Source organism: Salmo salar, chromosome 01 (genome assembly GCF_965601325.2).
Source record: "Salmo salar chromosome 01, fSalSal1, whole genome shotgun sequence".
NCBI classification, from domain to species: Eukaryota; Metazoa; Chordata; class Actinopteri; order Salmoniformes; family Salmonidae; genus Salmo; species Salmo salar.
In genome coordinates, this window is record NC_138291.1 from 70,762,859 (window position 1) to 70,907,037 (window position 144,179).

The window sequence follows — 144,179 nt, forward strand, 5'->3', positions numbered from 1 at the left end:
AATTAAAGTGGAAAACCACACTACAGGCTGATCCAACTTTGATGTAATGCCCCTAAAACAAGTCAAAATGAGGCTCAGTAGTGTGTGTGGCCTCCACGTGCCTGTATGACCTCCCTACAACGCCTGGGCATGCTCCTGATGAGGTGGCGGATGGTCTCCTGAGGGATCTCCTCCCAGACCTGGACTAAAGCATCCGCCAACTCCTGGACAGTCTGTGGTGCAACGTGGCGTTGGTGGATGGAGCGAGACATGATGTCCCAGATGTGCTCAATTGGATTCAGGTCTGGGGAATGGATTCAGGCCAGTCCATAGCAACAATGCCTTCCTCTTGCAGGAACTGCTGACACACTCCAGCCACATGAGGTCTAGCATTGTCTTGCATTAGGAGGAACCCAGGGCCAACCGCACCAGCATATGGTCTCACAAGGGGTCTGAGGATCTCATCTCGGTACCTAATGGCAGTCAGGCTACCTCTGGCGAGCACATGGTGGGCTGTGCGCCCCCCCAAAGAAATGCCACCCCACACCATGACTGACCCACCGCCAAACCGGTCATGCTGGAGGATGTTGCAGGCAGCAGAACGTTCTCCACGGCGTCTCCAGACTCTGTCACGTCTGTCACGAGCTCAGTGTGAACCTGCTTTCATCTGTGAAGAGCACAGGGTGCCAGTGGCGAATTTGCCAATCTTGGTGTTCTCTGGCAAATGCCAAACGTCCTGCACGGTGTTGGGCTGTAAGCACAACCCCCACCTGTGGACGTCGGGCCCTCATACCACCCTCATGGAGTCTGTTTCTGACCGTTTGAGCAGACACATGCACATTTGTAGCCTGCTGGAGGTCATTTTTCAGGGCTCTTACAGTGCTTCTCCTGCTCCTCCTTGCGCAAAGGCGGAGGTAGCGGTCCTGCTGCTGGGTTGTTGCCCTCCTACGGCCTCCTCCACGTCTCCTGATGTACTGGCCTGTCTCCTGGTAGCGCCTCCATGCTCTGGACACTACGCTGACAAACACAGCAAACCTTCTTGTCACAGCTCGCATTGATGTGCCATCCTGGATGTGCCATCCTGCACTACCTGAGCCACTTGTGTGGGTTGTATACTCCGTCTCATGCTACCACTAGAGTGAAAGCACCGCCAGCATTCAAAAGTGACCAAAACATCAGCCAGGAAGCATAGGAACTGAGAAGTGGTCTGTGGTCCCCACCTGCAGAACCACTCCTTTATTGGGGGTGTCTTGCTAATTGCCTATAATTTCCACCTGTTGTCTATTCCATTTGCACAACAGCATGTGAAATTTATTGTCAATCAGTGTTGCTTCCTAAGTGGACAGTTTGATTTCACAGAAGTGTGATTGACTTGGAGTTACATTGTGTTGTTTAAGTGTTCCCTTTATTTTTTTGAGCAGTGTATATCGGTATGATAATTTCGAACCGACAGGTTGACGAGGACTGATACAGATGTAGGATCTTATTTCAGCCAGTTTGCTACAGCAGTAAATAATCCTATAGCAAAAGGAAATGTGAATTATTATGTGGATTATAATGAATGGACATTTTTGTAGGGGTTGATGCATTTTCTGTAAGGGAAAATCAAATCTGAAATTTCAAAATAGAAATTACAAACTTCAGAAGCTTTTTCAAACATCAATTACTCTACAAGTTTTAAATGTTCTGCATTGCAGGAAAGTTCTCCTTCAACAGGGTGATCAAATTAAGATCCTATATCTGTACTGTTTATCAGTCTTAGAATGAGATGCTTTTATAGTCACAGGCTACTTCTATGATAAATGTGTCAAACATCTATTTTTAGCTTCCTGAAAATTATTAAAGGCAGGATTGTGTCAAGTTACTGAATTACCCAACCAATCTGGGTTTGATTTACATTTAATCCTGTTTGTTTAAACAATAAGGCAGGTGTATGTGGATTTACTTTTCAGGTTTATGTTGATAATGTTTTGTCTATCCAAAGATCCTACACAACGTTTCTGACCAAAGGTTTCTCTTTAAATCTACCAGGCAGGCAGAAATAAGGCCACAAAGCTATTTACCTTAATAATCAGAGATAAAGATTCCAACATACAACCTGACAGTCATGGGCCCACTGCTACCATAGAAACAGGTGCTCAGATTTTCTATTATTACCAATCCAGTGAAAGAGCTATAAGTCTGCTGTGCCTAGAAATAGACAGCAATGTTAAATATATATCCAGGACCTCACAAGACAATCTATATCTCATGACAAAAGTAACATTCTTTAACCAGCAAAGCCTTAGTTTTGAATACTTATGTAACAGTGCACTACAAATCAAGCAAAGAAAATACACATTGTGACCTCACAAAAATATATCTGAATCTATTGAAGCACATTTGAGAAGTTTGAGAAATCACCAACTCTCATCTGTGAATCTCATAGCTGCAGACTAAGTCACTCTAAGCCAAAGCCCTCTGCGTTGGAGATGGTGATGATTAACTTCTGCTTCAGTTCCTTCCTACTTTTATAAGGTGGGAGGCAGATCTGGTTGAAGCAGGTGTGTGATATGGGTTACCTGAATAAGACAAAGATAACATGTCAGCAATGAGCTCTCAAATTACTGTAAGGGCCCTTCTGTTGCCAAAGCACTAAGCAGCCTGCATTATAACAGATTAGAGAGTGACACCACTATTTTTCTACTCAAACTATACAATACTGTAGCAATACTGTATGATGCTCAACATACAGTGAGGGAAAAAAGTATTTGATCCCCTGCTGATTTTGTACGTTTGCCCACTGACAAAGAAATGATCAGTCAATAATTTTTATGTTAGGAGTATTTGAACAGTGAGAGACAGAATAACAACAACAAAATCCAGAAAAACATAGGTCAAAAATGTTATAAATTGATTTGCATTTTAATGAGGGAAATAAGTATTTGACCCCCTCTCAATCAGAAAGATTTCTGGCTCCCAGGTGTCTTTTATACAGGTAACAAGCTGAGATTAGGAGCACACTCTTAAAGGGAGTGCTCCTAATCTCAGTTTGTTACCTGTATAAAAGACACCTGTCCACAGAAGCAATCAATCAATCAGATTCCAAACTCTCCACTATGGCCAAGACCAAAGAGCTCTCCAAGGATGTCAGGGACAAGATTGTAGATCTACACAAGGCTGGAATGGGCTACAAGACCATCGCCAAGCAGCTTGGTGAGAAAAGGTGACAACAGTTGGTGCGATTATTCGCAAATGGAAGAAACACAAAAGAACTGCCAATCTCCCTCAGCCTGGGGCTCCATGCAAGATCTCACCTCGTGGAGTTGCAATGATCATGAGAACGGTGAGGAATCAGCCTAGAACTACACGGGAGGATCTTGTCAATGATCTCAAGGCAGCTGGGACCATAGTCACCAAGAAAAATATTGGTAACACACTACGCCGTGAAGGACTGAAATCCTGCAGCGCCCGCAAGGTCCCCCTGCTCAAGAAAGCACATAAGGGGACAGGACAACTTCACCTCATCAAAGGGATGATGGACGGGGCCATGTACCGTCAATTCTTGGGTGAGAACCTCCTTCCCTCAGCCAGGGCATTGAAAATGGGTCGTGGATGGGTATTCCAGCATGACAATGACCCAAAACACACGGCCAAGGCAACAAAGGAGTTGCTCAAGATGAAGCACATTAAGGTCCTGGAGTGGCCTAGCCAGTCTCCGGACCTTAATCCCATAGAAAATCTGTGGAGGGAGCTGAAGGTTCAAGTTGCCAAACGTCAGCCTCAAAACCTTAATGACTTGGAGAATATCTACAAAGAGGAGTGGGACAAAATCCCTCCTGAGATGTGTGCAAACCTGGTGGCCAACTACAAGAAACGTCTGACCTCTGTGATTGCCAACAAGGGTTTTGCCACCAAGTACTAAGTCATGTTTTGCAGAGGGGTCAAATACTTATTTCCCTCATTAAAATGCAAATAATTTTTAACATTTTTGACATGCGTTTTTCTGGATTTTTTTGTTGTTATTCTGTCTCTCAATGTTCAAATAAACCTACCATTAAAATTATAGACTGATCATTTCTTTGTCAGTGGGCAAACGTACAAAATCAGCAGGGGAATGACCTATGACCTATGATAGCCATTCCCTTTCACTCAGTCAACTTTGGTAGAACATACTATTGTGAGTCGCACTCTCGTGACAGTTGAAGGATCTACGAGGCCAATGAAATCAGTGTCTTGCTGAAGCCCCGCCTTCCACTTGTGATAAATTGGAAAACAAGTGTCTTACGTTACGCCAACTAAACTGTCCCATAGTGGTAGACTGTGCTCACCCCATGGATGTTGTGTGCTGAAGGTTGTACTTGTTCTCATAAATGAATCTTATGAGATCAAACAATTAGTAATTCTTCAATTTGCTGGTGCAATGACTAAGATGGCTAAGAAAACAACCGAGAAGATGATAGCTAAGCTGAGTTCGGGGATGAATCATGCCCCCAGTCACGTAGTTAAAGCGTTTATCTTAAAGATAATCAAATCAAATGTTATTTGTCACATGCGCCGAATACAACAGGTATTCACCTTACAGTGAAATGCTTACTTGCAAGCCCTTAACCAACAATGCAGTTTTAAGAAAATACCAAAAAAAGTAAGAGATAAGAATAACAAATAATTAAAGAGCAGCAATAAATAACAATAGCGGGGCTATATACAGAGGGTACCGGTACAGAGTCAATGTGCGGGGGCACTGGTGTCGAGGTAATTCAGGTAATATGTACATGTAGGTAGGAGTTATTAAAGTGACTATGCATAGATAATAACAGAGAGCAGCAGCAGCGTAGAAGGGGGGGGGGGGGCAATGCAAATAGTCTGGGTAGCATTTGATTTGCTGTTCAGGAGTCTTATCGCTTGGGGGTAGAAGCTGTTTAGAAGCCTCTTGGACCTAGACTTGGCGCTCCGGTACCGCTTGCCGTGCGATAGCAGAGAGAACAGTCTACGACTAGGTTGGCTGGAGTCTTTGACAATTTTTAAGGCCTTCCTCTGACACCGCCTGGTATAGAGGTCCTGGATGGCAGTAAGCTTGGCCCTGGTGATGTACTGGGCCGTATGCACAACCCTGTGTAGTGCCTTGCGGTCAGAGGCCGAGCAGTTGCCATATCAGGCAGTGATGCAACCCGTCAGGATGCTCTCAATGGTGCAGCTGTAAAACCTTTTGAGGATCTGAGGACCCATGCCAAATCTTTTCAGTCCCGAGGGGGAATAGGTTTCGTTGTGCCCTCTTCACGACTGTCTTGGTGTGCTTGGACCATGTTAGTTTGTTGGGGATGTGGACGCCAAGGAACTTGAAGCTCTCAACCTGCTCCACTACAGCCCCGTCGATGAGAATGGGAGATAGCTCGGTCCTCCTTTTCCTGTAGTCCACAATCATCTCCATTGTCTTGATCACATTGAGGGAGAGGTTGTTGTCCTTGCACCACACGGTCAGGTCTCTGACCTCCTCCCTATAGGCTGTCTCATTGTTGTCGGTGATCAGACCTACCACTGTTGTGTCATCGGAAAACTTAATGATGGTGTTGGCGTCGTGCCTGGCATGACTGAACAGGGAGTACAGGAGGGGACTGAGCATGCACCCCTGAGGGGCCCCCATGTTGAGAATCAGCGTGGCGGATGTTTTGTTACCTACCCTTACCACCTGGGGGTGGCCCTTCAGGAAGTCCAGGATCCAGTTGCAGAGGGAGGTGTTTAGTTCAAGGGTCCTTAGCTTAGTGATGAGCGTTGAGGGCACTATGGTGTTGAACACTGAGCTGTAGTCAATGAATAGCATTCTCACATAGGTGTTCCTTTTGTCCACGTGTGGAGTGCAATAGAGATTGCATCATCTGTGGATCTGTTGGGACGGTATGCAAATTGGAGTGGGTCTAGGGTTTCTGGGATAATGGTGTTGATGTGATCCCTGACCAGCCTTTCAAAGCATATCATGGCTACAGACATGAGTGCTACGGGTCAGTAGTCATTTAGACAGGTTACCTTGGTGTTATTGGGCACATGGACTATAGTGGTCTGCTTGAAACATGTTGGTATTACATACTCAGACAGTGAAAATGTCAGTGAAGACACTTGCCAGTTGGTCAGTGCATGCTCGTAGTACACGTCCTGGTAATCCGTCTGACCCTGCGGCCTTGTGAATGTTGACCTGTTTAAAGGTCTTACATCGGCTGCGGACAGAGCGTGACCACACAGTTGTGTGATGCTCTCATGCATGTTTCAGTGTTACTTGCCTCAAAGCGAGAATATAAGTTCTTTAGCTCGTCTGGTAGGCTGGTGTCTCCAGGACGCTCTCGGCTGTGCTTCTCTCTGTAGTCTGTAATAGTTTGCAAGCCCTGCCACATCCGATGAGCGTCGGAGCCGCTGTACGATCTACAGAATGTGTAGTTTGTCTCATCTTGGAGCAAGCTCAGGGGGTCCTCGCTCAAAACAATCCGTTGCATTGCCACGTACTGCGTACAAACTCGTGTAGCATTCTTGAGGAAGCTTGTAATTACTGATGGTGACTTTCCTTTCCCAGATGCCAGTACCTCTACTGGGACCGAGGCACAAAAAGCGGAGATGTATTGGACAAATGTTTTGTCTGCCGATCTGTAGCCGGATAAGGGAGGCCCCCACTGCCTGTGTCTGCTTTGTTAAAGCACCGCTTGCCTCTCTTCCCAGACTTGTTGATGAAGGGTCCAGTCCCACCTCAGTGATCTGGCCCTAGGTGGACTTTCAATACCGGGCTAGCAAAACGAGCAAGGGATAGTGTGTTTGTCAGGTTGGCTAACTCGCCAAGGTGAGCTACCTACTACTAGCTATACCTCCCTCCCCACATGGAGTTGCTGGGTTAGTTATCTTTTTTAGTATACGTAGCGTTAAGTAAATTGGTTATTCTAAACGGACTGTGCTGCGGTCAAAGAGGCTATCTAGCCTAGTTTATGCTAAAAAATCCTCCTGGCTAATGTAGGCTAGCATGCTTAACTTGTGGCAAGTGAAACTTACTAGGTTTCCCCAAGCGTTATGGCAACTCCATTCCTATTTTCAGTTGCTGTAGATGGAGGGTGTGAAGGAAATGGGGTTCGCGTGCAGCCCCTTTGCCCGTAAAGGGGCTGGGCTTCATGCAGGCTATACAGTCTCATGGAAACAAAACGTATGTTGGAAGTTTGTCTATGTCAACCTGGCCAACATCCGGTGAAATTGCAGAGCGCGAAATTCAAACTGCAGTATTATAAATATTTAACTTTCATAAAATCACAAGTGTAATACATCAAAATAAAGCTTAACTTCTTCTTAATCCAGCCGCGGTGTCAGCTTTCAAAAAGGCTTTACGGCAAAAGCAAACCATGCGATTATCTGAGGACAGCGCCCCGCATACAAACACATGAAAAACATATTTCAACCAGGCAGGTGTGACACGAATGTCAGAAATAGCGATATAAAAAATGCCTTACCTTTGATGATCTTCTTCTGTTGGCACTCCAAAAGGTCCCAGTTAAATCACAAATGGTCCTTTTGTTCGATAATGTCCTTCTTTATATCCATAAAAACTCAGTTTAGCTGGCGCGCTTCAGTCAATAATCCACCCAGTTTCCCTCCATCAAAATGCATAAAAAATGTATCCCAAACGTTACTAATAAACTTTTCCAAATAAGTCAATCAACGTTTATAATCAAACCTTAGGTACCCTAATACGTAAATAAACTCTAAAATTTCAGACGAAGAATCGTTATTGTCTTTACCGGAGAAAAATACCAAAGAACGCTCTCTCTTCCACGCGCTTTCAAACACTACAGCCAAAATGGGAGCCACCTAGAAAAACTACAATTTCTGGCTCATTTTTCCAAAAACCAGCCTGAAACTCTTTCTAAAGACTGTTGACATCTAGTGGAAGCCCTAGGAACTGCAATCTGGGAGGACTTGGCCTTATAATTAAAGTGATAGCCATTGAAAATGGAGGTAGGCAGAATTATTTTGGGGAGGGATGGTTTTTCCTCTGGGTTTTGCCTGCCATTTCAGTTTTGTTATACTCACAGACATATTTTAACAGTTTTAGAGTGTTTTCTATCCAAATCTACCAATTATATGCATATCCTAGCTTCTGAGCCTGAGTAACAGGCAGTTTACCTTGGGCATGCTTTTCACCTGGATGTCAAAATACTGCCCCCTACCCAAGAGAGGTTAATGTTGCCCCCTCCGTTACCACGTGTTCCACATTGTTCACAGGGTTCAAGGAGTATATCAATCTCCAGAGGGTGAGTGTGACAAGTTTAGTCATTTTAGGCAAACCTTGGCACAAATAGTTTTTTCAACCGAGTTCCAGTATTCACGGGTGTTAAGTGTTGTCTCCCGAACGTGAGTTCGATGAAGAGTGTGGTGGAAATGGAAGAACCAATATCTCCCAATCCACATGGTGGCGTCACGACCATTGAGATGGCACTTTACGGGAGTCGCGCTGTCTGCGCCAACCAATGGCCCGCAAGTGGAGTGTCGCCCTGGATCATGCGAACAGTGACGTCAGGTTACAGGCTGAAATTTGTTATGTAACTCCCACCCTTCTGCAGCGTCATCATGACGAATGTTGCAAGGCCTCAGTGCCTGTTTTGAGGAAGGAAATATCTTCCGGTCTCCAGAAGCAGGCAATCCGAGTGGTTCCTGTGTCCAAAATACGGGACTGCTGGTACTGTCGGTATTCCTGGTTATGATGGGACGGAACAATGCATCCCATTCTAGACCTATGTGATCTCAACAAGCACCTCAGAGTCTCGGAATGCTCAAGAGCCGCCGGCTATTACAGTGATTGGCTGGTGGCGATGGAGTCGAGGGGGCAAGCAGTGCTACACACATCCATGCTACTTTCCCGTATTCAGTCTCTAGGCTTCATAAGAAACCAGAAATATAGTTGTTTGACTCCATCTCAGCGCATTCCTTTTCTGGGTGTCGACCTAGGCTCACTCGCGTTTCACGCTTTTTTATCCCCATGGAGGGTGTCCGGGTTCCAGCTCTGCTTAGCCAAATTTTGGCTGGGTCACACAGTGCGTTTTTGCCAGTGCCTATGCCTACTGGGGATGATGGCTTCTATGATGGAAGTCGTTCCTGTGGGGTTAATATGGCCCTTCCAGAACTGAGTGCTAGCAACTCACCTGGACGCATCTCTCAGCCTAAGTCGGTCACGTCGGGGGTCCCTGTCAGGCCTACAGGCCATGGCCCAGTGGTGGGACCCTCTGCTATTGTCAGGGAGATCCCCTGGGCTGAATTGTATCCCACAAGTTGATCATGACAGATGCATTGCAGACGGACACTCCCTATTGCTGGGGAGCAGTGTGCACATTCTTTTGCTTTGGGATACGCATGTCCCCGGTTGCCTCAACTCAGGTGCAGATATTTTATCCAGGTGGTTACCTTCTGTTTCAGCAGTGGAGGCTCTCCAAGGTATGGGACATTTTTTGACAGGGCCAATATAAATATTTACACTTCACTAGAAAAAACACAGTGTTTATTTTTCTTGATGAGGGACACTACCACACAACTGGTCTCACACCCTCTTTTACGCATTTCCACCAGTGGTTCTGATTCAGCCCACGGTGGAGTGGGTGTGCTGGGAGAGGCTTACCATGGATTCTTGTGGCTCCTCGTTGACCCAAGCAGCCTTGGTTCATGGAGATCATTCACCTTTTAGATGGGGACCCATGGAAACTCGCAAACTCCCAATCCCTGTTGTCCCAGGTGCATGTGCAGGTTTGGCAAGTGAGGCCAGAGATTTGGTTCCTATGGGCCTGGTCCCTAAGCGGGCCATTGTGATGGCTAGAGGTTTACCTCAGAATATTATTGCTACCATTCAGTCTGCAAGGGCGCCCTCCACGAGAGGGGTGTATGCGTATAAGTGGCAATCGTTTGCACTCTGGTGTCAAGATAAGGGCCTTGTTTTTTTTCAGTGCTCTGTGAGGGACATCCTTATGTTCCTACAGGAGCTTTTCAAGCATTCTCCACTTTAAAAGTGTACATGGTCGCTGTCTCAGCGTGTCATGTGGGAATTGACGGTACCTCACCGGGGGCTCACTGGTGGTGCGGTTCCTGAAAGGTGTATGTCGTCTCAGACCGGTCTCTTAACCAACTAATTGCGCCCGCTTGGGACTTGGCGCTGGTTTTGGAGACACGGTGTGTCACCCCTTTGAGCCTCTGGAGTCAGTGGATCTGAAGATCCTCTCCTACAAACCTCCCTGCTCAGGGCTTTGGCCTCCACTAAATGTGTTGGGGTTGTCCGTTATCTATACACCCTTCCAGTACTCAGTTCGCCCTGTGTGACTCTAAGCGGTCTTTGCATCCAAATGCGGCCTTTGCCCCAAAAGTAATGGCTATGTCCTAAATGTCCCTTTTCGCCTCCTACTTTTGCTTCCGGAGAGCAACATTGCCCTGTGTCCAATGCAAGCTTTAAACAAACATAGGATATCCATAACTTTTTTTCTGTCTTGCTAATCCAGTTTATAAGAATATTTTGAAGATAAATACACAATGCAAGAGTACTAAAAACTAAATAGAGTACTAATGGTCAATAGGGAATTGTCAGAGCTATAGTTGTTTCTCAGTTCAACAGCTGTTTAGAATCTGTGGAATGTCAGTCCTGAACTCAGAGCTATGTGTGCTGCGTTCTGTACATTGAGTCTGGAGCAGGATATTTGTTATTTGGCCATTGGCCCAGTTGTACTGGAAGGACTTCTGATTGGTCAACCCCAGGCTAGGGTGGGGGGTTATAAATGACATCCTGTTTCTTTGTTCTGGGGAGAAAAGCTGAGGACAGGGATGACTGAAAATCTACCTCCCAGCATAACATCTATGATTTGTCCTTTTCAAATAAATACATTTTTCTCCCCTTGATTTGCTTTGGGGTTTGTGTTTAGGAAGAATAACATCAACTGCTAACACTTGGTGCCATGACCTGGATGAATTGGTCTGAATAACAACAAGAAAAACTTATGAACTGTGTGATGATCCAGAGGAAAGAGAGAAGGCTGTGCGCAACCCACTTTGGGGAGTCAACTCTTAATCTCCTGATTGATGGCATAGTTGCTGGGTGAGTCTAGACCAATATAATTTTAAATAACCAAATCAGGTTAAAATAGTGCATGCAATGAGTGGTACGTATCTGTGATGTATAAGGTTCAAGTCCTTTGTTCTCTATTAAAAGGTTCAAGTCCTTTCTCTATTATAGGGGTTCGAGGCTTTTATTAAAGGGTTTGAGGCCTCTGTTTTTGTGAAACCTTGTTGTATGGAAGTGAGTTGCTAGTTGAGTAGCAATTTTTAAACATGTGGTAAATGTAAACCTTGTAAGCATTCAACAAGCCTTGAAGTGAACACAAGTTTTTATGGATAACCAGGGCCTACAGAAACAATTTGTTCTAGAAGAGGTTTGAGTCCTCAAAAGGGGTTTTATATATATATATATATATATATATATATATATATATATATATATATATATATATATATATATATACACATACATATATTTTGGGGTTAAATAAATATATAAACATAGAGATATATATTATACAACTATTGATGTTAATGTAATGCCATTGTTAAGTGAGAAAACCACTCTGAAAAAGGATGGATCAGATGTTAAAATCACTGTCTAGTGATATAAAGAACCATTTAAAAGTAGAGGAGGAGACATGGGTGAAAAAGTCAGAGGTGACCCCCACCTGTGGCCTCTCTGTTCCCTCTGTCTATCCTCACACTGAGTTGTGCAAGGCAGATCAGGTTTCAAGCATCTGGTCAGCATTGCCTGGCTTTGAGTCAACAGATTTTGACAGCAGGCGACGAACGATGTCTTAGGCCAACCACAGGCTGTAAAAGATAGTAAAGATAAACCTCTAGTGACAGTAATCACACATAAATCAGCACCCCCAAAACAGTTGCATGAAGGTCAAAAACGTTTAAGCATCCACGAGATGAGGGTATCAGAGTTGTGCAGGTTCCGAGTGAAACCAACAACATTATTCGTTCAATAGAAGAGAAACCTGGTGTATGTCATAATTTCGGGATTTCTGGTCACTGGCAACAAGACTGTAGGAAAAGAAAATGTGATTTCATGAGAAGTGGCCAGGAGAAGCAGGGTCGGTCTAAAGGAAAATGGAATCAAGACAACAGCCCCAACGACACAATGCTTGTGCAGAAATTTAAGAAGCTCTCTCTGGCTCAGCAGCAGAGTTTGCTGGATGCTTTAGAGGTAAACTAACAGCCCCTCTCTTACATCCCATCTCAGCTGGTGTACATATGAAATCGGTTGGAATATTTGTGAACATGATGGTTAACAACCTTGCAGTATATCTTTTAGTGGATACGAGTGCTGAAGTCACTGTATTGCCCATATCTTATGCAAAGTATGTGAACTCTTTGCAATTACCTGGGTTTCTGCATAAATTGGTCATAAAATTTGATCTGATCTTCATCTAAGTCACAACAATATACAACATAGTGTGCTTAAACTAATAACACACAAATTATTGTATTTTTCTTGTCTATATTGAATAGATCATTTAAACATTCACAGTGTAGGTTGGAAAAGGTATGTGAACCCCTAGGCTAATGATTTCTCCAAAAGCTAATTAGAGTCAGGAGTCAGCTAACCTGGAGTCCAATCAATGAGACGAGATTGGAGATGTTGGTTAGAGCTGCCTTGCCCTATAAAAACACACACAAAATTTGAGTTTGCAATTCACAAGAAGCATTGCCTGATGTGAACCATTCCTCAAACAAAAGAGATCTCAGAAGACCTAAGATTAAGAATTGTTGACTTGCATAAAGCTGGAAAGGGTTACAAAAGTATCTCTAAAAGCCTTGATGTTCATCAGTCCACGGTAAGACAAATTGTCTATAAATGGAGAAAGTTCAGCGCTGTTGCTACTCTCCCTAGGAGTGGCCGTCCTGCAAAGATGACTGCAAGGGCACATTGCAGAATGCTCAATGAGGTTAAGAAGAATCCTAGAGTATCAGCTAAAGACTTACAGAAATCTCTGGAACAGGCTAACATCTCTGTTGACGAGTTTACAATACGTAAAACACTAAACAAGAATAATGTTCATGGGAGGACACCATGGAAGAAGCCACTGCTGTCCCAAAAAACATTCCTGAATGTCTGAAGTTTGCAAAAGTGCACTTGAATGTTCCACAGTGCTACTGGTAAAATATTCTGTGGACAGATGAAACTATAGTTGAGTTGTTTGGAAGGAACACACAACACAATGTGTGGAGAAAAAAGGCACAGCACAGCACACCAACATCAAAACCTCATCCCAACTGTAAAGTATGGTGGAGTGAGTATCATGGTTTGGGGCTGCTTTGGTTGTCTCAGGGCCTGGACAGCTTGCTATCATTGACGGAAAAATGTATTCCCAAGTTCATCAAGACATTTTGCAGGAGAATGTTAGGCTATCTGTCCATCAATTGAAGCTCAGCAGAAGTTGGGTGATGCAACAGGACAACGACCCAAAACACAGAAGTAAATTAACAACAGAAGAAAATATGCCTTCTGGAGTGGCCCAGTCAGAGTCCTGAACTCAACCCGATTGAGATGCTGTGGCATGACCTCAAGAGAGCAGTTCACACCAGACATCCCAAGAATATTGCTGAACTAAAACAGTTTTGTAAAGAGGAATGATCCAAAATTCCTGACCGTTGTGCAGGTGTGATCCGCAACTACAGAAAATGTTTGGCTGAGGTTATTACTGCCAATGGAGGGTCAACCAGTTAAATCCAAGGGTTCACATACTTTTTACACCCTGCACTGTGTATGTTTACACAGTGTGTTCAATAAAGACATGACAACATATAATTGTGTGTTATTAGTTTAACCTGTTAGGGCTAGGGGGCAGTATTGACACGGCCGGATAAAAAACGTACCCGATTTAATCTGGTTACTACTCCTGCCCAGTAACTAGAATATGCATATAATTATTGGCTTTGGATAGAAAACACCCTAAAGTTTCTAAAACTGTTTGAATGGTGTCTGTGAGTATAACAGAACTCATATGGCAGGCAAAAACCTGAGAAGATTCCATGCAGGAAGTGGCCTGTCTGACAAGTTGTGTTTCATCTTGGCTCTTTTTATTGAAGACTGAGGAACTTTGCTATAACGTGACACTTCCTACGGCTCCCATAGGCTCTCAGAGCCCGGGAAAAAGCTGAACGATATCGAGGCAGCCTCTGGCTGAAACACTTTATCGCGTTTGGCAAGTGGCCGATCAGAGTACTATGGGCTTAGGCGCGTGCCCGAGTCGACCGAATGCTTTATTTTCTTTCGTCTGTTTACCTAAACGCAGATTCCCGGTCAGAATTTTATCGCTTTTTTATGAGAAAAATGGCATAAAAATTGATTTTAAACAGCGGTTGACATGCTTCGAAGTACGGTAATGGAATATTTAGACATTTTTTGTCACGAATTGCGCCATGCTCGTCACCCTTATTTACCCTTTCGGATAGTGTCTTGAACGCACGAACTAAACGCCGCTATTTGGATATAACAATGGATTATTTTGAACCAAACCAACATTTGTTATTGAAGTAGAAGTCCTGGGAGTGCATTCTGACGAAGACAGCAAAGGTAATAACATTTTTCTTATAGTAAATCTGACTTTGGTGAGTGCTAAACTTGCTGGGTGTCTAAATAGCTAGCCCTGTGATGCCGGGCTATCTACTGAGAATATTGCAAAATGTGCTTTCACCGAAAAGCTATTTTAAAATCGGACATATCGAGTGCATAGAGGAGTTCTGTATCTATAATTCTTAAAATAATTGTTATGCTTTTTGTGAACGTTAATCGTGAGTAATTTAGTAAATTCACCGGCAGTGTTCGGTGGGAATGCTAGTCACATGCTAGTCACATGCTAATGTAAAAAGCTGGTTTTTGATATAAATATGAACTTGATTGAACAAAACATGCATGTATTGTATAACATAATGTCCTAGGGTTGTCATCTGATGAAGATCATCAAAGGTTAGTGCTACATTTAGCTGTGGTTTGGGTTTATGTGACATTATATGCTAGCTTGAAAAATGGGTGTCTGATTATTTCTGGCTGGGTACTCTGCTGACATAATCTAATGTTTTGCTTTCGTTGTAAAGCCTTTTTGAAATCGGACAGTGTGGTTAGATTAACGAGAGTCTTGTCTTTAAAATGGTGTAAAATAGTCATATGTTTGAAAAATTGAAGTTTTTGCATTTTTTTGGAATTTGAATAACGCGCCACGGGATTACACTGGCTTTTGAGTAGGTGGGACGGGTTAGCCCATAGAGGTTAAGCAGAATGTGTTTGTCTATTGCTGTGATCTAGATGAAGATCAGATCAGATCAGATTTTATGACCAATTAATGCAGAAATTCAGGTATTTCCAAATGGTTCACATACTTTTTCTTTCCACTGTATGTCCTCAGTACATGGGCAAGAAGATGAGAGCAACACGATTGGGGGGGGGGGGGGGGGGGGGGACAGATATGAAACAAACCATTGTCAATTTCTAATGGTCCAATGAAGATTGATGCATGAATCTACAGTTCAGAACCATGCTATTTGGACTACGAAGAAAAATGAGTGAGGAACTTTGCATATGGAATCAGTGTGTTTGACAGGTGTTGCCCCACCTTGCACAAAACTATATCCCAGTAGCAAGGAAGCTATGGACGCTACTAAAGTAGTGATTAAAGATCTATGGGACACGGGTATAGTTGAAAAGACACCATGTAATCCAGCTACTCTGATGTATCCTCCAGATACCACATTATTTGAATACAACTGTTGTGAGTTGTTTTGGGTCAGCGCTCTGATGAGTTTATAGAGTAATTTGTTGGAAAACCCTGAGTTTATCTTATACACAGACGGTTCAAGCAGTGAGGAAGGTAGGCTGGGCAGTGACTACAATGGACAATGTCCCTACCAGGCACGTTAGATTTGAGAAAATCAGACATTCACTTTGAGCGAAACAGTGCTTAACTATTGCATACAACTTTCTAATGGGGAATAACTCCAGAAGGGGGTCATGACGTGGTGCCAGGACAGTGGGTGTTGGTAAAAAAAATATGTGACAGACACATTAGGGCCAAAATGGGAAGGTCCTTATGAAGTTTTGCTGATAACGAGGTCAGCAGTAAAAGTCCAGGGAAAATCACAATGGATACATGTCACTCATTGCAAGGTTGTCCATTTTGATGACAAAGCGGAGCCTGGAGAATAAAGAACTGATGGATTAGCAATTGGGGCTCAATCTCGGGTGAAGAAGCATAGTAAGATGATCAGAACCTGATAAACTTCTATGTTGTATACTGCAGTCGTCAAGTTAGGGATATCTAGGTGAAATGTACAACTTTTTCTTGAAAATCAGGACATGCTTACTTAGGAAAATCTATGTGAAATATCAATTTCTCTTGAAACTTTTTTGTTTCCTTCGTTACAGGTTATGAGAATCTATCATCTGAGGCTGCAGCAATATCCCTTGACTGTACCTGAAACAATACAAGATCACCGGTGGAGTGCAACCAGTGGAATGGAAGAAGAATTCCTCACACCGGCAGACTGTCAGAACATAATTTCTAATAGTTATCTATGGGACTGATACCAGTGTGGAAGAGCTGGTCACTTTTAAAGGACTTTGTGAATGATTACCTTGACAATAGGACGATTGAATATTATTGTCTTGCAGACAAGTGAAAGATGTTAGAAATTATTTTCCTTGTGAGTTTCCTCCTAATACAGGATGTGGGTGGTGTTTCCATTTCTAACACAGAGATGCATCAGCAGGATGAGGGACACTCGAGCGTCAATACGTTTCTAGCTCTCTCTCTACACAATGCCACAGTAGTCAAAGTAGTTGTTGGGTTTGCATGTATGCACCATTCACATCAAGGGCAGGTATTCCATTAGGGGCTATTCCTTTTAACCAGAGTGAAATGTTGGGTGGTTATGTTTTAATAGGTCACTCTCTCGGAACTTGTCTCAACTGCACCAGGACAGGTTTGTCAAAGGGTTGACTATAGGAGATATTTGTGCTACGGCGAGTTGGGCATCATCACACACTTTTGTGAGGTTTTAATCGCTTGGATGTCACTGCTCCCAGTGTAGCACACAGTGTGCTTATGGTTGGGACAGGGGAAAGTCACTAGGCAGCACGCCATCTGCACAATACCCAGACTGCCTCATCTGGCAGGGTCAGGTCTGGCTGGTGTGCCAAGGGCCATTTCATTTAGCATCCGTTGGGGTCGGCTTGGGGCGTGATTATATTTCCCCATAGTATTTTGTATCGAAGTTGATTGACATAAAAGGAACGTAGCATTACGACTATACTGAATGGCCCCCTACCGCCCGTTCCTGGGCTCAGTGAAGAGCGGTATTAAATGAAAGGAATGAATCCGAGCCTCACGCTTGTCAGAGAGGCATGGATTTCATTGGCCTTGTCAGGCGTGATTGCAGATCCTTCAATCGAAGCCTTGAGAGTGTGATTCCCCATAGTATGCTGTACCTTGTTTCCCTCCTTGAACAGTATTGTTAGTCAATGTTACAGTCTATAATGTTTATTTTGTGTTTGGATATTGTTCTAATTATATTGTTGGATATATATGAGAGTAAGAGCCAATGAGTGATGGGATGACTACAGTACCAGTCAGTGGACATGTCGATCTTGGCGATCTTGAAGTTTAGGTCAACCAACCCTCCCACGGGGACACGGTCACATCCTGTGGCGAAGTGGAGCAGCTTCTTCTGCAGCGCCAAAGGGAAAGCCAGTACCACGTCCCAGAAATGGCTAAACACACACAGAAACAGGTGGTGTCAATAAAAAAATTCCAGACAGGCAATGTAAAACACAGCCAACGTGACTATTCTGTTATGGCAGCATGTCAAGACCTAAATTTAGACGGCTGTTGTAACATCACTGACGATTGCATGAAATGGAGAGTGAACTACACTCTTAGAAAAAAAGGGTTCCAAAAGGGTTCTACAGCTGTCCCCATAGAATAACCCTTCTGGTTCCAGGTAGAACTCTTTTGGGATCCATGTAGAACCCTCTGTGGAAAGGGTTTTACCTGGGACCAAAAGGGTTCTACCTGGAACCAAAAAGGGTCCTTCAAATGGTTATCCTATGGGGACAGCCGAAGAACCCTTTGAGGTTCTAGATAGCTCATTTTTTTCTAAGAGTGTACAGCTCCTTGAGAAGTTATGTTGCATGACACTGCATTGACTCGTGTAATAGGAAAAGTCAATGCATAGACTTGTGTAATAGGAAAGGCCAAATGAAGAGCTATGTTATGGTTGACTTTCAAATTAAAGCAAGTGGTTGGTCCCCCAAGGGGGAAGGGGAGGGAGTGCAGCTAGAGTAAAACAGGCCTGAAAGGGACCGGAAACGCATGCAGCTGTAAAGTGGCACAGGTTGGCTGCAGGGATCCAGTGGAGGTGGTATAAAGAGTTCAGCTCTAGGTTCCTCCAACAGAGTGAAAGAGCATTGCATAATGGGTCTGTCATAATGGCTTGTTGCTAAAGGCTTTGTGGTACTCCACGGCAAGGTGAGGGGAGGATCTGGGGATATTTGCCAGGTGAAAGATTGAAAAATAATGAACAGTTGTATAGATTGGGTGCACTAGGGGTTTTATGTGCATGACACTTACCGTACTGTGAGGTCAGATTTGCTGTAGCCCTCATACTGAGCTGCTTTCTGCAGGGCGCTCATGCCCAGCTCTGGAGTTCCACATACCAGGATCTCTACCTCCTCAGGTCTCAGAAGCTGCATATCCACAACACAAGATGTGCCTAGGGCTGTTACTGTGACCTTATTACCTCCACACCGGCAGTCCGGTGTCATGACCACAGACAAATTCCAGTGATGATTGAGTCACGGTAACTAGGCTTCTCCAAAATAGTTCTCTGATGCCTTTGATGGTCATTAGTAGCATACCAAACTTGCCAGTTGCTAATGGCCGGTACTCATGGCTCTATTGTCCCTCTAATCACTCTGACATCAATGCAAATAGTTTTGAAAATCAAATGAAACACTTAATGAGAGCTCTGGCATTGAGTTTGAGCGAAATCGGATAACCTGTTGCACAGCGACAGCCAGCTAGTTGATGCATGGAATGAAATAAGTGTTCCAGTTGCTCAACATTTCTATGGGCTATGCAATCGTGTGAGAAAACAGAGTTTTGATGGCCTCTATTAAAAATCGGATGATCCCTTCAGCTTTCTAATCACTAGGCCTCCTATATTTATTTATCAACTTACCTAATATTAAGCACATTGCTTCGCTTTACAACTGGAGTAGCCTACCTTGCTGGCATGAAAATGAACCGCAGGAAAAGTGTCCTCCATTTGCTATTCAAGTGCATATGGTCTTTTTTTTTTACCATGCCCCTGTTCCGACAGGTGCATGATAATGGCCCATTCTAAATGAAAACTAATTTCACACATATTATTTAGTATATGTCAATTTGTAAATCGGAAGGTACTGGAACAAAAAGTGAGCTGGAGTGGGGTGACCTGGTGAGCTCTGAGGTACAAGAACGCATGAGAAATAAAATCACCTTAAAAGGCGCTGCATGGTCATTCCGACATCTGCATTGGCCATGTTTGCAGCATTTACGGTGATGCGGCTTCTGCAGTAGTCAGTGCATTCAGCAGAGCTGTTGTGAAGGAATTGTCAAGGAAGTGAGTTTGTGTTTATACAGGACCTCCCGCCACCACCTACCATCAACCAATCTTGTCAATGCAGAGCTATACGGAGCCTTCCGCATTGTTACAAAATTTGGGAGGCACACGGTGATGCGGTATGGAGCTCAATTTGGCCTCTGCGTGCCTCTGGAGGATCTGTTATTGTGTCACACCCTCCATAAATGGACTATTCTAATAAAGCATTGCATGCATATCATTGCAGTATGGTTGTGGAAAATGTTTTGTAGCCTAGGATCCGGGAAAAAGTGTCCTTTTATAAACGCATGCAATTCTAAGTAATTTTACATGACTGGAGACTGGCAGAATATTTTTCTATATCACACAAATTATCGAAATGACAGGCTACTTTGACACTGACAAACTGAGAATCTGAGATCAATAAAAATGATCTTGTCTTGAATCCATCAACAGCCTAGGCCTAGCGTTGTGGAGACACATGTATTATAGGCTACAAAATGAGGAGGAAATTATAGTCCTAAACATGCTTTCCAGTTTCACTGACTCGACCAATGATATGCTCACTTGCCGGAGATGGCCGAAGCATTTGTGCCAAAAGCTTATCTCGCTCAATATTTGGAAGTTGATCAAATATTTTGGTAGCCTACAGCATACAGATTAGAGTCTTCTCTTTCCAGCAGGAGCCATTTGCTTTCCAACCTTTGTTTTCAGTGATTGTATTTGAAATATTGCTAAAGGCCTGTATTGTCTACACGCTGTTCACTGACAGATTTGCCGCACGTTCCCGACTGTATGTATGTGTGAATATATATATATACAATACCAGTCAAAAGTTTGGACACACCTACTCATTCAAGGTTTTTTTTATGTTTACCTTTTTCTACATTGTAGAATAATAGAGAAGACATCAAAACTATGAAATAATACATATGGAATCATGTACAGTACGAACCAAAAAAGTGTTAAACAAATCTAAATATATTTTATATTTTAGATGCTCCAAAGTAGCCACTCTTTGCCTTGATGACAGCTGTGCACACGCTTGGCATTCTCTCAACCAGCTTCACCTGGAATGTTTTTCCAACAGTCTTGAAGGAGTTCCCACATATGCTGAGCACTTGTTGGGTGCTTTTCCTTCACTCTGCAGTCCAACTCATCCCAAACCATCTCAGTTGGGTTGAGGTCGGGTGATTGTGGAGGCCAGGTCATCTGATGCAGCACTCCATAACTCTCCTTCTTGGTCAAATAGCCCTTACACAGCCTGGGGGTGTGTTGGGTCATTGTTCTGTTGAAAAACAAATGATAGTCCCACTAAGTGCAAACCAGATGGGATGGCGTATCTGCATAATGCCGTGGTAGTCATGCTGGTTTAGTGTGCCTTGAATTCTAAATAAATCACTGACAATGTCACCAGCAAAGCACCCCCACACGATAACACCTCTTCCTCCATGCTTCACGGTGGGAAGTACACATGCGGAGATCATCTGTTCCCCTACTCTGCGTCTCACAAAGACACGGCGGTTGGAACCAATAATCTCAAATTTGAACTCATCAGACCAAGGACAGATTTCCCGCGGTCTAATGTCCATTGCTCATGTTTCTTGGCCCAAGCAAGTCTATTCTTCTTATTGGTGTCCTTTAGTAGTGGTTTCTTTGCTGCAATTCAACCATGAAGGCCTGATTCACGCAGTCTCCTCTGAACAGAAGGAAAGAAATTCCACATATTAACTTTTAACAAGGCAGACCTGTTAATTGAAATGCATTCCAGGTGACTACCTAATGAAGCTGGTTAAGAGAATGCCAAGAGTGTGCAAAGCTGTTTAACACTTTTTTGGTTCCTACATGATTCCATATGTATTATTTCATAGTTTTGATGTCCTCTCTATTATTCTACGATGTAGAAAATAGTAAACATAAAGAAAAACCCTGGAATGAGTAAGTGTGTCCAAACTTTTGACTGGTACTGTATTTCATTGTGCCCTACAATGCATGATTCACAGTGATCAGAACATACAGTGAGCATACAAAATATTAGGAAAACCTTCCTAATATTGAGTTGCACCCCCTTTTGCCCTCAGAACAGACTCAATTCATTCTCAATCCATCGGGGCATGGACTCTACAATGTGTCGAAAGCGGTCAACAGGTATGATGGACCCATGTTGTCTCCAATGCTTCCCACAGTTGTGTCAAGTTGACTGGATGTTGTTTGGGTGGTTTGCCATTCTTGATCCACACAGGATACTGTTGAGCTTGAAAAACCCAGCAACATTGCAGTTCTTGACACACTCAAACCAGTGCGCCTGGCACCCATTACCATACCCTGTTCAAAGGCACTTAAATATTTTGTCTTGCCCATTCACCCTTGGACTGGCACACATACACAATCCATATCTCAATTGTCTCAAGGCTTAAAAATCCTTCTTTAACCTGTCTCCTACCCTTCATCTACACTGATTGAAGTGAATTTAACAGGTGACATCAATAAGGGATCATGGCTTTCACCTGGATTCACCTGGTCAGTCTGTCATGGAAAGAGTAGGTGTTCCTAATGTTTTGTACACTGTGTATCCTACATGACCATACATCTTGGTGGTGAAGTTTGGCAACAGCCTCAACTCAGATATTATCTTGCCTAGTTTAGGATTGGCCCAGGTGTAGACCCTTACCACAGTGTGTATGTGTGTGTGTGTGTGTGAATTAATAATGCTCTCACTTACCTCAGTGTGTGTTACCATAACTCCAAACTATTCTTGACTACAACCTGATGTAGCTCATTAAGTTCTCCAGTGTCAAAAGGTTTTCAACAAATATCAAATCACTCTACAAGGACACTTGTGTCTCTGACCAACAGAAATGTACCACCAACGTTTATTTAATTGAATTATTTTACCTTTATTTTACCAGGCAGTTCAATTAAGAACAAATTCTTATTTACAATGACAGCTTGGCAAAAAATGTGCAAAACATACACTGAAATACAGGAGGAAATAAATGCACAAATCTATTGAGAGTGAACATTTTGAACATGCCATTGATTCCATTGTATCGTTTAAATATTTCAGGGATGTACAGTATGGCTCAGCCACAGGACGGCCGGTGGCGCCTTAATTGAGAAGGACGGGCTCATAGTAATGGCTGGACTGGAATTCATGGAGTGGTATCGAACAAATCAAACACATGATACCATTCCATTCACTCCATTCTAGCTGGGGTGTGGTCAATCTACAGATAGCCTGGAGACACAGAATTACACCCAGGCTCATGATACAGTATTTATCTATGGCCTCTGTCAAAATGCAACAGCCCATGTGGGTCACCCCCACCCCAATATGAGACTACCCCACTGCCGAAGTCTGGGTCGGGGTGAACCTAAGCTTTTCTGTGTCTCTGGCTGATCAGTATTCAACGGTAGCCAACAGTGTTAGATTTGTACTGCTGTAACTAGATGTTAACTCATTTGTCCCAGGAGGCCCTGATCCCTATAGTCTGTCTTAATGACTAACTCATCACCTCTGTTCTTGACCCACTTAAAACTGCCCTTTTTTTGCAATTTAGGAGGGCTGTAGTATAATGTAAGCAATGTCAGTCAGTGCAACCTATACCCCAGGAGAGGGGGTCATGGGGAACAGGAGGGGGCACGTGGGTAGAAGTGTTGTATATTTACATTAACAGTCATAAGGGACTCACATAAATCACACAGCTGTGTGTATCAGATACACACACTATGATATTAGCTTCTCTCCTACTTTTACTCAGAACTGCATGAGTTCTAAACCTGTATCAGAATTTTCAAGTTATAAACCTGGATCAGAATGTTCATCTGGATGTTTTCTGACCACAGTGACGTGAATAACTCTTATTGTACTTTACAATCTGAAAGACCTCCAAGAGCCTGAGAAATTTTACCCCACCCCCCACTGAACGCAGAGAGAAGTCCTGACTCACCATCATAGCGTCTGATGCACACACACACTATGGAAGCCATGATAGAAGGCTGCAAACTGCTTGTAAATGGACTTATTCAGTAGGAAATCAGTGTACAGCTGAACATATTCTGCAGAGAAAGAAAATAATTTAATAAACCACTGACGCCCACAAATAGAGGAGACATATACTCAAATACAAAGAGGAGCCTTGTGACATAACATGTGGAACAGAAAAAGACACACTAAGCGGAATTAGATTCAAGTGAATGGCATGTCTGTTTTTCAAACAGAAATGTAGTCCTGGAGGTTCAAAGCTTGATTTCATTGTAATGTGTTTTAAATTGACAACCTTGACCATTTGATTCGTTGAATAAGCTGTGTTAGAGATGGGATGGAACGAAACGAAGCACATCCTGTGGCCCCTGTATGTCTACCTCTCATATTTTAGCCACAGTATAGGCCTACTCACCCTTTCTGTTCTGTTTGTTGACTAGGATCTTGTCACCTCCAGGTTATAGGACTTGACCACACCAAGCTCCTCTTGGAAAACCTAGATACAATGACACACTCATTATCTTTAAAAAAAGAGAGTGGATTTCTGGTTCCGTGCGTAGTACCCCCACCGCCCGCTGATCCCCCCACCGCCCGCTGATCCCCCCCGCTTCTGTTTGTTCGGAGGAACCAGACCATGGATCATCTTCGGAGGCTTCGGACCGCCAACGAAGGCCCTGGGCTGCAGACCACTGCCGAAGGCCAATTGCTCACAGCAGGCACTGGCTGTACCGGGTTATGGATGCACACTAGAGGGAGAGTGTGAGGAGCAGGAATCGGTCTCACCGGACTGGGAAGACGCACTAATGGCCAAGTGCTCACAGCAGGCACTGGCTGTACCGGGTTATGGAGGCGCACTGGAGGGCGAGTGCGGGGAGCAGGAACAGGACGTACTGGGCTGGGCAGGCGAACTGGAGGCCTGGGGCTGGCTTTGGAGGTGCCAGACTAGTAACACGCACCTCAGGGCTAGTGCAGGGAGCAGGAACAGGACGTACTAATGGCTGAGTGCTCACAGCAGGCACTGGCCATACCGGTTTATGGCTGCACACTGAAAGGAGAGTGCGAGGAGCAGGCATAGGACATACTGGACTATGAAGACGCACTGGAGGCCTGGTGCGTGGGGCTGGCTTTGGAGGCACCAGACTAGTAACACACACCTCAGGGCTAGTGCGGGGAGCAGGAACAGGACATACTGGATTATGGAGGCATACCGGAGAGAGAGTGCGAGAAGCAGGCATATGCTCACCACAATAAGCACGGGGAGTTGGCTCAGGGCTCACCCCTGGCTCACCTCAGGGCTCACCCCTCTCCCAGTGTCTGTTGGAAAGCAGACTGAACCAGGTTTTCCTCTGGGACACTGCCTGTGCTTAGCTCTATTCATTTTTTTTATCCTAAAAAACTCCCTAGTTCTTGCCAATGACAAGCATACCCATAACATGATGCCACCAATATGCTTGAAAATATGAAGAGTGAAACTCAGAGGTGTTGTGTTGGATTTGCCCCAAACATACTGCTTTGTATTCAGGACATAAAGTACATTTCTTTGCCACATGTTTTGCAGTATTACTTTAGTGCCTTATTGCAAACAGGATGCATGTTTTGGAATATTTTTATTCTGTACAGGCTTCCTTCTTTTCACTGTCATTTAGGTCTGCATTGTGGAGTAACTACAATGGTGTTGATCCATCCTCAGCTTTCTTCTATCACAGCCATTTAACTCTGTAACTACCTTGAAATCTCCATATATTTGCAATTCCCTTATCCAAATGGATTATTCATTTACCTAGTTCTTATTAATAGCTCTAATCAAGTTGTAAATTACAGTGCTTGGAGAATGCTGTTATTTCTAACTGAAAGTAGATGCTTTTTCCACTTGGAACCAGTATGTTCGCTAGACCTTATGCATGGTTTCCTCATGTATAAAGGTGGTGGAATTAGGGAATTAAGTCAAGGACAGAATACAGTGTATCTGTAGACACCTCTGCCACACCTTCATTTATTCGATCTACACCCCAAATGAATCGCTGGTGAATAGCATGCTATTCTTATGCTTAAATTCAAGGTCAGAATACGCATGGCGAGAAAAGTGCATAAAAAGGTAATTATGTTCCATTTACGCATGCTTAATTCGGGTCGGAATCGACACCCTGGTGCACTGTTGCCCTTGCACAGGTAATAAATAGGAAAGGAGATCAAATCAAATCACATTTATTTGTCACATGCGCCGAATACAACTGGTGTAGATTTTACAGTGAAATGCTTACTTAAACTTCTTAGAGCTAGGGTCTATTTTCCTGAATTTCTGCCTGACTGACGTGCCCAAAGTAAACTGCCTGTTACCCAGGCCCAGAAGCCAGGATATGAATATAATTGGTAGCATTGGATAGTGTTATTCAGGCCCAGAAGCCAGGATATGCATATAATTGGTAGCATTGGATAGAAAACACATTGAAATTTCTAGAAATGTTAAAATAATGTCTGACTATAACACAATTGATATGGCAGGCGAAATTCCAAAGAAAAACAAAACAGAATTATTTTTTTTGATCCCAGGCTCTTATAATGGAAAGCTATGGGTTCTATGTAATTCCAGCTCCCAGATTGCAATTCCTATGGCTTCCACTAGATGTCAACAGTCTTTGTTCATTGTTTCAGGCTTGTTTCTTCAAAAACAAGCAAGAATTTTGAGTTTCTGTACAAAGACTCCCAGTTCAAAATCAGTCTGTTGGCACGCGCTTACTTACTAATTTTACATACTTCTTTCCGTATGAAATATTATAGTTTATTTAGATTTTAGGATACCTGAGGATTAGATAGAAATGTAGTTAGACTTGTTTGAACAAAGTTTAGCAGTAGCTTCTTGGACTCCTTTGTCTGCATGTTGAATGAGTGGATTACTGAAATCGATGGTGCCAACTAAACAGACTTTTTGGGATGTAAAGAAGGATTTTATCTAACAAAACGACCAATCATGTTGTAGCTGGGACCCTTGGTATTGCAAGCAGAGGAAGATTTTCAAAAGTAAGTGATTTATTTAATCTCTATTTGTGATTTTATGAAGCCTGTGCTTGTTGAAAAATATGTCGTTGTGGGGCACGGTCTTCAAACAATCACATGGTATGCTTTCGCTGTAAAGCCTATTATAAATCAGGCAGTGCAGTTAGATTAACAAGAATTTACGTTTTTAAATGATACAAGATACTTGTATGTTCATGATTGTTTAATATTATGATTATTTATTTATTTATTAAACAACAATACAGTTCAAGAAATAGAGTTAAGAAAAAATGTACTAAATAAACTGAAGTAAAACAATTACCTGGAAGGTCAGATAGAAGTCTTCCTCCACATTGCCCTCATAGCTGAGCAGCTCTCCAAGCCCATGTGCCAGGTCCTGAAATGGAAAATAATGTATGTCACTTTTATTACTTACTGTCAACGGACTGCACACGGGTGATATATTACTATGTGTGCCTGCATGAATGTGCACATTATGTTACCAAGCTTCTATTTGAAAGCTAATCATCTGTGTCTGGAAAAATGTATATTCAGCAAACCATTCAACCATTCAACACAACAGAATTTTCAGATGGGACTGTACTGCAAACAACTTTTAACCGTCTTCTTATTCAGCCCAACTGTAAATGAATTACATAAATTGAGGGCACGATTTCTGATCGGTTGTACAGTGTCATGGCTATGCCTGCCTGTCACACCCCAAGGGAGCCAGTGCTGAATTACTGTGGCAGTAAGACTATGCCAGGCCAGCCACCCTGCTTCATTGAAGCCACAGTGTTATTAAAAAAAGTTTTTTAGGAAGATAGGGGAGAGAAAAATGCCCCACTCTTATGTAACTGTGAACAAAGCCAAAATATAAATTAAAAAAAGAGGCAGGAATCTGGCACAGTTTAACAATTAAAACCAAACTCTTATACCAAAAAACACAATGTCAGCAATGGTGACCTGAGAGCTGTTTCACACTGGACAGATTAAATGAAAATGTTAATTTATTCAGAGGAGTTTCAGAGGTTGGATCCAGTCCAGAGGAAAACGTTTGGGAGTAAAGACAGAAAGCTGAACGGTTGGTCCTCCTGATGGTTAACTGGGGTTTTGTGATCCTCACTTTAACTCCCTAAAACCCACACTGGCCTGCAGGCTAATTTACCTATACTAATGAGGATGCCTATCCTCAGAGAAAGTGTACTACTCTAAATGGTGTGCTTGAGATGAAGCAATCGTAGAAGACGAACTGGCATAACCTGATGCAGGTCGCCCAGGGTAGTGGTTGCCATGCCAACAGGAGTATTCTGGTCACATGGCACGATGTGTGGAGTCAAGAGCTTGTTGTAGCAGTATGGAGGGAAGTGGATGTCCAGACAAATGCTGTTCTAGACAGCGAGACCCATGAGCTGACACAGAGTTAAGGACAATACACTGATTTACAGACAGTTTAGACCGTTTTAGGTGATCGGTTTTTACCAAAGCAGGACCAGTGTCTTATGTCAAAAATCTATCCTGAGCCATCTAACAACGCCCAGACAATATGAAATCACTGCACATCACTCAGTGACAATGAATATATTAGTGCAACACAATAACACAGGAAATTTGAACATAACATACGGTACCATACAACTGTGAATGTTTGGGCTAATGCCCAGTAACCACAGTGTTTCAGAACTACACCAGGACAGAGTAAATTACTATATTGTGTTACTGTGTGTGTTCGGTCTACGTCAGCCACCGCCCCTTTCCTACAAAACCCAGCAGGTGCATAGAACATTTAGTCCATTAATTCTCCATCACCTACACACACACACATACACACAAGCAAGCACACGCACACTCACGCATGCACACTCACGCATGCACACACACACACACACACACACACACACACACACACACACACACACACACACACACACACACACACACACACACACACACACACACACACACACACACACACACACACACACACACACAAGCAGTAACGCATGCAACCTTGCACGCACACACAGGCAGAACATTTCCACAGCTGTCTAGTCTCCATATGGTCTCCGTATGAGGGAGCCACTTTGGCTATATTTCAGAGGAATAGCACACAGATCCCTTTATAATGTGTAACTGCAGGTAGAGTGGGTGCCTTGATTCAAGAGTACAAACACCTAAGCACACATGCATGCAAACTGTTCAGATACACACAACGCTCTAACGAACACATGCACATACATACACACACACACACACACACACACACACACACACACACACACACACACACACACACACACACACACACACACCTCACACCACACACCATCCCACACATACACTACACACACACACACACACATACACATACACACACACACACACACACACACACCACACACGTTTGTGCACACTTACACACATTTAAAGACCATTGGAAATTAAACTGGGTTTTTGTAGCGAAGGGAATACACCGCCACCTACTACAAAACTCAATGTCATTGATTATTTCCATGGTTGATTCTTGGCCTTACATAAGAATCAGATTCTCACTTTACAATGTTAGGCCACACAAAGGGAAGGAGCTTCACACGTGTTTCTTTCGGGGAGTTTGAGGGCCAAGACATAATAGTAGGCTATAGGGAACATACTGTATTACACATAAATGTGCTGTACCATGTGCTTTGAGAGAGTGGTACAGTAGCGTGCCAAGCTATATCAGTACAGGAGCTGACAGACTGACTTCTTGACATTGCGTCTCTGACCCCAGGGCAATCAGAGAGGTAATGCCAGGACAACCGGCTGCCTTCAAGTGTCTCTATATTTCTCTCCCTCTCCCTCTCTCTGTGTCCGAATAGCTCTCCTCTGATTTTCTCGCTGTCCCTGTAGTCTCATTTTGCAACGTGTCTTTATCCATCTCATTGGAAGTGATTTAAAAAATATATATATATTTAACCTTTATTTAACTAGGCAAGTCAGTTAAGAACAAATTCTTATTTACAATGACGGCCTACACTGGCCAAACCCGGACGACGCTGGGCAAATTGTGCACCGCCCTATGGGACTCCCAATCATGGCCGGTTGTGATACAGCCTGGATTCGAACCAGGGTGCCTGTAGTGACGCCTCAAGCACTGAGAAGCAGTGCGTTAGAAAGCAGGCTCAATTCCAGCACAACACTATTGCAACGTGTACAAATTCCAAGCAACATGCCCAAAGTAAGAACGGCATGCTGCGTGCACAGTCTCTGCACTGTGCAAAACGTAACTGTAACATAACACAGAGCTTTGACAAGCCCCAGCTCACCTGTAGGTAGGAATGAACTGGATATGCTCAACTTCCCAAGTAATACATCACTCCCTTGAAACACACATAAGGGAAAACTTATTCACTCTATTTATTTACCACTTTCTATTGCCATCTCTTGAAAACACACTCAACTAATTTACTTTAATTAAATGACACCCTATGGTGGTTCCTCTCTAGGTTTCTTCCTATGTTCCAGCCTTCCTAGGGAGTTTTTCCTAGCAACTGTGCTTCTGCATCTGCATTGCTTGTTGTTTGGGTTTTTAGGCTGGGCATCTACAAAGTAAAGCACTTTGTGAAAACTGCTGATTTTAAAAAGGGCTTTATAAAATACACTTGATTGATTGATTGTGACATCCCACTAGAAGGCAGACACACACCGGGCCGACCAATCGCAGCACAGTGGTTTCTGTGTTGGCGCTACGGTCACTCGTGATCAGTCCTAACAGCACTAAATCCACACCCATGGATTACATTTTTTGTATCAACAGTAAGTCTTCTTCAGGCAGTACAACCATGTAGACAGGTAGATCAAGTCGAGAGGACAACCCTATAAATTAATGTATTGTTATACAAGGTCAAAGTTTGTAAGTCATGAGTACTCCAGGAAAGGCTTTACAGACAAAGGACTATCTACAGGCTGTTTACAATGTAAGTATATGTTACCTAAATATGTTATGTTAACTAAAATACAAGAGTCAGCTGAATGGACTTAACCTAGATAGAATCTAGCTCGTAGATAAATAGGAAGGTACAGTGGGTCAAGTGAGGACAAAAGACTTGGTTGGTATACTGTGTACCGGGGAATTTGTAATGTAATGTAATGTAATGTAATGTAATTTGGAAATAGCCACTGAATGGTTTTTCAATACAGTCAATACCACTGAAACTATTTATTTTAAGTTTTGTAATAAATTTGAATATTTGTATCTACTTTTTAAGTAAATACCAGCAGTGAACTTGTGCAATACATTAGGAGATAAAGATCGTGTTTCATTTCACCTGTCACATCATTTTTCATTATGTAGATCACCAGTAGTCCCCAGTCATATGGTATGTGTTTACAAGCACACAACGAGGAAAGAACATAGCCTTGTGAGTCCCTCACTGTTGTGCAGCACACGCCAGGTGATCTAGTTACATTATGTAATTCACAACAAAATGTTTGCCAGCAAGATACACTAAAATTTCAAAAGTATGTGGACAACCATTTAAATGAGTGGATTCAGCTATTTCAGCCACACCCCTTGTTGACAGGTGTATAAAATCTTCGATCACACAGCCATGCAATCTACATAGACACACATTGGCAGTAGAATGGCCCTTACTGAAGAGCTCAGTGACTTTCAAGGTGGCACCGTCACAGGATGCCCCCTTTCCAACAAGTCAGTTGGTCAAATTTCTGTCCTGCTAGAGCTGCCCCGGCCACCTGTAAGTGCTGTTATTGTGAAGTGGAAACGTCCAGGAGCAACAACAGCTCAGCCACGAAGTGGTAGGCCACACAAGCTCACAAAACGGGACCGCCGTATGCTGCAGCGTGTAAAAATCGTCTGTCTTAGGTTGCAACACTCACTACCAAGTTCCAAACTGCCTCTGGAAGCAACGTCAGCACAATAACTGTTTGTCGGGAGCTTCATGAAATAGGTTTCCATGGCCGAGTAGCCTCACACAAGCCTAACATCACCATGCACGATGTGAAGCGTCGGCTGGTGTGGTGTAAAGCTCACTCTGGAGCAGTGGAAACAAGTTCTCTGGAGTGATGAATCACGCTTCACCATCTGGCAGTCCGACAGGACAAATCTGGGTTTGGCAGATGCCAGGAGAACGCTACCTGCCCCAATGCATAGTGCCAAATGTAAAGTTTGTTGGAGGAGGAATAATGGTCTGGGGCTGTTTTTCATGGTTCAGGCTATGCCCCTTAGTTTCAATGAACGGAAATATTAATGCTACAGCATACAATGACATTCTAGACAATGCTGTGTTTCCAACTTTATGGAAACAGTTTGGGGAAAGCCCATTCCTGTTTCAGCATGACAATGCCCCCATGCACAAAGCGAGGCCAATACAGAAATGGTTTGTCTAGATCGGTGTGGAAAAACTTGACTGGCCTGCACAGAGCCCTGACCTTAACGAGAGTCTTGTCTTTAAAATGGTGTAAAATAGTCATACGTTTAAGAAATTGAAGTAATAGCATTTCTAAGGTATTTTCTACATTTCTAAGGCAAGCGTCCCACCTAGCCCATAGAGGTTAACCCCATCGATCACCTTTGCGAGCCAGGCCTAATCGGCCAACATCAGTGCCTGACCTCATTTATGCTCGAGGCTGAATAGAAGCATGTCCCCAGAGCAATGTTCCAACATCTAGTGGAAAGCCTTCCCAGAAGAGTGGAGGCTGTGTGTCACGTCCTGACCAGCAGATGGAGCTATTGTATTCGTTTTGGGGTCAGGACGTGGCAGTTTTTGTGTATGTGAATGATTGTGTTGTTGATTGGGACTTCCAATTGAAGGCAGGTGTGTTGAGTTGCCTTTGATTGGAAGTCCTATATAGGTGTGTGTGTTTTTCTTTGGGGTTGTGGGTGGTTGTTTTTGCACTGCGTTTCATAGCCTGCAGAACTGTTGCTGTTGTCACCTTTATTGTTTTGTCAAGTGGATGCTTTACTCCTTTTTAAAAAATTAAATATGAGTATTCACATACCTGCTGCACCTTGGTCTTCTCTCCATGACAACTTCTGTTACAGAACCACCCACCAAAGGACCAAGCAGCAGAAGAGGAGGAAGCCATGGGAGAAAAAAATTGAGGAATGGACCTGGCAGGACGAAAGACAATTCTGGGAGGACAAGTTAAGGGAGCTAAGGGAACCCGAGAGGCAGCCCCAAGATTTTTTTTATGGGGGGGCACACGGGTAGTTTGGCCAGGCCAGGGAAGAGCCGTAAGCCAGCTACCCGTGACTACAGGGAGGTGCGTATAAGGTGGAGGGCGCCATGTTACGCTGAGGTGCGCACCATCTCGCCTATACGGACGCACAGCCCAGTCCGCCCAGTACCAGCCCCACGCATCAGGAGTCTAGTGCGTCAGCCCAGCCTTGCCAGTCAAGAGTCACCAGAGCTGCCCGCCAGTCGTAAGTCACCAGAGCTGCCCACCAGTCGTAAGTCACCAGAGCTGCCCGCCAGTCGTAAGTCGCCAGAGCTGCCCGCCAGTCGTCAGTCGCCAGAGCTGCCCGCCAGTCGTCAGTCGCCAGAGCTGCCCGCCAGTCGTCAGTCGCCAGAGCTGCCCGCCAGTCGTCAGTCGCCAGAGCTGCCCGCCAGTCGTCAGTCGCCAGAGCCGCCCGCCAGTCGTCAGTCGCCAGAGCCGCCCGCCAGTCGTAAGTCGCCAGAGCCGCCCGCCAGTCGTAAGTCGCCAGAGCCGCCCGCCAGTCGTAAGTCGCCAGAGCCGCCCGCCAGTCAGGAGCCGCCAGAGCCGCCCGCCAGTCAGGAGCCGCCAGAGGGGCCCGGCTGCCCGGAGCCGCCAGAGGGGCCCGGCTGCCCGGAGCCGCCAGAGCGGCCCGGCTGCCCGGAGCCGCCAGAGCGGCCCGGCTGCCCGGAGCCGCCAGAGCGGCCCGGCTGCCCGGAGCCGCCAGAGCGGCCAGACTGCCCGGAGCCGCCAGAGCGTGCCCGCCTGCCCGGAGCCGCCAGGGTGCCCTGCCTGTCCTCCGGCGCCAGCCCGGGTGGCCCTGCCCGTCCTCCGGCCCAGCCCGAGTGGGCCTCCCGCCCTCCGGCCCAGCCCGAGTGGGCCTCCCGCCCTCCGGCCCAGCCCGAGTGGCCCTCCCGCCCTCCGGCCCAGCCCGAGTGGCCCTCACGCCCTCCGGCCCAGCCCGAGTGGCCCTCATGCCCTCCGGCCCAGCCCGAGTGGCCCTCCCGCCCTCCGGCCCAGCCCGAGTGGCCCTCCTGCCCTTCGGCCCAGCCCGAGTGGCCCTCCCGCCCTCCGGCCCAGCCCGAGTGGCCCTCCGGTCCTCCGGCCCAGCCCGAGTGGCCCTCCGGTCCTCCGGCCCAGCCCGAGTGGCCCGCCTGTCCTCCGGCCCAGCCCGAGTGGCCCGCCTGTCCTCCGGCCCAGCCTGAGTGGTCCGTCTGCCAGGGTCAGCCCGAGTGGCCCGTCTGCCCGGCGCAGCTATCGGCGCCACCAAAGTGGGCGACGCCGAAGGTGGAGCGAGGTCCACGTCCTGCACCTGAGCCACCTCCAGGATAGGTGGGTTGGGGAGGGAGGGTGTAGCACAGTGCCGTTGGTGACGGCGGCCACCCTCCCTTCCCTCCCTTATTGTTTAGCAGTTATTGTTTATGGGGTTTTTGTTGGTGTTTTCTTTTGGTAGATGCATTCCGGGGTCTGCCCGGGGGGGGGGGGGGGGGGGGGGACGCCGTCCTGCCGCGGGGCGACGTGGGGCGGACGTGGCGTTTTGTGTATGTGAATGATTGTGTTGTTGATTGGGACTTCCAATTGAAGGCAGGTGTGTTGAGTTGCCTTTGATTGGAAGTCCTATATAGGTGTGTGTGTTTTTCTTTGGGGTTGTGGGTGGTTGTTTTTGCACTGCGTTTCATAGCCTGCAGAACTGTTGCTGTTGTCACCTTTATTGTTTTGTCAAGTGGATGCTTTACTCCTTTTTTAAAAATTAAATATGAGTATTCACATACCTGCTGCGCCTTGGTCTTCTCTCCATGACAACTTCTGTTACACTGTGATAGCAGCAAAGGGGGCAGCAACTCCATATTAATGCCTATGATTTTGGAATTAGATGTTCGACGAGCAGGTGTCCACATTCTTTTGACCATGTAGTGTATCTTATAACTATTAAGTTAACTCTGTAAAAGTTGCTAAATGCTCTGTTGTGCATTTGGTTTGCTAATCACACAGTGACAATGGCAGCTTCATTAAATAGTACAAAACATCAGTCTCAATGTCAACAGTGAAGAGACGACTCCGGGATGCTGGCCTTCCAGGCAGAGTTCCTCTGTCCAGTGTCTGTGTTTCGCCCATCTTAATATTTTCTTTTTATTGGCCAGTCTGAGTTATGGCTTTTTCTTTGCAACTCTACCTAGAAAGCCAGCATCCTGGAGTCGCCTCTTCAAGGTTGACGCTGAGACTGGTGTTTTGCGCATACTATTTAATGAAGCTGCCAGATGAGGACTAGTGAGGCGTCTGTTTCTCTAACTAGACACTCTAATGTACTTGTCCTCTTTCTCAGTTGTACACCAGGGCCTCCCACTTCTCTTTCTATTCTGGTTAGAGCCAGTTTGCTCTGTTCTGTGAAGGGAGTAGTACACAGCGTTGTACCAGATCTTCAGTTTCTTGGCAATTTCTCACATGGAATAGCCTTCATTTCTCAGAACAAGAATAGACTGACGAGTTTCAGAAGAAAGGTCTTTGTTTCTGGCTATTTTGAGCCTGTAATCGAACCCACAAATGCTGATGCACCAGATACTCAACTAGTCTAAAGAAGGCCAGTTGTATTGCTTCTTTAATCAGAACAACAGTTTTCAGCTGTGCTAACATAATTGCAAAAGGGTTTTCTAATTATCAATTAGACTTTTAAAATGATAAACTTGGATTAGCTAACACAACGTGCCATTGGAACACAGGAGAGATGGTTGCTGATAATGGGCCTCTGTACGCCTATGTAGATATTCCATAAAAAAAATTAGCCGTTTCCAGCTACAATAGTCATTTATAACGTTAACAATGTCTACACTGTATTTCTGATGAATTTGATGTTATTTTATTGGACAAAATGTTTTCTTTTCTTTCAAAAACGAGGAAATTTCTAAGTGACCCCAAACCTTTGAACGGTTGTGTGTGTGTGTGTGTGTGTGTATGTGTGTGTGTGTGTGTGTGTGTGTGTGTGTGTGTGTGTGTGTGTGTGTGTGTGTGTGTGTGTATTATTTTACTGCTCTAGGGATATAATTATTGTTTGGATAAACTTATTTACTATTGTGTATTGATTTTTACCTTACATTTTTTTACTCTTTATGCAATGTGCACTGCAGATAACACCAGAAGAAGAATTATCACTGAATTACCACAGTGAATTATTGTATTGTTTGTTTGTGTCAATTAATCCCATAAGTGATGGGTTGCCAATTGACGATTTGACACAAATAAATGTTTCATTCATTCATTGTAGGAAGGGGTAAAGTGACTATGCATAGATAATAAACAGCAAGTAGCAGCAGTGTAAAAACAAAAGGGGATTAATTGTTCAGCAGTCTTATGGCTTGTGGGTAGAAGCTGTTAAGGTGCCTTTTGGACCTAGACTTGGCGCTCCGATACCGCTTACCGTGCGGTAGCAGAGAGACCAGTCTGACTTGGGTGACTGGAATCTTTGATCATTTTGGGGGCCATCCTCTGACACCGTGTCATGTTGGTATGAATGATTCGGGAGACAGGCGCAGGAATGCATAATAGTTATTTTTATTACACCCAATTACGTCGTGCCGTGTAAAGGAACGGGGACGAAGACCAAACAAACACGTAACAAAACACACGGTTGAACCCCAAACAAAAGAGCAAGGAGTACACGCACACAATGATTAACACACGTGCACAATGATTAACACACGGGACGAGACCTGTAATCATCTGCGCAATCCACAAGGGCAAGAAAGCCCAAAACACACAGCACAGGTACTCACACGCACCAACGGACATTATAACAATAATCGACCCACAATGGAAACCAAAGGGCACATATATACAAATACTAATCAGTGGAAATAGGGGACAGGTGTGCGTGATGAAAGTTCCGGAGGAATCCGTGACACACCGCCTAGTATATAGGTCCTGGATGGCAGGAAGCTTAGCCCCAGTGATGTACTGGGCTGTACACACTACCCCCGGTAGCGCCTTACGGTCGGATGCTGAGCAGTTGCCATACTAGGCGGTGATGCAACCGGTCAGGATGCTCTCGATGGTGCAGCTGTAGAACTTTTTGAGGATCTGGGGATCTGGGGACCTATGCTGTCTAATATTTGTTTTGTGTGTGAAGCAAACTGTGAGTAGCATTTTTGAGTTACTTGTATAACTTTACGAGCTTGGATGTTTGTCTTGCAAATAGTTTAGGTCAGAGACTGTATAAAATGTTCGCAATGCGCTCATTAGCATTTGGTTAGCATTCCCTATGGGATTTTAAATATACTTGTTTACATAATATTGCTAACCTTAGGATTACAAAGGCTCAGTAGGGTTTTAAAATAGTGCCCCTTGTGTTCAGTTCTGGTATTACCGAATATATCTTGGTATGGCACAAGGTTGGTATGAAGGTATGACAATCTGGATACCGCCCAAGCCTAGAGGAAAACCCTATGAAAGTTATGTCAGATAACGTTGGCTTACAATGACATTACATGTGAATGATTGGGTCAATATAATGATTATGTGGCCACTGCCATCCTAATATGCAGACAGACCAGCAGTCCAGATCAGCTTTATCTTCGGAGGGTTATGGATGTTATGTTCAGTGGTTTGAAATGTAACTTTTTTGTATCTCTTACTTATTAATCGCAGGAAATATCATGCTTGACATTATATCATGAAGATTCTGTTATTGTTCATGTCTCGCAAAAGTGGTTTACATACGTCCTATGAAATATAGATAGATAATAAGCACATATTGGATGGTTAGACAGATTTATAGCATCAAAAATACATTAAGTTATCTGTTTCTCCAGTGTGGTTTTCAAGCACTGCCTCATCTGTTGTCTGTGTGTGTGGTGCAGATTGCTGTATATCTGAAAACGTTGACACAGTAATTCCTAGGTTAGGAATGAAAGGATACAGTCCCGATCAATTGAAACTCAAGAGTAGTTGTCACACTTCCAGCTGCTGAACCAATGACAACAGGAATCCTTCAACTAGGTGAACATGCCTGAAAAAACTAACAATTTTGATATTTAATCCAGTGAAAGGGCATAAATGCGACTGGGAAAACCCCTCCATAGGCCTAATGTAACACAAACGTCTATTCAATGACTACTCTGATAATATTTTATATAGTAGTTTTTTAAAAGTAGACTGAAAACATTCCCAGGAGCATTCAGCAGCAATCCTTAACCAGATGAAAACACTGACCTTCAAACATGAAACATTATTGTGCCTTTCACAGCTCGGCTATGAAAAGCTGACATGAACTTTCTGGCACAAAAAAAAACAGTTTTAATGAGCGGGCCACAGTTTTCATTATGTCTAGGCAAGCAGCCATCACTTCTGAAAATGTATCTATGAAAAGAATAACTCAGCTTGGAGGACTGTGAGTGAAGGAGAAAGAGCGACTCCGTGCCTCCAAAAGCAACAAGCACACTCATAGTTATTGTGTTTTTATAGGCAGTGTGACTGTGGCTTAATGGCTAGTATTCGAATTCTGCTGAGATTTCAATGAAAGCTGATTTACTTTCCATTGCATTGCATACATTATCTAAAATGAGAGAGAGAAACATTTGAAAAATCTTGCATGGGTTTTAAGAAATATATGGATTCTATGTAAATTTTGATTAGCCATGGCAAAATGTGTATAATTGCAAGAAAGAAGAATTGAAACTGGAATTTGTCTCATCAGCCCCATTACAAACTTGTAGAACTGCAGGAAACTAGCTTTACAACTGTAAAATGTTCTCTCTGCCCCATGAATGACAAAATGTGGTAATTATCTTTAAAACAGCAAATGTGCATCGAAGAGGGCCTCTTTACCCCCCTGACTATGTCTCACCATAGTGAATAATCTGTTGAAGCAGCAGCAGGAACCACTCCTTGGTGAGGCCTCCCATGTCGAGCCCTGCCTCTCCTATGAAGGTCACCTTGAGCTTTTTCTTTAGGTCCACTTTTTTCCTGCTCAGCTGGACAGGGCGACAGAGGGTTGGAGAGGAGGGGAGGAGGGGTGATACAAACCCTGCGTTTTACAGCCAGGCAGATTTTTCAAATTAAGCCATGGTGACAGAATACTTCCCAGAGCAAAAGACCAGATGGGCTTTAGGGGGGGAAGGAATGGGCCCACTAATGGCTCTGTGCTTTAGTGTTATGTATCACCATTAAAAGACAGAGTGCTGAATAAGCTGTCAGACAGTTATAGTGCTCATGGGACCAGACAACTTCATAAAGAAGAGCATACTGAGTGGGAAATATTTTTTTACAGAGGACAGCGTCTCAACAATGTCTCGACCATACCCAACGCTTGGGCCACCCAGGCTTGGTGTGTTAGGTCTTACCTCAACCAGTGAGTCGTTGAGTAGCTGGGCCCGTCGTACCTTGATGTTAAGGAACAGCAGGTTCATGTTCACTCTGCCTGCGGGAGACCTTGTTCACCAGGCTTTGCTGGAAAAACACATACTGTAAAAAAAAAAATATGAAAGCAGGTCATCTCAGTTTATGCACAACTCAGAGTCAATGGTGTCGATGATAAAGGAAAGTTGACAGAAAACAACAGGCTGTGTGTCTCACTCTGGCCATGCTGATCATCTGCTGTTCTGAGTCCCTCTGGATGATGGCTCTCTTCACCATTGTTGACAGGATAAATGGGAACTGGCATAAAGAGAACCTGAGGATGAGAAGAGAGGAGGAAATAATGGACTTGGGAAAAATAACTGCAAATATGGAAGCAGGAAGATTTCTGTGAAGAGGAAGAGAGCAACCCACAGTCTCTGGTCTGATCCAGATCCATAATAATTTCCATCTTTAGAATGAAGAATGATTGTGCAATATCCTTCTCTCTCCATAACATGTGTCCCTTTACGGTCACACTTCATATGGAGGCGTGATGCTCTGTTTTGAGTTTCGGCTCTGACTCACAGAGCTGTTCCACTGAGGGTAGTCACAGCGAGAGAAGAACTGGGGGAGGCTCACCTTCTGTAGCGCTGCATTAGACTTTGAACTGTTCATATGAGGTATGGCACAGAAGAGGGAGCTCTATCATCAAAAACGTGGAATGGACAAGCAGGGAGAGAGGAAAAACGTGAAGCTTATGAGAAGTACAGAGCATTCGGAAAGTATTCAGACCCCTTCACTTTTTCCACCTTTTGATACGTTACAGCCCTATTCTAAAATGTATTAAATTAATTGTTATCCTCATCAATCTACACACAATGTCCCATAACGACAAAACAAAAACATGTTTTAACATTTTTGCAAATGTATTAAAAATAAAAAAACAGATACCTTATTTACATAAGTATTCAGACCCTTTGCTATGAGACTCTAAATTGAGCTCAGATGCATCTTGTTTCCACTGATCATCCTTGTGATGTTTCTACAACTTGATTGGAGTCCACCTGTGGTAAATTCAATTAATTGGACATCATTTGGATAGGCACACACCTGTCTATTTAAGGTTCCACAGTTGACAGTGTATATCAGAGATAAAACCAAGCCATCAGGTCAAAGGAATTGGCCGTAGAGCTCCGAGACAGGATTGTGTTCACAGATCTGGGGAAGGTTCAGAAAACATTTCTGCAGCATTGAAGGTTCCCAAAAACACAGTGGCCTCGATCATTTTTACATGGTAGAAGTTTGGAACCACCAAGACTCTTCCTAGAGCTGGCCGCCCAGTTTTTCAGCGGCAGGGACTGGGAGAATAGTCAGGATCGAGGGAAAAGATGAATGGAGCAAAGTACAGAGAGATCCTTGATGAAAACCTTCTCCAGAGCGCTCAGGACTTCAGACTAGGGCAAAAGTTCACCTTCCAACAGGACAATGACCCTAAGCACGCAGCCAAGACAGCGCAGGAGTGGCTTCGGGACAAGTCTCTGAATGTCCTTGAGTGGCCCATCGAGAGCTTGGACTTGAACCCAATCGAACATCTCTGGAGAGACATGAAAATAGCTGTGCAGCGATACTCCCCATCCAATCAGACAGAGCTTGAGAGGAATGGGAGAGAAGAATGGGACAAACTCCCCAAATACAGATGTGCCAAGCTTGTAGCATAATACCCAAGAAGATTTAAGGCTGTAATCGCTGCCAAAGGTGCTATTTTATTTTTTTTACTGTTTTTGCTTTGTCATTATCGGGTATTGTGTGTAGATTGATGAGGGAAATTGTTTAAAATCCATTTAAGAACAAGGCTGTAACAAAATGTGGAAAAAGTCAAGGGCTCTGAATACTTTCTGAATGTGCAGTGTGCAGTCCAATTCTTTAGATTAACATTTAGCAAAAGAATAGGCCTAAACTTAAAGATAGGAAATTGAATACAAAACAGAATTGTTGTAGCCTATCTTTTTTACAATTGTCATACACTGTCAGTTACAGCAAGTACAGATTTATTCTGAGGAGTTAAATTATTAATGACCAACAGCATTTTCCTTAGGTGGACTAGGGTTACTAGATTTTAGGTTAAGTGAAATCAACGACTCTAGTAACACAGCTAGCTCAGGACACAGAGAGTAACTGTTGCAGTACTGCTGTGCACTGACTGACTGAGATATGACTGGAGTCAATGGGCTGTATGGAAGGGGAAGAGGCCTAAGGATTCCAGCGTGTCTTGCTTGGCCTGGCCCATTGTAATGTAAAGCTAGGCATTAGACCAACAGACAGAACTACTGCTGCAATAAAACATACTCAGGTGTAAGAGGACAGAGACACGGTGTACTGTAGGGATTAAATGAACATCCACTGCCACAGTTTGTAAGTCGCTCTGGATAAGAGCGTCTGCTAAATGACTTAAATGGAAATGGAAAATGGAACCAACAGGACCCGGAACAGCTTCTACCCCCAAGCCATAAGACTGCTAAATAGTCCGGGTAGCTATTTGGTTAACTATTTAACTATCTGCTTTGACCCTTTTTGCACTAACTTTTTTAACTCATCACATACGCTGCTGCTACTGTTTACTGTCACTTTGTTCCTAAATATAAAAACATATCTACCTCATTTACCTCGTACCCCTGCACATCGACTCAGTACTGGTACCCCTTGTGTATAACCAAGTTGTCGTTACTCATGTTTATCTATTAATACTTTCTATTATTTCTCAATTTTCTTTCTCTCTGCATTGTTGGGAAGGGCGGTAAACATTTCACTGTTAGTCGACACCTGTTGCTTACGAAGCATGTGACGAATAACATTGGACTTCATTTAATTTGTATGATAAAGGAAAACTCCACCCAAAAATGATATTTTGGTATTTGTTTCATTGGTCCACAGGTGATATAGTCCCAAAATGTTTTGAATGTCAGCAATGAAGTTTTCAAGATACTTTCATATATCTTGAAAACTTGATTGCTGACATGCAAAACATTTTGGGACTATATCAACAATGGACTAATAAAACAAATACCAAAATATAGTTTTTGGGTGGAATTTTCGGATTAGTGGGACGCTACCGTCCCATTTCGACAATTTCAGGTGAAATTGCAGAGCGCCAAATTCAAATTATATTACTATAAATATTAAACTTTCATGAAATCACAAGTGCAATACATCAAAGTAAAGCTTAACTTGTTGTTAATCCAGCCAAGGTGTCAGATTTCAAAAAGGCTTTACGGCGAAAGCAAACCATGCAATTATCTGAGGACAGCGCCCAGCACACAAATGCATAACAAATAATTTTCAACCAGGGAGTTCCGACAGGAAAGTCAGAAATAGCGATATAAAAAATGCCTTACCTTTGAAGATCTTCTTCTGTTGGCACTCCAAAAGGTCTCAGTTACATTACAAACGGTCCTTTTGTTCGATAATGTCCTTCTTTATATCCATAAAAACTCAGTTTAGCTGGCGCGCTTCAGTCAATAATCCATTCGGTTTCCCTCCTTGAAAATGCATACAAAATGAATCCCAAATGTTACCAATAGAACTTATCCAAACAAGTCAATCAATGTTTATAATCAATCCTTAGGTACCCTAATACGCAAATAAACGATCAAATTTAAGACGGAGAATTGTTATTGTCTTTACCGGCGAAAAATACCAAAGAACACGCTCTCAGTCACGCGCTTGGAAACACTACAGCCAAAATGGGAGCCACCTAGAAAAACTACAATTTCTGGCTCATTTTTCCAAAAACCAGCCTGAAACTCTTTCTAAAGACTGTTGACATCTAGTGGAAGCCCTAGGAACTGCAATCGGGCACGATTTCGCCCTATTATAAAAGTGCCAGCCATTGAAATCAGCGGTAGGATGAATTTGTTTTGGGTGGGAATGGTTTGTCCTCGGGGTTTCGCCTGCCATTTCAGTTCTGTTATACTCAGACATTGTTTTAACAGTTTTAGAAACATTTCAGTGTTTTCTATCCAAATCTACCAATTATATGCATATCCTAGCTTCTGGGCCTGAGCAGCAGGCAGTTTACTTTGGGCACGCTTTTCATCCGGACGTCAAAATACTGCCCCCTATCCCAAAGAAGTTAAGTACACATAAGCAATGCTGTATGTATGGTAAACAGTTTCTGCAGTGTAGCAACAGTAATCATAGTAACAGTAAATGGTAGTAGAGGTATAAATTGAACGCAGCACTCACCCTTTCCATTCTCTCAATAAGCTGTTAATAATTCCCTTCAACACGGATTTCTGGATGTCTTGGGGCTAAAAGAACATAAACAAACATGAGTTAACCTTTAAATCGGGTAAATATGACCCAAATGCTGCTAGTTTCAGGAAGAACTTTCAGGGAAAAAAATCTGAATATGATTTAATTCTGGGGTTTTTGCCATACGATATCCTTTTCCCTAGAAATGTCATGTACTTACATGTACTTACAGTGCACAGTAAAGCATCATAAACAGCATTCACACATTTTGAGTTGACTCCAGAATCCTCTATTGTGTTAAATGGGCCATTAGCTTCTAAGATAGGAGGAAAAGAGTGTTTCCCGCTGTTGTATGGTTTTATTTAAGGGCTTTTTAACGAGGGAGGGAGGACATATGTGTGTGTGTTGAACTATTCTCGCATGACGCCAACAAAACAAGGCTTGGACCGTTATGAGCAGTATGGATTACACATTTTTTAACTCTTACATTACGCACTGTTGGTTTCCTCATTAATAACACTTTCCAGAACGAGTACATGCTGTTCTGTATGCTTTACATCTTAAGAGAATTCACAACAGAGAAACAGGTGCTGCAAATATCAATAATTTAAGAAATGGAACTAATGTAAACTAAAGGACTTAGAATATTATAAAATTAGTAAGGTATCTTTTGGAAAAGCCAAAACATAAAACAAAAAGCCAACATGAACCATTTGAAAATCCATTACCTTGAAGGCAGCATTGATCTCTAGAAAGGAGTCAAAGGTAGTCAGGTAGAAATCCCACACATCCCGCCAGTCCCCTGAGATTGGGGCTCGCTCTGTCTTCCCTGCAGCCATGAAGTGCTTTGAAAGGTTGGTAATGGCTGACATCAACACCATTATCCCAGAAACCCTAGACCCACTCCAATTTGCATACCGCCCAAACAGTTCCACAGATGATGCAATCTTTATTGCACTCCACACTGCCCTTTCCCACCTGGACAAAAGGAACACTTATGTGAGAATGCTATTCATTGACTACAGCTCAGCGTTCAACACCATAGTACCCTCAAAGCTCATCACTAAGCTAAGGATCCTGGGACTAAACACCTCCCTCTGCATCTGGATCCTGGACTTCCTGACGGGCCTCCCCAGGTGGTGAGGGTAGGTAGCAACACATCTGCCACGCTGATCCTCAACACTGGAGCTCCACAGGGGTGCGTGCTCAGTCCCCTCCTGTACTCCCTCTTCACCCATGACTGCATGGCCAGGCCAGGCACGACTCCAACACCATCATTAAGTTTGCAGATGACACAACAATGGTAGGCCTGATCACCGACAACGACGAGACAGCCTATAGAGAGGAGGTCAGAGACCTGGCCAGGTGGTGCCAGAATAACAACCTATCCCTCAACGTAACCAAGACTAAGGAGATGATTGTGGACTACAGAAAAATGAGGACCGAGCATGCCCCCATTCTCATCGACGGGGCTGTAGTGGAGCAGGTTGAGAGCTTCAAGTTTCTTGGTGTCCACATCAACAACAAAATAGAATGGTCCAAACACACCAAGACAGTTGTGAAGATGACAAAGCCTATTCCCCCTCAGGAAACAAAAAATATTTGGCATGGGTCCTGAGATCCTCAAAAGGTTCTACAGCTGCAACATCGAGCACATCCTGACTGGTTGCATCACTGCCTGGTACGGCAATTGCTCGGCCTCTGACCACAAGGCACTACAGAGGGTAGTGCGTACGGCCCAGTATATCACTGGGGCTAAGCTGCCTGCCATCCAGGACCTCTACACCAGGCGGTGTCAGAGGAAGGCCCTAAAAATTGTCAAAGACCCCAGCCACCCCAGTCATAGACTGTTCTCTCTACTACCGCATGGCAAGCGGTACCGGAGTACCCAGTCTAGGACAAAAAGGCTTCTCAACAGTTTTTACCCCCAAGCCATAAGACCCCTGAACAGGTAATCAAATGGCTACGCAGACTATTTGCATTGTGTGACCCCCCAACCCCTCTTTTTACACTGCTGCTACTCTGTTTATCATATATGCATTTTCACATTAACTATACATTCCTGTTCATACTACCTCAAATGGGCCGACCAACCAGTGCTCCCGCACATTTGCTAACCGGGCTATCTGCATTGTGTCCCGCCACCCACCACCCGCCAACCCCTCTTTACACTACTGCTACTCTCTGTTCATCATATATGCATAGTCACTTTAACCATATCTACATGTACATACCACCTCAATCAGCCTGACTAACCGGTGTCTGTATGTAGCCTCGCTACTTTTATAGCCTTGCTACTGTAAATAGCCTCTTTTTACTGTTGTTTTATTTCTTTACTTACCTATTGTTCACCTAACACCTTTTTTGCACTATTGGTTAGAGCCTGTAAGTAAGCATTTCACTGTGAGGTCTACAGCTGTTGTGTTCGGCGCACGTGACAAAAAAACTTTGATTTGATTTGAACACCGTGGAAAGAATACATAAATCCTTGTCATAGCAAATCAAAGGTCATGGTGATCATAAGAGGGGAATAAGGTAGGCTACTCACTGTTACACAAGGTCAAAGGAAGGTCATAATGTAGGTAATTGGGAGAGGTGGTGTTACTCACTGGAACTCTTTGGTGGTTTTAGTGCGGAGAGGGATGACAGGGTCAGAGGGGAACGGGGCCTTCACCTCGTGGGGAATTGTGTCGATGGAGAACCTCTGTTTCTGCATCACATCACAGCAAATAGGAGGTAGCTCCCTCCCTGGGAAATTACAAAAGACACACACAGTTCTCTCTACATAGTGTAATACACATGACTAATGTGTACTGTGGCAGATATGTAAATTGTTTTTTCACTGCTTGCAAAGACACAGATGGGATACATACAGTAGTTCCACAATGCATATGATTCAGAAGGCTTTGATAGCGAGATCCTCAGACTGCGACTTGTTCAGATTAAGAAAACCAAGTCATTAACCACAACCCAATCAGTCAGTGTAATCACTTAGTACATTCACTGCATGACATTCAGTTGACTCCGGCTGACCTTCCGTTAAGTGTGGACACACATTGTCTCTACCCATCTTTTTCACGATCTAACAGGCTCTACCCACAAAGAGAATCAATGCAACGGTTGGGATAAACATTTCTCCCCCACGCTACAGACGGCTATATCCGTCAGTTAATACAGGACTAGCAAAGACCCAGTGCACTAGTTTTTTCTTTTTTTTTCTTCTAATTTGTATTTTATTAATATATACAATATCAGTCAAAAGTTTGGACACACGTACTTAATCCGGGGTTTTTCTATATTTTTACTATTTCCTACATTGTAGAATAATAGTGAAGACATCAAAGCTATGAAAAAATACACATGAAATGAAGTTCTAACCAAAAAAGTGTTAAACAAATCCAAATATATTTTATATTTGAAATTCTTCAAAGTAGCCATCCTTTGTTTTAATGACAGCTTTGCACAATCTTGTCATTCTCTCAGCCAGCTTCATGAGGTAGTCACCTGGAGTGCATTTCAATTAACAGGTGTGCCTTGTTAAACATAATAATTTGTGGAATTTCTTAACTTTTTACTATGTTTGGGCCAATCACTTGTGTTGTGACAAGGTAGGGGTGTACAGAAGATAGCCCTATTTGGTAAAAGACCAAGTCCATATTATGGCAAGAACAGCTCATATAAGCAAAGAGAAATGGCAGTCCATCATTACTTTAAGATTAAGAAGTGAAGGTCAGTCAATACAGAACATTTGAAGAACTTCTAAAGTTTCTTCAAGTGCAGTTGCAAAAACCATTAAGTGCTATGATAAAACTGGCACTCATGAGGACCTCCACAGGAAAGGAAGACCCAGAGTTACCTCTGCTGCAGAGGATAAGTTCATTAGAGTTACCAGCCTAAGAAATTGCAGCCCAAATAAATGCTTCACAGAGTTCAAGTAACAGACACATCTCAACATCAATTGTTCAGAGGAGAATGCGTGAATCAGGTCTTCATGGTTGAATTGTTGCAAAGAAACCACTACTAAAGGACACCAATAAGAAGAAGAGACTTGCTTGGGCCAAGAAACACGAGCAATGGACATTAGACCGGTGGAAATCTGTCCTTTGGTCTGATGAGTCCAATTTGAGATTTTTGGTTCCAACCACTGTGTCTTTGTGAGACGCAGAGTAGGTGAATGGATGATCTCCGCATGTGTGGTTCCCACCGTGAAGCATGGCGGAGGAGGTGTGATGGTGTGGGGGTGCTTTGCTGGTGACACATCTCCAGGATGTGGATCAGATGATCTGGCCTCCACAATCACCCTACCTTAACCCAATTGAGATGATTTGGGACGAGTTGGACCACAGAGAGAAGGAAAAGCAGCCAACAAGTGTTCAGCATATGTGGGAACTCCTTCAAGACTGTTGGAAAAGCATTCTTCATGAAGCTGGTTGAGAGAATGCCAAGAGTGTGCAAACCTGTCATCAAGGCAAAGGATGGCTACTTTGAAGAATTTAACCCTTTCACGCGTGAGTTCCAAATATCTCTAACGGTCGCCCCAGCGTGAGTTTTTTTATGCACGTGATGTTCGAACGTTCTCTCCATTCCAGGATGTGATTGATACGTAACAGTGCATTTAATCCGCGCTGTCCTCAAACCAAAGCATGCAGACTGTTTTTATTTATAGGCTGTTTCAACTTCAATTTCAAATGATTTTCGAACAAGTTTTTATTTTCTAAGAACAGTTTGAATTTAGGTGTGTTCCGCCTCCTCATTCATTCACATAAAAATAGTCATTTTTTCTTTTGCGGACAATTTAATTTTTGGGACATTTCTGACCCGGACAAAATTCCCCAAGCACTTTCCAATTGTTTGTGCAGTTCAAGTCTGCAGACATTTGCTAATCTCCCGTCAGAACAGGATCTGCACACGTGTTCACATTTTCCATCTGTTGCCCTCATTGTTTTCGTTACTAGTAATAACTTTGGAAATGTGTGCGTTTCTATCAAAGTAAGTGCATTATTACGTTGTAATTGTAGCGTACTGTATGTATGGAGCATAATAGATTTGTGTATATTCTTTATAACCGCGGACACGTGAGGTAACGTTACTCATTTTATAACCTTTATGTTATATTCAATCGTGCTTAGGTAGCTAGCTACATTCTTCTATTAGCTCTGTAAAACAATGCTAGTTGCGTCGGAGAAGTATTAGCTTGTGTTGTATTTTGAAGCTACCCTGACCTTATGACTCCCTAGTGGCGCAGCGGTCAATGGCACTGCATCTCAGTGCTACATCTCCAGGCTGTATCACAACTGGCTGTGATTGGGAGTCCCATAGGGCAGCGCACAATTGGCCCAGCGTTGTCCGAGTTTGGCCGGTGTAGGCCATCATAGGTAAATAATAATTTGTTGTTAAATGACTTGCCTAGTTAAATAAAATAAAACATATGACCATGGTTTGTTTATTTGGTCTATTCAGCATGGCTCTGTTCTGCCCTGCCTTGCCCCCTTGTGGAGCTCAAAAGTTAGTTTCTTACTGTTATAACTCAAATCTGTGATTTTGTCAATGCAATAAACTATTTTTATAGCAGTGTTTATTATGTTATTTGTAATATTGTTTTATTGCTATATCCTTATATTGTATTCTAATGAATAATTCCTCTTTATTCTGTACTTTCAGAAAACACAAACACTATTTGCCAATATCATAACTGGAACTGGACATCTTTCCAGCTGAAGATTGAGGACAGCTTTTGTATGCTAACGTTCTCTCCTTAACAGTTTTACTGGATGAAAACACAGCAAGAAAACACATAGGCCAATATGTAATAGTCGTCTATTTTTGTACTTCATCCACTGTCGGTCTGCCTCCATCACCACCAGCATCTTCAAAGGGACCTGGTACTTGGTCAGTGGACAAGGGGTCCTCAGATTCAGGGTTCTCAATGGCTACAAGGTTGGGGGGCAGCTCCTCACTGTCACTGTCAGAATCTGATTCCTGACTTTCATACTCAGACTCATTGTCAGAATTTAAAAAAATCTCCAGAATTTCCACATTTGTGAGTTGTCTCCTTTTGAAAGACATTGCTAATGCTACAGCTTAGCTCACTAGCTACATACATAAACAACAACACTGAATGGCTCAGAGTGAGAGGGGACGTGATTGACTGCCGGCATGCGTCACTTGTATCAATAAATCACCATCAGAAAATGTTTTGTGTGGTAATTATTTGTGTATTTACTGTCTTATTCACATGTTTTCAATTCTAGGTGACAAATCATGCATTCCGATTCTTGCATAGATTGTAATGGGCACATATTATGTGTGTAAAATACTTATTTGAAGGTTATACTGATTATGATTAGCTAAGCTAATTCCAGCTATGTGTATGGAGCCATGTTTGTTGACATACAATGCATTCTGGGTTTCACGTAATCGTCTGACCAAAGATGTTATAACAAAATGAGGTGAGTAAGAGTTCACTCATTTTTTGAGGACTTCTGGAAATGAATGGTGGGATGTGAACGACGGTAGACACACCCCTTCAACGTGCATACTATAAACAGACCGAACTCATCTTGTCTGTTATTATCTTCGATTTCTGTGAGGAAAAAAATGCATGGCTGCGCGCTGAAACTAATCGTCGGATTACTTTCGATTTCTAGAAAGTGTTTTACTGAATTATTTTGATCAACGGTGAGCAAACCCGTGATGTGATTAATTGTACATAGTAATTGCTATTAGCTAATTCATAGTGTAGTTTATGTCAGCCGAGAGTTAGAAAATATGACCGCTTGTGTTGCGTCAATCTTTCCTCAGCGCTAGGACAAATGTAGCCTACATTTTTCCGGTTAGGATGATTGTGTTATGCTATAGATACTTCTGTGAATATCTGAACATTGCATCCAAAAATAAACTGCTCACATTCTGGACATAACTTTGTAAGGACTGTGTTTGTGTAAATAGTTTCTGAAAAAAGTGTGGCCAGCTGCGCGCTGAAACTAATTGTCGGATTACTTTCAATAATTGTACATAGTAATTGTTATTAGCTAATTCATGGTATAGTTTACGTAAGGACTGTTTGTGTAAATAGTTTCTGAAAAAAGTGTGGCCAGCTCAAATGTTGATTGTTGCGTCATTCGAAACTGGCCGTTCTAAATGAGCATTCTAAATTAGTGTTCTAATCACACGGGGTGTGATCGTACGCTTCAGGGACCACTGTAGAACGATCACACCCCGTGTGATGGTACGTGTGAAAGGGTTAAGATCTAAAATATATTTAAATTTGTTTAACCCTTTTTTGGTTACTACATGATTCCATATGTGTTTTTTCATAGTTTTGATGTCTTCACTATTATTCTAAAATGTAGAAAATAGTACAAATAAAGAAAAGCCCTTGAATGAGTAGGTGTATCCAAACTTTTGACTGTATAATATTTTGGAATGTTCATTCATATTGCCACAGGGTTTTTAATTCAGCTGTTCAGAAATATGAGTCAGAGACATAGGCTACATCGAGTGGCGTGTATTCATGGATGCCAAGGGAATTTCTGTCTTGACCAAAATAGCATAACATGTTGCCACGTTAGCATTTGATGATTGATGCAAGCAAGCGTTTGGCCTACCTTTGATAAAACATTTTATCAAATCACTTCCTAAGCTAAATGTCATTTACAGAAAAAAAGTGTCTGTTTCTGGTTTGCTTGTGTTGATTTACTAGCTAGTAAGAATTTTGTCATTATGACATAAGCGTTATTAAGTACGCTATTCTTAAGCGATCCGAGGGAAATGAAGAGGGCTGCAGCTTAACTTTTTATGGCTTGGGGGCAGTATTTCGTATTCTGGATGAGAAGCGTGCCCAAAGTAAACTGCCTGTTACTCAGGCCCAGAAGCTAGGATATGCATATAATTGGTAGATTTGGATATAAAACACTCTAAACACTCTGTTGTCCCTCTAAACCCCACTACTTGCCAAAGAGTCCAGTTGCATGGGTGCTATGATCTACCTGCTTGGTGCTTGGCTGCATGCTGGAGTTTCCTCTTCACCAAGAAGCCAATACTTTGCCAACCCTTAATTAAGTTAGAGCAATAATAACATGACATGGTGAAAGTTCCCTTTACCTCTCAATACCTGCCATGTCTTCCTGAGTGCATGTGTGGTCAATTAGAAGGGATTGACAGCCTTATCCCCAATCCCCTCCGAGACAGGGCTTGATGGGGTTTGGTAGACTCATACACAGTGTTAGTGTGGGTGTTTATCTTTCCTTTCGGGGGAGAGGGAGAAAAAAGAGAGAGAGAGGGAAAAATAAATGGCTTGTGTTGAGGGTGAGCAGATTTGAATTTGTTGCTCAGCCTGGCTTTAGAAGCAAATTACTGTTTAATTTGCCCAGTGTTGTAGGTAATTGTTCTCATTCACTGGATTGGGGCTAATCTGAAAGTGACTGGAGGCTAATTGATCCATCTTAAACCAAGAGACCCTACAACAAGTCAGGGCTGTGTGTGTGTGTGTGTGTGTGTGTGTGTGTGTGTGTGTGTGTGTGTGTGTGTGTGTGTGTGTGTGTGTGTGTGTGTGTGTGTGTGTGTGTGTGTGCGTGTGCGTGTGCGTGCGTGCGTGCGTGCGTGTATTTTTGTGTGCATGTGTGTTTCCATGCATGATTCAGAGGGACATTTGAAAAAATAAAGCAAAATAGAAAGGGGTCAAGAGATATTTCACTTTAGGTAAAGAGAAGTTCAAGTCAAGGCACTGAGTCCTAGAGGATTGTGGTCAGTACGAGCGCATCGTCAGAAATAACCTTGGGGCAAACGCTGGAGCATGTGGCGAAGAAAGAATGTAAATGTGAAGCAGCAGGACTGAACTTTCTGGACTTTTTAGAACTGCTGGGCTGTTGGCAGTGGTGCTCTGCTCTCCCTAGTGGTCAACTTCACCCAAATGGCAGCCCTTACAGCATGAAGAAACCATATGCACACAGAGTGTGGAGCCGAGTGCTTGACATGCATTGAAATATTGATGAAGTTGCAGACGGTTCTCTAATAGCCTTCCTTTACTATTTGCTGACAGGCCATTATTGCATCTCTCCCGTAGCTGCAGGCAAAAAAATAGTTTAACAACCACACATATCCCCTCAGAGCTGACATCTTCATCTCCTTTGCCTGTCATTGGTCACATGATATCTCCCCTGTGAATTTAATTGCATTAACTTCTTATGGCTTGGGGGCAGTATTTCGACATCTGGATGAGAAGTGTACCCAAAGTAAACTGCCTGTTACTCAGGTCCAGACGCTCGGTTATGCATATAATTGGTAGATTTTGATAGAAAACACTCTAAAGTTTGCAAAACTGTTAAAAATAATGTCAGTGAGTATAACAGAACTGATATAGTAGGTGAAAACCTGAGGAAAATCCATCCAGGAAGTTGGATTTTTTGTTATTTTCAATTGAATGCCTATAGAGTATCTAATGGGTTAGGACCCAGATTGCAGTTCCTATCGCTTCCACTAGATGTCAAGTCTTTAGACATTGTTTCAGGCTTGTTTTCTGAAAAATTTTGAAATGTGTGCAGTAGTATTTACTGATTGCTGGAAACAGTGAAGACAATTGCACACATTTCTCTTCTGATGAAAACAATGTGTTAATAATCTGTGAACAAAACACTTAACAGTGAAATTTGTATTCAAAGATGACATTTGTATTTAACATTTTGCAAAAGGTGGTGTAAGATATTGTCGTGTCTCTACTATGGTTAAATGAGATGACATGCTATTTTCAAATCAATTACCTAACGTTTAATTGATAACTTCATTGAATTAAACCATGCAACAATTAAACCATTAATAACCTGGGGCACCGGGGAAGCATTAGTTTATATAGAGCGGCTATCTCCCGAATCCACTCTTAAAGAGCTGAAGATCTTTTATATCAATAGCTGTCAATCATTGTTCTTTACCTTCTATCAGTCTCATCTGAATGTTGTAAAATTATTGGTCATCTGCACGAACCCTAATTTCCATAATGAATCAGCAATATACAAATTGGCTTAATTATTTATTTACTAACTAACTAAATCACAGAAATACATAACAAACAAACAGTAGATATTGGTTACTAACAATGATAGGAAAGTCCCTAGTGGGCTAAGCTGATATGACAGCTTGGTAGACAAAAGGAAAAAGGTGGGACTGAGAAAGAGCGGGAAAAACAAATGGATTCATTACACACAGTCTATAATTATATTACTTGAAATGCTAATCCTTTGCCCATGAACGGCCACTCATTCGAAAAGAAATTGCAATTCATATTTACGCCCAGATGTCGTTGTTGTCTTCTATGTTTGTGGTTAGATGGATACTTCAGAGTACCATTCAGAAATGTTCTCATAGAATAGATGCTTCGGCGGTTGTCTGTATTGTCGTCCTAGACTCACGTGATTTCTAGTTGCAGACTAGTAATTATACGTCTAAGATTTGCTCTTATTCTGTAGGGATCGATAGTCTCAGAGTTTAACCATTTCCATCTGTGTAGCCAATGCTCCACGTGGTATAATCTTGTCCTTTGTTAGAGTTGTACTTTAAACCACTTCACACACCAGCATCACCCGACACGTTTTGGTCTTAGAAATTCAACCATTTGCAACCTTAGCTAACACCTGGGTTTGCGTGGTCTGAACCATTCGCAACCACAGCTCATGCTGGAGTTTGCTTAGTCTGATGTGAATTTCATCAGCAGTGGGTTTTATATGTAACAGTAGAAAAGGGCGGTCCATGATGCCTAAAGTGATGTCTGGGCTCATGGGGGTGTGGCCACTGACTAGTTCATCTTTATACGAAAATCCATACTCTCATTTAGAAGGTTAACATGACATTACATCTTTTCACAAATAATTCCATGTTTAATCACATACTTTTCACAATATTTAGATGTAAACCTGACAGCTGGGAAATGTACACTTTAAGAGATACCATTATGTGCGTTTTCTGTTCTTCATGCTATCACCAAATGAAACACACTCGTCATAACTGTCCCTTAAGTGTCCACGGACTATTCCCACATTCTCAAAAGTAGCAATATTGTTTAATTCTCCCATTTTGGGGATTAGGAGTTTGGCCAAGGCTCTGTTCTGGGAGACTCTCCATCATGGTGTAACTGAGTCAGGTTTGTAGGCCTCCTTGCTTGCACACGCTTTTTCAGTTCTGCCCACACATTTTCTATAGGGTTGAGGTCAGGGCTTTGTGGTGGCCTCTCCAATACCTTGACTTTGTTGTCCTTAAGCCATTTTTCCACAACTTTGGAAGTATGCTTGAGGTCATTGTCCATTTAGAAGACCCATTTGCAACCAAGCTTTAACATCCTGATTGATGTCTTGAGATGAGGCTTCAATATATCCACATAATTGTCCTCCCTCATGATGCCATCTATTTTGTGAAGTGCACCAGTCTCTCCTGCAGCAAAGCACCCCCACAACATGATGCTGCCACCCCTGTGCTTCACGGTTGGGATGGTGTTCTTCGGCTTGCAAGCATCCCCCTTTTTCCTCCAAACATAATGATGGTCATTATGGCCAAAAAGTTATATTTTTGTTTCATCAGACCAGAGGACATTTCTCCAAAAAAAGTATGATCTTTGTCCCTATGTGCAGTTGCAAACCGTAGTCTGGCTTTTTTATGGCGGTTTTGGAGCAGTGTCTTCTTCCTTGCTGGGTGGCCTTTCAGGTTATGTCAATATTGGACTCATTTTACTATGGATATAGATACTTTTGTACCAGTTTCCTCCAGCCTCTTCACAAGGTCCTTTGCTGTGGTTATAGGATTGATTTGCACTTTTCGCACCAATGTACGTTCATCTCTAGGAGACAGAACGCGTCTCCTTCCTGAGAGGTATGACGGGTGCGTGGTCCCATGGTGTTTATACTTGCGTACTGTTGTTTGTACAGATGAACGTGGTACGTTCAGGCATTTGGAAATTGCTCCCAAGGATGAACCAGACTTGTGGTCTACATTATTTTTCTGAGGTCCTGGATTTCTTTTGATTTTCCCATGATGTCAAGCAAAGAGGAACTTAGTTTGAATGTAGGCCTTGAAATACATCCACAGGTACACCTCCAATTGACTCAAATTATGTCAATTAGCATATCAGAAGCTTCTAAAGCCATGACATCCTTTTCTGGAATTTCCTATCAGGTTTAAAGGCACAGTCAACTTAGTGTATGTAAACTTCTGACCCACTGGAATTGTGATAGTGAATTATAAGTGAAATAATCTGTCTGTAATCAATTGTTGGAAAAATTACTTGTGTCATGCACAAAGTAGATGTCCTAACCGACTTGCCAAAACTATAGTTTGTTAACAAGAAATTTGTGGAGTGGTTGAAAAACAAGTTTTAATGACTCCAACCTAAGTGTATGTAAACTTCCGACTTCAACTGTATATCAACTCAATGATTGTGTGTGTGTGTGTGTGTGTGTGTGACCAAGTGGAGAGGGAGGAAGAGAACATCTGCTGGAAGCCCCCTGAGCTCAATCATATAGGCAGACCACCGATAGAGAAATCCATACTCCCCTATCCTCATGTCATGCACTCTATCTCTTCAAAACCTCTTTGTGCCATCTAATAGAAAGAGGAGGAAGGGAAGCGCTACTAAGGTACACAATAGTAAATGTTGGTAGACAGAAGGTGCTCTTTGGTAAAAGGGTTGAGTTGGTCTTCAAAAAGAAAGGAGGACCAAGGCACTCTTCATATAATTGATTAAAATGCCTTTATTAGTATGGCATGTTCAATAGAAACAATGTTTTTAAAAAACCGACGCGTTTCGGCTGCATGGCCTTCATCAGGGTGTACAAAGAAATAATACAATGTTCTCTGTTTAACAGCTTTTCCAATTAACCCTAATTAGAAGGGGGAGTGGTTAAAATTGATTGGACACACCTAGTAAGCAATAGTATACACACTTTAAAGTGAAATGCTGCAGCTATGTTATCATAAAAATGTAACTCCAAACTAGAAGTATCAGAACACTTAGAAAGGTAGTTCTAACCTTAAATTTGTCTGGGTGAAGTGTCAAGAATAAGAAAGCAATACCTTCCATAGTACACTCCATATTAGCTTCTTGCCACACCCAGAGACAGCAAGTGGATTTTAATTTTTTTTACCAGGCAAGCGAGTTAAGAACAAATTCTTATTTTACAATGACGGCCTACTCCGGCCAAACCCCCTCTAACCCGGACGACGCTGGGCCAATTGTGCGCCACCTTATGGGACTCCCGATCACGGCCGGTTGCGATACAGTCAAACCAGGGTCTGTAGTATCACCTTTAATACCGAGATGCAGATCGTTAGACCACTGCGCCACTCTGGAGCCCAAATGACCAACAAGAGCAATAACTTTGCTACCTGTGCTTTTCTCCCTATTTCATTATTGTCCTCTTTAATTTCTTACTGTAGTGTCCAGTTGTTACTCCACATTGAGTATTATAATTTTTCCTATTATCTATCTGCGTCATCATTGATTTGATATGTCTATTTTTGCTTTGGCAATGTATGTGGTAACACTTTCCATGCCAGTAAAGCCATTTGAATTTGAGAGAGAGAGAGAGAGAGAGAGAGAGAGTATGCAGGTAAGATAGGGGACATGTGCCCCTCAGATTTGCCCTTCTTTAAATATATATACAATACCAGTCAAAAGTTTGGTTCACTATTTTCAACATTGTAGAATAATAGTGAAGACATCAAAACGATAAAATAACACATATGGAATCATGTAATAACCAAAAAAGTGTTAAATTAAAAGCTTTTTCAAAGTAGGCAGCCTTTGCCTTGATGACAGCTTCGCAAACTCTTGGTATTCTCTCAACCAGCTTCACAAGGAATGCTTTTCCAACAGTCTTGAAGGAGTTCCGAAGTATGTGACTCACCACCTGGATTCGGTCTTATGCCGTGAAATTGTGTTTTTTACATTGGATAAAAGTAGAGACTCAGAGCTACAAAATGGTATCATACACTGCATTCGAGGAACAATGGGAAAGTACTTCTGATTTGAAAGTTGATCAACTTGTAAACTCACTTTTGAGAAAATGAATGTTTGAATGCCTTTGAATGTTTTGTTATCTAGTGAAAAGCTCTTCTTTGTCTACACCCATTCAGCAACGTTCACACCCTCTTAAGCTTTAGCCCCACCCATCTTGTTTTGTTCTCAGAGCGTACACTTGATGCTCTGGCCGATGATTTGTTTATCACTGGATAACATGAAAACAGCCTAACCAGCTCTGCTGGCAACAATTTCAATACGCTTTTTTTTTGGCAGACCTTTACTGACACCGGGCATATTCACCTGGTGTTGTACACACGTCACGTAACGTTAGCTAACGAGCCAGCCAGCTAATGTTAGCTAGTTAAACAACAATAAACAAAGAGCCAACAATGTCTAACATTTAAAAAAAATATATATATTTCACCTTTATTTAACCAGGTAAGCTAGTTGAGAACAAGTTCTCATTTACAACTGCGACCTGGCCAAGATAAGGCAAAGTAGTGCGACAGAAACAACACAGAGTTACACATGGAATAAACAAGCGTACAGTCAATAACACAATAGAAAAAAAGAAAGTCTATATACAGTGTGTGCAAATGGCATGAGGAGGTAAGGTAATAAATAGGCCATAGTAGCAAAGTAATTGCAATTTAGCAGATTAACACTGGAGTGATTGATGTGCAGATGACGATGAGCAGATGATGGTGTGTAAGTAGTGATACTGGTGTGCAAAAGAGCAGCAAAGTAAATAAAAATGGGGATGAGGTAGGTAGATTGGGTGGGCTATTTACAGATGGACTATGTACAGCTGCAGCGATCGGTTAGCTGCTCAGATAGCTGATGTTTAAAGTTAGTGAGAGAAATGTAAGTCTCCAGCTTCAGCGAATTTTGCAATTCGTTCCAGTCACTGGCAGCAGAGAACTGGAAGGAAAGGCGGCCAAAGGAGGTGTTGGCTTTGGGTTTGACCAGTGAGATATACCTGCTGGAGCGCGTGCTACGGGTGGGTGTTGTTATCGTAACCAGTGAGCTGAGATAAGGCGGAGCTTTACCTAGCATAGACTTATAGATGACCTGGAGCCAGTGGGTCTGGCGATGAATATGTAGCGAGGGCCAGCCGACTGGAGCATACAGGTCGCAGTGGTGGGTGGTATAAGGCGCTTTGGTAACAAAACGGATGGCACTGTGATAGACTACAGACTACAGACTACAGTCTAGTTAGGCTCTAACTAGAAAAGCAAACAGCTCTGGGAAACGAATAAACGTCTGCTAGGGAGCCAGCCAGCTAACGTTAGCTAGCTAACAGTACACTTTAGCTTAAAACATACAGCTAGCTAGCTAGCTAGGTAAACAATGAACCTAGCTAGGTAAACAACGTTTAAGATCACACACGTAACGTTAGCTAACGAGCCAGCCAGCTAGCGTTAGCTAGCTAGCTAACAGTACACTTTAGCTTGAAATGAAACCACTTCTGTCAATATTATAAACGTGTAAAATCTGAAAATCTAGCTAGCTATCTTACCTGCATACATCAACATGCATCATGGACGCGTGCGTCTCCCTGTCAGGAATGCCATACCACGGTTGCCCTTAGTTTGAAGATGTAATCCAGAGACAGGTCTTTTCTCCACCTCTTAAGCTATCATACTCTAACTACACTGATTTCAAAACTTGATCCTCCAGAAAATGGAGAGCAACACTTATGCAGCTCCACTACACAATACAAGTTTGTTATTAAGGCACATGAAAGTTCACATATTCGAGAAGGCATTTTTGCCAAAAAACGCATTTTGATAAACATTTTTTTTTTTTACATTCAAACGGGTCTCCTGTGAAGTTGTGACTTGCGACAAACGCCTAGTTTCCTGAATCGGGTCACATATGCTGAGCACTTGTTGGCTGCTTTTCCTTAACTCTGCAGTCCAACCAAACCATCTCAATTGTGTTCAAGTCAGGTGATTCTGGAGGCCAGGTCATCTGATGCAGCACTCCATCACTCTCCTTATTGGTCAAATAGCCCTTACACAGCCTGGAGGTGTGTTGGGTCATTATTCTGTTGAAAACAAATTATAGTCCCACTAAGCGCAAACCAGATGGGATGGCGTATCGCTGCAGAATGCTGTGGTAGCCATGCTGGTTAAGTGTGAATTCTAAATAAATCACAGACAGTGTCACCAGCAAAGCACCCCCACACCATTACACATCCTCCTCCCTGCTTCATGGTGGGAACCACACATGCGGAGATCATCCATTCACATACTCTGCGTCTCACAAAGACACGGTGATTGGAAGCAAAAATCTCAAATTTGGACTCATCAAACCAAAGGACAGATATCCAACAGTCTAATGTCCATTGCTCGTGTTTCTTGGCCCAAGCAAGTCTCTTCTCCTTATTGGTGTCCTTTACTAGTGGTTTCTTTGCAGCAATTTGACCATGAAGGCCTGATTCACGCATTCTCCTCTGAACAGTTGATGTTGAGATGTGTCTGTTACTTGAACTCTGTGAAGCATTTATTTGGGCTGTAATTTCTGAGGCTGGTAACTCTAATGAACTTATCCACTGCAACAGAGGTAACTCTGGGTCTTCCTTTCCTGTGGCGGTCCTGATGAGAGCCAGTTTCATCAGAGCGCTTGATGGTTTTTGCGACTGCACTTGAATAAAATGTAAAAGTTCTTGAAATGTTCCATATTGACTGACCTTAATGTCTTAATGTAATGGTGGACTGTCATTTCTCTTTGCTTATTTGAGCTGTTCTTGCCATAATATGGACTTGGTCTTTTACCAAATAGGGATATCTTCTGTATACCACCCCTTCCTTGTCACAACACAACTGAATGGCTCAAGCGCATTAAGAAGGAAAGAAATTCCACAAATTAATGTTTAACAAGGCACACCTGTTAATTGAAATTCATTCCAGGTCACTACCTCATGAAGCTGGTTGAGAGAATGCCAAGAGTACATAGCAGTCATCAAGCCAAAGGGTGGCTGCTTTGAAAAATCTCAAATATTAAATAATTTTTGGTTACTACAGGATTCAATATATGTTATTTCATAGTTTTGATTCCTTCACTATTATTCTACAATGTAGAAAAGAGTAAATATATAGAAAAACCCTTGAATGAGTAGTTGTGTCCAAATATTTGACTGGTACTGTATATTCAATGAACAGGTGTGCCTTGGTAAAAGTTCATTTGTGGAATTTCTTTCATTTTTAATGCATTTGAGCCAATCAGTTGTGTTTTGACAAGGAAGGGGTGGTGTACAGAAGATAGCCAGATTTGGTCAAATTTGGCAGTGGCTTCTGATTAAATAAAATGTTCACAGAACCACTTGTTGCAATTTCGATGGGTCTCTCTTGTTCAGATATCGGTAATTGGACTGGAGGCAGGACATGAAAGGGATAACGAATCCAGTTGTTTGTGTAGTCCATTTCGGGAAAGTACCTGCATAATTGCGCACAAAGCTCACGCAGGTGCTTCGCTATATCACATTTGACATTGTACGTATGCTTGAGTTCATTTGCACACAAAAAATCATACAATGATGGAAAGACCTGTGTATTGTCCTTGTTAATGCAGACAGAAAAGAGCTCAAACTTCTTAATCATAGCCTCAATTTTGTCCTGCACGTTGAATATAGTTGCAGAGAGTCCCTGTAATCCTAGATTCAGATCATTCAGGCGAGAAAAAAGATCAACCAGATAGGCCAGTCGTGTGAGAAACTCCTCATCATGCATGCGGTCAGACAAGTGAAAATGATGGTCATTAAGAACTTTAAGCTCGTCTCTCAATTTAAAAAAAAACGTGTCAATACTTTGCCCCTTGATAACCACCGCACTTCTGTATGTTACATGGTCGCTGACCGTATCATTGCATAATGCAGAAAATACACGAGAGTTCAGGGGCCTTGCTTTAACAATGTTAACCATTTTCACTGTATTGTCCAAAATGTCTTTCAAGCTGTCAGGCATCCCCTCGGCAGCAAGAGCCTCTCGCTGGATGCTGCAGTGTACCCAAGTGCTTGCACGTGCGTTACCACTCCACTATGTCTCCCTGTCATCGCTTTTGCGCCATCAGTACAGATACCAACACATCTTGACCACCAAAGTCCATTTGATGTCACAAAGCAGTCTAGAACTTTAAAAATATCCTCTCATGTTGTCCTTGTTTCCAGTGGTTTGCAGAAGAGTATGTCTTCCTTAATTGACCCCCCATAAACATAACGGACATATACCAGGAGCTGTGCCAGGCCCGCCACGTCTGTTGACTCATCCAGCTGTAACAAATATATTTCACTGGCTTGTATGCAAAGCAGTAATAGTTTCAAAACATCTCCTGCCATGTCACTGATGCGTCGTGAAACAGTGTTGTTTGATAAAGGCATTGTCTGCATAGTTTTTTTGGCCTTTTCCCCCAGCATTGTCCCAGCCATATCCGCGGCAGCAGGAAAAATTAAGTCCTCCACAGTAGTATGGGGTTTGCTGTCCTAGCCACTCGGTAGCTCATCATATAACATTTACATTTACATTTTAGTCATTTAGCAGACGCTCTTATCCAGAGCGACTTACAAGACGCTTGTAGCCCATTCTTATTAATGGTATATGTTGCTTTTATACATGTCTTACTCCTCGAAAGTAGTCTTTATTCTCGCTCAAAAAACTCCTGTGGCTTATTTTTCAAATTGTCATGTGCCGTTTCTAAATGTCTGCGCAAGAGTGAAGGTTTCTCACGAGAGAGTAACGGTTAACGTGATTGGATGTTAATTACTTGACAAGGCTACCTGTATTTGACATTGTTGTTATTTTGCAAAACACTAGATGGTTTAGTTTTATTTTTGGCAGTGAAATAAGGCTTCTCAGGTGAGAGAAAAAAAATCTCTGTTGGAAAATATAAATGTACTGTTTGAAAATGTGAAGATATAATTTTTTTATTTTGTATAATATTTTTTCAAATGTAAAAACAAATGTGAATCACATTTTTATTTGGCGTACCCCCGACAGCATTGCACGTACCCCTGGAGGAAAAGCATTCCTTGTGAAGCTGGTTGACAGAATGCCAAGAGTGTGCAAAGTTGTCATCAAGGCAAAGGGTGGCTACTTTGAAGAATATAAAATATATAAAATAACTTTTGGGTTACTACATGATTCCATGTGGGTTATTTCATAGATTTGATGTCTTCACTAGTAAACTACAATGTAGAAAATAGTAAAAATATAGATAAACTCTTGAATGAGTAGCTGTGTCCAAACTTTTGACTGGTATTGTATACTGTATGCCTTGAAAAAGTATTCACCCCCTTGGCGTTTTTCCTGTTTTGTTGCATTACAACCTGTAATTTAAATTGATTTTTATTTGGAATTCATGTAATGGACATACACAAAATAGTCCAAATTGGTGAAGTGAAAAAAAGTACTTGTTTCAAGTGGTGCATACTGTCACGTCCTGACCAGGGTAAGCTGTTATTTTCTATGGTAGAGTAGGTCAGGGTGTGACAGGGGGGTTTATTCTATGTGTTCTATTTCTATTTTGTTAGGTTCTAGTTTTTGTATTTCTATGTTGTTTGTTTGGGATGATCTCCAATTAGAGGCAGCTGGTCCTTGTTGTCTCTAATTGGAGATCATACTTAAGTAGGGGTTTTTCTACCTGGGTTTTGTGGGTGATTATTTTTCAGTAGTGTTTGTTTCTCCTCTGCGTCACAGTTTGTTGTTTTGTTTATTCAGTTTATTTATGTATTGCATAGTTTCACAGATTAAATAAAATGTGGAACGACACACACACTGCACTTTGGTCCTCTTCTCCTTATGACAACCGCGACACATACGTATTCAACCCCTTTGCTATGTAGCCCCTAAATAAGATCTGGTGCAACCAATTACCTTCAGAAGTCACATAATTAGTTAAAATAAAATGCACCTGTGTGCAATCTAAGTGTCACATGATCTGTCACAGGATCTCAGTGTATATATACACACCTGTTCTGAAAGGCCCCAGAGTCTGCAACACCAAGGGGCACCACCAAGCAAGCTGTACTATGAAGACCAAGGAGCTCTCCAAACAGGTCAGAGACAAGGTTGTGGAGAAGTACAGATCAGGGTTGGGTTCTAAAAAAATATCTGAAACTTTAAACATCCCATGGAGCACCATTAAATCCATTATTAAAAAATGGAAAGAATAGGGCACCACAACAAACCTGCCAAGAGATGGCAGCCCACCAAAACTCACAGACCAGGCAAGGAGGGAATTAATAACAGAGGCAAGTAAGAGACCAAGGATAACCCTGAAGGAGCTGCAAAGCTCCACAGCGGAAATTGGAGTATCTGTCCATAGGACCACTTTAAGCCGTACACTCCACAGAGCTGAGATTTACAACAGAGTGGCCAGAATAAAATAAGCAAACATGTTTTGGTGCTCGCCAAAAGGCATGTGGGAGACTCCACAAACATATGGAAGAAGGTACTCTGGTCAGATGAGCCTAAAATGTAGCTTTTTGGCCATCAAGGAAAACGCTATGTCTAACGCAAACCCAACACCTCCCATCACCCCGAGAACACAATCCCCACAGTGAAGCATGCTGGTGGCAGCATCATGCAGTGGAGATGTTTTTCATCGGCAGGGACTTGGAATCTGGTCAGAATTTAAGGAATGATGGATGGCTTTAAATACAGGGACATTTTTGAGGGAAACCTGTTTCAGTCTTCCAGAGTTTTGAGACTGGGACGGAGGTTCACCTGCCAGCAGGACAATGACCCTAAGCATACTGCTAAATCAACACTCGAGTTGTTTAAGGGGAAACATTTAAATGTCTTGGAATGGCCTAGTCAAAGCCCAGACCTCTATCCAATTGAGAATCTATGGTATGAATTAAAGATTGCTGTACACCAGCGGAACCCATCCAACTTGAAGGAGCTGGAGCAGTTTTGCCTTGAAGAATGGGCAAAAATCCCAGTGGCTAGATGTGCTAAGCTTATAGAGACATCCCCCAAGAGACTTGCAGCTGTAATTGCTGCAAAAGGTGGCTCAACAAAGTGTTCACTATGAATAGTTATGCACTCTCAATTTTTCCGTTTTTTTTGTCTTATTTCTTGTTTGTTTCACAATTAAAAAAACATATTTTGCATCTTCAAAGTGCTATTCATGTTGTGTAAATCAAATGATGCAAACCTCCCAAAAATCCATTTTAATTCCAGGTTGTAAGGCAACAAAATAGGAAAAATGCCAAGGGGGTGAATACTTTCGCAAGCTACCTACTCATTCAATAGCTTTTCTTTATTACTACTATTTTCTCCATTGTAGAATAATAGTGAAGACATCAAAACTATGAAATAACAGTGCATTTGGAAAATATTCAGACCCCCTTGACTTCTTCTGCAGGTCGATGTCCTCTCTGTAGGCCTTGACGTTGGCCAGGAAGAAGTCGTTGATACACTCTCTGATGTTGTCCTGGAAGACGAACTCCAGCACGGCCACAGTCAGTTCCAGGAAGAAGATTAACCCGATCACCTCAGAGAACTGGAAGAGAAAAACAAGTTAACTACACGTGGTGGGAGACTGATAGAGAATCATCAGAGTCAGAGACAACAGACTCAAATACAGGACAGTAGTGTTCTTGAGAGTACGGTTTGTTAGTGCTTTGCATGGGTATAAAAAAGCAGCATAAAGACAAAACAATTGCATGCCCTAATGAATGAAGGATGTGGTGAATTAAGGAATCCCTCACTCATTAAGATGGACACACCTTCTTATATAGTCATTGTATAGCCTGAGGCGTCATAGGAGCATGTCTGACTCGTGGATCACAAGCTGAGCCAACTATAATAATGGAGCTGTGAGTCGGGAAGCAGGTGCAGGTGAAACGTTTAATTAAACAACAAAACCAGGAATGAGACAACTCCATGTGGCTACACGCCAGTACACAAGAATAATACTACAAACTGGTGAGTGAACATAAGAGAGTGACATATAAAGGGGAGGACATGATGAAGGTAATGGAATCCAGGTGTGAATCATAATGATTAACAGGTGCGTGTAATGATGATTGCCAGGTGTGCTTAATGATGAATCCCAGGACAGGTGGTTAGTATTCCGGCGACGTCATACGCCGGAGGGGGGGAGCAGGAGAAGATGTGACACCACCAGAGAGTTGCTTGTAAGTAGGGCTGGCACAATTAAGGTATAATCATGTAATAGATGTAGACCGTCTTGAAAATAAATTAACCCTTTATATATAAATAAACACACACATACACTATGCATTCATAAAGTATTTAGACCCCTTTATTTTCCACATTTTGTTACAATATAGCCTTATTCTAAAATTAATTAAATGTTTTTTTCCATCAATCTACACAGAGTACCCCATAATGAAAAAGCAAAAACTGGTTTGTAGAAATGTTTCCAAATTCATTCAGACCCTTTACTCAGTACTTTGTTGAAGCACCTTTGGCAGTGATTACAACCTCAAGTCTTCTTGGGTATGACGCTATAAGCTTGGCACACCTGTATTTGGGGAGTTTCTACCATTCTTCTCTGCAGATCCTCTCAAGCTCTGTCAGGTTGGATGGGGAGCGTCGCTGCACAGCTATTTTCAGGTCTCTCCAGAGATGTTAGATCGGGTTCAAATCTGGGCTCTGGCTGGGCCACTCAAGGACATTCAGAGACTTGTCCTGAAGTCACTCCTGCGTTGGCTTGGCTATGTGCTTAGGGTTGTTGTCCTGTTCGAAGATTAACCTTCGCCCCAGACTGAGGTCCTGAGCCCTCTGAAGCAGGTTGTCTTCAAGGATCTCTCTGTGCTTTGCTCCATTCATCTTTCCCTCGATCCTGACTAGTCTCCCAGTCCCTGCCGCTGAAAAACATACCCACAGCATGATGCTGCAACCACCATGTTTAACCTTAACGGGATGGTGCCAGGTTTCCTCCAGACGTGATGCTTGGCATTCAGGCCAAAGAGTTCAGTCTTCATTTCATCAGACAAGAGAATCTAGTTTCTCATGGTCTGAGAGTTCTATAGGTGCCTTTTGGCAAACTCCAAGCGGGCTGTCATCTGCCTTTTACTGAGGAGTGGCTTCCGTCTGGCCACTCTACCATAAAGGCCTGATTGGTGGAGTGCTGCAGAGATGGTTGTCCTTCTGGAAGGTTCTCCCATCTCCACAGAGGAACTCTGGAGCTCTGTCAGAGTCACCATCGGGTTCTTGGTCACCTCCCCAACCAAGGCCTTTCTCCCCCGATTGCTCAGTTTGGCCGGGCAGCCAGCTCTAGGAAGAGACTTGGTGGTTCCAAACTTCTTCCATTTAAGAATTATGGAGGTCACTGTGTTCTTGGAGATCTTCAATGCTGCAGACATTTTTTGGTCCCCTTGCCCAGATCTGTGCCTCGACACAATCCTGTCTCGGACCTCTACGGACAATTCCTTCGACCTCATGGGTTGGTTTTTGCTCTGACATGCACTGTCAACTGTGGGACCTTATATAGACAGGTGTGTGCACTTCCAAAGCATGTCCAATCAATTGAGTTTACCACAGGTGGACTCCAATGAAGTTCTAGAAACATCTCAAGGATGTTCAATGAAAACAGGATGTACCTGAGCTCAAATTTCGAGTCTGATAGCAAAGGGTCTTAATACTTACGTCAATAAGGTATTTCTGTTTTTTGCAAATGTTTCTAAAAACCTGTTTTTGCATTGTCATTATGGGGTATTGTGTGTAGATTGAGGAAAATGTTTTATTTAATCAATTTTAGAATAAGGCTGTAACATAACAAAATGTGGAAAAAGTCAAGGGGTCTGAATACTTTCCGAATGCACTGTACTTGTGCTCCTCAGATTTTTTTGGGTGCATGATGCCCATGTATGTATACAGTGCCTTGCAAAGGTATTCAGACTTTTTGGATTTCTTCAAATTGTATTGTGTTACAAAGTGGTATTAAAATGGATTGAATTGTAATTTTCTGTCAACAATCTACAGAAAATACTCTGTAATTTAATAAATAAAAAATGCATTAACAAAATAGTGATTGCATATGTATTCAGCCCCTTTGTTTTGATAAGCCTAAATTCATCCAGGAGTAAAATTTGGCTTAAACAAATCACATAATATGTTACATGGACTGTGTGAAATAATCGAGTTGACATGATCTTTGAATGACTAATCCATCCATTGTCCCCAATACATACATCTGCAAGGTCCCTCAGTCAAGTTTTGAATTTCAAGCACAGATTCAACTACAGGAAGGCCAATGATTTGGTAAATGGCTAACAATAACTAATCAGACATTGAATATCTCTTTAAACATGGCCAAGTTAATAATTATGCTGTGGATTATATATTAAACCACTCCGATACATCAAAGATATAGCCGTCCTTCTGAACTGAGCTGTAGGACAGGAATGAAAGTGCTCAGGGATGTTACCATTGGTGATTTTAAAACTGCTACAGAGCTCAATCTGGTAGAACGCTAAGGATGGATCAACAACATTGTAGTGACTACAGAATAATGACCCAAATGACAGTCAAATGAAGAATACAAATATACAACATGAAAATATTCAAAAAATTGCATCTTGTATGCAACAAGGTAATAAAGTAATACTGCAATCAAACACAGCAAAGGAATACATTTTTTGGCCTAAATGCAAAGCCTTATGTTTGGGTCAAATCCAACACAAGACATCACTGAGTAATGGCTCCTTATTTCCAAGCATGGTGGTGGAGACATCATGGTGTGGGTATGCTTGACATCGGCAAATAATTGGAAGTTTTTCAGGATAAAAAGAAACAGGATGGAGCTAAGTACAGGCAAAATCAACTTCAGTCTGCTTTACACCAGAGATTGGGAGAAGAATTCACCTTTCAGCAGGACAATAACCTAGAACACAAGGCCAAATCCTCACAATCCAGGTGTGCAAAGCTCTTACAGACTCACCTAAGAAGGCTCACAGATTTAATCAATGCCATTGGTGTTTCTAACATGTATTGACTCAGGGAGCTGAATACTTATGCAACGACTATTTTTTGTAACAGTTCATTTCTATTAATCTGTAAAAAAGTTAAATAATAATAGTAATCTTCCACTTTGACATTAGAGTATTTTGTGTAGATTGTTGACAAAAAATGGCAATTAAATCAATGTTAATCCCACTTGGTATCACAATAAAATGTTAAGAAATCCAAGGGGTCTGAATACTTTACGAATATCTCTTCTATGTCTTCTCACTTTTCATCAAGATTCTAATTCAGGCCTCTCTCTGACACATATGGACTTTTTATTATGCCCTAATAGACATATTTTCTCCCTTTATGCCTTGTATTGCATAACTGCAGATGTGGCTAGTCATGAGTTGAGCCTGTTGACTTGTGTGGGCATCGAGAGCAGGGAGGGGCCACTGGAAGGAGCTACCAAAACCACTGTTTCCAGATGGATGAGTCTGTGGCAGGGTTCCTAGTCCATCCTTCCTCCCTCATTCATCCCTCCCTTTCCTCCCTCCCCTCCCAAAACCACTGAATCTCTGGCACATGACTTGCCCACTGTTTGCAGACCAGGTGTGAAAACAGTGCAGGCATGGAACCAATCAAAAGGAGCGGCAGCCCTGGCCATAACTACACATATGTGTTACTTCATTTTTCTCATACCTTTTTTTCCCTCCTCATTCAGATACTGCTAAATAAATGCAGTTCATCACTGAGTTGTCCAGATGGAAAATATAGGCTACAGTGTATTTTACACCTCAAATATATGGAAGTGGCTTGAAAATAGATGAACTTCTGTGGAAATACTAAAGTTATCCCAAATGTGAGTAATACAAGATTTACATTTGGGGAGGAATGGACTTCCACCCACTGCAGATGGAAGAAGTACCTTCATAGTTCCAATTTAACCCCTGAACATAGGCACACATTTTATGCTAAATTCTATACCTTCACTTCACCTATACACCTATTGTTTGAGCACAAACCCTATTTTAATTTGAATACTGAGGGAAAGTTGATTTGTAGCTAACACCATAAGACATTGTCCAAGCATGACAGTGGCACAGATAAAAGCAAGGCCTAGGAATGTTATAGCCTAGGTTTAGTTTTGTGGTTACAAATGCCTATCTGTATACTTTTCTGAAGTCCATGGTACTGCTGTGAGAGTTTACCCTAGTCTCTGCACTCCACTCCTGGGTGGGTTGGTTGTTAGGAGTAATATTTAATTTCATTCATAGTAACTCAAAAAACATGGGAGTTTGGTCTCTTCACAGAGCCTTCATTCATCGTGTTGTGCACACAAGCACAAGGTTACTCCAGTTCATAGCCTGGGTGTGGCTGTTTGTGTTTAAGTGAAATAGGCCGACAATAGGCCGACTTCAGAAAGTATTCACACCACTTGACTTTTTACACATTTTGTTGTGTCACAGCCTGAATTTTAAATGTATTAAATTGAGATTTTGTGTCACTGGCCTACGAACAATACCCCATAATTTTTTTCAACAAATTCATTAAAAATGAAAAGCTGAAATGTCTTCAGTCAATAAGTATTCAACCCCTTTATTATGGCACGCCTAAATAAGTTCAGGAGTAAAAATTTGCTTAACAAGTCACTTAATAAGTTGCAGTGATAGTGTTTAACATGATTTTTGAATGACGACCTCATCTCTGTACCCCACACATACAATTATCTTTATGGTCCCTCAGTCGAGCAGTGAACTTCGAACATGGATTCAACCACAAACACCAATGCCTCGCAAAGAAGGGCACCTGTTGGTAGATGGTAAAATTTAAAAAATGTAAAAGCAGACATTGAATATCCCTTTGAGCATAGCGAAGTTATAAATTAATCGCTGTGATAGGAGAAAACTGAGGATGGGTCAACAACATTGTAGTTACTCCACAATAATACCCTCACCTATAAGTCTTCGCTAGGTAAAGCTCCGCCTTATCTCAGCTCACTGGTCACCATAGCAACACCCACCCGTAGCACGCACTCCAGCAGGTCTATTTCACTGGTCATCCTCGAAGCCAACATCTCCTTTGGCTGCCTTTCCTTACAGATCTCTGCTGCCAATGACTGGAACGAATTGCAAAAATCCCTGAAGTTGGATACTTACATTTCCTCACTAACTTAAAGCATCGGTTGTCAGGGCAGCTTACCGATCGCTACAGCTGTACACAGGCCATCTGTTAATAGCCCATCCAACCAACTACCTACCTCATCCCCATATTTGTTTTTTGTTTTTTTCTTGCTCTTTTGCACACCAGAATTTATATCAGTATTTATACTTGCACATCCTCATCTGCACATCTATCATTCCAGTGTTAATTGCTAAATTGTAATTACTTCACCACTATGGCCTATTTATTGCCTTACCTCCTTACTTCATTTGCACACACTGTATACAGATTTTATATTGTGTTATTGACTGTACGTTTGTTTATCCCATGTGTAACTCTGTGTTTTTTTTGTCGCCCTGCTTTGCTTTAACTTGGCCAGTTCGCAGTTGTAAATGAGAACTTGCTCTCAACTGGCCTACCTGGTTAAATAAAGGGGAAATAAAAATAAATAAATGACAGAGTGAAAAGGAGGCTTGTACAGAATAAAAACATTCCAAAACATGCATCCTGTTTGCAATAAGGCGCTAAAGTAAAACTGTAAAAAAAACGTGGCAAAGAAATGTACTTTATGTCCTGAATACAAAACATTATGTTTGTGGCAAATCCAACACAACACACCACTGAGTGCCACACTTCCTATTTTCAAGCATGGTGGTGGCTGCATCATGTTATGGGTATGCTTGCCATTGGCAAGGACTTGGGAGTTTTTTGGGATAAAAATAAATGGAATAGAGCTTAGCGCAGGCAACATCCTAGAGGAAAACCTGGTTCTCTGCATTCCAACAAACAGTGGGAGACAAATTCACCTTTCAGCAGGGCAATAACCAACTGGAGTTGCCTACCAAGATGACAGTGAAGGTTCCTGAGTGGCCTAGTTACAGTTTTGACTTAAATCAGCTTGAAAATCCTGTAGGCTACAGAAAAGGGCACATACTCTTTCTGCCATATGCTATATCTGCTACATGATCTGTATGTTAGGTATTTTGGGGGTGACAGAACATTGGTGCAGGGCTACAGAGATGTGTCTCTCCAACAGCACCCTGGAGAGGCACGCTGGGAATGGACAAGCAAAATATGTTGTGCCCCTGCCTTTGACAAAGTGGGCATTGCTTACCAAAGGGCGACATCGACGCTCACCTAAGAAGCACATATGCCACTGGTTGAGAGAGATTGTTTTTGGGCAGAATTATGTGAGATTTTGTGTTTTTGTTGGAGGTGCGTCTTGGCCAGTTTAGCTCAGAAAATGCCGCCCTCGTCAATCTGCCGCCATAGTCGAGCAGTGAATTTCAAACAAGGATTCAACCACAAACACCAATGACTCGCAAAGAAGGGCACCTATTGGTAGATGGTAAAAAAAAAAAATTTCAATAGCAGACAATGAATATCCCTTTGAGCATGGTGAAGTTATTAATTAATCGCTGTGATAGGAAAAATCTGCCTAATGAGCAGGCTGGCCATGTAAACAACCAATTTGACTGATCTTGAATATTTATTTATTTTTGTATTGACTCAGGAGTGTAAAATACTTATGTAAAGAAGATATTTCTGTATTCCATTGTCAATACGTTTGCAAATATTTCTAAAAACATGTTTCACTTTCTCATTATGGGGTATTGTGTGTAGATGGGTGAGACATTTTATTTAATCCATTTTGATTTCAAGCTGTAACACAAGAATGTGAAATAAATCAAGGGGTATGAATATTTCTGAACGAACTGTGTTATGTATTGAACGTGCTGGTTTTTATTCTCACAGCACAAAGGAGCTTGTTGGTCAAGAATAAGTAATGAAGAGTTGCTTTTAATTATGCAAATATAGAGAATATAGAGAAGTATTCTAATTAACCTAGATCATTTTAGTGACATTTCTGGGGGAAACAATAAGAGTCGACAATAGAATAAAGATGGCAGTTAATTTATTGTCCGTATTACCTGTCCTTTCTGTAGGAGAGTAATGCTTACTCAGACTTGCCCCATGCAAATCTAGTCCATGGGTCTTAGAAAGAGACAGAGCTGAGCCCAGAAGAGAACCTGTGGTACCTCTTCATTCCTTTGTGAGTCACTATGGTCAACAACTCCTGTGATTCCCGGTCAACAAGCATCTGTAGATCGACTCATGTCAGACCGATCTTGTCTGTTCTCCAGCTAAACCTCAAAAAGTAATCCATGAGAATGAGATGACGGTGAGGTTTTCTAATGAATGCCAGCATTTATTAGATCACATCACCTTGGACTACTATAGATCCTGAACCCGACTCAGTCAAGTTCCATTATGCTATACATTGTCCTCAGTAAATCACATTTTTTGGAAAACAGCTACACCTGCTGAATTATTGCAGATATTACTGATATACTGTAGGCTTATGCAGACGCTAGTCTCAAGGGACTTTCCAAAATGTTGAATGCGATTCATAAAGAGTGTGATGCCACAGCAAGACTTTTCTAATGCATTACATTTCTAATGTATTTTTTATGCAAAATATCTCACACTATTGTATGAATGCCTAATAAGAAACCACCACATGCTTGAGGCAGATCGCTAATAGTGATTTATTTTTCTATTCCCATCAGCCCATTCATTGTAGCAGAAGTGCAATTCATCAATCAGCATATCCTGGACACATTTGTAACCCCAGTCACACAAAGGTCATGCTCACAATGGTGTTGGAGACAAGAATATTATTCAATGGAGGGTCATAACTCTTTTCAAGGTCATGACTTTTCCATGGAACTGCAAGGGCATGTCAGGAGATCAACACAACAGCATATTCTCTCATGACCCCAAACTCACATTGGAATTTTATTCAACGTATCCGCCACTGTTTGTATCCTCATGATTTCAGTGGAAGATAATTATAGTGGTCAGCAGATCATTTTGGCCAATCTTACTTAACTGTTAAGAATCTTACACTTTAGTTGCAATTAGAGATTGCACATATTGCACTCAACACTTCAAATAGTTAGTCAGTGCATAATAGTGCAGAATGATGTGTGGATAGTACAATGCCAGCAGATGGCAGCAAGCTCCAGATATGATGAGAAGTCATCATTTCATTATCAGCTGATAGTGTAGCCTAAACTACTAGATATATTGCAATATGTATCGTATATATACATTATATGTGCCAATAGCCAATATGTCTGGCTGTGAGAAAGCTTAATGGAACTGACATGTCTTTTTTTGTTGCATTATACCCTTGCAAAGTGTGTGTGTGTGTGTGTGTGTGTCAATAACTATGTATGTGTCATGTGTATAGACCCTTGCAGTGTGTCTACAGCAGGACATCTACAACACACAGTGTCACAGGCAGGCAAAGAAGTTCGTCAAGGAGCTCAACCACCTGAGCCACGGCCTATTCACCCCACTACCATCTAGAAGGCAGAGACAGTACAGGTAAATCAAAGCTGGGACAGAGAGACAGAATATGTTTATCAATCTCCAGGCCATCAGACTGTTAAACAGTCATCACTAGCCGGCCTTCACCCAGTACCCTGCCCTAAACCTTAGACACTGTCACTATCTGGCTACCAGCCGGTACTCTATCCTGCACCTTAGAGACTGCCCTATGTACACAGAGTCACTGAACACTGGTCACTTGAATAATGTTCACATACTGCTTTACCCACTTTATATGTATATATTGTATTTTAGTCATGGCTAATCCTATATACAGTGCATTCCGAGAGTATTCAGACCCCTTGACTTTATCCACATTATTTTGCATTACAGCCTAATTCTAAAATGGATTGAATTAAATAGAATCCTCATCAAATCTACACACAATACCACATAATGACAAAGTGAAAACAGGTTTATGAAATGTTTGCAAATGTATTAAAAATAAAACACCTTATTTACATATGTATTCAGACCCTTTGCTATGCGACTCAAAATTGAGCTCAGGTGCATCCTGTTTCCATTGAACATCCTTGAGATGTTTCTACAACTTGGAGTCCACCTGTGGTAAATTTCATTGATTGAACATGATTTGGAAAGGCACACACCTGTCTTTATAAGGTCCCACAGTTTACAGTGCATGTCAGACCAAAAACCAAGCCAAGAGATCGAAGGAATTGTCCGTAAAGCTGAGACAGGATTGTGTTGAGGCACAGATCTGGGGAAGGGGGGAAAAAACAATTTAATCGATTGTACAATAAGGCTGTAACTTAACAAAATATGGATAAAATCAAGAGGTCTTACAACTTTCTGAATATACTGTAAATACTGCTGTACATACCTTTTCTATTCACATACTGTCTATACACACTATCATACATATATTTATATTCTGGACTCAGGAAGCTAATTTACTGCAATTCTATCCATTTTGTCATGGGTTTTGTAAAGTACTGTGTATTTATATACTGGACATAGTTCACTCTAATATATTTACTGCTGTGCATATCATTCATTCCTCTCATCTGGTGTAGGCTATATACATACAGTTGAAGTCTGTTAGCCAAATACATTTAAACTCAGTTTTTCACAATTCCTGACATTTAATCCTAGCAAAAATTCCCTGTCTTAGGTCAGTTAGGATCACTACTTTATTTTAAGAATGTGAAATGTCAGAATTAATAGTAGAGAATTATTTATTTCAGCTTTTATTTCTTTCATCACATTCCCAGCGGGTCATAAGTTTACATACACTCAATTAGTATTTGGTAGCATTGCCTTTAAAATTGTTTAACTTGAGTCAAACATTTCAGGTAGACTTCCACATGCTTCCCACAATAAGTTGGGTGAATTTTGGCCCATTTCTTCTGACAGAGCTGGTGTAACTGAGTCAGGTTTGTAGGCCTCCTTGCTCGCACACGCTTTTTCAGTTCTGCCCACACATTTTCTATGGGATTGAGGTCAGGGCTTTGTGATGGCCACTCCAATACCTTGACTTGTGTCCTTAAGCCATTTTGCCACAACTTTGGAAGTATGCTTGGGGTCAATGTCCATTTGGAAGACCCATTTGCGACCAAGCTTTAACGTCCTGACTGATGTCGCTTCAATATATTGACAATTTTCCTCCCTTATGATGCCATCTATTTTGAATGCAACAGTCCCTCCTGCAGCAAAACACCCACACCACATGATGCTGCCACCCCTGTGCTTCACGGTTGGGATGGTGTTCTTCGGCTTGCAAGCATCCCCCTTTTTCCTCCAAACATAAATGGTCATTATGGCCAAAAAGTTATTGTTTCATCAGACCAGAGGACATTTCTCCAAAAAGTGATCTTTGTCCCCATGTGCAGTTGCAAACCGTAGTCTGGCTTTTTTATGGCGGTTTTGGAGCAGTGGCTGCTTCCTTGTGTAACCGATGTGAAATGGTTAGCTAGTTAGCGGTGTGCGCGCTAATAGCATTTCAGTCGCTGACGTCACTCGCTCTGAGAGCTTGAAGTAGTTGTTCCCCTTGTTCTGCAAGGGCCACTGCTTTTGTGGAGCGATGGGTAACGATGCTTCGTGGGAGGCAGTTGATGTGTGCAGAGGGTCCCTGGTTCGAGCCCAGGTAGGGGCAAGGAGAGGGAAGGAAGCTATACTGTTACACTTGCTGAGCAGCCTTTCAGGTTGTCGATATAGGACTTGTTTTACTCTGGATATAGATACTTTTGTACCGGTTTCCTCCAGCATCTTCACACGGTCCTTTGCTGTTGTTCTGGGATTGGTTTGCACTTCTCGCACCAAAGTACATTCATCTCTAGGAGACAGAATGCATCTCCTTCCTGAACGGTATGACAGCTGCGTGGTCCTATGGTGTTTATACTTGCTTTGTACAAATGAACGTGGTACCTTCAGCTGTTTGGAAATTGCTTTCAAGGATGAACCTAAAAAAAAAAAAATTCTGAGGTCCGGGCTGATTTTTTGATTTTTCCCATGACGTCAAGCAAAGAGGCACTGAGTTTGAAGGTAGGCCTTAAAATACATCGTTACGCACGTCTCTAGGAAGAGGGAATGCAACACCCTGCTACAACGCAACTCTCCGTGGTGTGAAAGAGGTATGGGACTGTAGGTGTGAGTAAGGATGACAAAAGGCAGAGAATACCTTTTACAGTGAATTTATTCCGTCGCACGTTAGGTTTGGGGAAGAGGGGCTGGACGGAACCAAAGCAAAGAAAAGTAAATATCAAAGCCCCCTCTACTACCTATCTAGTACCACCTGGTGCACTAACCAAAATACAGGGGATGGTCCACCCAGGTCTTTCCTAGTGTGCGTAGACTAAACTACTACGGGTTATGTATGCCCACGGGCCTCTTGCCTAAGCACTCCCTAGGTGCCTTCCCCTTCCCCCCGGGAACAAATGAAACAGAATAACACAATTTCAATAAATCAAAACACAGCGTCCTATTGACACAAGACATAACCAATCAGCTCCTACACAATACTTAAACAAACTCTAAACACAGAATTTACCAATCAGCTCCCCAGCAACAATCACAGGACACACTCATGTCTGTTAGCAACCACCAACACAACCACCAACATAACCACCAACGCAACCACCAACAGCCATCATCAGCTTTCTGCAGCAACAGAACACTGGCTTATATAGCTGGATAAGGAGTCTGTAATGGGATACAGCTGTATCCTGACGAGGGGGCGTGGTCAGCTCTCCAATTAGCAATGGGGGCCGACTAATCAGCTGCTTTGGGAAATTCAGGGAGCCATTCTGAAACACACATACAAATACACAAACCACAACACAGAAACTGGGGAACGTAACACATCCACAGGTACACCTCCAATTGACTCAAATTATGTCAATTAGCCTATCAGCAGCTTGTAAAGCCATGACATCATTTTCTGAAATTTTCCAAACTGTCAATTTAGTGTATGTAAACTTCTGACCCACTGGAATTGTGATACAGTGAATTATAAGTGAAATAATCTGTCTGTAAACAATTGTTGGGAAAATGACTTGTGTCATGCACAACGTAGATGTCCTAACCGACTTGCCAAAACTATAGTTTGTTAACAAGAAATTTGTGGAGTGGTTGAAAAAGAGTTTTAATGACTCCAACCTAAGTGTATGTAAACTTCCGACTTCAACTGAATATATTGCATTTGGTTGCTGTGCTATTTGGCTTGTTAATTGGATTCATTGAACATATCTTGATTTCAGTGTTATTTTTCTTTTTAGAATTAAATTATTTTTCTACTTGTTTGATATTTTACAGCATTGTTAGGCGCTAGAAACATAACCATTACGCTGCACCCGCTATAACATCTGCTAAACGGTGAAAGTGAAAAATAAACTATTTGATGTATCAGTGTCATTTATTGACCATATTAATTCGTGAATGTGTCCATCTTTGAGTGTTTTTTTTATTTCCATAAAGTTGATTTGTTGAGTTTGCATAGCTAAGTGCTAGCTAAAGTTGATTTGTTGAGTTTGCATAGCTATGTTGCTAGCTAAGTGATAGCATTATGAACATGTAGCTGGATAAACAAATAACGTTATATTATTACTACCCAATCACATATCAATTAAAGTTCTAACGTGTAACCTTTCGGTAACACGAAAACAAAAACATATGAGAAAATTGGGCGTGGCCTGCTGCCCTTACAGGAAGTGGAGTACAAAGTCTGCAAAGAGTTTTCGAAACTCAATCAAGATATATGTTTGGCCAACAGGCAATGCAGCGTTAAACAAAGCCGCGGTGAGTTGTTGATAATGGGAAAGTTGATAGGTAGCAACAAATAAAATAAATATAAAAACTTAGTTTTTGTAACGTAGCTACTTTATCTATATTGAAAATGTGAAGTTTGCCGAATATTTAATTTTTTGCGCAAGATAGCTAGCTAGTTAAAAGAACACTGTCTTAATCGCTACGCTAGCTAGCAACGAAGCTGACATTGAGTCCTAATCTTTGACTAACGTTAGCTAATTTCAGTAACTAGTGAATGGCTTCTGTTTACCAAAATATTTATTTTCCGGATAGCCACTATGGCTAGTACTTAGTTAAGTTAGCTGTGTTTCCATCTGTATCATAGTATCTAGTGATAACCAGCTAGCTATCTAGCCACCGTATAAATTAATTGTGTTGACCAACTAACGTTAGCCAGGTAACGAATCCGTTAGTAAGCTGTCTAACGTTAGCTAGCTACAGTCACGTTAACTCTGCTAATAGCTATTGTTATCTAGCTCTTGGTGTTCTGACAGTGTACAGCAAATCGGATGATGGTTAGTTAGCTAGTTGTTAACTAGTTAGCTAACTAACGTTAACGTTAGTTTGGCCAGCTAGCTGGCTTTTTCTGGCCAACAGTCAGTTGTAGCTACCATTTCATTCTTTGATTCAGTGTTTCAGATGAGCTAGCTAACGTTAGCTAGTGAGCGAACTATGTTGCTAGCTAAGCGATAGCCTTATGAACATGTAGCTGGATAAACAAATAACGTTAGATAATTATCTAGCTAACGTTAGTAGGTCAACCTTTAGCACACAGATGGGACAAGATGTTAACTGTTATTGTCTCGCTCCTGTCTCTCAACACAGAGGAAAAATATGCACTACTATCGTTATGAAAATGCAGAAGTCAGCTTCTGTTACAAGTACCTCATGTTCAGCTACAACATCATATTTTGGGTAAGTAGCACAAGCAGTAGGTAGCCCTGTAAACCATGAGTAATGCAGGCATGCTGTGACACCCCGTTTTCTCATTTGGTGCTATGCTATGAATGCAGTTATGCATATGCTGTATAGTTGGCCTGAGTTAGCCTAGCGGACTAAACTCCACACGATGGTGGAGGAAGTTTATGAAGAAATGTACCAAGAGAGTGGAGCAGAGACCAGACTTTGTGGAATCTAGCTCAGACTACATCGATTTGCCCAATACTTAAAAAAAGGTAAATCCTGAAATGCCTTCATTGTACCAATGTTTGACCTCTAGTTGCGTGCCTTTCTTTTATTGCTGAAATTCATACCTTTTCAATGAACAATCAAATGCAGCCACTGACTTTTTGCTCGTTTCTGTGTCTCGAAGATGGCAACTTCCATCAATTGAATCTCTGACGTTTGTAAATTAAATCTAGGCTATTAAACAGGGGTCGCCAACCATTTCTAGCATGAGAACTACTTATAATAAATTAACATGTCTTGAGCTACTCAAATCAAATTTATTTATATAGCCCTTCGTACATCAGCTGATATCTCAAAGTGCTGTACAGAAACCCAGCCTAAAACCCCAAACAGCAAGCAATGCATGTGAAAGAAGCACGGTGGCTAGGAAAAACTCCCTAGAAAGGCCAAAAACCTAGGAAGAAACCTAGAGAGGAACCAGGCTATGAGGGGTGGCCAGTCCTCTTCTGGCTGTGCAGGGTGGATATTATAACAGAACATGGTCAAGATGTTAAAATGTTCATAAATGACCAGCATGGTCAAATAATAATAATCATAGTAGTTGTCGAGGGTGCAACAAGCACGTCCGGTGAACAGGTCAGGGTTCCATAGCCGCAGGCAGAACAGTTGAAACTGGAGCAGCAGCACGGCCAGGTGGACTGGGGACAGCAAGGAGTCATCATACCAGGTAGTCCTGAGGCATGGTCCTAGGGCTCAGGTCCTCCGAGAGAAAGACAGAAAGAGAGAATTAGAGAGAGCATATTTAAATTCACACAGGACACCGGATAAGACAAGAGAAATACTCCAGATGTAACAGACTGACCCTAGCCCCCCGACACATAAACTACTGCAGCATAAATACTGGAGGCTGAGACAGGAGGGATCAGAAGACACTGTGGCCCCATCCGATGATACCCCCGGACAGGGCCAAACAGGCAGGATATAACCCCACCCACTTTGCCAAAGCACAGCCCCCACACCGCTAGAGGGATGTCTCCAACCACCAACTTACCGTCCTAAGACAAGGCCGAGTATAGCCCACAATGATCTCCGCCATGGCACAACCCAAGGGGGGGCGCCAACCCAGACAGGAAGACCACGTCAGTGACTCAACCCACTCAAGTGATGCACCCCTCATTCTTCTCATCTCACCTGCAATTCTTCCCCGGGCCCTTAGTGTACCAGAGGAAGTAGTACACTACTTGTTTTGTTTTTTTACTCTAAAATGTACAATTGTTCATAGATAAACAATAAAATTGGATGTCCTGAGTCAATGTGAAGACCATTTTTTTTAAGGGGGGGGGGTGTGTATGGAAGAAAATGAACAAATATACATTTTTTGTAATTCCCATTTTATTGCACCTGACCCTTTACTTGCACATCTAGCGAGGTGAGGAATGTGCCATCTAATGTGCTGGTCTAGCTGTGGTTCTGTACTGCTGCTGCTAATTTCATGGCAAAGTAAGCAAATAATAGATACAAATGTTATAATTAAGCTATACGGCCCGATGGGGTGTGGTATATAGCCTATATACCACGACTAAGGGCTGTTCTTAAGCACGACACAACCCCCGAGGTGCCTTATTCTATTATAAAATGGTTACCAGCATAATTAGAGCAATAAAAATAAATGTAATGTACTTTCAGAATTGTTTGCCGAGCTACTCATAGGTGGACTGCGAGCTACTGGTCGCTCGCGATCGACCTGTTGTAGACCCCTGCTATAAAATGATTGTAATATGTAAAATAAAAGTATATTTTTATGATTTCTCTCTCGTTATTTCTCAGTATCTCTGGATAGAAAATGCGCCAAGTCAATAAAGTAATGTGCCAAATTTTGGGTTTACTGGCACCTGCAATGATCTGCGAAATTCGATTGGTCGGCACACCATCTGTAGATTGTGTGATTTGATTGGACAATGATTATTTGGAGCACTAGGTTTACGTCATCGGAGAATCAATTGACACATGCACATTCATGCTAAATTGCCATCTTTTGAGAAACAGACATGAGCAAAACGTTGGTGGTTGTATTTTATTAACATTTTTTTTTAAATATGGATTTCAGCAAACAAGGCCCGCAACTACAGAGGACAAACATAGGTACAGAGTAGGCGTTTCATGATAAAACATTTTTTTTAAGTATTGCCCATGAGTGAATTGATGTAGTCTGAGCTAGATTCCAAAAAGCCTGGTCTCTGCTCCACTCTGGTGAAGTAAATCATAAACTTCCTTCACCTTGGAGTTTGGTTTGCTAGAGTCAGCCATGAGCAGTAAATCAGATACTCAAGAATACTGCAACTTTAAAGCCAGGCGTACACTGCATGATTTTGACCCCGAATTAGCTGTCCCAGACAAGTTTTTGAGATTGGAGACAAAATCACCATGTTGTTGCTTACGCGGGGTGGGCGGCTGTCACCGACGCAATCTGAGGGCTATCGATCCCGTCTTTGAGCCGTCCCAGATGCTCCCATATTTTCAAACACATTTTATCAGCACAAATCGGCAGTGCTCTTGTAGTGAGATGTGCAACGGCACGTTTTGAGAACGCTGATCAGCAATGAGAGCTTGCCAGAGAAGCCAGTGAGATGATGATGTATCGCATCACCCAGAATGTGTAGACTGTCGAGCCAGAGCGATTACTACTAGTATGTGTTTGTACTTGTCTTTAACCAAAGCCAGTGTCAAATCACTACAGCTCTGAAGTTCACAAGCAATTTTACTAAATTCAAAATGTGTAGGCTAGGTGATTCAACTCTGTATGGCAAGTGTGCATTTCTGATTGAATGTGTTTGTGGCTGCTTTTAGCCACTGCTTGTTCCAGCTACGTTTACAATCTAATCAGTCATTATTTTCAGGAGACAGCGTGGTATCGAGAATCCTCACGACAAAGTGAAGAATCTTGTAGTGTGTGACCCCCAGTCTGTGCCACATCGTTTAGTGTGTGCACCACTATGTTGGCAAGACAAAAAAAACTACAAGAAAGACGTTTGTTTAATGTGCGGCTTAGCGATGTTAGGATTTTGAAAGTCGTGTAGTTTATGCTCGGCATGAGGTGGAGCATATAGCAGTCCCTCCAGGATTGTGTAATCACAACATACTTAGCAAAATCAACAATTTCCTGATTTATTATGCGAGGGCTTGCAGATTTGACCAATCACTGCACTATTTCTGTCAGTCAAATCATCACAATATTATTGCATAAAACTGACCCATCACCGCAGTACAAAAATGGAGCTCGAAATTTCAACCAATCACTGTACATTTTTGCCTGCAAATATCACAAATTCCAGCAAAATCCTGGAGGGACTAATATGGTGTTCTTTTAAGGCAAGAATGTCTGGGAAGCCCATGTAGAGAACACATTGATTTACTAAAACCATTTTCAACATCTGAGGGCAGATGGCAGCCCTTGCTGGCTGACCTGGTTCCCCCTGCCACTATCTTTCTACACAGAGCACTTTTTCAATAGCCATTCCCTCTGATAACATCCTCCACTGGTAACAGCCTCTATTTCTGTTTATTTCTAAATGAAAGAAGAGTGTGAGCATTTATTTTGTTGCTTTAGCCTACTTCTCTAATGTCCTTCCAACATCCAGGGTTAAGAAATAACCTTTAGAGCCCCTACTTCCTGTTTTAGCGAGTGAACATGAGACTCATTAAGATATTTGCTAGCTTCCTCTCTTGGTCTGTGTCAACAGGAAATGTAGAAATGCTTCTGTTTTGGATTTTGGTTAAGCTCGTTAATTCATCTCTTGATAGGGCAGTTGTATTCTGAGTTCAAAGATACGCAATAACCACTTATAACCCATCTCTTCCTGTTTTTTTTATTATTATTTTTAAATGTATTTTTTTTTATTTTTGGCAATTTCTTGAGAATTTTGGTGCCCTTTGAAATTATAGACATGGTCAGTATTTTCGTTATTAGCAGGCTCCCTCTTTTTTTTTTTTATACCTAGTTATGCTTTAATATTATTTCGTGGCAGTTTTCCCTAATGCCTATGTGAAAATGTTAAATATAAAAGTAAACAACTGAACACACCAAGTAAAAAATGTAAACACGCCAGAAAAAAGTCGGTCTGCTTCCTTCCTCAGCTGGCTGGAGCAGCATTCATCGCCATTGGGTTCTGGGCCTGGAGTGAGAAGGTGAGGGAGCAGCTTCTCCCATTGTCCTGTAAATGTTTCACCACTGTACAGACAGCTAATCTCTACTCATTGACTCTGTTTGTGTAATTGTGTTTGTGCCAGACCTTCAGCCCACAGACTTGTCATCAAGGCCATCACATCTTTTAAAACATTCACAACCATCAAATTCACAGTTAATTTCCCCTATTGTTACACACAGCTTGAAGCTGAATACACATTTTAATCAATGTCTGTTCTGTAGGGTTGAACCGCTAGATTAGAGGTTATTCAAATGTGTATTGGAGATATTAATGTTAAAGGATAACACGACAGCTTTTAATGAGATACGCTATGTAATTTATTCAATGTATTGAATTCTTTATAATGTGGCATTCATTATTCTCGGAATGACTGTCTACTTGCATGTTGATGCTTTGCTTGAAATGGTATCAGCCTCTCATCCATGTCTGAAAGGTCATACAGTATTTTATGTAATTCACCCGTCGTCCTGTGTCGCCATGCCCAATACGATGGGAATCTGTTAGCTCAACGGTTAACTCAACTGTTCTCACTCCTGTAGGGAGTACTGTTGGACCTGACACAGGTGACACGGCTGCATGGCTTTGACCCCGTGTGGCTGGTGCTGTTGGTGGGAGCGATCACCTTCATCCTGGGCTTTGCAGGATGTGTAGGAGCACTCAGGGAGAACATATGCCTCCTCAAGTTTGTGAGTACTGCACCACCACAACAATACTCTTTCTATTTCTCTTGCTCTTTCTCTCTCTCTTGGGGGTCTCATAGCATACCGATAGAATACTGGTACACATTTTAGCTGCTCTTACAAGTGGGGCTGTGACGGTCATGGAATTTTGGGTGACGGTTATTGGTCAGCCAAATGACCGAGGTCACTAATAACCATTTGAGTAGAAAAAAGTAATCATTCTCCTCTCCTCTTGACTGCATGTGCTGTAGTAGAAATATCATGAATAGAAGGGGCATCCCCATTCAAGCGTGCTGGTATATGGGGTGGACTGGTGGCCATTGCGAGTTCACCCATAGTAGCAAGGCAGGAAGTATACCCATCAACATGTGTTGTGGTTTGTTGATTCAACTCAAGTGACTTTACAAAAAATGTATTCCATTGTATGAGCCAAATCAGTTATCATACATTCTACTTTACCATGGGAGTTATTGCATGAATATACCAGGCAACCATGTTTGAGTTCATGAAATTACTGGTCAAATTGCCAGGGATAGAACTTCCAAGCACGTTTTATTCATTCCATTTTTCTGTGCTGCTGGTTCAGGGAGGGGGCATTACCTTGGCATCGCCTTGCTAGAAACAAAAACGTTTCATCACGTTAAGAGTCCATGTTACCACAGAAACAGCCTCAAACTGACTCTTCAGTCAGCTGTTCGTTTCACAAAAACATTTTTATACACACACACACACACACAGTATCAGTCAAAAGTTTGGACACACCTACTCATTCAAGGGTTTTTCTTTATTTTTTACTATTTTCTACATTGTAGAATAATAGTAAAGACATCAACTATGAAATAACACATGGAATCATGTAGTAACCAAAAAAGTGTTAAACAAATCTAAATATGTTATATTTGAGATTCTTCAAATAGCCACCCTTTGCCTCAATGACAGCTTTGCACTCTTGGCATTCTTTCATGAGGTAGTCACCTGGAAAGCATTAATTAACAGGTGTGCCTTAAGTTAATGTGTGGAATTTCTTTCCTCCTCAATCAGTTGTGTTGTGACAAGGAAGGGGTGGTATACAGAAGATATATAGAGATAGATAGCAAGAACGTTGAAAGTTTCTTCAAGTGCAGTCACAAAAACCATCCAGCGCTATGATGAAACTGGCTCTCATGAGGACCGCCACAGGAAAGGAGGACCCAGAGTTACCTAAGCAGCAGAGGATAAGTTCATTAGTTACCAGCCTCAGAAATTGCAGCCCAAATAAATGCTTCAGAGTTCAAGTAACAGACACATCTCAACATCTGTTCAGAGGAGATTGTGTGAATCAAGCCTTCATGGTCGAATTGCTGCAAGGAAATCACTACGAAAGGACACCAATAATAAGAAGAGACTTGCTTGGGCCAAGAAACACGAGCAGTGGACATTAGACGGGTGGAAATTTGGTCTGGAGTCCAAATTTGAGATTTTTGGTTCCAACTACCGTGATGATATCCGCATGTGTATTTCCCATGCAAAGCATATTTGAGATTTTTCAAAGTAGCCACCCTTTGCCTTGATGACAGCTTTGCAAACTCGTGGCGTTCTCTCAACCAGCTTCATGAGGAAGGCTTTTCCAACAGTCTTGAAGGAGTTCCCACATGTGCTGAGCACTTGTTGGCTGCTTTTCCTTCACTCTGCTGTCCAACTCATCCCAAACCATTTCAAATGGGTTGAGGTCGGGTGATTGTGGAGGCCAGGTCATCTAATGCAACACTCCATAACTCTCCTTTGTCAAATAGCCCTTACACAGCCGGGAGGTGTGTGAAAAATAAATGATAGTCTGACTAAGCGCAAACTAGATGGGATGGAGAATGCTGTGGTAGCCATGCTGGTTAAGTGTGCCTTGAATTCAAAATAATCACAGACAGTGTCACCAGCAAAGCACCCTCACACCCACCATGCTTCACGGTGGAAACCACACACGCAGAGATCGTCCGTTCAACTACTCTGCGTCTCACAAAGACACGGCGGTTGGAACCAAAAATCTCCAATTTGAACTCATCAGACCAAAGGACAGATTTCCACCAGTCTAATGTCCAGTGCTTGTGTTTCTTGGCCTAAGCAAGTCTCTTCTTTTTATCGGTGTCCTTTAGTAGTGGTTTCTTTGCAGCAATTCAATTATGAAGGGCTGATTCACGCAGTCTCTTCTGAGTAGTTGATGTTGAGGTGAAATCTGAAGCATTTATTTGGGCTGCAATCTGAGGTGCAGTTAGCTCTAATGAACTCTGGTTCTTCCTTTCTTGTGGTGGTCCTCATGAGAGCCAGTTTTCTTCATTAACCACATCCTTCATTGATTAGGGCATGCAATTGTTTTATCTTTAAGCAGTTTTTTCTACCTATGCAGAACACTACCAAGCCATACTACCAAGATTACTATTGTCCTGTATTTGAGTCTGTTGTCTCTGACTCTGATGCTTCTCTATCAGTCTCCCACCACGTATAGTTAACTTGTTTTTCTCTTCTAGTTCTCAGGGGTGATCGGGTTAATCTTCTTCCTGGAACTGACTGCGGCCGTGCTGGCGTTCGTCTTCCAGGACAACGTTAGAGAGTGGATCAACGACTTCTTCCTGGCCAACGTCAAGGCCTACAGAGAGGACATCGACCTGCAAAACCTCATTGACTCCCTGCAAAAGCTGGTGAGAGAGGCAGAGAACGAGAGCTATGCAGCGTGTTGCTGTTGGGGGTGTGTAATGGTATATAGTGGCAGGGAGAATGTGAGACACGAAGTTACTTAATAACCTGCTGTCTCTCACATCGGTTCAGTCATGTTGTTTCCTTCCTTTCCTCCTAACCCCTTCCCGAGATGGTTCATACATCCTCGTGTTGCTGTGTAATTGTGTGCTTGCTTTCACAAGCCTTGCTACGATGGCCTGTTCTCTAGGGACCTGATGATACTTGAACTGCTGTCCACTAAGTGACTGTGTGCTCAGTCCTACACTGTCAGATGTATGGTATGGAAATACACTTCAGGAGTTGGTGTGTGTTCGGGTTCGTTAGAACCATCTGACTCAAACTTCCCTCTTGTCTGTCCTAGAACCACTGCTGCGGAGCAAAGGAGCCTGACGACTGGAACCTGAACGTCTACTTCAACTGCACCAACAACAACCCCAGCAGAGAGAGGTGCGGAGTGCCCTTCTCCTGCTGCCTCAGTGACCCTGCAGTGAGTAATCTGCCTGCCCTTATCTCCATGTCTCTCTTGGTGTCATTGCTCCTTCAGTATCTCTCTGAATAAGTCACTCTACTAGTTGTTATAACTGCCACTGTCATGCTCATTTTTAGGTTTGCCTCTTGTTAGTCCTTGACACTGACCGGACTAATTCGAGCTGTTTATTTCTCTCTCTCCACAGGACTCAGTTTTAAACACCCAGTGTGGCTATGATGTCCGTAAACATCTAAAGGTATGACCCTATCCAGTGCACACATCACATGTACAGTTGATGTTGGAAGTTTACATACACCTTAGCCAAATACATTTAAACTCAGTTTTTCACAATTCCTGACATTTAATCCTAGTAGAAATTCCCTGTCTTAGGTCAGTTAGGATCACCACTTTATTTTAAGAATGTGAAATGTCAGAACAATAGTAGAGATTTATTTCAGCTTTTATTTCTTTCATCACATTCCCAGCGGGTCATAAGTTTACATACACTCAATTAGTATTTGGTCGTATTGCCTTAACCTGTCTGGGCCAGTGGGACGCTTGCGTCCCACCCTAATCAACAGCCAGTGGAATCGCGTCACTCTAAATGCAAAACCTCATAAATGCTATAACTTCAATTTCTCAAACATATGACTATTTTAAACCGTTTTATAGATACACCTCTTCTGAATCGAACCACGATGTCCGATTTCAAAAAGGCTTTACAGCAAAAGCAAAACATTACATTATGTCAGCAGAGTACCCAGCCAGAAATAATCACACAGCCATTTTCAAAGCAACTAGCATGCATCACAAATACCCAAAACACAGCTAAATGCAGCACTAACCTTTGACAACCTTCATCAGATGACACTCCTAGGACATCATGTTACACAACACATGCATTTTTTGTTCGATAAAGTTCATATTTATATATAATTTATGTCCCAATAGTGTTCGCGCGCTCCGAAGGCTAGTGAAAATGTACCGTGTGCGTCTGACTTGTCGTCAGGAAAGAGCAAAAAATATATATTTAAGTTCGTTCAAACATGTCAAACGTTGTATAACATAAATCTTTAGGGGCTTTTTCAACCAGGGCTTCAATAATATTCCATTGGGACGGTTGCATTGTCTTAAACGTTTCAAAAAGGGAGAGTACCCATGGGCGCCGACGTCACAATGGTAACGGCCCATCCCCTGTGACAAAGGTAAACATCCTCTCTTTCAGTCAATTTTGATGGTAGGAGGCTCAAACCACTTTGTAAAGACTGGGGACATCTAGTGGAATAAATTAATCGCAAGCCCCTGTGTGTTTCAATGGCAAATGTTTGAAGTGATATCCACACATCAGATTTCAGTTTCCTGTCAGGATTTGTCTCAGGGTTTTGACTGCCATTTGAGTTCTGTTATACTCACAGACACCATTCAAACAGTTTTAGAAACTTTAGGGTGTTGTCTATCCAAATCCAACAATTATATGCATATTCTAGTTACTGGGCAGGAGTAGTAACCAGATTAAATCGGGTACGTTTTTTTTTTTCCGGCTGTGCAAATACTGCCCCCTAGCCCTAACAGGTTAAACAATTTAAACTTGGGTCAAACATTTCGGGTAGACTTCTACAAGCTTCCCACAATAAGTTGGGTGAATTTTGGCCCATTCTTCCTGACAGAGCTGGTGTAATTGAGTCAGGTTTGTAGGCCTCCTTGCTCGCACATGCTTTTTCAGTTCTGCCCACACATTTTCTTTGGGATTGAGGTCAGGGCTTTGTGATGGCCACTCCAATACCTTGACTTTGGTGTCCTTAAGCCATTTTGCCACAACTTTGGAAGTATGCTTGGAGTCAATGTCCATTTGGAAGACCCATTTGCGACCAAGCTTTAACTTCCTGACTGATGTCTTGATGTTGCTTCAATATATCCACATAATTGTCCTCCCTCATGATGCCATCTATTTTGTGAAGTGCACCAGTCCCTCCTGCAGCAAAGCACCCCCATAACATGATGCTGCCACCCCTGTGCTTCACGGTTGGGATGGTGTTCTTCAGCTTACAAGCCTCCCCCTTTTCCTCCAAACATAATGATGGTCATTATGGCCAAACAGTTCTATTTTTGTGTCATCAGACCAGAAGACATTTCTCCAAAAAGTACGATATTTTTCCCCATGTGCAGGTGCAAACCGTAGTCTGGCTTTTTTATGGTGGTTTTGGAGTAGTGCCTCCTTCCTTACTGAGCGGCCATTCAGGTTATGGCGATATAGGACTCGTTTTACTTTGGATATAGATAGTTTTGTACCTGTTTCCTCCAGCATCTTCACAAGATCCTTTGCTGTTGTTCTGGGATTGATTTGCCCTTTTCGCACCAAAGTAGGTTCATCTCTCTAGGAGACAGAACGCGTCTCCTTCCTGAGCGGTATGGCGGCTGCGTGGTCCCATGGTGTTTGTACTTGCATACTGTTTGTACGGATTAACGTGGTACCTTCAGGCGTTTGGAAATTGCTCCCAAGGATGAACCAGACTTGTGGAGATCTACAATTTTTTTTCTGATATCTTGGCTGATTTCTTTTGATTTTCCCATCATGTCAAGCAAAGAGGCACTGCGTTTGAAGGTAGGCCTTAAAATACATCCACAGGTACACCTCCAATTGACTCAAATTTATGTCAATTAGCCTATCAGAAGCTTCTAAAGCCATGACATCATTTTCTGAAATTTACAAGCTGTTTAAAGGCACAGTCAACTTGGTGTATGTAAAGCTCTGACCCACTGGAATTGTGATACAGTGAATTATAAGTGAAATAATCTGTCTGTAAACAATTGTTGGAAAAATGACTGGTGTCATGCACAAAGTAGATGTCCTAACCGACTTTCCAAAACTAGCTTGTTAACAAGAAATTTGTGGAGTGGTTGAAAAACAAGTTTTAATGACTCCAACCTAAGTGTATGTAAACGTCTGACTTCAAATGTATGTGTACATATAGTAATATATGCTATTTAGCAGACCCTTTTATCCAAAGCGACTTTTGATATCCACACATAATCTGGAGGAATCGCTATTTGTCTTTACGATAGCCTACTGCATGTCTTAACTGTATGTTTATATGGCCTATATATGCATCCATGTCTATTGTTTGCAACAATCCACCTCTGTACTAGCTGTAGTAAGACTATTTCTGTGAAAGGGAAACATTGCAAAGTAATAGATTAGATTTCAGGGCAATTTCAGTGCAGAAAGTAAACTTCCATTTCTTCTTAAGGGTAGATAATACAGGCTTTAGTGTCAGGTCATTTAAGCTGTATCGACAGTGCCTTTTCTTCCCATTACCCAAATGGGAGAAACACAAATTTGGTGTTATCACTGCTGAACGAAAGGCAGGCTCCCTCCTGTCCCTGTTAATCTCTTGTCACTACGAAGAACGGCAGGGTGAAAATAAATTATCCTTTATCTATATTTTGGCCTAGTGTTCCAGTGGTCGCTCTCAAAGCTGGGGCTTAAATTTGTTTTTCTGCAAATCCACCCTGTTTTACATCGGTTCTGGTCCCCTGGCTCAGAATGAACTATTAATCTTCATTGTTATTCAAACTTATGAGGCAAACTGATTTGTCTTTTTTGTTTATCATGAAAAATATCTTAGACACAGCAGATGCTTCTAGATAAATGGGAGTTTTTATGTTGAAATGGAAGAGCTGAGTTTCACTATTCATCATAGATGACTCATCAATTCTTCATATTATTTGTTTGTCACATACACTGGATAGGTGCAGTGAAATGTGTTGTTTTGCAGGGTCAGCCATAGTAGTACAGCGCCCCTGGAGCAAATTAGGGTTAAGTGCCTTGCTCCAGGGTACAAACATATTTTTTGCCTTATTGGCTCGGGTATTCGAACCAGCGACCTTTCTGTTACTGCTGCCCATTAATTGCAGAAGAACTATCTATTTGCTAATTTTGACCTTTCCCCTCTGCCCCTTGTGATGGTCAATATTAATTTCACTGAGATATTGCCATAGGCTGTCATGGATAATAGCTACACAGCAGCAGAATGCATCCTTTTGACTTTAAAAAAAATATATATTCTAATTCGGGAAAGTTCTTGACAACAAACACTTGGTGTCAAATCTACTTCGGTATTTGAAAAAACAATCAGTTTGGTCTATCCCTACAAGATACACTAAGTACAAGTCTTGGTGCACTTAATGTAAGGTGATTTGAGTAAGCCGGTATATACAAAGGTATGGGAGAGCATTCCATATAACTCTCATTTCCTTTTGCAGGGGGACTGGATCAACTATATTTACATCAAGGGCTGCATCCCAGCCTTAGAGGAATGGCTTCCACGGAATCTCTACATAGTAGCTGGAGTATTCATCATTATATCTCTGCTTCAAGTAAATATATCTATATTGAAAGGAGAGTACATGTTTATATGCTGATGGGATTCGTATCTATTGTTAGCTAATGCTGTGAATTCTTCCCCCTTTTCAGATGATGGGCATCTTCTTGGCTCGGACACTGATTGTCGACATTGAGAAGGTCAAGTTTAACTACTAGTGAGGGGTGTGGTGGAATGCATAGGCCTACAGGGTACTGTACTGAGAGAGAAACTATCCACCATCCATTCCGCCCTCTCTCTGATCTCCCTCTCTGAGGCCCGGCAAGGGATGAGAGAAGGGGGCAAAAATACTTCCATACCTATGGCTCGTTATCTTTGGACTGTTTTGTCAGTCTCTGGAGACTGATACCTCTGCAGAGCCTGCACAGTGGACATGAAGCTGCCTTATTCAACTAGACTCGTATGTGCCTTCTCTCACAGGATTGCAGTCAGACTTCAACGAACCACTTAAAAATAGCCTCTGGGTTTCCCTTTAAATATGTTTTTGAATTAGATACATTCTTGTATTGTTTGCCTCAGACACTGTGAACATATTTCCTGGGAACAGTGTCTTAACCAATACACCCAGGTAGAATCCTGGGTGAATTCATCATACCTCAACAATGATCAAAAAAACAACCAATGAAGTCGTCGCAAGCGTTTAAACAGTGTGCTCTCTGGCCTGCAGCATTCCATGACTAGAATTGTAGAATATCAGACTGTGCGAGCAGTAAGAGTTGTCTACCACAACAGTGAAGATGTAATTGCTCCAATATGAGACTTTGTCCTAGAGCTCTTTCTGAATCAATAGGATCTCAGCACTGCATTGTGTGACGGCTAATCTCGTCCACCAGCCGGCTCTGTCGAACCGTCTGGTTTCACGGCGCCTCAGAACTTGACTCGACTGGAAGTCTATGGCAGGAGCGGACTAAACAACCATTGTTTTAATTGGCTAACCTATCACCATCTAGCATAACCCTTAGAACCTCCCCCACCATTGAGCACTTTAAAGCTTGAGCAGCACAGGTGATTTAAACAAGTGAGTACAGAAAATCTGAAAGTACACTTCGAGAAATATTTTTTCAGATATAAACTTTAAATCCAGAACTCCGAATCAATTGAGCTCCTCAAAAATAATATGGCAATGTGATAGAACATTTATAATAATTGGCTATTTTTGCCATATTTCAGTCTCATCTAATCAGGCTCGCTGTCTCCCACCTCAATTTTATCCACACCCCTTTTCAAATCCCACTTTGTTGCTCAGTGTTACCATGCTCTATGCAACAGCAATTTGACCTTGGGGACTAGGTTAGGACAGGCTTTCAACTGGAACCACCATTGTCTCTTACCTCTCAGCTAAGCAATGGGAAAATTCTGCTAGCTCTTAAGCATTTGAATCAGTCTACAGCTGTTCAAACCCATATGTGCACTGCTGAACCTCTGACTTGTTGTCAGTCAAGCCATGTCTTTTCTATAAGTCATCTCTCATAACTTGTCATACAAACTTGTCAGTCCACAACGTGCATCAAATGCTTCTGAGCAGAAGATGGGTATTGATCATTCAGATACATACTACTTTCCTTAAGGGAAAGTGAATTGTGGATTCAATGTGTATGTAGATAGTTGACATGTTTTATTTTGATCAGTGTTAGATGACCCGTACGTGAAGTATTAGTTAGTTGTTAGCCCTCAGAGTAGCGGAGTTTGATTATTTTGCTGTTGTGTTGATGGGGCTGCCCGATGGAACTTTATGGAGAAGATATACAATTACAACTGTACTTGATGCCCAACCCACCAGCGTCTCTCCTCTCAGTTCAGACTATATACCTCAACAAGGCACCGAGCAATCATCCAAGTGACACCTGGCTTAACATTATTCAAAGCGTTCTGAATGCATATTTGGCGGAGGTGTTTGCCTCATGCCAGTTAACTGCCAGTCCTTCCACACATTGAGTTTGCTTTACTGCCATCCTGTCCAAAGATACTCTGCTCGTTTCCCCTACTCTGCTGTCCTCGTACTAGAAAGGGGAGTTTTACAGAGTAATCTATGGAGGGTTATGGAATGTTAATTGAGGATGTATTTTATGGGGTTTTCTATCTCATGAATGCTAGAGTTGAGCTATATAAGTTACAAGATAAAAGAAGCAATGGAGTTGACGGTCATTCATGCCTTCAACTGCAGATCTGCTGGTGAATGTCTGTCATGTAGTTTGACAAAACATTTTTTTGGTGTGTTACTGATTGTTTCCATGTAATCATGTGTGTTTTTAACAAAAGGGATGTTATCTGTTTTATGTAATGACATTTTGTAAATGTGAATTTTCTTAATTCTGGATAGGTTTTTATAAACAATAAAGTATGTTTGTCCATTTTGTTAAACTTCCCAGTGTTATTAATCATCACAGATGACATTAATTTAGTCACATTACCTTCACCAGGCATACACTTAAAAGGTGGTCGTTGGATATTCTGAAAAGTGCAAAGGCTACTACTTGCTTTTGTGCCTCCTTGGTCGAAGGATTTGACGTACTCTAAAACAGTACTGATTTAGCTGTGTTTTAGAGCCCTCTTGTGTTCATTGTGGGAAGTAAATAGAAACCCTGAACAGCCTTCATGGCTGACTGTTTTAAAATAACTAGGAATAGGTCTATTGCAACATTGAGACATTCTTGCAACTTTGATGGGGGTGGGGGCCACAAAGAATCTGAACTCATCACGAGGGGCCGAAGTGGCTTCCGGGTCTGCATCACACATGCAGTCAGTGCTGGTCCTGAAGAGAAATGTTTGCAGTTTATAATATGAGTGACTAACAAAATCAATGGGGGGCCCCTGGTCGATAGCTGGCTAGACTAACTTACCAATTAGATTTTAATTTTTTGGGGGGGACATTGGCTAATTGAGTGACTGACAACGAGATCAAAGTTGCTGATGAGTAAGTTAATAAGTACAAAAAATATGCAGCTCCATTCTTTAAAATCCTCATTTAACCAACACCTATTTCTGTGACTACCTGGATCTACCATTTGGTATTGAAATCAAACCATATGATTTGAATGTAAAGTATTTTTAATAAACAACATGAAAAGGTGACTGTAAAGGCGTCCTTATGCTTCCCGAAGTTTAGAGTTTGTGCATATGTTATTTTGTGAAGTTTTGGACTTCGGCTGTTTCTGGAGGCTACACCCCTTCATCAGTGATTGGTCAACAGTAGGGATTCTTCAATAAAGTCTTTCCTGTCATTCAACGAAGACGACTCGTTGTCAAGCAAATGTATTTTTATAAAAAAAATACTGCACAAAACAGAAAAATTGCGCCTCTAAGATCTCTTCATTAAAAACGTCAAAATGAATGACAGATTTCTTGAGTTATCTTACATTCATTCTGAATATTTTGAGGAAGTGGCTATGGCATCTCAAAATGGACAAACAATACGATGGGTGCTTTTTTTTCTTGTTTTTAAAGCAAATGTCTTTTAAGGGAGAACGGGAGCACACTCATTCGGTTCGGCAAGGCGCCAGCCGAATTTAAGCACGCTGAGGTCTTTAGAAGCGCTCATTATTTCAAACAGGCTACATCTAACTGCCACCATGACTATATTGATGCACCCATGCATCAATCTAAGTAACATAATAAAAACTTATCCATCAAAATCTGTCAGTTTAAGATAGAGATATGTTATTTTGCATCCACTGCATTCGCCCATGCCGGCTCTATGCGGTGGAAGGTAGACGAGCTACAGCAGTGTTTGTTAGACCATGAGCCATCCTGAAACTTGGTCTTCTCACGAAAAGGTCTGTCGTGTCCGAATGGTCCAATGTGACTTGTCTGAAATTGGTAACGCTGATGTGCCAATTCTGTCTGTAGCATCTGAACCGTTTGGGCTAAAAACTAATATGACCCCACTGTGAAAACGGGATACTCTCACGAACACAATGTTGTCCTTTTCTCCTGTCACGGGACTCGTCTGAAGGTAACCCATACAAATTAATGGAAGTATAGAGGTAGTTTTGTGCCAACAAAAATAAGGGGTTAAATATGTGCCCCCAAAAAATAAAACATTTCTGAAATGTATTTTTTTTACATTAATGAACGTGTCATTCAATGTGTTTCTGTTGGCTATAGTAGTAAATGCCAAATTATATATTTTATCAAATACAGTGAGGAAAAAAAGTATTTGATCCCCTGCTGATTTTGTACATTTGCCCACTGATAAAGAAAGGATCAGTCTATAATTTTAATGGTAGGTTTATTTGAACAGTGAGAGACAGAATAACAACAAAAAAATTCAGAAAAACGCATGTCTAAAATGTTATAAATTGATTTGCATTTTAATGAGGGAAATAAGTATTTGACCCCCTCTCAATCAGAAAGATTTCTGGCTCCCAAGTGTCTTTTATACAGGTACGAGCTGAGATTAGGAGCACACTCTTAAAGGGAGTGCTCCTAACCGCAGCTTGTTAACTGTAAAAAATACATCTTTCCACAGAAGCAATCAATCAATCAGATTCCAAACTCTCCACCATGGCCAAGACCAAAGAGCTCTCCAAGGATGTCAGGGACAAGATTGTAGACCTACACAAGGCTGGAATGGGCTACAAGACCATCGCCAAGCAGCTTGGTGAGAAGGTGACAACATTTGGTATGATTATTCGCAAATGGAAGAAACACAAAAGAACTGTAAATATCCCTCAGCCTGGGGCTCCATGCAAGATCTCACCTCGTGGGGTTGCAATGATCATGAGAATGGTGAGGAATCAGCCCAGAACTACACGGGAGGATCTTGTCAATGATCTCAAGGCAGCTGGGACCATAGTCACCAAGAAAACAATTGGTAACACACTACACTGTGAAGGACTGAAATCCTGCAGCGCCCGCAAGGTCCCCCTGCTCAAGAATACATATACATGCCCGTCTGAAGTTTGCCAATGAACATCTGAATGATTCAGAGGACAACTGGTGAAAGTGTTGTGGTCAGATGAGACTAAAATGGAGCTCTTTGGCATCAACTCAACTCGCCGTGTTTGGAGGAGGAGGAATGCTGCCTATGACCCCAAGAACACCATCTCCACCGTCAAACATGGAGGTGGAAACATGCTTTGGGGGTGTTTTTCTGCTAAGGGGACAGGACAACTTCACTGCATCAAAGGGACGATGGACGGGGCCATGTACCGTCAAATCTTGGGTGAGAACATCCTTCCCTCAGCCAGGCTCATTGAAAATGGGTCGTGGATGGGTATTCCAGCATGACAATGACCCAAAACACACGGCCAAGGCAACAAAGGAGTGGCTCAAGAAGAAGCACATTAAGGTCCTGGAGTGGCCTAGCCAGTCTCCAGACCTTAATCCCATAGAAAATCTGTGGAGGGAGCTGAAGGTTCGAGTTGCCAAACGTCAGCCTCGAAACCTTAATGACTTGGAGAAGATCTGCAAAGAGGAGTGGGACAAAATCCCTCCTGAGATGTGTGCAAACCTGGTGGCTAACTACAAGAAACGTCTGACTTCTCTGATTGCCAACAAGGGTTTTGCCACCAAGTACTAAGTCATGTTTTGCAGAGGGGTCAAATACTTATTTCCCTCATTAAAATGCAAATCATTTTCTAACATTTTAGACATGCGTTTTTCTGGAATTTTTTGTTGTTATTCTGTCTCTCACTGTTCAAATAAACCTACCATTAAAATTATAGACTGATCATTTCTTTGTAAGTGGGCAAACGTACAAAATCAATGAAGCGTGGTAAATTTACTGTTGAAGAAAAAGCCCCTTTATAATAAAGCCATAATAACGTTTGCCATGTGGCAAAAGCTACAGTTGAACAGAAATGTTTTCCGAAAAACAATTGACCATTTAAAAGCACATTTCATGCAATTCTTTGTTTACATGACAGAATACATTATCTGAATATTTTTTAATACCACACAAATTACCTAAATGAGTGGCTACTCTAACACTGACAAACTGAGATCAATCTGGTCTTGATTTCAAACAAACAATAGCCCAGGCCAATGAAGCAACACACAGATTGTGCAATATTAGGGGCAATATGCTGTGTACTGTATACAGTATATATATATCATAGGCTACAGTAGGCTACTAAATACAATTTCCAGTGGAACACTGACTCACCTAATGATGAAGATGAAGCTATAGGCTACTCACGGTGATGGCCGATGTGCTCTTCGTGGCAATAACCTGAAGATCTGAAGATGAACAACTGCAAAAGTGCTGCTGTTAGCTACACATTGGGAATTGTTGAAATTGTATTTTTTTCCTGTGATTGTATTTTGAAATCTGCAAAAAGCAAACTGACAGCCGCAAGCAACCACAGAAAAATGATCCATAGATGGCAGTTCCCATTCAAGTCAGGACTGGCATCCATTGCTAGTGTACCCATGAGTTTAAGGGCTTGTAAGTAAGCATTTCACTGGAAGGTCTACACCTATTGTATTCGGCTAATGTTACAAATAAAAGTTGATTTGATTTTGTTTAACAGTCAAATTGCCAGGGTAAACGGTTAAAACACCCTTCTATGGATTATATGGTTATGGCTTAAACACAACAGGCTGTAACCTATATTTGGCGCACATGCTGCCCAAACTGCAGCCTTCCCGACTGTAGGCATACCCCTTGAATATTTCCACATTTTGTTTACGTTACAGCCTTATCCTCTAGGGGCTAGGGGGCAGTATTTTCACGGCCGGATGAAAAATGTACCCAATTTAAACAGGTTACTACTCCGGCCCAGAAAATAGAATATGCATATTATTAGTATATTCGGATAGAAAACACTCTGAAGTTTCTAAAACTGTTTGAATGGTGTCTCTAAGTATAACAGAACTCATATGGCAGGCAAAAACCTGAGAAAAAATACAAGCAGGAAATGAAAATTTTGTGGCTGTACTATTTTCAAGTCATTGCCAATAAAACACACAGTGACAAATGATTCATTTTTCATTTTCAAGCGTCTATGATGAACAGAGACCGAATGAGAAGGAAGGGAAGTTGACGTCCCTGGGATGTCGTCACTTCATTATTGCGCGTTCATGTGAGGCGAGACCTTTTTCAAAACGTATTTCAAGACACAGGAGAGGTTGGGTTGAAATATTACTGATGTTTCACGTTAAAAATGGACCAAAAGATTGATGCTAAACAACATTTGACATGTTTGAACGAACGTAAATAGATTTTTTTTTTGACTTTTCGTCGTGACTTTTCCCTCCCGCGCCCTACATTTTGAGTAGCCTACCGAACGCGCTAACAACACGGAACAGCATGGAGTTATTTGGACATAAATTATGAACTTCATCGAAAAAAACAATATTTGTTGTGGACCTGAGATGCCTGGAAGTGCCTTCTAATGAAGATTATTAAAGGTAAGGGAATATTGCTAATGTTATTTATGGTTTTAGATGATTCCAACATGGCGGCTATCTGTATAGACTAGTGTATTTTTCTGACTAGAGTACTCAGATTATTGCAAAGTATGCTTTCGCAGTAAAGTTATTTTGAAATCTGTCAATGCGGTTGCATTCAGGAGAATGCAACCGTTATTCTTTGAATAACAGTTTAATACTTTAACCACGTTTTATAATGAGTATTTTTTGTAAATTCACTGGCAGTTTTGGGGGAGACACATTTTCTCAACGACATGCGCTGATGTAATATGCTGTTTTTGGATATAAATATTAACTTGATAGAACAAAAATGCATGTATTGTCTAACATAATCTTCCTAGGAGTGTCATCTGATGAAGATTGTCAAAGGTTAGTGCATAATCTTAGCTGGTTTTCTGCTTTTGGTGACGCCTGTCCTTGAATTGAAAATGGATGTGTGTACTTTTTTGGCTATGTACTCTCCTAACATAATCTAACTTTATGCTTTCGCCGTAAAGCCTCTGAAAATCGGACAATGTGGTTCGATTAAGGAGATGTTTATCTTTTAAATGGTGTAAAATAGTTGATTGTTTGAGAAATTGAAATTATTAGATTTTTGATGTTTTGAATTTCCCGCCATGCTAGCAATCCCATCACTGGGATTAGGTTACCCTCGATCCCTTATTCTATAATGGGTTAAATAAATACAAATCCTGAGAAATCTACACACAATACCCCATAATGACGAAGGGAAAACAGGTTTTTAGAAATGTTAGCACATGTATTAAAAATAAAAAACAGAAATACCTTATTTACACAAGTATTCAGTACCTTTTCTATGAGACTCAAAATTGATCTCAGGTGCGTCCTGTTTCCATTGCTTATCCTTGAGATGTTTCTACAACTTCATTGGAGTCCCCCTGTGGTAAATTCAATTGATTGGACATGATTTGGAAAGGCACACACCTGTCTATATAAGGTCCCACAGTTGGCAGTGCACGTCAGAGAAAAATCCAAGCCATGAGGTCAAAGGAATTGTCCCTAGAGCTCCGAGACAGGATTGTATCGAGGAACACAGATCTGGGCAAGGGGACCAAAAAATGTCTGCAGCATTGAAGATCCCCAAGAACACAGTGGGCTCCATCATTCTTAAATGGAAAAAGTTTGGAACCACCAAGTCTCTTCCTAGAGTTGGCCACCCAGCCAAACTGAGCAATCGGGGGAGAAGGGCCTTGGTCAGGGAGTTGAGTTCCTCTGTGGAGATGGGAGAACCTTCCAGAAGGACAACCATCTCTACAGCACTCCACCAATCAGGCTTTTATAGTAGAGTGGCCAGATTGAAGCCACTCCTCAGTAAAAAGCACATAACAGCCTGCTTGGAGTTTTCCAAAAGGCACCTAAAGACTCTCAGACCATGAGAAACAAGATTCTCTGGTCTGATGAAACCAAGATTGAACTCTTTGGCCAGAATGCCACGTGTCACATCTGGAGGAAACCTTGTACCATCCCTACGTTTTTCAGCGGCATGGACTGGGAGACTAGTCAGGATTGAGGCAAAGATGAACAGAGCAAAGTACAGAGAGATCCTTGATGAAAACCTGCTCCAGAGCACTCAGGACCTCAGTCTGGGATGAAGGTTTACTACCTTCCAACAGGACAACGGCCGTAAGCACACAGCCAAGTCAACGCAGGAGTGGCTTCGAGACAAGTCTCTGAATGTCCTTGAGCGTCTCAGCCAGAGTCCGGACTTGAACCTGATCAAACATCTCTAAAGAGACCTGAAAATAACTGTGAGCGACGCTCTCCATCTAACCTGACAGAGATTGAGAGGATCTGCAGAGAAGAATGGGAGAAACTCCCCAAAAACAGGTGTGCCAAGTTTGTAGCGTCATACCCAAGAAGACTCGATGCTATAATCGCTGCCAAAGGTGTTTCAACAAAGTACCGAGTAAAGGGTCTGACTACTTCCGTAAATATGATATTTTAGCAAAACATTTGAAAAACCTGTTTTTGCTTTGTCATTATGGGGTGTATTTTGAACATTGATAGGAATTTCTGTGGTTGGATAAAAAATGTGAATAGTATAAACAATGTAATTTACATGTAAGAAATAAAAAGAAATGCCTCTTGGGCCCCCTACGAGCTTGGGCCCCCTGTGGGCTTGGGCCCAGCCCCTGACTCACACAATTTACCAGTCACATTTATTTATTAGCAGTTTTTTTATTAATCAGTTACCCAATCATGTTACCCAATGTTGGCACCCTACTTCTGCTCCTCCCCCTATCTGATGATTAGCAGAGCGGCAGCAACAGGTTGTCTACTGTACATTCATTGAGAGTAGACTCCTGAGTGTTCCTGTGGTTAGCGGTTACAGTGGATTTTCTTTTTATATATACTACATACAGTATATAATATATACTGTATATATAATACATAAAGTATATATTTCCTGAATATAATTCTTTTTCTGCCTCTTGGACCCCCCATGGGCCTGGGCCCAGGGGCTTCCAGCCCCAGTAATCCCCTGCATTAATCTGGCACTGCATGTGAGACAAGAAGGACAGTCCAAACCATTGAGAGCAGAGACTGGCAGTAACTCTTAAGGTGGAAAATTACAAGATTATGTTTTAATACTGTTTATGCATCGAATAAGGTTTCTCATTACTCTCTTATCTGTGTCTGTGGTACTGAGTTGGGCCTCTGGGGCTCGGTGCTGGCAATTGATTTATGATGGCTTGGTGATAACCTACAGCCTGCATTCCATTGAATGATTAGTGTCTGTGAAATGCTGGACTGTTTGCCAGGGACAGGTGAACCCTCCCTCCAGTTTCTCTCCCACATGCAGATGAACACTGGACTTCAGAAATTGTGACGACCCAGTGTCCCATGTTGCATTAGTATCTGTGTGTTAAGGAGTGTGAAACTGAGAAGATATACCTGTATAAACATACAGTAAATGATCTAGAAACAGAAACCTGACGCAATGTAAATCTTGCTGTCTGTTGCTTGATATCACAATGTACCTTTGTATAATTTTACACATCTGTTGTTTGTCAAGAACATTCAGGAGGATGTACTTTGCTATAAAGAACTGTAACACAAATCTGCTCGTTGGGCTCTCAGCGAACATCTGGTCGTTGACCAGCTCCATTATTGCAATAATTAATAATAACGTTTGATTGTTTTTAAAGAAATCTAGAAATATTCCACGATAATTTGGCGATGAGGATAATGGGTGACTAACTCTATTTTGTTGCTGATAGATCCCGGGGAAATCCTGGAGGGAGTTTTGGCGATGGATACGTCATTTCGAACAAATAGATTAAGGGTGAGACTGATTTCTTTTAATAATTAAACTTGAAAGGTCACAGAACGAATAGTACTAATTGAACATTAATTGAATATTGTTATTGTTGAGTGGGTATTTTAGGTGAAAATGTTTAGTGGGCAAGAAAAACTTTCACATAGCTAATGATATATTTATTTCTTGAAAGAAATGTTACCCTTTTAAAATCCTAGATTGTGAGGTTGGAAAAGAGAATTTGGTCTCTTGTTTTTACCAAGGTAGGAAGTGGGCAGTTTGGTGAAAATGGTGTTCATTGTCTTTAAAGAATTCCTAAAAGAGGTTTGGAAAAGAGAAATAGGTATCTTATTATGAACCCGAGGAATAAGGAGAATAAGTATCCTATGCAGTTACATGGTGTAACCTAGTGAGTAGTAGATTAAAGTTTTAGAACACCTCATTCAATGGTTTTTCTTTATTTTTACTATTTTACATTGTAGAATAATAGTGAAGACATCAAATCTATGAAATAACACATATAGAATCATCTAGTAAGCAAATAAGGCCCTCCTTTCGAAAAAGCTGACCACGACTCCATTTTGTTGCTTCCAGCCTTTTGACAGAAACTAAAACAGGAAGCTCCTGCGCTTAGGTCTGTTCAACGCTGGTCCGACCAATCGGATTCCACGCTTCAAGATTGCTTCGATCACATGGACTGGGATATGTTCCGCATTGCGGCGAACAACAACATTGACGAATACGCTGAGTCGGTGAGCGGGTTTATTAGCAAGTGCATCGGCGATGTCGTACCCACAGCGTCTATTAAAACATTCCCAAACCAGAAACCGTGGATTGATGGCAGCATTCGCGCAAAACTGAAAGCGCGAACCACTGCTTTTAATCAGGGCAAGGTGACCGGAAACATGACCGAAGACAAACAGTGTAGCTATTCCCTCCGCAAGGCAATCAAACAAGCTAAGCGTCAGTATATAGACAAAGTAGAGTCGCAATTCAACGGCTCAGACATGAGAGGTATGTGGCAGGGTCTACAGTCAATCACGGACTATAAAAGGAAAACCAGCCCCGTCGCGGACCAGGATGTCTTGCTCCCAGACAGACTAAACAACTTCTTTGCTCGCTTTGAGGACAATACAGTGCCACTGACACGGCCTGCTACCAAAACCTGCGGCCTCTCCTTCACTGCAGCCAACGTGAGCAAAACATTTAAACGTGTCAACCCTCGCAAGGCTGCAGGCCCAGACGGCATCCCCAGCCGCGTCCTCAGAGCATGCGCAGAACAGCTGGCTGGTGTGTTTACGGACATATTCAATCAATCCTTATCCCAGTCTGCTGTCCCCACATGCTTCAAGAGGACCACCATTGTTCCTGTTCCCAAGAAAGCTAAGGTAACTGAGCTAAATGACTAACGCCCGGTAGCACTCACTTCCATCATCATGAAGTGCTTTGAGAGACTAGTCAAGGACCATATCACCTCCACCCTACCTGACACCCTGGACCCACTCCAATTTGCTTACCGCCCCAATAGGTCCACAGACGACGCAATCACAATCACACTGCCCTAACCCATCTGGACAAGAGGAATACCTATGTGAGAATGCTCTTCATCGACTACAGCTCAGCATTCAACACCACAGTACCCTCCAAACTCGTCATCAAGCTCGAGACCCTGGGTCACGACCCCACCCTGTGCAACTGGGTCCTGGACTTCCTGAAGGGCCGCCCCCAGGTGGTAAGGGTAGGTAACAACATCTCCACCCCGCTGATCCTCAACACTGGGGCCCCACAAGGGTGCGTTCTCAGCCCTCTCCTGTTCTCCCTGTTCACCCATGACTGCGTGGCCATGCATGCCTCCAACTCAATCATCAAGTTTGCAGACGACACTACAGTGGTAGGCTTGATTACCAACAACGACGAGACGGCCCTTGGAGTGTAGTGTCAGGAAAATAACCTCACACTTAACGTCAACAAAACAAAGGAGATGATCGTGGACTTCAGGAAACAGCAGAGGGAGCACCCCCTATCCACATCAATGGGACAGTAGTGGAGAGGGTAGAAAGTTAAGTTCCTCGGCGTACACATCGCGGACAAACAGAATTTTAGTTTTTTTTATTTCACCTTTATTTAACCAGGTAGGCTAGTTGAGAACAAGTTCTCATTTGCAACTGCGACCTGGCCAAGGTAAAGCGTAGCAATTTGACACATAAAACAACACAGAGTTACACGTGGAATAAACAAAACATAGAGTCAATAATACAGTAGAACAAAAGAAAACAAAAAAAGTCTATATATAGTGAGTGCAAATGAGGTAAGTTAAGGCAATAAATAGGCCATGGTGGCGAAGTAATTACAATATAGCAATTAAAACACTGGAATGGTAGACGTGCAGAAGATGAATGTGCAAGTAGAGATACTGGGGTGCAAAGGAGCAAGATAAATAAATAACAACAGTATGGGGATGAGGTAGGTAGATAGATGGGCTGTTCACAGATGGACTATGTACAGGTGCAGTGATCTGTGAGCTGCTCTGACAGCTGGTGCTTAAAGCTAGTGAGCGAGATATGAGTCTCCAGCTTCAGAGATTTTTGCAGTTCGTTCCAGTCATTGGCAGCAGAGAACTGTAAGGAAAGACGACCAAAGGAGGCATTGGCTTTGGGGGTGACCAGTGAGATATACCTGCTGGAGGGCGTGCTACGAGTGGGTGCTGCTATGGTGACCAGTGAGCTGAGATAAGGCGGGGCTTTACCTAGCAAAGACTTGTAGACAACCTGTAGCCAGTGGGTTTGGCGACGAGTATGAAGCGAGGGCCAACCAACGAGAGCGTACAGGTCGCAATGGTGGGTAGTGTATGGGGCTTTGGTGACAAAACGGATGGCACTGTGATAGACTGCATCCAGTTTGTTGAGTAGAGTGTTGGAGGCTATTTTATAGATTACATCTCCTTTACGAGGGTATGTTTGGCAGCATGAGTGAAGGATGCTTTGTTGCGATATAGGAAGCCGATTCTAGATTTAATTTTGGATTGGAGATGCTTAATGTGAGTCTCGAAGGAGAGTTTCCAGTCTAACCAGACACCCAGGTATTTGTAGTTGTCCACGTATTCTAAGTCAGAGCTGTCCAGAGTAGTGATGCTGGACGGGCGAGCAGGTGCGGGCAGTGATTGATTGGAAATGGTCCAGCCACACAGACAGCATGGTGAAGAAGGCGCAGCAGCGGCTCTTCAACCGCAGGAGGCTGAAGAAATTTGGCTTGTCACCAAAAACACTCACAAACTTTTACAGATGCACAATCGAGAGCATCCTGTCGGGCTGTATCACTGCCTGGTACGGCAACTGCTCTGCCCATAACCGTAAGGCTCTTCAGAGGGTAGTGAGGTCTGCACAACGCATCACCGGGGGGCAAACTACCTGCCCTCCAGGACACCTACACCACCCGATGTCACAGGAAGGCCAAAAAGATCATCAAGGACAACAACCACCCGAGCCACTGCATGTTCACCCCGCTATCATCCAGAAGGTGAGGTCAGTACAGGTGCATCAAAGCAGGGACCGAGAGACTGAAAAACAGCTTCTATCTCAAGGCCATCAGACTGTTAAACAGCCATCACTAACATTGAGTGGCTGCTGCCAACATACTGACTCAACTCCAGCCACTTTAATAATGGAAAAATGTATGTAATAAAATGTATCACTAGCCACTTTATACAATGCCACTTCATATAATGTTTACATACCCAACATTCCTCATCTCATATGTATATACTGTACTCTATACCATCTACTGCATCTTGCCATCTTGATGTAATGTATCACTAGCCACTTTAAACAATGCCACTTCATATAATGTTTACATAACCTACATTACTCATCTCATATGTATATACTGTACTCTATACCATCCACTGCATCTTGCCTATTCCGTTCTATACCATCACTTGTTCATATATTTTTTTTATGTACATATTCTTATTCATTCCTTTACACTTGTGTGTATAAGGTAATTGTTGTGAAATTGTTAGGTTAGATTACTCGTTGGATATTACTGCATTGTCGGAACTAGAAGCACAAGCATTTCGCTACACTCGCATTAACAATTGCTAACCATGTGTATGTGACAAATAAAATTTGATTTGATTTTCCAACAGTCTTGAAGGAGTTCCCACATATGCTGAGTACTTGTTGGCTGCTTTTCCTTCACTCTGCGGTCGATTCATCCCGAACCATCTCAATTTGGTTGAGGTTGGGGGATTGTGGAGGCCAGGTCATCTGATGCAGCACTCCATCATGCTCCGTCTTGGTCAAATAGTCCTTACACAGCTTGGAGGAGTGTTGGGTCATTGTCCTGTTGAAAACAAATGATAGCCACACTGAGCCAAAACCAGATGGGATGGCATATTGCTGCATAATGCTGTATTAGCCATGCTGGTTAAGTGCCTTGAATTCTAAATAAATCACAGACAGTGTCACCAGCAAAGCACCCCCACACCATTACACATCCTCCTCCATACTTTACGGTGGGAAATACACATGCAGAGATAATCTGTTCACCCACACCGCGTCTCACAAATACACGGCGGTTGGACTCCAGACCAAACGACAAATTTCTCATGTCGCTCGTGTTTCTTTCCCCAGGCAAGATTCTTCTTATTGGTGTCCTTTAGTAGTGCTTTCTTTGCAGAAATTCAACCATGAAGGCCTGATTCATGCAGTCTCCTCTGAACAGTTGATGTTGAGATGTGTCTGTTACTCTGTGAAGCATTTATTTGGGCTGCAACTTCTGAGGCTGGTAACTAATGAACTTATCCTCTGGGTCTTCCATTCCTGTGGTGGTCCTCATAAGAGCCAGTTTCATCATAGCACTTGATGATTTTTGCGAATGCACTTGAAGAAACTTTCAAAGTTCTTGACATTTTCCGTATTGACTGACCTTCATGTCTTAAAGTAATGATGGACTGTCATTTCTCTTTGCTTATTTGAGCTGTTCTTGCCATAATATGGACTTGGTCTTTTACCAAATAGCGCTATCTTCTGTATACACCGCCCCCCCTCCCCCACCTTTTCACAACACAACTGATTGGCTCAAGCGCATTAAGAAGGAAATAAATTCCACAAATTAATGTCTAACAAGGCAAGGCACACCTGTTAATTGAAATGCATTCCAGGTGACTACCTCATGAAGCTGGTTGAGAGAATGCCAAGAGTGTCCAAAGCTGTGATCAAGGCAAAGGGTGGCAACTTTGTTTAACAGTTTTTTGGTTACTACATGATTCCTTATGCGTTATTTTATAGTTTTGATGTCTACACTATTATTCTACAATGTAGTAAATAGTAAAAATAAAGAAACCCTGGAATGAGTTTGTGTGTTAACCTTTGACTATTAGTGTGTGTGTGTGTGCGTGCGTGCGTGCGTATCTGGAAAGTATTCAGAGCCCTTGACTTTATCGACTTTTTGTTGCGTTACAACCTTATTCTAAAATGGATTAAATAAATCAAGTTTTTTGAACTGTGGTGTGACTGTGATATGAGAGTTGTGTGAATGTGGAAATAAGTTTTAATCTAAAGGTTGGACAATAAGATATAGAATGTGTATAATAAGCTCAATTACATTTTTATAATAAGTTTCGATATTTAACGTTATCTTGGGGTTCCGTCCACCACTGCCCATCATATTCCCAGACTACTAGTAATATCGCAGGATGTTATTTTAGAAGGTAGTGGTAAATATATAGGCTTTTCTGGGAGGCTAGGGAGTCCTTGAAGACCACCGGGGTCTTTGGATTCCGCTGGGAGTATGGTTGCACAGCTGAAACCTTTTAGCTGTTTATTTTTTATTTATTTCACCTTTATTTAACCAGGTAGACTAGTTGAGAACACGTTCTCATTTACAACTGCGACCTGGCTAAGATAAAGCAAAGTAGTGCGACACAAACAACAACACAGAGTTACTCATGGAATAAACAAGTGTACAGTCAATAATACAATAGAAAAAAAGAAAGTCTATATACAGTGTGAGCAAATGGCTTGAGGTAGGCAATAAATAGGCCATAGTAGCAAAGTTATTCACAAATTAGCATATTAACATTGGAGTGATAAATGAGCAGATGATGATGTGCAAGTAGAGATACTGGTGTGCAAAAGAGCAGAAAAGTAAATAAAAACAATATGGGGATGAGGTAGGTAGATTGGGTGGGCTATTTACAGATGGACTATGTAGAACTGCAGCGATCGGTTAGCTGCTCAGATAGCTGATGTTTAAAGTTAGTGAGGGAAATGTAAGTCTCCAGCTTCAGCGATTTTTGCAATTCGTTCCAGTCACTGGCAGCAGAGAACTAGAAGGAAAGGAGGCCAAAGGAAGTGTTGGCTTTGGGGATGACCAGTGAGATATACCTGCTGGAGCACGTGCTACGGGTGGGTGTTGTTATCGTGACCAGTGAGCTGACATAAGGCGAAGCTTTACCTAGCATAGACTTATAGATGGCCTGGAGCCAGTGGGTCTGGCGATGAATATGTAGCGAGGGCCAGCCGACTAGATCATACAGGTCGCAGTGGTGGGTGGTATAAGGGATTTTGCTAATAAAATGGATGGCACTGTGATAGACTGCATCCAGTTTGCTGAGTAGAGTATTGGAAGCTATTTTGTAGATGACATGAATCGGTAGGATAGTCAGTTTTAATAGGGTAAGTTTGACGGCGTGAGTGAAGGAGGCTTTGTTGCGAAATAGAAAGCTGATTCTAGATTTGATTTTGGATTGGAGAAGTTCAATATGAGTCTGGAAGGAGAGTTTACAGTCTAGCCAGACACCTAGGTATTTGTAGTTGTCCACATATTCTAGGTCAGAACCGTCCAGGGTAGTGATGCTAGTCGGGCGGGTGGGTGCGGGCAGCGAACGGCTGAAAAGCATGCATTTGGTTTTACTAGCGTTTAAGAGCAGTTGGAGGCCACAGAAGGAGTGTTGAATGGCATTGAAGCTCGTTTGGAGGTTAGTTAACACAGTGTCTAAAGAAGGGCCAGATGTATAAGGAATGGTGTTGTCTGCATAGAGGTGGATCAGGGAATCACACGCAGCAAGAGCGACATCATTGATATATACAGAGAAAAGAGTCGGCCCGAGAATTGAACCCTGTGGTACCCCCATAGAGACTGCCAGAGGTCCGGACAACAGGCCCTCCGATTTGACACACTGAACTCTGTCTGTGAAGTAGTTGGTGAACCAGGCGAGGCAGTCATTTGAGAAACCAAGGCTATTGAGTCTGCCGATAAGAATACGATGATTGACAGAGTCGAAAGCCTTGGCCAGGTCGATGAAGACGGCTGCACAGTACTGTCTTTTATCGATGGCGGTTATGATATCGTTTAGTGCCTTGAGCCTGGCTGAGGTGCATCTGTGACCAGCTCGGAAACCGGATTGCACAGCGGAGAAGGTACGGTGGGATTCGAAATGGTCAGTGATCTGTTTATTAACTTGGCTTTTGAAGACTTTAGAGAGGCAGGGCAGGATGGATATAGGTTTATAACTGTTTGGGTGTAGAGTGTCATCCCCTTTGAAGAGGGGGATGACCACGGCAGCTTTCCAATCTTTAGGGATCTCTGACGATACAAAAGAGAGTTTGAACAGACTGGTAATAGGGGTTGCAACATTGGCGGCGGATAGTTTTAGAAAGAGAGGGTTCAGATTGTCTAGCCCAGCTGATTTGTACGGGTTCAGGTTTTACAGCTCTTTCAGAACATCTGCTATCTGGATTTGGGTGAAGGAGAAGCTGGGGAGGCTCGGACAAGTAGCTGGGGGGGGGGGGGGGGGAGCTGTTGGTTGGCGTAGCCAGGAAGAAAGCACGGCCAGCCATAGAGAGATGCTTATTGAAATTCGATTATCATGGATTTATCGGTGGTGACCATGTTACCTAGCCTCAGTGCAGTGGGCAGCTGGGAGGAGGTGCTCTTGTTCTCCATGGACTTTACGGTGTCCCAAAACGTTTTGGAGTTAGCGCTACAAGATGCAAATTTCTGTTTGAAAAAGCTAGCCTTTGCTTTCCTGACTGACTGTGTGTATTGGTTCCTGACTTCCCTGAACAGGTGCATATCGCAGGGACTATTCGATGCTATTGCAGTCTGCCACAGGATGTTTTTGTGCTGGTCAACGTCAGTCACATCTGGAGTGAGCCAAGGGCTATATGTGTTCTTAGTTCTACATTTTTTGAAAGGGCCATGCTTATTTAAGATGGTGTGGAAATTACTTTTAAAGAAGGACCAGGCATCCTCGACTGACGGGATGAGGTCAATATCATTCCAGGATATTCGATGCTATTGCAGTCCGCCACAGGATGTTTTTGTGCTGGTCAAGGGCAGTCAGGTCTGGAGTAAACCAAGGCCTATATCTGTTCTTAGTTCTACATTTTTTGAAAGGGCCATGCTTATTTAAGATGGTGAGGAAATTACTTTTAAAGAAGGATCAGGCATCCTCGACTGACAGGATGAGGTCAATATCCTTCCAGGATACCCGGGCCAGGTCGATTAGAAAGGCCTGCTCGCAGAAGTGTTTTAGGGAGCGTTTGACAGTGATGAGGGGTGGTCGTTTGACCACGGACCCATAGCGGATGCAGGCAATGAGACATTGATCGCTGAGATCCTGGTTGAAAACAGCAGATGTGTATTTGGAGAGCAAGTTGGTCAGTTTAATATCTATGAGGGTGCCTGTGTTTACGGATTTGGGGTTGTACCTGGTAGGTTCCTTGATGATTTGTGTGAGATTGAGGGCATCTAGCTTAGATTCTAGGACTGCCGGGGTGTTAAGCATATCCCAGTTTAGGTCACCTAACAGAACGAACTCTGAAGAGTGTCCAGGGCCCAGCTGGGAGCTGAGGGGGGTCTGTAACAGGTGGCAACAGTGAGAGACTTATTTCTGGAGAGAATAATTTTTAAAATTAGAAGCTCGAACTGTTTGGGCATAGTCCTGGAAAGTATGACAGAACTTTGCAAGCTCTCTCTGCAGTAGATTGTAACTCCTCCTGCTTTGGCAGTTCTATCTTGACAGAAAATGTTGTAGTTGGGTATGGAGATCTCAGATTTTTTGGTGGCCTTCTTAAACCAGGATTCAGACACGGCAAGGACATCAGGGTTGGCGGAGTATGCTAAAGCAGTGAGTAAAAGAAACTTAGGGAGGAGGCTTCTGATGTTAACCTGTTATGGCTAGGGGGCAGTATTTTCACGGCTGGATAAAAAACGTACCCGATTTAATCTGGTTACTACTCCTGCCCAGTAACTAGAATATGCATATCATTATTGGCTTTGGATAGAAAACACTCCAAAGTTTCTAAAACTGTTTGAATGGTGTCTGTGAGTATAACAGAACTCAAATGGCAGGTCAAAACCTGAGAGATTCCTTTACAGGAAGTGGCCTGTCTGACCATTTCTTGAACTTCTTTGCCATCTCTATCTTTTACAAAGGATCTCTGCTCTAACGTGACACTTCCTACGTCTTCCATGGGCGCTCAGAGCCCGGGAAAAACCTGAATGTCGTCATCCCAGCCCCAGGCTGAAACACATTATCGCCTTTCTCAAGTGGCCGATCAAGGGACTGTGGGCTTAGGCGCGTGCCCTGGCCGCCCCCGTCTTTGTGATTTTTCCTCTGTTTGCCGAAAAGGAGATTCCCGGTCGGAATAATATCGCTTTTTTCCGAGATAAATTGCATAAAAATTGATTTTAAACAGCGGTTGACATGCTTCGAAGTACGGTAATTGAATATTTAGATTTTTTTTGTCACGAATTGCGCCATGCGCACGACCCTGATTTACCATTTTGGATAGTTTCTGGAACGCACGAACAAAACGCCGCTATTCGGATATAACGATGGATTATTTGGGACCAAACCAACATTTGTTATTGAAGTAGAAGTCCTCGGAGTGCATTCTGACGAAGACAACAAAGGTAATAACATTTTTGTTATAGTAAATCTGATTTTGGTGAAGGCTAAACTTGCCGGGTGTCTAAATAGCTAGCCCGTGATGGCTGGGCTATGTACTTAGAATATTGCAAAATGTGCTTTCACCAAAAAGCTATTTTAAAATCGGACATATCGAGTGCATAGAGGAGTTCTGTATCTATCATTCTTAAAATAATTGTTATGCTTTTTGTGAACGTTTATCGTGAGTAATTTAGTAAATTGTTAGTAAATTCCCCGGAAGTTTGCGGGGGGTATGCTAGTTCTGAACGTCACATGCTAATGTAAAAAGCTGTTTTTTTTATATAAATATGAACTTGATTGAACAAAACATGCATGTATTGTATAACATAATGTCCTAGGTGTGTCATCTGATGAAGATCATCAAAGGTTAGTGCTGCATTTAGCTGTCTTCTGGGTTTTTGTGACATTATATGCTAGCTTGAAAAATGGGTGTCTGATTATTTCTGTCTGGGTACTCTGCTGACATAATCTAATGTTTTGCTTTCGCTGTAAAGCCTTTTTGAAATCGGACAGTGTGGTTAGATAAAGGAGAGTCTTGTCTTTAAAATGCTGTGAAATAGTCATATGTTTGAAAAATTGAAGTTTTTGTATTTTTGAGGAATTTGTAATTCGTGCCACGCCTATCATTGGATATTTGAGCAGGTGTTCCGCTAGCGGAACGTCTAGATGTAAGAGGTTAACATGCATGAAACCTAGGCTTTTTTGATTACAGAAGTCAACAAATGAGAGTGCCTGGGGACACGCAGGTCCTGGGCTAACCTCCACATCACCCGAGGAACAGAGGAGGAGTAGGATGAGGGTACAGCTAAAGGCTATCAAAACTGGTCGTCTAGTGCGTTGGGGACAGAGAATAAAAGGAGCAGATTTCTGGGCGTGGTAGAATAGATTCAGGGCTTAATGTGCAGACAGGGGTATGGTGGGGTGCGGGTACAGTGGAGGTAAGCCCTGGCACTGAGTGATGATAAGAGAGGTTGCATCTCTGGACATGCTGGTTGTACTGGGTGAAGTCACCGCATGTGTGGGGGGTGGGACAAAGGAGGAATCTGAGGCATGTAGAGTGGGACTAGGGGACTAGGGGCTCCACTGTAAACTAAAACACCGTTATTTAACCAGGTAGGCTAGTTGAGAACAAGTTCACAATGATAACTATCCTAAACAACAGTATACAAGTCATATTGACATTTGAGAGAGACATAAAGCGAGGCATTAATCAATCACAGGTGTTGATTGGGAAAGCGAGCTAAGTCAACAACTGGTAAGACAACAACAGCTAATCAGCTAAGACAACAACAACAGGTAAAATGGCGATGAATGGGCAGAGAGGGTCGGTTAACTACACACTGGGCCTGAGTTTGGGGCTAGGGCTGACAGGTAAATTAAAAAAATAAACAAATTGGAGTACCGGGATAAATGAACAGTCCAGCAGGCGTCAGCTATGTAGCCAAGTGATCATAGGGTCCAGTGAACAGCAATAGATGGAACAGGGAAGCCGTTCCAGTCGTTACTACGCTAGCATGCGGGACACACGGCGTTTAAAGTTAGCAGGCCGGGGTAAGCAAAAGCGCCTGCTCCGACGTCCGGCAATGGTCGGTTGAGGGCACAGAGGATGGAATTACGTCTGTGGACCAGTCGTGGTGGTACGTGTTGACGGGGGGGAGCCGTGTTGACGGGGGGGGGGGGGTCTGGGCTAGAAGGCGAAAGAGGTATTGTAGGTATAGTAATTTTGTTTGCTAGCAGCGCCTGGCTCACGGCTAACTGGTGCTAGCTTCGGGGGCATTAGCCGCTATAGCCACTCGGTAGCAGCTAGCTAGCAGCGATGATCCGCTGCAAAGGTCCAGAACTTACGGCAAGTATCCGGTGGAGTAGTGGATTGTGTCCGGGGGGCATCAGCTGGGTAGCCGGGTGATCACAGAGTAGGCCGGGATGTGGGCCTGGGTCAGGGCTAGCTTCGGGGCTGTGTCACTCGGTGGCAGCTAGCTAGCTGTGATGATCAGGAGTAATGGTCCAGGGTTTACGGCAGGAATCCGGCGTTGTAGTGGAGAAAAACTGTCCGAGGCTGGTAGGTATTATCCAGGCAAAAAAAAAAACGGTTGGTACCTGTGCAGAAGGTAAAGGCCGCTAGCAGTGGCTAACAATGACTAAATAGCTAATTAGCTGGTTAGCCAATGATGGCTAGCTTCTGATGGAAGTTCTGGCTTTATGGTCTAAAAGAAATAGTGGATCCGTGTCACATTGAATGAGGCGGGTTACCGAAGGTATATTTAATTAAAAAATAGAAAAGGGATTGAAATATACTGCTCAAAAAAATAAAGGGAACACTTAAACAACACAATGTAACTCCAAGTCAATCACACTTCTGTGAAATCAAACTGTCCACTTAGGAAGCAACACAGATTGACAATAAATTTCACATGCTGTTGTGCAAATGGAATAGACAACAGGTGGAAATTATAGGCAATTAGCAAGACACCCTCAATAAAGGAGTGGTTCTGCAGGTGGTAACCACAGACAACTTCTCAGTTCCTATGCTTCCTGTCTGATGTTTTGGTCACTTCTGAATGCTGGCGGTGCTCTCACTCTTGTGGTAGCATGAGACGGAGTCTACAACCCACACAAGTGGCTCAGGTAGTGCAGCTCATCCAGGATGGCACATCAATGCGAGCTGTGGCAGAAAGGTTTGCTGTGTCTGTCAGCGTAGTGTCCAGAGCATGGAGGCGCTACCAGGAGACAGGCCAGTACATCAGGAGACGTGGAGGAGGCCGTAGGAGGGCAACAACCCAGCAGCAGGACCGCTACCTCCGCCTTTGTGCAAGGAGGAGCAGGAGGAGCACTGCCAGAGCCCTGCAAAATGACCTCCAGCAGACCACAAATGTGCATGTGTCTGCTCAAACGGTCAGAAACAGACTCCATGAGGGTGGTATGAGGGCCCGACGTCCACAGGTGGGGGTTGTGCTTACAGCCCAACACCGTGCAGGCCGTTTGGCATTTGCCAGAGAACACCAAGATTGGCAAATTCGCCACTGGCGCCCTGTGCTCTTCACAGATGAAAGCAGGTTCACACTGAGCACGTGACAGACGTGACAGAGTCTGGAGACGCCGTGGAGAACGTTCTGCTGCCTGCAACATCCTCCAGAATAACCGGTTTGGCGGTGGGTCAGTCATGGTGTGGGGTGGCATTTCTTTGGGGGGCCGCACAGCCCTCCATGTGCTCGCCAGAGGTAGCCTGACTGCCATTAGGTACCGAGATGAGATCCTCAGACCCCTTGTGAGACCATATGCTGGTGCGGTTGGCCCTGGGTTCCTCCTAATGCAAGACAATGCTAGACCTCATGTGGCTGGAGTGTGTCAGCAGTTCCTGCAAGAGGAAGGCATTGATGCTATGGACTGGCCCGCCCATTCCCCAGACCTGAATCCAATTGAGCACATCTGGGACATCATGTCTCGCTCCATCCACCAACGCCACGTTGCACCACAGACTGTCCAGGAGGTGGCGGATGCTTTAGTCCAGGTCTGGGAGGAGATCCCCCAGGAGACCATCCGCCACCTCATCAGGAGCATGCCCAGGCGTTGTAGGGAGGTCATACAGGCACGTGGAGGCCACACACACTACTGAGCCTCATTTTGACTTGTTTTAAGGACATTACATCAAAGTTGGATCAGCCTGTAGTGTGGTTTTCCACTTTAATTTTGAGTGTGACTCCAAATCCAGACCTCCATGGGTTGATAAATTGGATTTCCATTGATTATTTTTGTGTGATTTTGTTGTCAGCACATTCAACTATGTAAAGAAAAAAGTATTTAACAAGATTATTTCTTTCATTCAGATCTAGGATGTGTTGTTTAAGTGTTCCCTTTATTTTTTTGAGCAGTATAGTTAGTTGACTCGATACATGAGTCATCAGATTAATGCTTAGTTCACGCCACGACAACTGTATATACAAAAGCATGTGGACACCCCTTCGAGTTATTGGATTTGGCTAATTCAGCCACACCCGTTGCTGACAGGTGTATAAAATCGAGCACACAGCCATGCAATCTCCAAAGACAAACATTGGCAGTAGAATGGCCTTACTGAAGACTCAGAGACTTTCAACATGGCACCGTCATAGGATGCCACCTTTCCAACAAGTCAGTTCATCAAATGTATGCCCTGCTAGAGCTACTCCGGTCAACTGTAAGTTCTGTTATTGTGAAGTGGAAATGTCTTGGAGCAACAATGGCTCAGCCGCAGAAGATCACAAAACAGGACCGCCGAGTGCTGAAGTGCGTAGTGTGTAAAAATCATCTGTCCTTGGTTGCAACACTCACTACTGAGATCCAAACTGCCTCTGGAAGCAACGTCAACACAATAATTGTTAGTCGGGAGCTTCATGAAATGGCTTTCCATGACCGAGAAGCCGGACAAAATGCCATGGACAAAATGCCATGCACAATGCCAAGCGTCGGTTGGAGTGGTGTAAAGCTCGCCGCCATTGGACTCTGGAGCAGTAGAAATGTGTTCTCAGGAGTGATGAATTACACTTCACCATCTGTCAGTCTGATGGACGAATCTGGATTTGGCGAAGGCCAGGAGTACGCTACCTGCCCCAATGCATTGTGCTGACTGTAAAGTTTGGTGGAGGATGAATAATAGTCTGGGGCTGTTTTTCATGGTTTGGGCTAGGCCCCTTAGTTCCAGTGAAGGGAAATCTCAATGCTACAGCAGACAATGACATTCTAGAAATGATTTCCAACTTTGTGGCAACAGTTTGTGCAAGGCCCATTCCTTTTTCAGCATGACAATATCCCAGTGTACAAAACAAGGTTCATACAGAAATGTTTTGTCGAGATCGGCGTGGAATAACTTGACTGGCCTGCACAGAGCCCTGAATTCAACCCCATCGAACACCTTTGGAAAGAATTGGAACGCTGACTGCGAGCCAGGCCTAATTTCCCAACATCAGTGCCCAACCTCAGTAATGCTCTGTGGCTAAACGGAAGTCCCTGCAGCAATGTTTCAACATCTAGTGGAAAGCCTTCCCAGAAGAGTGGAGGCTGTTATAGCAGCAAAAGGGGGCATCAACTCCATATTAATGCACATGATTTAGGAATGAGATGTTCGACGAGCAGGTGTCCACACACTTTTGGTCATGTAGTCTACCTTATCATACATCTTGGAGGATGTATAGTATTATAAGTCTTTCTCTGAGACCAGGTTGCTTGCTGCTCGTAACAACAAAGGAGAATTATCTTGAGAGTTTGTTGGTGGTTAGGTGAACTAAGGACAAAGGTTAGGATAATTTATGTAAAAGGTTAGGAAATCTAAATCAACATGTTTAGGAGAATTTACGTAGCAGGTTAGGTGAAATCGGTTAGCTAAAATGCTACAGTTGTCCCCAACGCGACTTGAACACACATCCTTTGGATTGGTGGCGGATTACTCCCACCCATCCTCCCTGACCAACCTCCATACTTCCGTTTTTTTGGGGGGGGGGACTCAGTCGGGGTCTCAACTTACTGTTGAAAGTTAGAATAGTGGAATACACAAGGTGACATTTTTAAATTTGGTTTGCATCAGCAGTTTTACTGTTATGTCAGTCACTGACAGTCACTCAATTAGCCCATGTCAGCTACTATTTTTTAATTGGTAAGTTACTCTAGTGGCCAGATATCTAAACGTATAATAATCATAGTTGAATTACCAATCTGGGGGCCCCCATTGATCATCAGATATCATATTAAAAACTGCAAACATTTGTTTCCACCCTATAGCAAAATGTGTAGCATTGCAGGAAATGTCCTGTAAAATTGCACATTTTTCTCACTGCCCCATGACAAAATGTTTACAATTGCAGCAAACTTGCTTTAAAACTGCTAAATGTTCTCTATACCCCATGTAATAATGTGTAGAATTGCAGAAAATGTACTTTAAAAAAAGAAAAAAAATTCTACGCTGTCAAGAGAGGGGCCGCTAAAATGTTTTGATCACAAGGTCGCACCCTTGTGAGCTGTTGCTGTGGTTTTACGATTTTTGTGGCCCCAACCCCCATCAAAGTTGCACATCCCTGGTCTAAAGTAACTAGACCTTTAGTAGGTATCATATGTCTTGGAGGTGCTCAGGAATATATAAAGTTTGTTTCTTATGGCTCTGTGGCCAGGCTGAAAAAATACAATGCTGTGTGATATGGCTTTCTTATCACTGTGCCAAACAAGCCTTGCTAATCATCAAATCAAATTTGTCAGAAGCGCCGAATACAACCTTACAGTGAAATGCTTACTCTCAAACCCTTAACCAACAATGCAGTTGTAAGAAAAATAATTGTTAAGTAAAAAAATACAAAATTAAAGAAAATAATTATTAAAAAGCAGCAAAAAAATAACAGTTGTGAGGCTGTATACACTGGGTACCGGTACAGAGTCAACGTGCGGGGGCACCAGTTAGTCGAGCTAATTGAGGTATTATGTACATGTAGGTAGAGTTAAAGTGACTATGCATAGATAAAAAACAGAGAGTAGCAGCAGAGTAAAGGGGGGGGGGGGGGGTGCAACTAGTCTGAGTAGCCATTTGATTAGCTGTTCAGGAGTCTTATGGCTTGGGGGTAGCTGTTAAGAAGCCTTTTGGACCTAGACTTGGAGCTCCAGTACTGCTTGTTGTGCACTAGCAGAGAGAATAGTCTATAACTAGAGTCTTTGAATTTTTAGGGCCTTCCTCTGACACTGCCTGGTATAGAGGCGTAGCAGTGTAGATGGTTTGTCATCCTCTCGTTTACTTTTTGTATTTTTCATATTTTTTGTATATACACTGCTCCAAAAAATTAAGGGAACACTAAAATAACACATCCTAGATCTGAATGAATTAAATAATCTTATTAAATACTTTTTTCTTTACATAGTTGAATGTGCTGACAATGAAATCACACAAAAATAATCAATGGAAATCCAATTTATCAACCCATGGAGGCCTGGATTTGGAGTCACACTCAAAATGAAAGTGGAAAACCACACTACAGGCTGATCCAACTTTGATGTAATGTCCTTAAAACAAGTCAAAATGAGGCTCAGTAGTGTGTGTGGCCTCCATGTGCCTGTATGACCTCCCTACAATGCCTGTGCATGCTCCTGACAAGGTGGCAGATGGTCTCCTGAGGGATCTCCTCCCAGACCTGGACTAAAGCATCCGCCAACTCCTGGACAGTCTGTGGTGCAATGTGGTGTTGGTGGATGGAGCGAGACATGATGTCCCAGATGTGCTCAATTGGATTCAGGTCTGGGGAACGGGCGGGCCAGTCCATAGCATCAATGCCTTCCTCTTGCAGGAACTGCTGACACACTCTAGCCACATGAGGTCTAGCATTGTCTTGCATTAGGAGGAACCCAGGGCCAAATGCACCAGCATATGGTCTCACAAGGGGTCTGAGGATCTCATCTCGGTACCTAATGGCAGTCAGGCTACCTCTGGCGAGCACATGGAGGGCTGTGCGGCCCCCCAAAGAAATGCCACCCCACACCATGACTGACCCACCGCCAAACCGGTCATGCTGGAGGATTTTGCAGGCAGCAGAACGTTCTCCACGGTGTCTCCAGACTCTGTCACATCTGTCACATGCTCAGTGTGAACCTGCTTTCATCTGTGAAGAGCACAGGGCGCCAGTGGCGAATTTGCCAATCTTGGTTTTCTCTGGCAAATGCCAAACGTCCTGCACGGTGTTGGGCTGTAAGCACAACCCCCACCTGTGGACGTCGGGCCCTCATACCACCCTCATGGAGTCTGTTTCTGACCGTTTGAGCAGACACATGCACATTTGTGGCCTGCTGGAGGTCATTTTGCAGGGCTCTGGCAGTGCTCCTCCTTGCACAAAGGCGGAGGTAGCGGTCCTGCTGCTGGGTTGTTGCCCTCCTACGACCTCCTCCACGTCTCCTGATGTACTGGCCTGTCTCCTGGTAGCGCCTCCATGCTCTAGACACTACGCTGACAGACACAGCAGACCTTCTTGCCACAGCTCGCATTGATGTGCCATCCTGGATGAGCTGCACTACCTGAGCCACTTGTGTGGGTTGTAGACTCCGTCTCATGCTACCACTAGAGTGAAAGCACTGCCAGCATTCAAAAGTGACCAAAACATCAGCCAGGAAGCATAGGAACTGAGAAGTGGTCTGTGGTCCCCACCTGCAGAACCACTCCTTTATTGGGGGTGTCTTGCTAATTGCCTATAATTTCCACCTGTTGTCTATTCCATTTGCACAACATCATGTGAAATTTATTGTCAATCAGTGTTGCTTCCTAAGTGGACAGTTTGATTTCACAGAAGTGTGATTGACTTGGAGTTACATTGTGTTGTTTAAGTGTTCCCTTTATTTTTTTGAGCAGTGTATGTTTAATTGTTACTCAATTAAATTAATCATGATAACAATGAATTCATTATGATTTGGGGCAACACGGAAGAAGTTGTTTAATAAGTTACCATCTCCCAAATTAAACTCTAGATGATATATAAGATATATATTGATAACAGTAATTTATTAATCATTACCTCATATCAGTCTCATAATTCTGAACATTGCATACTCCTCTCATCTGGACAAACCCCAGCTTTACTGATCATTCCATACCACAAAAATGGATTTAATTATTTATTTACTAACTAAATAATAACACAGGATACACACACACTGTATAGGTTATTGATTAGAAACTTAATACGATGGAAACAGGTCCCTAGTGGACTAAAGACAACATTTTTTTTTTTTTACATTTTACGGACGCTCTTATCCAGAGCGACGTACAGTAGTGAATGCATACATTTCATACAATTTCATACATTGTTTTTCTGTGCTGGCCCCCCGTGGGAATCGAACCCACAACCCTGTTGTTGCAAACACCATGCTCTACCAACTGAGCTACAGGGAAGGCTGACTGCATGTTTATCAAAAGAGGGAGGAGTAGAGAGGGGAAATGGGAGAAAGATAAAGAGACAACACTTGTAACTATGCTCACAGTAATTCTAATACTTAGCCCCAGAACCGCCGACCATTTGGGGTAAGAAATAATGAATATATTTACGTGTTTAAATGTCTTCCTTCATCATTAATCTCTGTTGGACCCAGGCCTTCGTGAAAAGGGTTCAGTTGGGCCTTCTCCCAAGCGTAAGGCTCTAATTGTCCACAACATTTACATTTAGCAGACACTCTTATCCAGAGCAACTTACAGTAGTGAATACATACATTTCATGGATTTCTTTTATTGTACTGGCCCCCCATAGGAATCAAACCCACAACCCTGGCGTTGCACACACCATGCTGGCGTTGCAAACACCATGCTCTACCAACTGAGCCACAGGGAAGTCTCAATGTCCTTCTTCTTAGTTGGCCATGGCTTCAATGCCTTGTCCTGTAGTCTGATGCAGGACTAACAGGGTGGTGTTTACTTTCACTCATTCTGGAAGAGTGGTCCTCTGAAGACAGCTAATCAGCTGTCGATGATCCCCAGTGGGGTGATGAGGGCAGTGTAGTCAACAATAGTTTGAAGAGAGTAACAGGATGGTCCTACTTAAATTCAGTTTCTTAGATACAGTACTTAGAACAGATACTCAGCCATGACATTGATTGTTAGAAAGGCTACTTTGTCGTCTTCACCTCGTGTTGATTTTCAGGGTTGTAAACAATGGAGACCTAAGCTGCAGCTTGAGTCTCAACTCATCCTTTATACACTCTGGTAAAAAGTGGGCGTTTCCGTCATGCTGACACTCTGAGCTCCCTCGGGCCTGGCTACTTACTGGGGCAAAGTATCATCAAAACTATAGTCTCGTTAGAAAACTAAAATCCCATTCCTTTCTTAACAAAAATACTCTCATTATCTTTGATATTTCCTACACAATGTAAAGGATAAACACCTGATATATATACAATGTGTATACTGTTCAAGTTACAATATTTTCATTATAAAAATGTTATAATTTTTTTTATGACATCACAAAATATACATTCGTTTTCCATAGACCATCTCTCATCATTCCCCACATTCGGATGTTAGGAATATTGTTCCAGTGTTCACTTTTGGACTTTAGAGTTTTTGGGCAGCAAAAGGTCTCTGTAACAAAGCTACATTCCAATCACCAATACTAAAGGGTAAAAAAAAAAGTCCACTGCTGCATATAATTTACAACCGAGCGAGAGGTGTCACAAACCCCCCCCCCACATCAATCCCTCCTCCCCTCTACGGGTGAGAGGGGTCTAGTAGAAGTTGATCTATTGTAAACCTTATCTTTGGATCCTCAAAGGAGAGTCATGACACACTACAGTGTACCTCATCCAACTGGTATGCTATTGTATGTAGACGTATGATACTATACGTCCTATAATTTGTGTGATATTGTACGACTGCTATTCCATTCATAATGTAACCCAACATAAGCTATTATAACATACTAAATGGAGTTTCACAGTTTTACATAGAGAATAATACTAATTGCCCTGAGACCACATAGATATTTTTGGCAAAGTAGTATAAAAAACTCCATCCATCTCTCCGATGACCTTTTGTCTCTGTTTTTGATGAGGTTGATGTTCAGAGTGATGCTTTAATGTAACTTAATGGCTGTGTGGCTGTGGCTGACTACTGGCTGCTCTAAACAGACTGACTGCCTGGCTCACTGACTCATGGTGGACCTGCTGCCAGTAAACTGATACCTAAAGCTGTACAAATCGAGCTGCCTGCCACACAACAATCTCTCATGCTGCTTACTACAGCAGCACATCTCTAGTAGCCAGGAAAATGCATTCTTTACAGTGTTGTGGAAACCTGAGCATATGATTGAATGTGTGTCTGTGTGTCTGTGTGTGTTTTTGGGGTGCGTGGGGGTGTGTGCTGATGATGTTAACAAAACTATTGGCTGTCTTAACTGCTGAATGATACTGGCTGTTGGAAAAGAGGAGCTCTGGTTACCTGCTCGGGATCAGTGAGGCTATCACTTGCATGGAAAAAGCTGCCAGTGCTACTGCAGCAATAGTCTTATATCCTGAACAGGAGGGCACTTGCACCATTCATTCTAGAGATAGGTGGATCTCAGTGAATAATTGCACTGTTTGCATTATGATTAATTCCTTCTCATAGTAGCTTTAACCTATGGGAGGAGGATGTGCATTCATTCAATACACGTAGTTTGATTTCTTTGCAAATGCTCTCTTTCAACTGCAGTCTGGCCCAGGAACAAAGCCCTATCAGGATGACAACAGATTCCCTATAGGGATGAGTGCACAAAAACAAGTTCAAAGTTCTCTATGACTCTACGTTAAAGCTGTAGAACTCCCTGAGACTTTTGTTTTGTCTAATTGTGTTTAGCATCTTACCATACATTTGCTTAAGTACAAAGTCAGAATCTTAGCATTCAAAAATAAATTGTATCAGTTGGAGTATTTGACAGATGCTAGACACTTTTATCAATCCACCTCTGTTCCCTGTTGCCTCCGGTGTCTGGGTGTCTGTCTGCTTACCTGTGAGCACAAGTCTGCTCTTTCCCTAAAAACTGGATCTTGTCCTGAATCGCACTGTTGCTAATCATTTGTGTAACTCCCTAAGCAGAAACGATATATATCTCAATGGCTCACTCATCTTTTGTGTTACACAGTCCTCACTGCTATACAGCTGGGGGTGAGGCATGTGAGATGCTACTGGGGGAATAGATGTCTATGGACAGTCCTGTGGTACGGTTGGAGTCTGAAGAGCTCTTGAGCTCCCTCTGTGTGAATCCAAGGGGGTGAGGTCAAAGTGACATCACAGGGAGCACAAAGGGGTTCATAGTGAACTGACAAGGTGTTGAGGGGGTCATTGGAAGAGTCCCCATAGCCCGTGGCTGAGTCTATCCGTTTGTATGCCTCCTGCAGAAGCTCTCCTCCTGATGTGGTGATCATCTCTTCCTAAAGAAAGACAGACAGGTCATCAGTACATAGCCTACAGCTGCCTAGTCTTAGATATGCTTGTGCTCTACATTCTTATCAACAGCTGTTGTTTTGTCTGTTGTTGTACACTGCATGCATGTTATGTAGCTCTACAGTAATATGATGGTTTCATGTTACGATTTTCCAGATCCAATGTGGTGATCTGTGGTGAAATATATTCACACTGTTTATCAGCATCCTCCCCCCAGCAGTCTCCAGATGCTTTTTATCTGTATTTGTACACCACACAATGTTATACTGTATGTGTAATGTCAAAGAGACGTGAATTCTTGCAAACCAAGATGCATCCTCCTTTTCAAATTAGCATATAACTAATGTCACACATTCACACACACTTCAAACAGTCAGTTCTGTCAGCCTCCGCATATCATGTTTCCATGGTTACAGCAGTATTATTGAAGATAACGCAGGTCAGCCGTGTATGTGATTTGTTGCTACATCAGTTGTGATATGAAAAGAACACTGATGTACTGTATATCCAGCCACACACACTCCAGCCACACACACTAGCATGCACGAACAGACTCACTTTTTTTCAATGCTCCTTTCCTGAGGAATACTTTTGAGTTAGATAGTTTGCATGTGGTAAAAGTAGTGAAGAGAAGTAGTTTGGTGCAAGAGGGGATGCTAGGAGGGATCCATGTTTGGTCGAGACAACATCCCAGTACTGACCGTGGAACCAGGGGGCAATGGTGGCGCTGTTGCACTCATAGCCAACCTGTTTGGGCATTTGCTCCTCTTTGAACCATAGCAGAACACACTCTCTGGAGCTGGGCCGGGGAGCTCTCACCCAGGCGAGACTGGAGAAGATAGAGAAGTGAAGCATGCATAATCACATGATATTATAATAAGAAATAAATACATAATATATAAGATTGCCCAAAGACTTTTAATGGTGCCGTGATAAAGGTGCATCATGCTTTAGATGAGTTCCAGGCACAAAAAAAGCCTTGCGGGTCTATCGGGTCTGCTTCTGGGTATCTCTCAATATATATTATATACTTTTTTTTACTTCACCATTCTATGCATCTTATCTGTATATGGATTGGGTGCTGCATAGTAATTTTGCTATATCTATCCATGTACATATTCATGAGTAGTAGGCCAATTCTGTATCTGTCCTGTACATCAGTGGCTGTGTAACAGTGAGGCTGTGTCTTCAGGCACTGTCCGCGGCAGTACAGTGGAGGAGCAGCAGGCTGGAGGCTGGAGCAGTGGGTACGCTCTGTGCTGTGGGTGGTGGAGGAGGATGACTCTAGCACGGTGCTGTGTCTCCTGAGGGAGGCTGCTGTTTGTCTGTTCCCCACCACAGGGCCCTGCCAGAACAGCCAACTGAGCATCGCCACACAGCCCTTCTCTATTGCCCTCAGGGACTGCCGGGTTGTACTCGACACGTGCCTACAGCTTATGAAGGCTTTATAAACAGTAGATACATGGGTCATAAATCATCTGTAACCGTATTTCCTGCTCTAGAATGATTCATAATGTGGCATAACTGTGTGACATAAGCATCTAATTTATTTGTTCACATGTTTTGATCCTTTATCGAGCACGAAATACGGTCATAGATGATTTGTGAGCCATTTATGTAGTGGTTATAAAGCATATATGAATGCTTTATGAAGCCTTCATAAGATGTACTTCAAATAAAGCAGGACCGTGTTTTTTAAACACAACTGCATACTTCAAGGAGTAGGGCTTTCAAATAGTTGGTTTGATGGGAAGTTGTGATGTCATCGGCCTTCCCCCTTGCTTGAAGAACAATAGAGAACAAACAAGGAAAGGCCCAGCTCCCCACTTGTGGTATGTCATGACTTATCTGAACCACCTATTGAGATGTGACTTTTGTTATGTAAATCAGGTGTTAAATGACGTAAAAAGGAGACTGGATTCACCAATTTTGAATGTTATATATTATTTGTGCATCTATGAGTGATGTTCTATCGATTGCCGGGGTCATTTCATGTTTTCAGGTGTAGGAAAGTTTGAGGATTAACAACAAAAGTTTTGGAGTTGACATTTAGGGAGAGACAGAAATGAATAAAAAAGGTTCATGTAAAAATGAGGGATGGAGAAGGAGGTGATCAATGGAAAGGAAAACAGGTGTAGAGAGAAAAGTCAGGGAAGACTTGACTTACGTTGCGCCTCCCATTCCTTCTCATCCTTCTCACTCCTTCTTTGTTCCTGCTCTAGGGAGATATACAGCTCCCTCGCTCTCTTCTCCTCTGCACGTTTTATCTCCTCCTCACCTTGATGTCTCTCCTCCTCCTCGCGTTTCTGTCAGAGGAGAAATATGTGAGGAATTGTGAACAAAAGACAGGTTGGCGTACACATTTGCATAACATTTCGTAACAAAACACTAAAATAATTGTCCAGGACTGTCGGCAGTAAATACAGGACCTGTATGTCCCTGACTGTCATGATTGCTGCATCTTCTAATGTACCCTGGCCTGCTGAGAAATGTAGGCCTATTATAATATTTAGGGTTTGCTCCCTTCCCCTTCCTTAGTCCAACTTGGCTACCTTCTAATTGACTTCATTAATGACCTAATTCTCCAGTATGATATTCCATACACACTGCTTGTGATGAACACAAGCATTCAGCTCATCATCTGTACTGAAGTGGAAATAATTTACTGAATAATTTATTTATGGGGAAATAAATTGGCCTTGTAATTCTTTGCATGGAGCAATTACCATTTAGTTGTAGAGTGAAAACAGGCATCTTTTGATCGGGACAATTGTTAGCTGTTATGTTTTGTTGTAGCTAAAATGCTTTTTTCCCTGCTGGAGACTGGTGAGTGACAGTTGTGACAGCAAGATAATTGGTGTTGTTTGATGCTGTAGAAAGAACATACAGTGTATAGAACCTCAGTGAACATATTCAGAGTTTCAGACGACACAGGGTTCTTTTTTGCAAAGCAAGCATTCACCACATGTGAACAGCAATTGGTTTTCTCTAGGTCAAAGGCTACTCTTCTGTGAATGTAACCAATAGGGAATGTAACCCATCAAATTATTATTATTATTATAACTACTTTTTTGTGGGCTCTATCAATGTATTTGTCTGCATCATTTCCAATCCCCCATATATTTTTTTTCTCATAAAAAAATAATCATATTTTCCTTCTGTATTATTTTCCCCTAACCCTAACACCCCTCCCCTAATTGTAGTAAACCAACGGACAACAACACTTAGGCTTTTACTCCCATCTTTTACATATTATATACATTTTATGGACATTGTACACGGACAAGGTATATTTTACGTTATCTTTTTTATTTTTTATTTTTTTTGCTACCCTTTAACCCTCCCAACTATCTCTGAAAGCCATCCAGTTTTGAAAACCATCCATTTTTCTACTTGCCATATATTTTTCAATTGTGCTGTGATGTTTCACGAAAGTTCTGAACCTTTGTATTGTCATAGTTTCTACAGATTGTAAATTAGATCTGAAAATATTTACTAAGAGTATTATTATAATATTGATTGATTGACTATGGCTTTTCAAATCACCCAACAGTGCTATTTGCAGAGATAGCTTTAAGTAAATGTTGTGATCTTTAAGCCATACCTGCACCTGCGACCAAAAACAAGCTACAGTGCCTTCCAAAAGTATTCATACCCTTTGTCTTATTCCGCACTTTGTTGTGTTACAGCCTGAATTCAAAATGGATTAAACCGATTTTTTCTCACCCATCTACACACAATACCTCATAATGACAAAGTTAAAACATGTTTTAGAAAAGGTTGCTAATTTATTGAAAATTAAATACAGAAATATCACATTTACATAAGTCTTTCTGGGTAAGTCTAAGAGACTTGCACACCTGGATTGTACAATATTTGCACATTGTTCTTAAAATAATTATTCAAGCTCTGTCAAGTTGGTTGTTGATCATTGCTAGACAGCCATTTTCAAGTCTTGACATAGATTTTCAAGCTGATTTAAGTCAAAACTGTAACTAGGCCACTGAGGAACATTCAATGTCGTCTTGGTCAGCAACTCCAGTGTATATTTGGCCTTGTGTTTTAGGTTATTATCCTGCTGAAAGGTGAATTTGTCTCCCAGTGTCTGTTGGAAAGCAGACTGAACCAGGTTTTACTCTAGGAATTTGCCTGTGCTTAGCTCTATTCCATTTATTTTTATCCCAAAAAACGCCATAATCCTTGCCAATGACAAGCACACCTATAACATGATGCAGGCACCTCCAACTCAGTGTTGTGTTGGATTTTCCCCGAACATAATGCTTTGTATTCAGGACATACAGTTCATTTCTTTGACATTTTTTTGCAGTTTTACTTTAGTGCATTATTGCAAACAGGATGCATGTTTTGGAATATTTGTATTCATTACAGGCTTCCTTATTTTCACTCTGCCATTTAGGTTAGCATTGTGGAGTAACTACAATGTTGTTGATCCATCCTCAGTTTTCTCCAATCACAACCATAAAACTCTTTAACTGTTTTAAAATTACCATTGACCTCATGGTGAAATCCCAGAGAGGTTTCCTTCCTCTCTGACAACTGCTTAGGAAGGCTCCTGTATCTTTGTAGTGACTGGGTGTATTGATACACCACCCAAAGGGTAATTAATAACTTCACCATGCTTAAACGGATATTCAATGTCTGTTTTTAACATTTTTTTTTACCCATCTAGCGATAGGTGCTCTTTACAAAGCTTCGGAAAACCTCCCTAGTCTTTGTGGTTGAATCTGTGTTTGAAATTCACTGCTCGGCTGAGGGACCTTACAAATACATTTATGTTTGGGGTACAGAGATGAGGTAGTGATTCAAATCATGTTAAACATAAAAGTCATGTTAAACACTATTATTGCTACTTATATTGTGACTTGTTAAGCACAATTTTACTCCTGAACTTACTCAGGCTAGTCAAAATAAAGGGGTTGAATAGTTATTGACTCAAGACATTTCAGCTTTTCATTTTTAATTATATATACTGCTGAAAAAAATAAAGGGAACACTTAAACAACACATCCTAGATCTGAATGAAAGAAATAATCTTATTAAATACTTTTTTCTTTACATAGTTGAATGTGCTGACAACAAAATCACACAAAAATAATAAATGGAAATCCAATTTATCAACCCATGGAGGTCTGGATTTGGAGTCACACTCCAAATTAAAGTGGAAAACCACACTACAGGCTGATCCAACTTTGATGTAATGTCCTTAAAACAAGTCAAAATGAGGCTCAGTAGTGTGTGTGGCCTCCACGTGCCTGTATAACCTCCCTACAACGCCTGGGCATGCTCCTGATGAGGTGGCGGATGGTCTCCTGAGGGATCTCCTCCCAGACCTGGACTAAAGCATCCGCCAACTCCTGGACAGTCTGTGGTGCAACGTGGCGTTGGTGGATGGAGCGAGACATGATGTCCTAGATGTGCTCAATTGGATTCAGGTCTGGGGAACGGGCGGGCCAGTCCATAGCATCAATGCCTTCCTCTTGCAGGAACTGCTGACACACTCCAGCCACATGAGGTCTAGCATTGTCTTGCATTAGGAGGAACCCAGGGCCAACCGCACCAGCATATGGTCTCACAAGGGGTCTGAGGATCTCATCTCGGTACCTAATGGCAGTCAGGCTACCTCTGGCGAGCACATGGAGGGCTGTGCGGCCCCCCAAAGAAATGCCACCCCACACCATGACTGACCCACCGCCAAACCGGTCATGCTGGAGGATGTTGCAGGCAGCAGAACGTTCTCCACGGCGTCTCCAGACTCTGTCACATCTGTCACATGTGCTCAGTGTGAACCTGCTTTCATCTGTGAAGAGCACAGGGCGCCAGTGGCGAATTTGCCAATCTTGGTGTTCTCTGGCAAATGCCAAATGTCCTGCACGGTGTTGGGCTGTAAGCACAACCCCCACCTGTGGACGTCGGGCCCTCATACCACCCTCATGGAGTCTGTTTCTGACCGTTTGAGCAGACACATGCACATTTATGGCCTGCTGGAGGTCATTTTGCAGGGCTCTGGCAGTGCTTCTCCTGCTCCTCCTTGCACAAAGACGGAGGTAGCGGTCCTGTTGCTGGGTTGTTGCCCTCCTACGGCCTCCTCCACGTCTCCTGATGTACTGGCCTGTCTCCTGGTAGCGCCTCCATGCTCTGGACACTACGCTGACAGACACAGCAAACCTTCTTGCCACAGCTCGCATTGATGTGCCATCCTGGATGAGCTGCACTACCTGAGCCACTTGTGTGGGTTGTAGACTCCGTCTCATGCTACCACTAGAGTGAAAGCACCGCCAGCATTCAAAAGTGACCAAAACATCAGCCAGGAAGCATAGGAACTGAGAAGTGGTCTGTGGTCCTCACCTGCAGAACCACTCCTTTATTGGGGGTGTCTTGCTAATTGCCTATAATTTCCACCTGTTGTCTATTCCATTTGCACAACAGCATGTGAAATTTATTGTCAATCAGTGTTGCTTCCTAAGTGGACAGTTTGATTTCACAGAAGTGTGATTGACTTGGAGTTACATTGTGTTGTGTAAGTGTTCCCTTTATTTTTTTGAGCAGTGTATACAGAAAACATCTACAAACATAATTCCACATTGACATTATGGGGTATTGTGTGAAGGCCAATGACACAAAACCATTTAAAATTCAGGCTGTAACACAACAAAATGTGGAAAAAGTCAAGGGGTGTGAATACTTCCTGAAGGCACTGTGCATATAGGCATGACCAAAACAAGTGATCTAATGATTCTGTTTCTTCGCAGCAAAATCTGCAGACCCATCATATTAGTATTATTATTATAGACAGGACCGTTCATCAAATTTGAAGGTAAGACCCAGGTGCAGACAATGTCGAAGTAACAAAAGTTTATTAATTCGAACAAGGGCAGGCAAAGGTACAGGACGGCAGGCATGATCAGGGTCAGGCCAGGCAGAGGTCGGTAATCCAGAGTTGTGGGGCAAAGGTAGCGGACGGCAGGCAGGCTCAGGGGAGGCAGAAAGGACAAAACCGGGAAAACTAGAAAATAACCAAGGCAGGAGCAAGGGGAAACCCGCTGGTAGGTTTGAGGAACAAAACGAACTCACACAGACAGACAGAAAACACAGGTGTAAGTACCCAGTGGATAATGGGGAAGATGGGTGACAACTGGAGGGGGGTTGAGACAAGCACAAGGACAGGTGAAACAGATCAGGGCATGACACAGTTAAATTGTCACGAATCCCACCGAAGGTGGCTCCCCTGCCTGCTCGGGCGGCGCTCGGCGGTCGTCGTTGCCGGCCTACTAGCCGCCGCTGATCCCTTTTTCCTTTTCGTTTGGTATGTCTTATTGTTTGCACCTGTTCCTCATTTGTGTCTCTTGATTTATGGTTATTTAAGCCTGTTTAGGCCGCCCAGGTTTGTGCGGGATTATTTTCGTCAGAGTGTTTTTGTTGTTGGATGTGCTGGCGATCTGCTTGTGTTGTTTTATATGCGTACTGTGGACCCGTTGTATTTGGGCACTTCGCTATTCACGCCGGTTGTTGGCGTCGACCGTTTTTTCGTAATTAACCTGTTAGGGCTAGGGGGCAGTATTGACACGGCTGGATAAAAAACGTACCCGATTTAATCTGGTTACTACTCCTGCCCAGTAACTAGAATATGCATATAATTATTGGCTTTGGATAGAAAACACCCTAAAGTTTCTAAAACTGTTTGAATGGTGTCTGTGAGTATAACAGAACTCATATGGCAGGCCAAAACCTAAGAAGATTCCATGCAGGAAGTGGCCTGTCTGACAAGTTGTGTTTTATCTTGGCTCTTTTTATTGAAGACTGAGGATCTTTGCAATAACGTGACACTTCCTACGGCTCCCATAGGCTCTCAGAGCCCGGGAAAAAGCTGAAGGATATCGAGGCAGGCTCTGGCTGAAACACTTTATCGCGTTTGGATAGTGGCTGGTCAGAGTACTGTGGGCTTAGGCGCGTGCCCGAGTCGACCGAATGCTTTATTTTCTTTCCTCTGTTTACCTAAATGCAGATTCCCGGTCGGAATATTATTGCTTTTTTCAGAGAAAAATAGCATAAAAATGGATTTTAAACAGCGGTTGACATGCTTCGAAGTACGGTAATGGAATATTTAGAATTTTTTTGTCACGAATTGCGCCATGCTCGTGACCCTTATTTACACTTCGGATAGTGTCTTGAACGCACGAACAAAACGCCGCTATTTGGATATAACGATGGATTATTTTGGACCAAACCAACATTTGTTATTGAAGTAGCAGTCCTGGGAGTGCATTCTGACGAAGAACATCAAAGGTAATCAAACTTTTGTAATAGTAAATCGGAGTTTGGTCAGGGCTAAACTTGGTGGGTGTCTAAATAGCTAGCCGTGATGGCTGGGCTATGTACTCAGAATATTGCAAAATGTGCTTTCACCGAAAAGCTATTTTAAAATCGGACACCTCGATTGCACAAAGGAGTTCTGTATCTATAATTCTTTAAATAATTGTTATGTTTTTTGTGAACGTTTATCGTGAGTAATTTAGTAAATTCACCGGAGGTTTGCGGGGGGTATGCTAGTTCTGAACGTCACATGCTAATGTAAAAAGCTGGTTTTTGATATAAATATGAACTTGATTGAACAAAACATGCATGTATTGTATAACATAATGTCCTAGATGTGTCATCTGATGAAGATCATCAAAGGTTAGTGCTGCATTTAGCTGTCTTCTGGGTTTTTGTGACATTATATGCTAGCTTGAAAAATGGGTGTCTGATTATTTCTGGCTGGGTACTCTGCTGACATAATGATTTGCTTTCGTTGTAAAGCCTTTTTGAAATCGGACAGTGTGGTTAGATTAACCTCTCTAGGCTAGGCGGGACGAATTCGTCCCACCTACGTAACAGCCACGGCTATCCTGTGGCGCGATTTTCAAAACCTTAAAAATCCTATTACTTCAATTTCTCAAACATATGACTATTTTACAGCCATTTAAAGATAAGACTCTCGTTAATCTAACCACACTGTCCGATTTCAAAAAGGCTTTACAACGAAAGCAAAACATTAGATTATGTCAGCAGAGTACCAAGCCAGAAATAATCAGACACCCATTTTTCAAGCCAGCATATAATGTCACCAAAACCCAGAAGACAGCTAAATGCAGCACTCACCTTTGATGATCTTCATCAGATGACAACCCTAGGACATTATGTTATACAATACATGCATGTTTTGTTCAATCAAGTTCATATTTATATCAAAAAACAGCTTTTTACATTAGCATGTGACGTTCAGAACTAGCATACCCCCCGCAAACTTCCGGGGAATTCGCTAACATTTTACTAAATTACTCACGATAAACGTTCACAAAAAGCATAACAATTATTTTAAGAATTATAGATACAGACCTCCTCTATGCACTCGATATGTCCGATTTTAAAATAGCTTTTTGGTGAAAGCACATTTTGCAATATTCTAAGTACATAGCCCAGGCATCACGGGCTCGCTATTTAGACACCCGGCAAGTTTAGCACTCACCATAATCATATTTACTATTATAAAAATGTCATTACCTTTTGTTGTCTTCGTCAGAATACACACCCAGGACAGCTACTTCAATAACAAATGTTGGTTTGGTCCAAAATAATCCATCGTTATATCCGAATAGCGGCGTTTTGTTCGTGCGTTCCAGACACTATCCGAAATAGTAAAGAAGTGTCACGCGCTTGGCGCAATTCGTGACAATAAAATTCTAAGTATTCCATGACCGTACTTCGAAGCATGTCAACCGCTGTTTAAAATCAATTTTTACGACATTTTTCTCGTAGAAAAGCGATAATATTCCGACAGGGAATCTCCTTTTCGGCAAACAGAGGAAAAAATCCCAAAGGCGGGGGCGGTCGGGGTCACGCGCATAAGCTAGTGTCTCTTGATGGGCCACTTGAGAAAGGCGATAATGTGTTTCAGCCTGGGGCTGGAATGACGACATTCTGTTTTTTCCCGGGCTCTGAGCGCCTATGGACGACGTGGGAAGTGTCACGTTAGAGCAGAGATCCTTAGTAAATGATAGAGATGGAAAAGAAGTTCAACAAATGGTCAGACAGGCCACTTCCTGTAAAGGAATCTCTCAGGTTTTGACCTGCCATTTGAGTTCTGTTATACTCACAGACACCATTCAAACAGTTTTAGAAAATTTAGGGTGTTTTCTATCCATATGTAATAAGTATATGCATATTCTAGTTACTGAGTAGGAGTGGTAACCAGATTAAATCGGGTATGTTTTTTATCCAGCCGTGTCAATGCTGCCCCCTAGCCCTAACAGGTTAACGAGAGTCTTGTCTTTAAAATGGTGTAAAATAGTCATATGTTTGAGAAATTGAAGTAATAGCATTTCTAAGGTATTTGAAAATCGCGCCACGGGATTACACTGGCTGTTGCGTAGGTGGGACGATTTCGTCCCACCTAGCCCAGAGAGTTTAGGAATAAACACATTTTTCCTTACCTCTGCTCTCTGCGCCTGACTCCTACCACCACTCCTAGAAATCGCTGACAGAATCCCACACCTCATTATGGAGTCAGCAGGAGCAGCCGCACCTCCTCTCCCATCGATGGAGGAAAGGGTCCTCCATCATACCAGCATTCTCCACCGAATCGGTTCAGCGATGGATCAGATGATGGAGAGGATGGACCGATGGGAGAGGAGTGGCCTGCCTACCACATCCCCAGCACCTACTCCCCCTCCACCAGCTACCCCTCCTCCGGCGTCCGGACGCCCTACCCCTGACTCTCCCCAGGGAGTATGATGGAGCGGCGGCTGGGTGCCAGGGGTTCCTGCTACAGTTGGAGTTGTACCTGGCTACCGTTCATCCGACTCCCTCTGGAGAGGAGAGCGTGAGTGTCCTCGTCTCCTGCTTAACGGGACGTGCCCTGGAGTGGGCCAACGCAGTGTGGTATGGCCCAGACTCGGCAAGGGATCACTACCCCGAGTTCATCCGCCGTTTCCGGGCCGTGTTCGATCACCCACTGGAGGGCCGGGCGGCGGGTGAACGGCTGTTCCACCTGCGGCAGGAGACGAGGAGCGCACAGGAATTTGCTCTGGAGTTCCGGACCTTGGCTGCTGGAGCGGGGTGGAACGACAGGGCCCTGATGGACCACTATCGGTGTAGCCTCCGGGAGGATGTCCGCCGGGAGCTAGCCTGTCGAGACACTACCCTCTCACTGGATGAACTAATTGACATGTCCATTCGTCTCGACAACCTGCTGGCTGCCCACGGGCGTCCAGACCGGGCCATGTTGGTTCCACCTCCAGGACCACTATCGGTGTAGTGGTCCTGGAGGAGCGCACAGGACTTTGCTCTGGAGTTCCGGACCTTGGCTGCTCTAGCGGGGTGGAACGACAGGGCCCTGATGGACCACTATTGGTGTAGCCTCCGGGTGGACGTCCACCGGGAGCTAGCCTGTCGAGACACTACCCTCTCACTGGATGAACTAATTGACATGTCCATTCGTCTCGACAACCTGCTGGCTGCCCGCGGGCATCCAGACCGGGCCCTGTTGGTTCCACCTCCAGGACCACTATCGGTGTAGCCTCCGGGAGGACGTCCGCCGGGAGCTAGCCTGTCGAGACCCTACCCTCTCACTGGATGAACTAATTGACATGTCCATTCGTCTCGACAACCTGCTGGCTGCCCGCGGGCGTCCAGACCGGGCCCTGTTGGTTCCAGACCAGGCCGCGTCGAGGGAAACCAGTGGAGGAGGCTCCTCCTGTACCTGGTGTGGTCGGAGAGGACCCACTGCCGACCGGTGCTGGGGGAGCTCCTCTGGGAATCGGGATGGCAGGCGGAGCACTCCTCGTTCACCCCAGGTGAGTAAGCACCAACCTCACCCAGAGCTCCCTATTGGTCATATGTTTGTACTTGTAACTTTCCCTGAGTTTTCTCCCTCTTTCCAGCATAAGGTGCTAGTTGATTCAGGCGCAGCTGGAAACTTTATGGATCGTGGGCTCGCGTTAAGGCTAGGGATTCCCCTGGTGTCGTTGGACCAACCTTTCTCCGTGCACTCCTTAGATAGCCGACCATTAGGGTCAGGGCTGGTCAGGGAGGCCACGGTGCCACTGGACATGGTAACGCAGGGGGATCATGGGGAACGGATTAGTCTCTTCCTCATTGATTCGCCTGCGTTTCCGGTGGTGGTGGGGATTCCCTGGCTGGCCAATCACAATCCTGATATTTCGTGGAGACAGGGGGCTCTCAGAGGGTGGTCAGAGGAGTGTTCAGGCAGGTGTAAAGGAGTTTCCATCGGTGCGACGACGGTGGAGAGGCCAGACCTGGTTTCCACTGTGCGCATTCCCTCTGAATATGCCGATTTGGCTATCGCCTTCGGTAAAAAGAGGGCGACCCGATTACCACCTCACCGACGAGGGGATTGCGTGATAAACCTCCAGGTAAATGCTACACTCCCCAGGAGTCACGTGTACCCATTGTCACAAGAGGAAATGTTGGCTATGGAGACATATGTCACGGAATCTCTGAGACAGGGGTACATTCGGCCCTCCATGTCACCCGTCTCCTCGAGTTTCTTTTTCGTGAAGAAAAAGGATGGAGGTCTGCGTCCGTGCATTGATTATCGAGGTCTAAATTCCATCACAGTAGGGTTTAGTTACCCGCTACCTCTCATCGCTATGGCGGTGGAATCATTTCACGGAGCGCGTTTTTTCACGAAACTGGATCTCAGGAGCGTGTACAATCTGGTGCGTATCCAGGGAGGAGATGAGTGGAAAACCGCGTTTAGTACCACATCGGGCCACTATGAGTACCTCATCATGCCGTATGGGTTAAAGAATGCTCCAGCCGTGTTTCAATCCTTTGTCGACGAGATTCTCAGGGACCTGCATGGGCAGGGTGTGGTGGTGTATATTGATGACATCCTGATCTATTCCGCCACACGCGCCGCGCATGTCTCCCTGGTGTGCAAGGTGCTTGGGCGACTGCTGGAGCATGACCTGTACGTTAAGGCTGAGAAATGTGTGTTTTTCAAACAAGCCGTTTCCTTCCTGGGGTATCGCATTTCCACCTCGGGGGTGGTGATTGAATGTGACCGCGTTAAAGCCGTGCGTAATTGGCCGACTCCGAACCACGGTAAAGGAGGTGCAGCGGTTCTTAGGGTTTGCCAATTACTACCAGAGGTTTATCCGGGGCTTTGGTCAAGTTGCTGCTCCCATTACCTCACTGCTGAAGGGGGGTCCGGCGCACATGCGCTGGTCAGCAGAGGTGAACAGAGCGTTCAGTCGTCTGCTGGAGCTGTTTACCGACGCTCCCATGCTGGCTCATCCGGACCCCTCTTTGGCATTCATAGTGGAGGTGGACGCATCCGAGACTGGGGTGGGGGCCGTGCTATCACAGCGCTCGGGCACGCCACTCAAACTCCGCCCGTGCGCTTTCTTTTCTAGGAAGCTCGGGCTGGCAGAGCAGAACTATGACGTGGGGGACCGGGAGTTGTTAGCTGTGGTCAAGGCTCTGAAAGTGTGGAGACATTGGCTTGAGGGGGCTAAGCACCCTTTCCTCATCTGGACTGACCACCGTAATCTCGAGTACATCCGGGCAGCTAGGAGACTGAATCCACGTCAGGCCAGGTGGGCCATGTTCTTTACCCGTTTCCGGTTCACTATCTCTTATTGGCCAGGTTCACAGAACACGAAGACCGACGCACTGTCCCGCCTATATGACACCGAGGAGAGGGCCATCGATCCAACTCCCATCCTCCCAGCGTCGTGCTTGGTAGCACCGGTGGTATGGGAGGTGGATGCGGAGGTCGAGCGGGCGTTACGGTTGGAACCTGCACCATCTCAGTGTCCGGCAGGTGTTCAGTACTTGCCGCTTGGTGTCCGTGATCGATTGATTCGATGGGCCCATAATCTCCCCTCTTCGGGTCACCCTGGGATCGAAAGGACAGTGCGGAATCTGAGGGGAAAGTACTGGTGGCCCACCCTGGTAAAGGACGTGCGGTTTTATGTTTCGTCCTGCTCGGTGTGCGCTCAGAGCAAGGCTCCTCAACACCTGCCTAGAGGGCAATTACACCCCCTCCCCGTTCCACAGCGGCCGTGGTCGCACTTGTCAGTGGACTTCCTCACCGACCTTCCCTTATCTCAGGGGAACACCACAATCCTGGTCGTTGTGGATCGGTTCTCGAAGTCCTGCCGTCTCATCCCGTTGCCCGGTCTCCCTACGGCTCTGCAGACTGCGGAGGCCCTGTTTACCCATGTCTTCCGGCACTACGGGGTGCCCGAGGACATCGTTTCTGATCGGGGTCCCCAGTTCACGTCCAGAGTTTGGAGGGCGTTCATGGAACCGTTGGGGTTCTCGGTCAGCCTGACCTCGGGTTTCCACCCCGAGAGTAATGGGCAGGTGGAGAGAGTGAACCAAGAGGTGGGTAGGTTTCTAAGGATGTATTGCCGGGACCGGCCCAGGGAGTGGGCGAGATAGCCCAAAACTCCCTCCGTCACTCATCAACCAATATGTCACCTTTTCAGTGCGTGTTGGGCTACCAGCCGGTCCTGGCTCCATGGCACCAGAGCCAGACCGAGGCTCCTGCGGTGGAGGAGTGGGTGCAGCGCTCGAAGGACACTTGGAGAGCCGTCCAAGACGCACTCACTAAGGCAAGTGGACGGCAGAAGAAGAGCGCTGACCAGCACAGCAGTGAGACCCCTGTGTTTGCACCAGGGGATCGAGTCTGGCTCTCGGCTCGAAACCTGCCCCTCCGCTTGCCCTGCCGGAAGCTGGGCCCACAGTGTGAAGGGCCGTTTAAAGTCCTGAGGAGGATAAACGAGGTGTGTTACCGGTTACAACTTCCATCTTACTACCGTATTAACCCCTCATTTCATGTGTCTCTCCTCAGGCCGGTGGTGGCTGGTCCCATGCAGGAAGGTGAGGTGCCGGAGGTCCCTCCACCCCCGCTGGACATTGGGGGGTCCCCGGCGTATAAGATACGCGCCATTCTGGACTCCAGACTTTGGGGGGGGGGGGGGGCCTACAGTACCTCGTCGACTGGGAGGGGTACGGCGCGGAGGAGAGGTGCTGGGTACTTAGGAAGGACATTTTGGACCCCTCACTACTGAGGGAATTCCACCGCCTTCATGGGGATCGCCCTGCGCCTCGTGCTCCGGGTCGCCCTCGAGGCCGGTGGCGGCGTGCTGCGGGAGCCGTGCGTCAGGAGGGGGGTACTGTCACGAATCCCACCGAAGGTGGCTCCCCTGCCTGCTCGGGCGGCGCTCGGCGGTCGTCGTCGCCGCACCTACTAGCCGCCGCTGATCCCTTTTTCCTTTTTGTTTGGTATGTCTTATTGTTTGCACCTGTTCCTTATTTGTGTCTCTTGATTTATGGTTATTTAAGCCTGTTTAGCCTGCCCAGGTTTGTGCAGGATTATTTTCGTCAGAGTGTTTTTGTTGTTGGATGTGCTGGCGATCTGCTTGTGTTGTTTTATATGCGTACTGTGGACCCGTTGTATTTGGGCACTTCGCTATTCACGCCGGTTGTTGGCGTCGACCGTTTTTTCGTAATTAAGGAATAAACACATTTTTCCTTACCTCTGCTCTCTGCGCCTGACTCCTACCACCACTCCTAGAAATCGCTGACATAAATAGTATTTTCAGATTTTGTTGTAGAAGCCAGGGTTGGGAATTGACTGTATTGAAAACTGAATTGGTGGAAGACTAATGACCTAATTTTTTGATACAGATAGTCTAGTGATGCAACTTTGACCTCTTCCATTTTTCATATTTTTGTCTCATTTTTTGTCTGTGTCTTCCTTTTTCCAGAGTTTCAGACAGGGAAACGTTTAATGACTAAGCCCTTTTCCTTCAGGCGAGCTCAACAGAGGAGGGCAATGATAAACGAGCTCTGCTGAGTTTCTTAAGTAGGTCTCATTCGTCCGGGTTCTACATCATCCAGGACTTTCGATGCTCCAACAGGGCTCTATGGTACAACAGTGATCTCACCCCCCAGAGATTCCCATCCAGTTCCCCTCAGACTCCCCATTCTACTTTGAAGGTATAAGATTATTACATTTCATAGAGAACAAATCCTTTTCCATAATCCATCCTCATATACATATATGCCATCTCTACACGCACGCACGCACAAACACACAAACACACACACACACACACACACACACAGTGTTGGTCTGTGCAGTGCGCTCCCTGGCAAATACTTTGCCCCTGTCCCTCAATCCCTCTAATAAGGATGATTCTCTCTCTGCTAGTTTGCTTCCCAGATTTAGTATTGATCGTCCAATCCTGCTCTCAAATTTCTCCCTCCTGTAGAGCAGGGGAGCTGGGATGCAGACTGAGGGGACGCCCTCTCTAACAGCAGTGTGGCGTTGCACCATGCAGCTTAAATACTTACATATTTAATGGGACTGATCTGGCAAGCAAGTCCAGCAAATAAATGTTTGGCCCTCAAGGTGGGCATCAACACAATCTCTGTAGAAGACATTGACCACTTGGATTGTATGGGGAAAGTAATCTGACTTTCCAAATCACACCACCAAAGATCCCCATCACTTTGCCCCTGCCCCACAGATCCCTCCCACACAAACACACACACTGCCTTTGCTCTACTTTGAGTTCCTCCTGGATGCGTTCCACTTCCTGCTTGGCAGCCTTCCTGTCCTCTGTTTCTTCCTTCCACTTCCCTGCCACAAAATGGGCATTTTCCTTCGGCATAGCATCCCGGAACTTCTTCTCAATCTCAGCCTCTTTGGTTTGTCTGAGCAGGAGGGTTGTTGAAAGATACTTTGTCGTGAACGGAAGGGGTGGGAAACCTACCCAAAGCCCAAATTGACATGGGTCTTTTTGCATCAAGGTGTATGCTGTTATGTATAAGACATGTTTGGAGAGTTTCTATCTAGTTATGGCTCTATAACACACAACAGATATCTCCTTATCTGCCCCTATCATCCCTCTTACAATATAATCTCTCACTGGCACATTTTCCCTTCCTTCTATAACATTTAACACAATCATTTACCTTTGGCATTCAAATCCCTGCACTGGGTTATGTGGGCATCCTTTCTCCTCCCCAGTCACCAGAACTCCTTGGCCTCCTGCTGAGCCTGCCGTCTGGCTTTCTCCCCCCAACAGCTCCTTGATGATGTCATCATAAGGCTCATCTCCAGGGGCGTCGCCCATCACCCACACACACCCCCATCACTGCCCTGCAGCTACTGGATACTTCTCCTGCTGCATGAGCGGGTACAGTGAGGTAAGCATGTCAGCCTCACATTTGACTGTCTATGACAACAACAAAAAACACAGCAAACACAACCTCTCCAGTTTCTTTTGGGAATATTGTATTTAACCATACTTACCAGTACCAATATCAAACATCCCTGTGAAATCATGATTTAGACACAGCTAAAATCATGTCTAAATCTACACTCCGCGATTTCAGTACAGTACACCCAGACTCATCCTACTTGGCCTGGTCTTGGTTCTGGTTCTCCCTCTCATCCCAGCGCCTTTCCTGCTCCTTATAGAACATGATATGCTTCTGCTCCTCGTTGAGCTCTGCCAGCAAGTCCGGATCGATGTACATGTCCCTCAAAATCTGCTGCATCATCTTGTCAACACACAGCTTCCAAACACCCAAGATATCTCAGGGTAAACCTGAGGTTAGAGTTTTGGGGCCATGAACCCCTTTTATCAGTTCACTACATGTTTGGCAGATGTAGTTCTCATCTTCCTCTCTACTTCTATTTTGTCCCACCACCTAATATCAGATGAGTGTCAGAGTGATCCAGAATTGCACATTGGTATCTGAGTGAGTCTGACAGTCAGCTCTTCAGCCTCCCCCTTCTGTCATTCACTCCGCCGATACTCCTGTCACTGTGTTCATACAGTCCTCAGAGACCCTGCTGGGCTGTAGAGTTCAGATCCTTGTTCCTCTTCTATCACCATCATACTAGATCCAGCACCAGAACAAACACAGGGGCCATCTTCCTTCCCTCTGCTCTATGTGCTTTGAAGTGAGGGGTTTTAACCAGATCTCTGGTACGGGGGGGGGGGGGGTGTGTGTGTGTGTGTGTGTGTGTGTGTGTGTGTGTGTGTGTGTGTGTGTGTGTGTGTGTGTGTGTGTGTGTGTGTGTGTGTGTGAGCACAGATCCCTTTACCTGATGTGTAACATGATAAGTCTTTACTGCAGGAGAGGGAAAGAATGAAACTCATGCCCATCTTCCAGTTACAATAAATTGACATTTTAACACATGCTTTTAGTATCAGATTAGTGTTGTTTTCTTTCCATTCTTCCTGATATCTTGTAATTAAGTTTCTGTATGCATGTTTTATTTATGTTCAGAGCTAGACAACAGGTTATTCTATATTATAATTACATTTTATAAACAGCCTAACGCCAGTCAAATGCCTTATTCATGATAGTTATTATACCATCCATGTGTACTGTAATCTCCCTTGGATTTAACTTAGCAACAACATCTCCTCCCACCAGCTAAATAAACCATCCACAGTACTGTAAATAGGGCAGACAAAGTTTACCTCTCCCCTAGTTCTGCTTTGTTTCACAGGGATGTAATTAGGAGAATGACTTCCTCTACCATTCCCTGTGCTGTTAGTCTGCCTGCCTGCTCCTAGTCATTTCAGACAACACTCACACACAAAGCGGATAGGGACCCTGTTCAGGGGTGAACAGGGCGGTTTTATCGTCATAGGCCAACACTGAAAATGGATACTGCAGCAAACACCAGGTGGCCATGGCTGTCAGCGGTGTGTGTGTGTGTGTGTGTGTGTGTGTGTGTGTGTGTGTGTGTGTGTGTGTGTGTGTGTGTGTGTGTGTGTGTGTGTGTGTGTGTGTGTGTGTGTGTGTGTGTGTGTGTGTGTGTGTGTGTGTGTGTGTGTGTGTGTGTGTGTGTGTGTGTGTGTGTGCATCAGGGTCTTAGTATTCAGAAAACATACAGCCCAACATAATATGCTCTGCTGGGGACTGCCATCCACAAACTGCTATGAGGCGCATTTCTCTTTCTCTCGATCTCTCTCGAACACACAGAACATTAGGCAGCTTGATTTATGAAGGCATCGGGAGCTGTGAATATGGAGCCACCTCCCCAAGCGACAAGCATCTGAAGCATAATTCCACAGCAGTATAGTGAATCAAACTTTGGATTTCACCTGCCATTTTAGTGGAGAAGACACTGCTGGTGTGCATCCATAAACACTTGAAAGTGTAAAGACACACAGATATACAGTACATGGCTCATACAAGCATACATACTGTATGGGTGGTAAAGCATGCACACATATGCACGCACACACACGATTTATTGTAAAATGTTTTCACAAATAAAATAAATCACAGGCAGACAATAAAACTTCCTAGCACTTTGTTTCCATAAGGCTTTGCTTGCTGTTGTTGCCTGTATGTACAGAGTGGTTTTCAATCTGAATGGAAATGCATCCTTTGTGTAATTGCACACATTGTAAACAATATAAAGCATGGAAACAATACCAGCATAGACTATAGGCCTTCTGGTTTCAGCTCCTGTGTTAGGAACACATTGAATGTGGATGTGATAACTGAAGAGTCTGTGTGTTGACTCTTTAGTAAGGGCATTGGTGATCAGGAATTGTTGTCAGCTGGTTATTGTCATGCAAAAGACTGCCGGTCTCATGGTAACGGACCTAATTAACATAAACATGTTTAGCATTTCCAGGCCTCCACACACAGTGCCGCAGATGCGTGCCTTTCAAACATCTACATTTAAAAAAGTCTAATAAATACATTTAATATACACCATCACAATAGAGCCATTATTTATTTCAGGCAGGTCTAAAGAAACATTATGAAATGAAGAAAATGTATTTCAGAAGAACAGAATATGAGTTGACCTAATATATGTTATTTGGGTATGCGCCATGCCATAGGATGTAGACTTGTTCATTTAGCAGACAAGTTGTG

The 144,179-nt window shown here is 43.1% G+C and overlaps 1 protein-coding gene and 1 pseudogene across 1 annotated transcript; one reads left to right on the forward strand and one right to left on the reverse strand.

The window, feature by feature from the left end:
• Positions 1 to 2,419: 2,419 nt before the first annotated feature.
• On the reverse strand, positions 2,420 to 69,251 carry LOC106605694 (putative E3 ubiquitin-protein ligase HECTD2; annotated as a pseudogene).
• An 8,845-nt stretch (positions 69,252 to 78,096) lies between these two features.
• tsn14 (Tetraspanin-14) lies at positions 78,097 to 94,063 on the forward strand. Its single transcript, NM_001140012.1, is given in 9 exon segments — positions 78,097 to 78,130; positions 78,965 to 79,054; positions 83,402 to 83,452; positions 84,012 to 84,158; positions 86,651 to 86,821; positions 87,220 to 87,345; positions 87,533 to 87,583; positions 91,591 to 91,704; positions 91,802 to 94,063. Coding segments are annotated over 8 exon segments (807 nt in total). The 5' UTR covers positions 78,097 to 78,130; positions 78,965 to 78,973; the 3' UTR covers positions 91,868 to 94,063.
• Positions 94,064 to 144,179: the final 50,116 nt, after the last annotated feature.